We start from the raw sequence: 144,179 nt of genomic DNA, 5'->3' as shown, positions 1-144,179 counted from the left end.
CCTCCCGTTCTCCCTTCTCCACTATAGGAGGTGAAGCTGTACACTAGAAAAGTGGCCAGGCACCTTTGTATAGGCAAGGTGCATTCGAGGTTTTTGAACATGTATTTTCCATCTTATAGCTACCTTTTTCTTCATCAGCACTTAAATCTCCATAACCTTTGTCTTCAAAAGCCATAAGAAAAGATGTCAAGTCCCTCCCTCTCACGTATGGAGCTTGTAGCAAGTTCTCTTTTACAACAAAAATTTCTACCATAAATTGTCAACTTTGATCAAAGAGAGGTCCTGAAGTTCATGCATTTTCCCTCAGTTAAATGCTTGTCACCATCCTTCCTTCTCCACATTGTAAACATGTTCCAAGTATAGAGATCAACCATGTGATGTGAAGCACAACAAAATAATATTTGAAAATCGCCTTTCCAGTGTTACAAATTGTCTAACAAAGTTTTAAAAAAAACTTATTCGCTAAGTGAAGATGAAGCTAAACATCGCATATGACATCAAGACAAACAAGAGAAGATGAAGCTAAATGTTGCATATCACAACAAGACAAACAATTTCTACATATATTGATCCAAGATAGCTTGTATCACCATCATGCCACGACAATAAAAGCTCCTTAGTTCTTCAAGCGGAGGGGAAATGCCCAAATGTATTCATTGATGTACACACATGCACCATGCACATGTAACTAGTGAATAACACTTAGCAATCCTCACGTCATCTGACATACAAGTGCATATGGTTTTGGCCGTATTGCACTTTCAATTTGTAGTCACACTATTTTATGTATATTAATATATAGATTGATGGTGATGACCAGTGCCTCAAAAAAAATAAATTTCCTAAAATTTACAAAACCTTCACCTACAACTCTGAGAAATTATTAATTATGATTTTTAAAAAAAAATTTGAAGGTTTTTATTCTATAACCTCTCAAAATTTACAGATATTTATATCTTTAAATATAAATTTTGAAAGTGCAATTACACTGTACCTGGGTTTTTTCGCCACACTAGTGACGACCTATCGTGCACATCCACCAAGGCGCTTCAATACAACCAGTCATGCACTCGAAGTTTTTCACGTAGACTTGGCATCTCAGGTCGGTTCTTTTTAATGTATAAAATAACATGTACTGTAAGTCTATGAGCTGTCTCTGACCGATGCTACCATGATGGCTATCATCGCAGCCAATTAAATGCGCATGTTATCGCACCCACATGCATCATGCATACAAGAGATTTAAATGTGCATATTATCGCACCGATCAACCTATCTATCCACATATTTGTCCAATTTGTCTGTCTCTTTCTATCTAGAGACAGACAAATTTATTCGCACACACATATTTGTCCAATTTCTCTCTATCTAGAGACAGACAAATTTATTCACACACACATATTTGTCCAATTTTTCTCTCTCTATCTAGAGACAGACAAATTTATTCACACACATATTTGTCCAATTTGTCTCTCTCTAGATGGAGACAGACAAATTGGACAAATATTTATTCACACACACATATTTGTCCAATTTGTCTCTCTCTAGACAAATTTATTCACACACACATATTTGTCCAATTTGTCTCTCTCTCTATCTAGAGACAGACAAATTTATTCACACACACATATTTGCAGGCCTTAAATTTGAAGCCCAAGGTAAGGTTTCATAGAAAATTACGTGAAACCTTATCCCTTCATTTTGGGCTTCAAAAGCCAAAATTTTTAAATAATTCAGGTTGTATTGTTATGAAAAAACATCCCTCATATTTGAAGGCTACTCCTCCTTTTCTTTTGAAGGCTAATTAGACAAACCACCCTTCCAACTAGAAGGTTAAGATTGAAGGCCACCCTTCTTTTGCAAAGAAACTCCAATGATTTGGCCATAGGCCTCTTCCTCTACACCTTCGTCCTCCTATTATTTACGATCTCTCTACATTCTTTTTCAAACTAATTGTCATCTTCTGTTTTTCAATATCCTCATCTCCAACCAATCTCCATTGTCTTCATGTGCACCTCTTCCTAGTCACCTTCCTCTTATTATTCAAAATCTCCCTACTTTTTTTCAAACCAATTGTCATTGTTGTTTTGCAATGTTCTTATCTCCAATCCATCATCATCATTGTCTCTTTTTCCTTCCTATACACCTCTTCATCTGCACCTTCCTCCTCCTATTATTCATGATCTCTTTGCATTTTTTTCCAAACCAATCATCATCATTTTTTTTTCAATGTCCTCATCTCCAACCCATCTCCATCATCTCTTTTTCCTCTGTGTACACCTTCTTCCTTCTCTTATTTATATTCTCTCTACATTTTTTTGTCAAACCCATCTCCATTGTCTCTTTTTCCTTCATGTGCACCTTTTTCCTTCTATTATTTATGATCTCTCTACATTTTTTTCAAACAAGTCACCATCTTCTTTATTACATCTCTCCAACCCATCTTTGCTATTCATTATCGTCACTCATCAACAACCTACTTTTACGTGGTGATTCATGAAGACAAGAATGAGAAAGAAGATGGCAATTGTTTTGGTTGAAGATATTGGAAATAAGAACGGTTATGAAAAAACATCCCTCATATTTGAAGGTTGCTCCTCCTTTTCTTTTGAAGGCTAATTAGACAAACCACCCTTCCAACTAGAACATTAAGTTTGAAGGCCACCCTTCTTTTGCAAAGAAACTCCAATGATTTAGCCATAGGCCTCTTCCTCTACACCTTCTTTTGCAAAGAAACTCCAATGTTTTAGCCATAGGCCTCTTCCTCTACACCTTCGTCCTCCTATTATTTACGATCTCTCTACATTCTTTTTCAAACTAATTGTCATCTTCTGTTTTTCAATATCCTCATCTCCAACCAATCTCCATTGTCTTCATGTGCACCTCTTCCTAGTCACCTTCCTCTTATTATTCAAAATCTCCCTACTTTTTTTCAAACCAATTGTCATTGTTTTTTTGCAATGTTCTTATCTCTAATCCATCATCATCATTGTCTCTTTTTCCTTCCTATACACCTCTTCATCTGCACCTTCAATGGAGAAAATACCAAATTGGGCCAGAATGGCAAATTCTTCGAGAAGAGCACATGTCGATTGCAGGTGGGCCACCTAGATGTGAACGGGGTATTTGGCAAGAAGCGTGGGGTTTTTAGGCGACTGTAGAAGGAACCGCCTCGGGGAACCAAAAAAGGAGGGTCGTGAAGAGGACGGCCTGGGGGTGTGCGCAAGGGATGATAAAAGAGTGGTTTTGTGTTTTGCTGGAGCTGTCTGGAGGTGGTGACGACGCTTGGGGGACGTCGACAGTAGGCCGAGGATACAGAGGGACTTAAGAGGTACTCCCGCAATGGCTGAGTGCGTGGAGCATTAGGCAAGGACGTAAAGGTGTTGGCTGCGGCTGCTGAAGACAAGTGGAGGACGTCGATAGGCTGGAGAGACAGGTTTTTGGGTTGGTGGTAGCGCAAGCGAAGAGAGAGGGTGGGCCGCCTCTGGTTGTGGTAAGAGAGAAGAGCCACCTCTGATAGGCGAAAAAGGTGAGGAGGTGTTGCTGTGAAGCACCTCGGCTAGTAGCGAAGGAAGAGAGTAGCGAAGGAGTGAAGGAAGTGAACGTCCACTGCAGAGCAGTAGGGGGATTGAGAGCGTCGTGGTGGTTGGCGATGACAGAAACGTATGGCTTGGTTTTGCTTGTAGCCGAGAGAAGTTGGTAGCAAAGAGAGTGGAGGGCAAAGTGCCTTGGCGTCGGCGAAGGCAGCTGCTGGTGCGACAGAGAAAGAGAAAGTTAGAGGCTGCTGTGGTGACTGATGGTTCCGTCGACTGTGAAGGAGCCGCCTTAGTATTGTGGAGTGGGCTGGTGGCTGGAGCGACAAGTGCGCGGAGCATTAGGCAAGGACGTAAGAGCAGGTTGGTGGTGTTCGCGCAGCTGCTGATGCCGGAGAGAAAGTTAGTTTTTGTGTGAGAAGGTCTGCTGGCGAAGTGCTGGTGATGAACGTGTGGTACATGGGGGTGGTTGCCGCCTCTGGTCAATGAGGAGTTTTTTGGAAGAGGTGTTGATTTGGTTTTGCTTGGCTAGCAGCGAACAGTGATTGGGTCTAGGAATGTTTGAGAAAAGGGGAGAGAGAGTGGTCTCTCTGGTGAATTATCCTCTTCTGGAGACTCAGGCCAGAGTTGTAAATTCTCTTGATTAGCTGTGGTGGCTGGTGTCTGGTGATGCCAGAGAGTTTTTTTTTTGTTTCTTTGTTTGTTTGGGTATAACTTGTGATAGCCAGATCTGAAATATAAATCTTGTTCATGCTCTTGGGTCTGGTGTTCTGGTGTATTTGTATGCTTGTGTGGAAGTGTGGCACCCTATAAAGGCGTAAACAGCTTTATCGCTTCCGTGCCATCACCAGGCCTTGCTACCCATTGGTGGACATAGATAGAGAGACCATAGGCCCTCATGATGACACACATGATACACAGCAAACTGTCAGTACCTCATGACATTATCCGAGCAGAGTTTGCTGCGCCTCCTATGATGGTAGAGGCCATTTTTCAGACTATATGCCTGCTAGACAGATTCAGAGAGATGCCACAAGATAGATTGTCATACAGAGCTTTTGAAGCATCTAGACAGCTAGCTGAGGCAAGAGACGACAGAGGATCATGGTATGCACACGTCACACATTGGTTCTCACAACATGACCTAGACATGGATCATCTACCACCATTCCAGTATGACAAGGATGCACCACATATCTGTCTCTCTCATAGTGAGAGGAACAGAGTATTGAGATAGGACCTATGGCAGCTCTAAACACGAGAGACATGGATATCGCCTACACAGCCTCTTCCACCGAAGATGATATGATCACTTCATGAGTATCACTGATGATGGATTTATAGAGAGGCCTAGATACATGGAGGGATTTTTACCACACGGCTCCTGAGTAGCTATTGGTCAACTTAGAGTCTCATCACATCGATTGGAGATCGAGACTGGCAGAGCAGCACGGATCCCCCGAGAGGAGAGGGTATGCAGATTGTGCTGCAGAGAGGAGGTGGAGAGTGAGGAGCATTATGTATGCAGATACAAAGCATATGCAGCCATCAAAGAGAGATATCCCATTTTATTCAGAGAGCCACATTCCCTACGCGCGCCAGATCTTTGAGGCAACAGACCCGCGCATACTGGGGAGATTTATTCTAAACATACAACGTCACAGAGAGACATCATTACAGGCTCAGACAGCTCCACAGGGGGGACGACAGACACAGATTACTACATTTTTTCAGAGATCCACCCCACTCCCAGCCCCTACACAGCAGGGAATTACTCTCCAGAGAGCAGAGACACTCAAAGCCCGCAAGAGACAGAGGACGCCTGGCTTTCGGACACCACGCCTATACCAGAGAGAGATGACAAAGATCAGAGCTCAGTTTCACAGAGACGGTGCAGAGCGACTGGCTCGTCGCTTCAAAGCTGTAGACCCTGGCATGTTCTTCAGGGAGCTATGGAGACCCCCTTCATTGATGTATACAATTTTACACGCCCAGTATGGTACAGGATGGAGGTAGCTAGGTTGCATATCATGATTGTATACTCCATGCATATAGCTTTACATTCTCCTAGTAGTAGAGCTCCATCCCCTCCCCCACTCATTGTACTTACTGCACACCTAGATTCAGCTTTTTAGTTCAGTACTTTTTCATTTTGTTGGGATGACAGAGGATACCCCAACACAGGTACACTGATTTGTCTCATAGGCCGAGTTTAGTCGTTAGGAAGACGTTAATAAAATCTTTCTTTCTTTCTTTCTTTCTCTCTCTCTCTCTCTCTCACGCATGGCTAGTTGACTTGCACACATATGAGCACACAAATGTACATGCTTCCTATATTTCTTGCTCGGGTATGGCTAGCACACCTGAGAACACACATGCAACACACGATCTCTCATTTCATCCTTGAGAGAGTCATACATGGGTAGACAAGCCCTTTAAGGTGGTCGTAAAGAGCTACCCACATTGCCCCTAACCTCTCCCATCCGTGGGTGGAATACCATTGCCTTGAAGTAGTGCTTCTCCTAATCCACCACATCCCACACCATTTTTATGCACTTTGTAACAACCCCAACCTCTCTGGACATCTTTAAAAACTTTATTATCAATAGCTCACAAGCCAACTCTAACCTTAAACTTAACAAATTTGGATTGTAATCTACACAATTGATTAAGTGACACAAAACATCACCTTTTTCATAAATTTAACTTCATAGCTCCCCCAAGTCCCCCCTCCCGTTCTCCCTTCTCCACTATAGGAGGTGAAGCTGTACACTAGAAAAGTGGCCAGGCACCTTTGTATAGGCAAGGTGCATTCGAGGTTTTTGAACATGTATTTTCCATCTTATAGCTACCTTTTTCTTCATCAGCACTTAAATCTCCATAACCTTTGTCTTCAAAAGCCATAAGAAAAGATGTCAAGTCCCTCCCTCTCACGTATGGAGCTTGTAGCAAGTTCTCTTTTACAACAAAAATTTCTACCATAAATTGTCAACTTTGATCAAAGAGAGGTCCTGAAGTTCATGCATTTTCCCTCAGTTAAATGCTTGTCACCATCCTTCCTTCTCCACATTGTAAACATGTTCCAAGTAGAGAGATCAACCATGTGATGTGAAGCACAACAAAATAATATTTGAAAATCGCCTTTCCAGTGTTACAAATTGTCTAACAAAGTTTTAAAAAAAACTTATTCGCTAAGTGAAGATGAAGCTAAACATCGCATATGACATCAAGACAAACAAGAGAAGATGAAGCTAAATGTTGCATATCACAACAAGACAAACAATTTCTACATATATTGATCCAAGATAGCTTGTATCACCATCATGCCACGACAATAAAAGCTCCTTAGTTCTTCAAGCGGAGGGGAAATGCCCAAATGTATTCATTGATGTACACACATGCACCATGCACATGTAACTAGTGAATAACACTTAGCAATCCTCAGGTCATCTGACATACAAGTGCATATGGTTTTGGCCGTATTGCACTTTCAATTTGTAGTCACACTATTTTATGTATATTAATATATAGATTGATGGTGATGACCAGTGCCTCGAAAAAAATAAATTTCCTAAAATTTACAAAACCTTCACCTACAACTCTGAGAAATTATTAATAATGATTTTTAAAAAAAATTTTGAAGGTTTTTATTCTATAACCTCTCAAAATTTACAGATATTTATATCTTTAAATATAAATTTTGAAAGTGCAATTACACTGTACCTGGGTTTTTTCGCCACACTAGTGACGACCTATCGTGCACATCCACCAAGGCGCTTCAATACAACCAGTCATGCACTCGAAGTTTTTCACATAGACTTGGCATCTCAGGTCGGTTCTTTTTAATGTATAAAATAACATGTACTGTAAGTCTATGAGCTGTCTCTGACCGATGCTACCATGATGGCTATCATCGCAGCCAATTAAATGCGCATGTTATCGCACCCACATGCATCATGCATACAAGAGATTTAAATGTGCATATTATCGCACTGATCAACCTATCTATCCACATATTTGTCCAATTTGTCTGTCTCTCTCTATCTAGAGACAGACAAATTTATTCGCACACACATATTTGTCCAATTTCTCTCTATCTAGAGACAGACAAATTTATTCACACACACATATTTGTCCAATTTTTCTCTCTCTATCTAGAGACAGACAAATTTATTCACACACATATTTGTCCAATTTGTCTCTCTCTAGATGGAGACAGACAAATTGGACAAATATTTATTCACACACACATATTTGTCCAATTTGTCTCTCTCTAGACAAATTTATTCACACACACATATTTGTCCAATTTGTCTCTCTCTCTATCTAGAGACAGACAAATTTATTCACACACACATATTTGCAGGCCTTAAATTTGAAGCCCAAGGTAAGGTTTCATAGAAAATTACGTGAAACCTTATCCCTTCATCTTGGGCTTCAAAAGCCAAAATTTTTAAATAATTCAGGTTGTATTGTTATGAAAAAACATCCCTCATATTTGAAGGCTACTCCTCCTTTTCTTTTGAAGGCTAATTAGACAAACCACCCTTCCAACTAGAAGGTTAAGATTGAAGGCCACCCTTCTTTTGCAAAGAAACTCCAATGATTTGGCCATAGGCCTCTTCCTCTACACCTTCGTCCTCCTATTATTTACGATCTCTCTACATTCTTTTTCAAACTAATTGTCATCTTCTGTTTTTCAATATCCTCATCTCCAACCAATCTCCATTGTCTTCATGTGCACCTCTTCCTAGTCACCTTCCTCTTATTATTCAAAATCTCCCTACTTTTTTTCAAACCAATTGTCATTGTTGTTTTGCAATGTTCTTATCTCCAATCCATCATCATCATTGTCTCTTTTTCCTTCCTATACACCTCTTCATCTGCACCTTCCTCCTCCTATTATTCATGATCTCTTTGCAATTTTTCATCATCATTTTTTTTTCAATGTCCTCATCTCCAACCCATCTCCATCATCTCTTTTTCCTCTGTGTACACCTTCTTCCTTCTCTTATTTATATTCTCTCTACATTTTTTTGTCAAACCCATCTCCATTGTCTCTTTTTCCTTCATGTGCACCTTTTTCCTTCTATTATTTATGATCTCTCTACATTTTTTTCAAACAAGTCACCATCTTCTTTATTACATCTATCCAACCCATCTTTGCTATTCATTATCGTCACTCATCAACAACCTACTTTTACGTGGTGATTCATGAAGACAAGAATGAGAAAGAAGATGGCAATTGTTTTGGTTGAAGATATTGGAAATAAGAACGGTTATGAAAAAACATCCCTCATATTTGAAGGTTGCTCCTCCTTTTCTTTTGAAGGCTAATTAGACAAACCACCCTTCCAACTAGAACATTAAGTTTGAAGGCCACCCTTCTTTTGCAAAGAAACTCCAATGATTTAGCCATAGGCCTCTTCCTCTACACCTTCTTTTGCAAAGAAACTCCAATGTTTTAGCCATAGGCCTCTTCCTCTACACCTTCGTCCTCCTATTATTTACGATCTCTCTACATTCTTTTTCAAACTAATTGTCATCTTCTGTTTTTCAATATCCTCATCTCCAACCAATCTCCATTGTCTTCATGTGCACCTCTTCCTAGTCACCTTCCTCTTATTATTCAAAATCTCCCTACTTTTTTTCAAACCAATTGTCATTGTTTTTTTGCAATGTTCTTATCTCTAATCCATCATCACCATTGTCTCTTTTTCCTTCCTATACACCTCTTCATCTGCACCTTCAATGGAGAAAATACCAAATTGGGCCAGAATGGCAAATTCTTCGAGAAGAGCACATGTCGATTGCAGGTGGGCCACCTAGATGTGAACGGGGTATTTGGCAAGAAGCGTGGGGTTTTTAGGCGACTGTAGAAGGAACCGCCTCGGGGAACCAAAAAAGGAGGGTCGTGAAGAGGACGGCCTCGTGGGGGTGTGCGCAAGGGATGATAAAAGAGTGGTTTTTTGTTTTGCTGGAGCTGTCTGCAGGTGGTGACGACGCTTGGGGGACGTCGACAGTAGGCCGAGGATACAGAGGGACTTAAGAGGTACTGCCGCAATGGCTGAGTGCGTGGAGCATTAGGCAAGGACGTAAAGGTGTTGGCTGCGGCTGCTGAAGACAAGTGGAGGACGTCGATAGGCTGGAGAGACAGGTTTTTGGGTTGGTGGTAGCGCAAGCGAAGAGAGAGGGTGAGCCGCCTCTGGTTGTGGTAAGAGAGAAGAGCCGCCTCTGATAGGCGAAAAAGGTGAGGAGGTGTTGCTGTGAAGCACCTCGGCTAGTAGCGAAGGAAGAGAGTAGCGAAGGAGTGAAGGAAGTGAACGTCCACTGCAGAGGAGTAGGGGGATTGAGAGCGTCGTGGTGGTTGGCGATGACAGAAACGTATGGCTTGGTTTTGCTTGTAGCCGAGAGAAGTTGGTAGCAAAGAGAGTGGAGGGCAAAGTGCCTTGGCGTCGGCGAAGGCAGCTGCTGGTGCGACAGAGAAAGAGAAAGTTAGAGGCTGCTGTGGTGACTGATGGTTCCGTCGACTGTGAAGGAGCCGCCTTAGTACTGTGGAGTGGGCTGGTGGCTGGAGCGACAAGTGCGCAGAGCAATAGGCAAGGACGTAAGAGCAGGTTGGTGGTGTTCGCGCAGCTGCTGATGCCGGAGAGAAAGTTAGTTTTTGTGTGAGAAGGTCTGCTGGCGAAGTGCTGGTGATGAACGTGTGGTACATGGGGGTGGTTGCCGCCTCTGGTCAATGAGGAGTTTTTTGGAAGAGGTGTTGATTTGGTTTTGCTTGGCTAGCAGCGAACAGTGATTGGGTCTAGGAATGTTTGAGCAAAGGGGAGAGAGAGTGGTCTCTCTGGTGAATTATCCTCTTCTGGAGACTCAGGCCAGAGTTGTAAATTCTCTTGATTAGCTGTGGTGGCTGGTGTCTGGTGATGCCAGAGAGTTTTTTTTTTTGTTTCTTTGTTTGTTTGGGTATAACTTGTGATAGCCAGATCTGAAATATAAATCTTGTTCATGCTCTTGGGTCTGGTGTTCTGGCGTATTTGTATGCGTGTGTGGAAGTGTGGCACCCTATAAAGGCGTAAACAGCTTTATCGCTTCCGTGCCATCACCAGGCCTTGCTACCCATTGGTGGACACAGATAGAGAGACCATAGGCCCTCATGATGACACACATGATACGCAGCAAACTGTCAGTACCTCATGACATTATCCGAGCAGAGTTTGCTGCGCCTCCTATGATGGTAGAGGCCATTTTTCAGACTATATGCCTGCTAGACAGATTCAGAGAGATGCCACAAGATAGATTGTCATACAGAGCTTTTGAAGCATCTAGACAGCTAGCTGAGGCAAGAGACGACAGAGGATCATGGTATGCACACGTCACACATTGGTTCTCACAACATGGCCTAGACATGGATCATCTACCACCATTCCAGTATGACAAGGATGCACCACATATCCGTCTCTCTCATAGTGAGAGGAACAGAGTATTGAGATAGGACCTATGGCAGCTCTAAACACGAGAGACATGGATATCGCCTACACAGCCTCTTCCACCCGAAGATGATATGATCACTTCATGAGTATCACTGATGATGGATTTATAGAGAGGCCTATATACATGGAGGGATTTTTACCACACGGCTCCTGAGTAGCTATCGGTCAACTTAGAGTCTCATCACATCGATTGGAGATCGAGACTGGCAGAGCAGCACGGATCCCCCGAGAGGAGAGGGTATGCAGATTGTGCTGCAGAGAGGAGGTGGAGAGTGAGGAGCATTATGTATGCAGATACAAAGCATATGCAGCCATCAAAGAGAGATATCCCATTTTATTCAGAGAGACACATTCCCTACGCGCGCCAGATCTTTGAGGCAACAGACCAGCGCATACTGGGGAGATTTATTCTAAACATACAACGTCACAGAGAGACATCATTACAGGCTCAGACAGCTCCACAGGGGGGACGACAGACACAGATTACTACATTTTTTCAGAGATCCACCCCACTCCCAGCCCCTACACAGCAGGGAATTACTCTCCAGAGAGCAGAGACACTCAAAGCCCGCAAGAGACAGAGGACGCCTGGCTTTCGGACACCACGCCTATACCAGAGAGAGATGACAAAGATCAGAGCTCAGTTTCACAGAGAGGGTGCAGAGCGACTGGCTCGTCGCTTCAAAGCTGTAGACCCAGGCATGTTCTTCAGGGAGCTATGGAGACCCCCTTCATTGATGTATACAATTTTACACGCCCAGTATGGTACAGGATGGAGCTAGCTAGGTTGCATATCATGATTGTATACTCCATGCATATAGCTTTACATTCTCCTAGTAGTAGAGCTCCATCCCCTCCCCCACTCATTGTACTTACTGCACACCTAGATTCAGCTTTTTAGTTCAGTACTTTTTCATTTTGTTGGGATGACAGAGGATACCCCAACACAGGTACACTGATTTGTCTCATAGGCCGAGTTTAGTCTTTTGGAAGACGTTAATAAAATCTTTCTTTCTTTCTTTCTTTCTCTCTCTCTCTCTCTCTCACGCATGGCTAGTTGACTTGCACACATATGAGCACACAAGTGTACATGCTTCCTATATTTCTTGCTCAGGTATGGCTAGCACACCTGAGAACACACATGCAACACACGATCTCTCATTTCATCCTTGAGAGAGTCATACATGGGTAGACAAGCCCTTTAAGGTGGTCGTAAAGAGCTACCCACATTGCCCCTAACCTCTCCCATCCGGTGGGTGGAATACCATTGCCTTGAAGTAGTGCTTCTCCTAATCCACCACATCCCACACCATTTTTATGCACTTTGTAAAAACCCCAACCTCTCTGGACATCTTTAAAAACTTTATTATCAATAGCTCACAAGCCAACTCTAACCTTAAACTTAACAAATTTGGATTGTAATCTACACAATTGATTAAGTGACACAAAACATCACCTTTTTCATAAATTTAACTTCATAGCTCCCCCAAGCCCCCCCTCCCGTTCTCCCTTCTCCACTATAGGAGGTGAAGCTGTACACTAGAAAAGTGGCCAGGCACCTTTGTATAGGCAAGGTGCATTCGAGGTTTTTGAACATGTATTTTCCATCTTATAGCTACCTTTTTCTTCATCAGCACTTAAATCTCCATAACCTTTGTCTTCAAAAGCCATAAGAAAAGATGTCAAGTCCCTCCCTCTCACGTATGGAGCTTGTAGCAAGTTCTCTTTTACAACAAAAATTTCTACCATAAATTGTCAACTTTGATCAAAGAGAGGTCCTGAAGTTCATGCATTTTCCCTCAGTTAAATGCTTGTCACCATCCTTCCTTCTCCACATTGTAAACATGTTCCAAGTAGAGAGATCAACCATGTGATGTGAAGCACAACAAAATAATATTTGAAAATCGCCTTTCCAGTGTTACAAATTGTCTAACAAAGTTTTAAAAAAAACTTATTCGCTAAGTGAAGATGAAGCTAAACATCGCATATGACATCAAGACAAACAAGAGAAGATGAAGCTAAATGTTGCATATCACAACAAGACAAACAATTTCTACATATATTGATCCAAGATAGCTTGTATCACCATCATGCCACGACAATAAAAGCTCCTTAGTTCTTCAAGCGGAGGGGAAATGCCCAAATGTATTCATTGATGTACACACATGCACCATGCACATGTAACTAGTGAATAACACTTAGCAATCCTCAGGTCATCTGACATACAAGTGCATATGGTTTTGGCCGTATTGCACTTTCAATTTGTAGTCACACTATTTTATGTATATTAATATATAGATTGATGGTGATGACCAGTGCCTCGAAAAAAATAAATTTCCTAAAATTTACAAAACCTTCACCTACAACTCTGAGAAATTATTAATAATGATTTTTAAAAAAAAATTTGAAGGTTTTTATTCTATAACCTCTCAAAATTTACAGATATTTATATCTTTAAATATAAATTTTGAAAGTGCAATTACACTGTACCTGGGTTTTTTCGCCACACTAGTGACGACCTATCGTGCACATCCAAGGCGCTTCAATACAACCAGTCATGCACTCGAAGTTTTTCACGTAGACTTGGCATCTCAGGTCGGTTCTTTTTAATGTATAAAATAACATGTACTGTAAGTCTATGAGCTGTCTCTGGCCGATGCTACCATGATGGCTATCATCGCAGCCAATTAAATGCGCATGTTATCGCACCCACATGCATCATGCATACAAGAGATTTAAATGTGCATATTATCGCACCGATCAACCTATCTATCCACATATTTGTCCAATTTGTCTGTCTCTCTCTATCTAGAGACAGACAAATTTATTCGCACACACATATTTGTCCAATTTCTCTCTATCTAGAGACAGACAAATTTATTCACACACACATATTTGTCCAATTTTTCTCTCTCTATCTAGAGACAGACAAATTTATTCACACACATATTTGTCCAATTTGTCTCTCTCTAGATGGAGACAGACAAATTGGACAAATATTTATTCACACACATATTTGTCCAATTTGTCTCTCTCTAGACAAATTTATTCACACACACATATTTGTCCAATTTGTCTCTCTCTCTATCTAGAGACAGACAAATTTATTCACACACACATATTTGCAGGCCTTAAATTTGAAGCCCAAGGTAAGGTTTCATAGAAAATTACGTGAAACCTTATCCCTTCATCTTGGGCTTCAAAAGCCAAAATTTTTAAATAATTCAGGTTGTATTGTTATGAAAAAACATCCCTCATATTTGAAGGCTACTCCTCCTTTTCTTTTGAAGGCTAATTAGACAAACCACCCTTCCAACTAGAAGGTTAAGATTGAAGGCCACCCTTCTTTTGCAAAGAAACTCCAATGATTTGGCCATAGGCCTCTTCCTCTACACCTTCGTCCTCCTATTATTTACGATCTCTCTACATTCTTTTTCAAACTAATTGTCATCTTCTGTTTTTCAATATCCTCATCTCCAACCAATCTCCATTGTCTTCATGTGCACCTCTTCCTAGTCACCTTCCTCTTATTATTCAAAATCTCCCTACTTTTTTTCAAACCAATTGTCATTGTTGTTTTGCAATGTTCTTATCTCCAATCCATCATCATCATTGTCTCTTTTTCCTTCCTATACACCTCTTCATCTGCACCTTCCTCCTCCTATTATTCATGATCTCTTTGCATTTTTTCATCATCATTTTTTTTTCAATGTCCTCATCTCCAACCCATCTCCATCATCTCTTTTTCCTCTGTGTACACCTTCTTCCTTCTCTTATTTATATTCTCTCTACATTTTTTTGTCAAACCCATCTCCATTGTCTCTTTTTCCTTCATGTGCACCTTTTTCCTTCTATTATTTATGATCTCTCTACATTTTTTTCAAACAAGTCACCATCTTCTTTATTACATCTATCCAACCCATCTTTGCTATTCATTATCGTCACTCATCAACAACCTACTTTTACGTGGTGATTCATGAAGACAAGAATGAGAAAGAAGATGGCAATTGTTTTGGTTGAAGATATTGGAAATAAGAACGGTTATGAAAAAACATCCCTCATATTTGAAGGTTGCTCCTCCTTTTCTTTTGAAGGCTAATTAGACAAACCACCCTTCCAACTAGAACATTAAGTTTGAAGGCCACCCTTCTTTTGCAAAGAAACTCCAATGATTTAGCCATAGGCCTCTTCCTCTACACCTTCTTTTGCAAAGAAACTCCAATGTTTTAGCCATAGGCCTCTTCCTCTACACCTTCGTCCTCCTATTATTTACGATCTCTCTACATTCTTTTTCAAACTAATTGTCATCTTCTGTTTTTCAATATCCTCATCTCCAACCAATCTCCATTGTCTTCATGTGCACCTCTTCCTAGTCACCTTCCTCTTATTATTCAAAATCTCCCTACTTTTTTTCAAACCAATTGTCATTGTTTTTTTGCAATGTTCTTATCTCTAATCCATCATCACCATTGTCTCTTTTTCCTTCCTATACACCTCTTCATCTGCACCTTCAATGGAGAAAATACCAAATTGGGCCAGAATGGCAAATTCTTCGAGAAGAGCACATGTCGATTGCAGGTGGGCCACCTAGATGTGAACGGGGTATTTGGCAAGAAGCGTGGGGTTTTTAGGCGACTGTAGAAGGAACCGCCTCGGGGAACCAAAAAAGGAGGGTCGTGAAGAGGACGGCCTCGTGGGGGTGTGCGCAAGGGATGATAAAAGAGTGGTTTTTTGTTTTGCTGGAGCTGTCTGCAGGTGGTGACGACGCTTGGGGGACGTCGACAGTAGGCCGAGGATACAGAGGGACTTAAGAGGTACTGCCGCAATGGCTGAGTGCGTGGAGCATTAGGCAAGGACGTAAAGGTGTTGGCTGCGGCTGCTGAAGACAAGTGGAGGACGTCGATAGGCTGGAGAGACAGGTTTTTGGGTTGGTGGTAGCGCAAGCGAAGAGAGAGGGTGAGCCGCCTCTGGTTGTGGTAAGAGAGAAGAGCCGCCTCTGATAGGCGAAAAAGGTGAGGAGGTGTTGCTGTGAAGCACCTCGGCTAGTAGCGAAGGAAGAGAGTAGCGAAGGAGTGAAGGAAGTGAACGTCCACTGCAGAGGAGTAGGGGGATTGAGAGCGTCGTGGTGGTTGGCGATGACAGAAACGTATGGCTTGGTTTTGCTTGTAGCCGAGAGAAGTTGGTAGCAAAGAGAGTGGAGGGCAAAGTGCCTTGGCGTCGGCGAAGGCAGCTGCTGGTGCGACAGAGAAAGAGAAAGTTAGAGGCTGCTGTGGTGACTGATGGTTCCGTCGACTGTGAAGGAGCCGCCTTAGTACTGTGGAGTGGGCTGGTGGCTGGAGCGACAAGTGCGCAGAGCAATAGGCAAGGACGTAAGAGCAGGTTGGTGGTGTTCGCGCAGCTGCTGATGCCGGAGAGAAAGTTAGTTTTTGTGTGAGAAGGTCTGCTGGCGAAGTGCTGGTGATGAACGTGTGGTACATGGGGGTGGTTGCCGCCTCTGGTCAATGAGGAGTTTTTTGGAAGAGGTGTTGATTTGGTTTTGCTTGGCTAGCAGCGAACAATGATTGGGTCTAGGAATGTTTGAGCAAAGGGGAGAGAGAGTGGTCTCTCTGGTGAATTATCCTCTTCTGGAGACTCAGGCCAGAGTTGTAAATTCTCTTGATTAGCTGTGGTGGCTGGTGTCTGGTGATGCCAGAGAGTTTTTTTTTTTGTTTCTTTGTTTGTTTGGGTATAACTTGTGATAGCCAGATCTGAAATATAAATCTTGTTCATGCTCTTGGGTCTGGTGTTCTGGCGTATTTGTATGCGTGTGTGGAAGTGTGGCACCCTATAAAGGCGTAAACAGCTTTATCGCTTCCGTGCCATCACCAGGCCTTGCTACCCATTGGTGGACACAGATAGAGAGACCATAGGCCCTCATGATGACACACATGATACGCAGCAAACTGTCAGTACCTCATGACATTATCCGAGCAGAGTTTGCTGCGCCTCCTATGATGGTAGAGGCCATTTTTCAGACTATATGCCTGCTAGACAGATTCAGAGAGATGCCACAAGATAGATTGTCATACAGAGCTTTTGAAGCATCTAGACAGCTAGCTGAGGCAAGAGACGACAGAGGATCATGGTATGCACACGTCACACATTGGTTCTCACAACATGGCCTAGACATGGATCATCTACCACCATTCCAGTATGACAAGGATGCACCACATATCCGTCTCTCTCATAGTGAGAGGAACAGAGTATTGAGACAGGACCTATGGCAGCTCTAAACACGAGAGACATGGATATCGCCTACACAGCCTCTTCCACCCGAAGATGATATGATCACTTCATGAGTATCACTGATGATGGATTTATAGAGAGGCCTATATACATGGAGGGATTTTTACCACACGGCTCCTGAGTAGCTATTGGTCAACTTAGAGTCTCATCACATCGATTGGAGATCGAGACTGGCAGAGCAGCACGGATCCCCCGAGAGGAGAGGGTATGCAGATTGTGCTGCAGAGAGGAGGTGGAGAGTGAGGAGCATTATGTATGCAGATACAAAGCATATGCAGCCATCAAAGAGAGATATCCCATTTTATTCAGAGAGACACATTCCCTACGCGCGCCAGATCTTTGAGGCAACAGACCAGCGCATACTGGGGAGATTTATTCTAAACATACAACGTCACAGAGAGACATCATTACAGGCTCAGACAGCTCCACAGGGGGGACGACAGACACAGATTACTACATTTTTTCAGAGATCCACCCCACTCCCAGCCCCTACACAGCAGGGAATTACTCTCCAGAGAGCAGAGACACTCAAAGCCCGCAAGAGACAGAGGACGCCTGGCTTTCGGACACCACGCCTATACCAGAGAGAGATGACAAAGATCAGAGCTCAGTTTCACAGAGAGGGTGCAGAGCGACTGGCTCGTCGCTTCAAAGCTGTAGACCCAGGCATGTTCTTCAGGGAGCTATGGAGACCCCCTTCATTGATGTATACAATTTTACACGCCCAGTATGGTACAGGATGGAGCTAGCTAGGTTGCATATCATGATTGTATACTCCATGCATATAGCTTTACATTCTCCTAGTAGTAGAGCTCCATCCCCTCCCCCACTCATTGTACTTACTGCACACCTAGATTCAGCTTTTTAGTTCAGTACTTTTTCATTTTGTTGGGATGACAGAGGATACCCCAACACAGGTACACTGATTTGTCTCATAGGCCGAGTTTAGTCTTTTGGAAGACGTTAATAAAATCTTTCTTTCTTTCTCTCTCTCTCTCTCTCTCACGCATGGCTAGTTGACTTGCACACATATGAGCACACAAGTGTACATGCTTCCTATATTTCTTGCTCAGGTATGGCTAGCACACCTGAGAACACACATGCAACACACGATCTCTCATTTCATCCTTGAGAGAGTCATACATGGGTAGACAAGCCCTTTAAGGTGGTCGTAAAGAGCTACCCACATTGCCCCTAACCTCTCCCATCCGTGGGTGGAATACCATTGCCTTGAAGTAGTGCTTCTCCTAATCCACCACATCCCACACCATTTTTATGCACTTTGTAAAAACCCCAACCTCTCTGGACATCTTTAAAAACTTTATTATCAATAGCTCACAAGCCAACTCTAACCTTAAACTTAACAAATTTGGATTGTAATCTACACAATTGATTAAGTGACACAAAACATCACCTTTTTCATAAATTTAACTTCATAGCTCCCCCAAGCCCCCCCTCCCGTTCTCCCTTCTCCACTATAGGAGGTGAAGCTGTACACTAGAAAAGTGGCCAGGCACCGTTGTATAGGCAAGGTGCATTCGAGGTTTTTGAACATGTATTTTCCATCTTATAGCTACCTTTTTCTTCATCAGCACTTAAATCTCCATAACCTTTGTCTTCAAAAGCCATAAGAAAAGATGTCAAGTCCCTCCCTCTCACGTATGGAGCTTGTAGCAAGTTCTCTTTTACAACAAAAATTTCTACCATAAATTGTCAACTTTGATCAAAGAGAGGTCCTGAAGTTCATGCATTTTCCCTCAGTTAAATGCTTGTCACCATCCTTCCTTCTCCACATTGTAAACATGTTCCAAGTAGAGAGATCAACCATGTGATGTGAAGCACAACAAAATAATATTTGAAAATCGCCTTTCCAGTGTTACAAATTGTCTAACAAAGTTTTAAAAAAAACTTATTCGCTAAGTGAAGATGAAGCTAAACATCGCATATGACATCAAGACAAACAAGAGAAGATGAAGCTAAATGTTGCATATCACAACAAGACAAACAATTTCTACATATATTGATCCAAGATAGCTTGTATCACCATCATGCCACGACAATAAAAGCTCCTTAGTTCTTCAAGCGGAGGGGAAATGCCCAAATGTATTCATTGATGTACACACATGCACCATGCACATGTAACTAGTGAATAACACTTAGCAATCCTCAGGTCATCTGACATACAAGTGCATATGGTTTTGGCCGTATTGCACTTTCAATTTGTAGTCACACTATTTTATGTATATTAATATATAGATTGATGGTGATGACCAGTGCCTCGAAAAAAATAAATTTCCTAAAATTTACAAAACCTTCACCTACAACTCTGAGAAATTATTAATAATGATTTTTAAAAAAAAATTTGAAGGTTTTTATTCTATAACCTCTCAAAATTTACAGATATTTATATCTTTAAATATAAATTTTGAAAGTGCAATTACACTGTACCTGGGTTTTTTCGCCACACTAGTGACGACCTATCGTGCACATCCAAGGCGCTTCAATACAACCAGTCATGCACTCGAAGTTTTTCACGTAGACTTGGCATCTCAGGTCGGTTCTTTTTAATGTATAAAATAACATGTACTGTAAGTCTATGAGCTGTCTCTGGCCGATGCTACCATGATGGCTATCATCGCAGCCAATTAAATGCGCATGTTATCGCACCCACATGCATCATGCATACAAGAGATTTAAATGTGCATATTATCGCACCGATCAACCTATCTATCCACATATTTGTCCAATTTGTCTGTCTCTCTCTATCTAGAGACAGACAAATTTATTCGCACACACATATTTGTCCAATTTCTCTCTATCTAGAGACAGACAAATTTATTCACACACACATATTTGTCCAATTTTTCTCTCTCTATCTAGAGACAGACAAATTTATTCACACACATATTTGTCCAATTTGTCTCTCTCTAGATGGAGACAGACAAATTGGACAAATATTTATTCACACACATATTTGTCCAATTTGTCTCTCTCTAGACAAATTTATTCACACACACATATTTGTCCAATTTGTCTCTCTCTCTATCTAGAGACAGACAAATTTATTCACACACACATATTTGCAGGCCTTAAATTTGAAGCCCAAGGTAAGGTTTCATAGAAAATTACGTGAAACCTTATCCCTTCATCTTGGGCTTCAAAAGCCAAAATTTTTAAATAATTCAGGTTGTATTGTTATGAAAAAACATCCCTCATATTTGAAGGCTACTCCTCCTTTTCTTTTGAAGGCTAATTAGACAAACCACCCTTCCAACTAGAAGGTTAAGATTGAAGGCCACCCTTCTTTTGCAAAGAAACTCCAATGATTTGGCCATAGGCCTCTTCCTCTACACCTTCGTCCTCCTATTATTTACGATCTCTCTACATTCTTTTTCAAACTAATTGTCATCTTCTGTTTTTCAATATCCTCATCTCCAACCAATCTCCATTGTCTTCATGTGCACCTCTTCCTAGTCACCTTCCTCTTATTATTCAAAATCTCCCTACTTTTTTTCAAACCAATTGTCATTGTTGTTTTGCAATGTTCTTATCTCCAATCCATCATCATCATTGTCTCTTTTTCCTTCCTATACACCTCTTCATCTGCACCTTCCTCCTCCTATTATTCATGATCTCTTTGCATTTTTTCATCATCATTTTTTTTTCAATGTCCTCATCTCCAACCCATCTCCATCATCTCTTTTTCCTCTGTGTACACCTTCTTCCTTCTCTTATTTATATTCTCTCTACATTTTTTTGTCAAACCCATCTCCATTGTCTCTTTTTCCTTCATGTGCACCTTTTTCCTTCTATTATTTATGATCTCTCTACATTTTTTTCAAACAAGTCACCATCTTCTTTATTACATCTCTCCAACCCATCTTTGCTATTCATTATCGTCACTCATCAACAACCTACTTTTACGTGGTGATTCATGAAGACAAGAATGAGAAAGAAGATGGCAATTGTTTTGGTTGAAGATATTGGAAATAAGAACGGTTATGAAAAAACATCCCTCATATTTGAAGGTTGCTCCTCCTTTTCTTTTGAAGGCTAATTAGACAAACCACCCTTCCAACTAGAACATTAAGTTTGAAGGCCACCCTTCTTTTGCAAAGAAACTCCAATGATTTAGCCATAGGCCTCTTCCTCTACACCTTCTTTTGCAAAGAAACTCCAATGTTTTAGCCATAGGCCTCTTCCTCTACACCTTCGTCCTCCTATTATTTACGATCTCTCTACATTCTTTTTCAAACTAATTGTCATCTTCTGTTTTTCAATATCCTCATCTCCAACCAATCTCCATTGTCTTCATGTGCACCTCTTCCTAGTCACCTTCCTCTTATTATTCAAAATCTCCCTACTTTTTTTCAAACCAATTGTCATTGTTTTTTTGCAATGTTCTTATCTCTAATCCATCATCATCATTGTCTCTTTTTCCTTCCTATACACCTCTTCATCTGCACCTTCAATGGAGAAAATACCAAATTGGGCCAGAATGGCAAATTCTTCGAGAAGAGCACATGTCGATTGCAGGTGGGCCACCTAGATGTGAACGGGGTATTTGGCAAGAAGCATGGGGTTTTTAGGCGACTGTAGAAGGAACCGCCTCGGGGAACCAAAAAAGGAGGGTCGTGAAGAGGACGGCCTGGGGGTGTGCGCAAGGGATGATAAAAGAGTGGTTTTGTGTTTTGCTGGAGCTGTCTGCAGGTGGTGACGACGCTTGGGGGACGTCGACAGTAGGCCGAGGATACAGAGGGACTTAAGAGGTACTCCCGCAATGGCTGAGTGCGTGGAGCATTAGGCAAGGACGTAAAGGTGTTGGCTGCGGCTGCTGAAGACAAGTGGAGGACGTCGATAGGCTGGAGAGACAGGTTTTTGGGTTGGTGGTAGCGCAAGCGAAGAGAGAGGGTGGGCCGCCTCTGGTTGTGGTAAGAGAGAAGAGCCGCCTCTGATAGGCGAAAAAGGTGAGGAGGTGTTGCTGTGAAGCACCTCGGCTAGTAGCGAAGGAAGAGAGTAGCGAAGGAGTGAAGGAAGTGAACGTCCATTGCAGAGGAGTAGGGGGATTGAGAGCGTCGTGGTGGTTGGCGATGACAGAAACGTATGGCTTGGTTTTGCTTGTAGCCGAGAGAAGTTGGTAGCAAAGAGAGTGGAGGGCAAAGTGCCTTGGCGTCGGCGAAGGCAGCTGCTGGTGCGACAGAGAAAGAGAAAGTTAGAGGCTGATGTGGTGACTGATGGTTCCGTCGACTGTGAAGGAGCCGCCTTAGTACTGTGGAGTGGGTTGGTGGCTGGAGCGACAAGTGCGCGGAGCATTAGGCAAGGACGTAAGAGCAGGTTGGTGGTCTTCGCGCAGCTGCTGATGCCGGAGAGAAAGTTAGTTTTTGTGTGAGAAGGTCTGCTGGCGAAGTGCTGGTGATGAACGTGTGGTACATGGGGGTGGTTGCCGCCTCTGGTCAATGAGGAGTTTTTTGGAAGAGGTGTTGATTTGGTTTTGCTTGGCTAGCAGCGAACAGTGATTGGGTCTAGGAATGTTTGAGCAAAGGGGAGAGAGAGTGGTCTCTCTGGTGAATTATCCTCTTCTGGAGACTCAGGCCAGAGTTGTAAATTCTCTTGATTAGCTATGGTGGCTGGTGTCTGGTGATGCCAGAGAGTTTTTTTTTTTGTTTCTTTGTTTGTTTGGGTATAACTTGTGATAGCCAGATCTGAAATATAAATCTTGTTCATGCTCTTGGGTCTGGTGTTCTGGTGTATTTGTATGCGTGTGTGGAAGTGTGGCACCCTATAAAGGCGTAAACAGCTTTATCGCTTCCGTGCCATCACCAGGCCTTGCTACCCATTGGTGGACACAGATAGAGAGACCATAGGCCCTCATGATGACACACATGATACGCAGCAAACTGTTAGTACCTCATGACATTATCCGAGCAGAGTTTGCTGCGCCTCCTATGATGGTAGAGGCCATTTTTCAGACTATATGCCTGCTAGACAGATTCAGAGAGATGCCACAAGATAGATTGTCATACAGAGCTTTTGAAGCATCTAGACAGCTAGCTGAGGCAAGAGACGACAGAGGATCATGGTATGCACACGTCACACATTGGTTCTCACAACATGGCCTAGACATAGATCATCTACCACCATTCCAGTATGACAAGGATGCACCACATATCCGTCTCTCTCATAGTGAGAGGAACAGAGTATTGAGACAGGACCTATGGCAGCTCTAAACACGAGAGACATGGATATCGCCTACACAGCCTCTTCCACCGAAGATGATATGATCACTTCATGAGTATCACTGATGATGGATTTATAGAGAGGCCTAGATACATGGAGGGATTTTTACCACACGGCTCCTGAGTAGCTATTGGTCAACTTAGAGTCTCATCACATCGATTGGAGATCGAGACTGGCAGAGCAGCACGGATCCCCCGAGAGGAGAGGGTATGCAGATTGTGCTGCAGAGAGGAGGTGGAGAGTGAGGAGCATTATGTATGCCGATACAGAGCATATGCAGCCATCAAAGAGAGATATCCCATTTTATTCAGAGAGCCACATTCCCTACGTGCGCCAGATCTTTGAGGCAACAGACCCGCGCATACTGGGGAGATTTATTCTAAACATACAACGTCACAGAGAGACATCATTACAGGCTCAGACAGCTCCACAGGGGGGACGACAGACACAGATTACTACATTTTTTCAGAGATCCACCCCACTCCCAGCCCCTACACAGCAGGGAATTACTCTCCAGAGAGCAGAGACACTCAAAGCCCGCAAGAGATAGAGGACGCCTGGCTTTCGGACACCACGCCTATACCAGAGAGAGATGACAAAGATCAGAGCTCAGTTTCACAGAGAGGGTGCAAAGCGACTGGCTCGTCGCTTCAAAGCTGTAGACCCAGGCATGTTCTTCAGGGAGCTATGGAGACCCCCTTCATTGATGTATACAATTTTACACGCCCAGTATGGTACAGGATGGAGCTAGCTAGGTTGCATATCATGATTGTATACTCCATGCATATAGCTTTACATTCTCCTAGTAGTAGAGCTCCATCCCCTCCCCCACTCATTGTACTTACTGCACACCTAGATTCAGCTTTTTAGTTCAATACTTTTTCATTTTGTTGGGATGACAGAGGATACCCCAACACAAGTACACTGATTTGTCTCATAGGCCGACTTTAGTCGTTAGGAAGACGTTAATAAAATCTTTCTTTCTTTCTTTCTCTCTCTCTCTCTCTCTCTCTCTCTCTCTCTCTCTCTCTCTCACGCATGGCTAGTTGACTTGCACACATATGAGCACACAAATGTACATGCTTCCTATATTTCTTGCTCGGGTATGGCTAGCACACCTGAGAACACACATGCAACACACGATCTCTCATTTCATCCTTGAGAGAGTCATACATGGGTAGACAAGCCCTTTAAGGTGGTCGTAAAGAGCTACCCACATTGCCCCTAACCTCTCCCATCCGGTGGGTGGAATACCATTGCCTTGAAGTAGTGCTTCTCCTAATCCACCACATCCCACACCATTTTTATGCACTTTGTAAAAACCCCAACCTCTCTGGACATCTTTAAAAACTTTATTATCAATAGCTCACAAGCCAACTCTAACCTTAAACTTAACAAATTTGGATTGTAATCTACACAATTGATTAAGTGACACAAAACATCACCTTTTTCATAAATTTAACTTCATAGCTCCCCCAAGCCCCCCCTCCCGTTCTCCCTTCTCCACTATAGGAGGTGAAGCTGTACACTAGAAAAGTGGCCAGGCACCTTTGTATAGGCAAGGTGCATTCGAGGTTTTTGAACATGTATTTTCCATCTTATAGCTACCTTTTTCTTCATCAGCACTTAAATCTCCATAACCTTGGTCTTCAAAAGCCATAAGAAAAGATGTCAAGTCCCTCCCTCTCACGTATGGAGCTTGTAGCAAGTTCTCTTTTACAACAAAAATTTCTACCATAAATTGTCAACTTTGATCAAAGAGAGGTCCTGAAGTTCATGCATTTTCCCTCAGTTAAATGCTTGTCACCATCCTTCCTTCTCCACATTGTAAACATGTTCCAAGTAGAGAGATCAACCATGTGATGTGAAGCACAACAAAATAATATTTGAAAATCGCCTTTCCAGTGTTACAAATTGTCTAACAAAGTTTTAAAAAAAACTTATTCGCTAAGTGAAGATGAAGCTAAACATCGCATATGACATCAAGACAAACAAGAGAAGATGAAGCTAAATGTTGCATATCACAACAAGACAAACAATTTCTACATATATTGATCCAAGATAGCTTGTATCACCATCATGCCACGACAATAAAAGCTCCTTAGTTCTTCAAGCGGAGGGGAAATGCCCAAATGTATTCATTGATGTACACACATGCACCATGCACATGTAACTAGTGAATAACACTTAGCAATCCTCACGTCATCTGACATACAAGTGCATATGGTTTTGGCCGTATTGCACTTTCAATTTGTAGTCACACTATTTTATGTATATTAATATATAGATTGATGGTGATGACCAGTGCCTCGAAAAAAATAAATTTCCTAAAATTTACAAAACCTTCACCTACAACTCTGAGAAATTATTAATAATGATTTTTAAAAAAATTTTTGAAGGTTTTTGTTCTATAACCTCTCAAAATTTACAGATATTTATATCTTTAAATATAAATTTTGAAAGTGCAATTACACTGTACCTGGGTTTTTTCGCCACACTAGTGACGACCTATTGTGCACATCCAAGGCAAGTTTTTCACGTAGACTTGGCATCCTAGGTCGGTTCTTTTTAATGTATAAAATAACATGTACTGTACGTCTATGAGCTGTCTCTGACCGATGCTACCATGATGGCTATCATCGCAGCCAATTAAATGCGCATGTTATCGCACCCACATGCATCATGCATACAAGAGATTTAAATGTGCATATTATCGCACCGACCAACCTATCTATCCACATATTTGTCCAATTTGTCTGTCTCTCTCTATCTAGAGACAGACAAATTTATTCGCACACACATATTTGTCCAATTTATCTCTATCTAGAGACAGACAAATTTATTCACACACACATATTTGTCCAATTTTTCTCTCTCTATCTAGAGACAGACAATTTATTCACACACATATTTGTCCAATTTGTCTCTCTCTAGATGGAGACAGACAAATTGGACAAATATTTATTCACACACACATATTTGTCCAATTTGTCTCTCTCTAGACAAATTTATTCACACACACATATTTGTCCAATTTGTCTCTCTCTCTATCTAGAGACAGACAAATTTATTCACACACACATATTTGCAGGCCTTAAATTTGAAGCCCAAGGTAAGGTTTCATAGAAAATTACGTGAAACCTTATCCCTTCATCTTGGGCTTCAAAAGCCAAAATTTTTAAATAATTCAGGTTGTATTGTTATGAAAAAACATCCCTCATATTTGAAGGCTACTCCTCCTTTTCTTTTGAAGGCTAATTAGACAAACCACCCTTCCAACTAGAAGGTTAAGATTGAAGGCCACCCTTCTTTTGCAAAGAAACTCCAATGATTTGGCCATAGGCCTCTTCCTCTACACCTTCGTCCTCCTATTATTTACGATCTCTCTACATTCTTTTTCAAACTAATTGTCATCGTCTGTTTTTCAATATCCTCATCTCCAACCAATCTCCATTGTCTTCATGTGCACCTCTTCCTAGTCACCTTCCTCTTATTATTCAAAATCTCCCTACTTTTTTTCAAACCAATTGTCATTGTTGTTTTGCAATGTTCTTATCTCCAATCCATCATCATCATTGTCTCTTTTTCCTTCCTATACACCTCTTCATCTGCACCTTCCTCCTCCTATTATTCATGATCTCTTTGCATTTTTTTCCAAACCAATCATCATCATTTTTTTTTCAATGTCCTCATCTCCAACCCATCTCCATCATCTCTTTTTCCTCTGTGTACACCTTCTTCCTTCTCTTATTTATATTCTCTCTACATTTTTTTGTCAAACCCATCTCCATTGTCTCTTTTTCCTTCATGTGCACCTTTTTCCTTCTATTATTTATGATCTCTCTACATTTTTTTCAAACAAGTCACCATCTTCTTTATTACATCTCTCCAACCCATCTTTGCTATTCATTATCGTCACTCATCAACAACCTACTTTTACGTGGTGATTCATGAAGACAAGAATGAGAAAGAAGATGGCAATTGTTTTGGTTGAAGATATTGGAAATAAGAACGGTTATGAAAAAACATCCCTCATATTTGAAGGTTGCTCCTCCTTTTCTTTTGAAGGCTAATTAGACAAACCACCCTTCCAACTAGAACGTTAAGTTTGAAGGCCACCCTTCTTTTGCAAAGAAACTCCAATGATTTAGCCATAGGCCTCTTCCTCTACACCTTCTTTTGCAAAGAAACTCCAATGTTTTAGCCATAGGCCTCTTCCTCTACACCTTCGTCCTCCTATTATTTACGATCTCTCTACATTCTTTTTCAAACTAATTGTCATCTTCTGTTTTTCAATATCCTCATCTCCAACCAATCTCCATTGTCTTCATGTGCACCTCTTCCTAGTCACCTTCCTCTTATTATTCAAAATCTCTCTACTTTTTTTCAAACCAATTGTCATTGTTTTTTTGCAATGTTCTTATCTCTAATCCATCATCATCATTGTCTCTTTTTCCTTCCTATACACCTCTTCATCTGCACCTTGAATGGAGAAAATACCAAATTGGGCCAGAATGGCAAATTCTTCGAGAAGAGCACATGTCGATTACAGGTGGGCCACCTAGATGTGAACGGGGTATTTGGCAAGAAGCGTGGGGTTTTTAGGCGACTGTAGAAGGAACCGCCTCGGGAAACCAAAAAAGGAGGGTCGTGAAGAGGACGGCCTGGGGGTGTGCGCAAGGGATGATAAAAGAGTGGTTTTGTGTTTTGCTGGAGCTGTCTGCAGGTGGTGACGACGCTTGGGGGACGTCGACAGTAGGCCAAGGATACAGAGGGACTTAAGAGGTACTGCCGCAATGGCTGAGTGCGCGGAGCATTAGGCAAGGACGTAAAGGTGTTGGCTGCTGCTGAAGACAAGTGGAGGACGTCGATAGGCTGGAGAGACAGGTTTTTGGGTTGGTGGTAGCGCAAGAGAAGAGAGAGGGGGGCCGCCTCTGGTTGTGGTAAGAGAGAAGAGCCGCCTCTGATAGGCGAAAAAGGTGAGGAGCTGTTGCTGTGAAGCACCTCGGCTAGTAGCGAAGGAGTGAAGGAAGTGAACGTCCACTGCAGAGGAGTAGGGGGATTGAGAGCGTCGTGGTGGTTGGCGATGACAGAAACGTATGGCTTGGTTTTGCTTGTAGCCGATAGAAGTTGGTAGCAAAGAGAGTGGAGGGCAAAGTGCCTTGGCGTCGGTGAAGGCAGCTGTGCTGGTGCGACAGAGAAAGAGAAAGTTAGAGGCTGCTGTGGTGACTGATGGTTCCGTCGACTGTGAAGGAGCCGCCTTAGTACTGTGGAGTGGGCTGGTGGCTGGAGCGACAAGTGCGCGGAGCATTAGGCAAGGACGTAAGAGCAGGTTGGTGGTGTTCGCGCAGCTGCTGATGCCGGAGAGAAAGTTAGTTTTTGTGTGAGAAGGTCTGCTGGCGAGGTGCTGGTGATGAACGTGTGGTACATGGGGGTGGTTGCCGCCTCTGGTCAATGAGGAGTTTTTTGGAAGAGGTGTTGATTTGGTTTTGCTTGGCTAGCAGCGAACAGTGACTGGGTCTAGGAATGTTTGAGAAAAGGGGAGAGAGAGTGGTTTCTCTGGTGAATTATCCTCTTCTGGAGACTCAGGCCAGAGTTGTAAATTCTCTTGATTAGCTGTGGCTGGTGTGTGGTGATGCCAGAGAGTTTTTTTTTGTTTCTTTGTTTGTTTGGGTATAACTTGTGATAGCCAGATCTGAAATATAAATCTTGTTCATGCTCTTGGGTCTGGTGTTCTGGTGTATTTGTATGCGTGTGTGGAAGTGTGGCACCCTATAAAGGCGTAAACAGCTTTACCGCTTCCGTGCCATCACCAGGCCTTGCTACCCATTGGTGGACACAGATAGAGAGACCATAGGCCCTCATGATGACACACATGATACGCAACAAACCGTCAGTACCTCATGACATTATCCGAGCAGAGTTTGCTGTGCCTCCTATGATGGTAGAGGCCATTTTTTAGACTATATGCCTGCTAGACAGATTCAGAGAGATGCCACAAGATAGATTGTCATACAGAGCTTTTGAAGCATCTAGACAGCTAGCTGAGGCAGGAAACAGAGGATCATGGTATGCACACGTCACACATTGGTTCTCAAAACATGGCCTAGACATGGATCATCTACCACCATTCCAGTATGACAAGGATGCACCACATATCCGTCTCTCTCATAGTGAGAGGAACAGAGTATTGAGACAGGACCTATGGCAGCTCTAAACACGAGAGACATGGATATCGCCTACACAGCCTCTTCCACCGAAGATGATATGATCACTTCATGAGTATCACTGATGATGGATTTATAGAGAGGCCTACATACATGGAGGGATTTTTACCACACGGCTCCTGAGTAGCTATTGGTCAACTTAGAGTCTCATCACATCGATTGGAGATCGAGACTGGCAGAGCAGCACGGATCCCCCGAGAGGAGAGGGTATGCAGATTGTGCTGCAGAGAGGAGGTGGAGAGTGAGGAGCATTATGTATGCAGATACAGAGCATATGCAGCCATCAAAGAGAGATATCCCATTTTATTCAGAGAGCCACATTCCCTACGCGCGCCAGATCTTTGAGGCAACAGACCAGCGCATACTGGGGAGATTTATTCTAAACATACAACGTCACAGAGAGACATCATTACAGGCTCAGACAGCTCCACAGGGGGGACGACAGACACAGATTACTACATTTTTTCAGAGATCCACCCCACTCCCAGCCCCTACACAGCAGGGAATTACTCTCCAGAGAGCAGAGACACTCAAAGCCCGCAAGAGACAGAGGACGCCTGGCTTTCGGACACCATGCCTATACCAGAGAGAGATGACAAAGATCAGAGCTCAGTTTCACAGAGAGGGTGCAGAGCAACTGGCTCGTCGCTTCAAAGCTGTAGACCCAGGCATGTTCTTCAGGGAGCTATGGAGACCCCCTTCATTGATGTATACAATTTTACACGCCCAGTATGGTACAGGATGGAGCTGGCTAGGTTGCATATCATGATTGTATACTCCATGCATATAGCTTTACATTCTCCTAGTAGTAGAGCTCCATCCCCTCCCCCACTCATTGTACTTACTACACACCTAGATTCAGCTTTTTAGTTCAGTACTTTTTCATTTTGTTGGGATGACAGAGGATACCCCAACACAGGTACACTGATTTGTCTCATAGGCCGAGTTTAGTCTTTTGGAAGACGTTAATAAAATCTTTCTTTCTTTCTCTCTCTCTCTCTCTCTCTCTCTCTCTCTCTCTCTCTCTCTCTCTCTCTCTCTCTCACACATGGCTAGTTGACTTGCACACATATGAGCACACAAATGTACATGCTTCCTATATTTCTTGCTCGGGTATGGCTAGCACACCTGAGAACACACATGCAACACACGATCTCTCATTTCATCCTTGAGAGAGTCATACATGGGTAGACAAGCCCTTTAAGGCAGTCGTAAAGAGCTACCCACATTGCCCCTAACCTCTCCCATCCGTGGGTGGAATACCATTGCCTTGAAGTAGTGCTTCTCCTAATCCACCACATCCCACACCATTTTTATGCACTTTGTAAAAACCCCAACCTCTCTGGACATCTTTAAAAACTTTATTATCAATAGCTCACAAGCCAACTCTAACCTTAAACTTAACAAATTTGGATTGTAATCTACACAATTGATTAAGTGACACAAAACATCACCTTTTTCATAAATTTAACTTCATAGCTCCCCCAAGCCCCCCCTCCCGTTCTCCCTTCTCCACTATAGGAGGTGAAGCTGTACACTAGAAAAGTGGCCAGGCACCTTTGTATAGGCAAGGTGCATTCGAGGTTTTTGAACATGTATTTTCCATCTTATAGCTACCTTTTTCTTCATCAGCACTTAAATCTCCATAACCTTGGTCTTCAAAAGCCATAAGAAAAGATGTCAAGTCCCTCCCTCTCACGTATGGAGCTTGTAGCAAGTTCTCTTTTACAACAAAAATTTCTACCATAAATTGTCAACTTTGATCAAAGAGAGGTCCTGAAGTTCATGCATTTTCCCTCAGTTAAATGCTTGTCACCATCCTTCCTTCTCCACATTGTAAACATGTTCCAAGTAGAGAGATCAACCATGTGATGTGAAGCACAACAAAATAATATTTGAAAATCGCCTTTCCAGTGTTACAAATTGTCTAACAAAGTTTTAAAAAAAACTTATTCGCTAAGTGAAGATGAAGCTAAACATCGCATATGACATCAAGACAAACAAGAGAAGATGAAGCTAAATGTTGCATATCACAACAAGACAAACAATTTCTACATATATTGATCCAAGATAGCTTGTATCACCATCATGCCACGACAATAAAAGCTCCTTAGTTCTTCAAGCGGAGGGGAAATGCCCAAATGTATTCATTGATGTACACACATGCACCATGCACATGTAACTAGTGAATAACACTTAGCAATCCTCACGTCATCTGACATACAAGTGCATATGGTTTTGGCCGTATTGCACTTTCAATTTGTAGTCACACTATTTTATGTATATTAATATATAGATTGATGGTGATGACCAGTGCCTCGAAAAAAATAAATTTCCTAAAATTTACAAAACCTTCACCTACAACTCTGAGAAATTATTAATAATGATTTTTTTAAAAAAAATTGAAGGTTTTTATTCTATAACCTCTCAAAATTTACAGATATTTATATCTTTAAATATAAATTTTGAAAGTGCAATTACACTGTACCTGGGTTTTTTCGCCACACTAGTGACGACCTATCGTGCACATCCAAGGCGCTTCAATACAACCAGTCATGCACTCGAAGTTTTTCACGTAGACTTGGCATCTCAGGTCGGTTCTTTTGCAAAGAAACTCCAATGTTTTAGCCATAGGCCTCTTCCTCTACACCTTCGTCCTCCTATTATTTACGATCTCTCTACATTCTTTTTCAAACTAATTGTCATCTTCTGTTTTTCAATATCCTCATCTCCAACCAATCTCCATTGTCTTCATGTGCACCTCTTCCTAGTCACCTTCCTCTTATTATTCAAAATCTCTCTACTTTTTTTCAAACCAATTGTCATTGTTGTTTTGCAATGTTCTTATCTCCAATCCATCATCATCATTGTCTCTTTTTCCTTCCTATACACCTCTTCATCTGCACCTTCCTCCTCCTATTATTCATGATCTCTTTGCATTTTTTTCCAAACCAATCATCATCATTTTTTTTTCAATGTCCTCATCTCCAACCCATCTCCATCATCTCTTTTTCCTCTGTGTACACCTTCTTCCTTCTCTTATTTATATTCTCTCTACATTTTTTTGTCAAACCCATCTCCATTGTCTCTTTTTCCTTCATGTGCACCTTTTTCCTTCTATTATTTATGATCTCTCTACATTTTTTTCAAACAAGTCACCATCTTCTTTATTACATCTCTCCAACCCATCTTTGCTATTCATTATCGTCACTCATCAACAACCTACTTTTACGTGGTGATTCATGAAGACAAGAATGAGAAAGAAGATGGCAATTGTTTTGGTTGAAGATATTGGAAATAAGAACGATTATGAAAAAACATCCCTCATATTTGAAGGTTGCTCCTCCTTTTCTTTTGAAGGCTAATTAGACAAACCACCCTTCCAACTAGAACGTTAAGTTTGAAGGCCACCCTTATTTTGCAAAGAAACTCCAATGATTTAGCCATAGGCCTCTTCCTCTACACCATCTTTTGCAAAGAAACTCCAATGTTTTAGCCATAGGCCTCTTCCTCTACACCTTCGTCCTCCTATTATTTACGATCTCTCTACATTCTTTTTCAAACTAATTGTCATCTTCTGTTTTTCAATATCCTCATCTCCAACCAATCTCCATTGTCTTCATGTGCACCTCTTCCTAGTCACCTTCCTCTTATTATTCAAAATCTCCCTACTTTTTTTCAAACCAATTGTCATTGTTTTTTTGCAATGTTCTTATCTCTAATCCATCATCATCATTGTCTCTTTTTCCTTCCTATACACCTCTTCATCTGCACCTTCAATGGAGAAAATACCAAATTGGGCCAGAATGGCAAATTCTTCGAGAAGAGCACATGTCGATTGCAAGTGGGCCACCTAGATGTGAACGGGGTATTTGGCAAGAAGCGTGGGGTTTTTAGGCCACTGTAGAAGGAACCGCCTCGGGGAACCAAAAAAGGAGGGTCGTGAAGAGGACGGCCTGGGGGTGTGCGCAAGGCATGATAAAAGAGTGGTTTTGTGTTTTGCTGGAGCTGTCTGCAGGTGGTGACGACGCTTGGGGGACGTCGACAGTAGGCCGAGGATACAGAGGGACTTAAGAGGTACTGCCGCAATGGCTGAGTGCGCGGAGCATTAGGCAAGGACGTAAAGGTGTTGGCTGCGGCTGCTGAAGACAAGTGGAGGACGTCGATAGGCTGGAGAGACAGGTTTTTGGGTTGGTGGTAGCGCAAGCGAAGAGAGAGGGGGGGCCGCCTCTGGTTGTGGTAAGAGAGAAGAGCCGCCTCTGATAGGCGAAAAAGGTGAGGAGGTGTTGCTGTGAAGCACCTCGGCTAGTAGCGAAGGAGTGAAGGAAGTGAACGTCCACTGCAGAGGAGTAGGGGGATTGAGAGCGTCGTGGTGGTTGGCGATGACAGAAACGTATGGCTTGGTTTTGCTTGTAGCCGAGAGAAGTTGGTAGCAAAGAGAGTGGAGGGCAAAGTGCCTTGGCGTCGGCGAAGGCAGCTGCTGGTGCGACAGAGAAAGAGAAAGTTAGAGGCTGATGTGGTGACTGATGGTTCCGTCGACTGTGAAGGAGCCGCCTTAGTACTGTGGAGTGGGTTGGTGGCTGGAGCGACAAGTGCGCGGAGCATTAGGCAAGGACGTAAGAGCAGGTTGGTGGTGTTCGCGCAGCTGCTGATGCCGGAGAGAAAGTTAGTTTTTGTGTGAGAAGGTCTGCTGGCGAAGTGCTGGTGATGAACTTGTGGTACATGGGGGTGGTTGCCGCCTCTGGTCAATGAGGAGTTTTTTGGAAGAGGTGTTGATTTGGTTTTGCTTGGCTAGCAGCGAACAATGACTGGGTCTAGGAATGTTTGAGCAAAGGGGAGAGAGAGTGGTTTCTCTGGTGAATTGTCCTCTTCTGGAGACTCAGGCCAGAGTTGTAAATTCTCTTGATTAGCTGTGGCTGGTGTGTGGTGATGCCAGAGAGTTTTTTTTTGGTTTCTTTGTTTGTTTGGGTATAACTTGTGATAGCCAGATCTGAAATATAAATCTTGTTCATGCTCTTGGGTCTGGTGTTCTGGTGTATTTGTATGCGTGTGTGGAAGTGTGGCACCCTATAAAGGCGTAAACAGCTTTACCGCTTCCGTGCCATCACCAGGCCTTGCTACCCATTGGTGGACACAGATAGAGAGACCATAGGCCCTCATAATGACACACATGATACGCAGCAAACCGTCAGTACCTCATGACATTATCCGAGCAGAGTTTGCTGTGCCTCCTATGATGGTAGAGGCCATTTTTCAGACTATATGCCTGCTAGACAGATTCAAAGAGATGCCACAAGATAGATTGTCATACAGAGCTTTTGAAGCATCTAGACAGCTAGCTGAGGCAGGAGACAGAGGATCATGGTATGCACACGTCACACATTGGTTCTCACAACATGGCCTAGACATGGATCATCTACCACCATTCCAGTATGACAAGGATGCACCACATATCCGTCTCTCTCATAGTGAGAGGAACAGAGTATTGAGACAGGACCTATGGCAGCTCTAAACACGAGAGACATGGATATCGCCTACACAGCCTCTTCCACCGAAGATGATATGATCACTTCATGAGTATCACTGATGATGGATTTATAGAGAGGCCTACATACATGGAGGGATTTTTACCACACGGCTCCTGAGTAGCTATTGGTCAACTTAGAGTCTCATCACATAGATTGGAGATCGAGACTGGCAGAGCAGCACGGATCCCCCGAGAGGAGAGGGTATGCAGATTGTGCTGCAGAGAGGAGGTGGAGAGTGAGGAGCATTATGTATGCAGATACAGAGCATATGCAGCCATCAAAGAGAGATATCCCATTTTATTCAGAGAGCCACATTCCCTACGCCAGATCTTTGAGGCAACAGACCAGCGCATACTGGGGAGATTCATTCTAGACATACAACGTCACAGAGAGACATCATTACAGGCTCAGACAGCTCCACAGGGGGGACGACAGACACAGATTACTACATTTTTTCAGAGATCCACCCCACTCCCAGCCCCTACACAGCAGGGAATTACTCTCCAGAGAGCAGAGACACTCAAAGCCCGCAAGAGACAGAGGACGCCTGGCTTTCGGACACCACGCCTATACCAGAGAGAGATGACAAAGATCAGAGCTCAGTTTCACAGAGAGGGTGCAGAGCGACTCGCTCGTCGCTTCAAAGCTGTAGACCCAGGCATGTTCTTCAGGGAGCTATGGAGACCCCCTTCATTGATGTATACAATTTTACACGCCCAGTATGGTACAGGATGGAGCTAGCTAGGTTGCATATCATGATTGTATACTCCATGCATATAGCTTTACATTCTCCTAGTAGAAGAGCTCCATCCCCTCCCCCACTCATTGTACTTACTGCACACCTAGATTCAGCTTTTTAGTTCAGTACTTTTTCATTTTGTTGGGATGACAGAGGATACCCCAACACAGGTACACTGATTTGTCTCATAGGCCGAGTTTAGTCGTTAGGAAGACGTTAATAAAATCTTTCTTTCTTTCTTTCTCTCTCTCTCTCTCTCTCTCTCTCTCTCTCTCTCTCTCTCTCTCACGCATGGCTAGTTGACTTGCACACATATGAGCACACAAATGTACATGCTTCCTATATTTCTTGCTCGGGTATGGCTAGCACACCTGAGAACACACATGCAACACACGATCTCTCATTTCATCCTTGAGAGAGTCATACATGGGTAGACAAGCCCTTTAAGGCGGTCGTAAAGAGCTACCCACATTGCCCCTAACCTCTCCCATCCGTGGGTGGAATACCATTGCCTTGAAGTAGTGCTTCTCCTAATCCACCACATCCCACACCATTTTTATGCACTTTGTAAAAACCCCAACCTCTCTGGACATCTTTAAAAACTTTATTATCAATAGCTCACAAGCCAACTCTAACCTTAAACTTAACAAATTTGGATTGTAATCTACACAATTGATTAAGTGACACAAAACATCACCTTTTTCATAAATTTAACTTCATAGCTCCCCCAAGCCCCCCCTCCCGTTCTCCCTTCTCCACTATAGGAGGTGAAGCTGTACACTAGAAAAGTGGCCAGGCACCTTTGTATAGGCAAGGTGCATTCGAGGTTTTTGAACATGTATTTTCCATCTTATAGCTACCTTTTTCTTCATCAGCACTTAAATCTCCATAACCTTTGTCTTCAAAAGCCATAAGAAAAGATGTCAAGTCCCTCCCTCTCACGTATGGAGCTTGTAGCAAGTTCTCTTTTACAACAAAACTTTCTACCATAAATTGTCAACTTTGATCAAAGAGAGGTCCTGAAGTTCATGCATTTTCCCTCAGTTAAATGCTTGTCACCATCCTTCCTTCTCCACATTGTAAACATGTTCCAAGTAGAGAGATCAACCATGTGATGTGAAGCACAACAAAATAATATTTGAAAATCGCCTTTCCAGTGTTACAAATTGTCTAACAAAGTTTTAAAAAAAACTTATTCGCTAAGTGAAGATGAAGCTAAACATCGCATATGACATCAAGACAAACAAGAGAAGATGAAGCTAAATGTTGCATATCACAACAAGACAAACAATTTCTACATATATTGATCCAAGATAGCTTGTATCACCATCATGCCACGACAATAAAAGCTCCTTAGTTCTTCAAGCGGAGGGGAAATGCCCAAATGTATTCATTGATGTACACACATGCACCATGCACATGTAACTAGTGAATAACACTTAGCAATCCTCACGTCATCTGACATACAAGTGCATATGGTTTTGGCCGTATTGCACTTTCAATTTGTAGTCACACTATTTTATGTATATTAATATATAGATTGATGGTGATGACCAGTGCCTCGAAAAAAATAAATTTCCTAAAATTTACAAAACCTTCACCTACAACTCTGAGAAATTATTAATAATGATTTTTAAAAAAAATTTTGAAGGTTTTTGTTCTATAACCTCTCAAAATTTACAGATATTTATATCTTTAAATATAAATTTTGAAAGTGCAATTACACTGTACGTGGGTTTTTTCGCCACACTAGTGACGACCTATCGTGCACATCCAAGGCGCTTCAATACAACCAGTCATGCACTCGAAGTTTTTCACGTAGACTTGGCATCTCAGGTCGGTTCTTTTTAATGTATAAAATAACATGTACTGTAAGTCTATGAGCTGTCTCTGACCGATGCTACCATGATGGCTATCATCGCAGCCAATTAAATGCGCATGTTATCGCACCCACATGCATCATGCATACAAGAGATTTAAATGTGCATATTATCGCATCGACCAACCTATCTATCCACATATTTGTCCAATTTGTCTGTCTCTCTCTATCTAGAGACAGACAAATTTATTCGCACACACATATTTGTCCAATTTTTTTGTCAAACCCATCTCCTTCATGTGCACCTTTTTCCTTCTATTATTTATGATCTCTCTACATTTTTTTCAAACAAGTCACCATCTTCTTTATTACATCTCTCCAACCCATCTTTGCTATTCATTATCGTCACTCATCAACAACCTACTTTTACATGGTGATTCATGAAGACAAGAATGAGAAAGAAGATGGCAATTGTTTTGGTTGAAGATATTGGAAATAAGAACGGTTATGAAAAAACATCCCTCATATTTGAAGGTTGCTCCTCCTTTTCTTTTGAAGGCTAATTAGACAAACCACCCTTCCAACTAGAACATTAAGTTTGAAGGCCACCCTTCTTTTGCAAAGAAACTCCAATGATTTAGCCATAGGCCTCTTCCTCTACACCTTCTTTTGCAAAGAAACTCCAATGTTTTAGCCATAGGCCTCTTCCTCTACACCTTCGTCCTCCTATTATTTACGATCTCTCTACATTCTTTTTCAAACTAATTGTCATCTTCTGTTTTTCAATATCCTCATCTCCAACCAATCTCCATTGTCTTCATGTGCACCTCTTCCTAGTCACCTTCCTCTTATTATTCAAAATCTCTCTACTTTTTTTCAAACCAATTGTCATTGTTTTTTTGCAATGTTCTTATCTCCAATCCATCATCATCATTGTCTCTTTTTCCTTCCTATACACCTCTTCATCTGCACCTTCCTCCTCCTATTATTCATGATCTCTTTGCATTTTTTTTCAAACCAATCATCATCATTTTTTTTTCAATGTCCTCAACTCCAACCCATCTCCATCATCTCTTTTTCCTCCATGTACACCTTCTTCCTTCTATTATTTATCATCTCTCTACATTTTTTTTGTCAAACAAAAAAAATGTGGTGGTTCATAATTTCTAATACAAAGGCAGCATGAATGGTGCTGCCGTATTTGGGTTCATCTTAGGGCTGTACAATGTGGTGGATTATTTCTACACTGTTCCAGGTCCGTACAAGCTCGCCATTGCCAGCCTTGTAAGCTTGCTCACAATTGTTCCCGCAGCAGTATCGCTGGCGTGGGCAGTTCGCGACCTGTGGGTGCACCCTTTCTCCAAGCTCAAATACATCTCCTTCTGCCTCGCACAATACTTCCTAGCAGATGCATTCCAGGATGTTATTAGTCGCGCTGCCCTCGTCGAGAACAAAACCCAAATAACTCTGACAAAGACTGACCGATTATATGCCTTGTTTCAATTCATTTTGTATTCAGATCCTCTCACTCGATCGTACCAACACATCTACTATAGCTATGCTCATGTCATCAATTGCGAGGGTGCCAATATCCACGGTGGCGAGGGTGATAAGCAAGATAGAACACCCATGCGCATTGAAGGTGCTTACGACTCTGCCATCTCAGTGGGAGGCGACCGCTTGTGCATCGTTGACATGTCCAAAATCGACGACAAGGAATATTTTCATGAGAAGTGGGGGGTTGCAGCCAACTACTGCCTCCACCTCGATGTCCGTTACTATGAAAAGCACAAGGTTCTCAGTGACAAAGCGGCACGCGTGGTTGAGAACATCATAGCTTGGTGGTCGGCAAATCCTGGAAAACCAGTTCTTAAGTCATTTGATAAGGCTTCCAAGAAAGCCGAATGTCCGAGTCTGTATCTCTTGTACTGTATCATCGATGATAACATTGAGCAGAAACATGAAGTAGTGGATATTGGTGACTACGTGCACATTGGGTAACTCCATAGGCTACGCAATTATGCATGCCAGCCATGTCTATTTATTCCACTATATCTAAATTATTTATTTTCGCCTGAATTATGACCACAGCTTTGCAAGAACTCCACCTTCCCAGAAAAAGTTTTCATTGTACAGCTTAACTTGTGTTTATACAGGAAAGCTTTTCCATGCAGTGGTATTTCACACACAAGTTCAAGCCTTTTCTATGTATGTATAAAGGATTTTCTTACGCGAGAATATATATCACAACCTCAGGATGTGATCTCTCTGATGACTATCCATACACAAGAGTTGTAGGTGTGCTTCTTTGCATGCGGTCTCGAGAAGCGAAGATTTGACACCATATGTTACAAGTTTTACAGAAGAGTTATAGGTGTGTTTGTTTGCTTGGGGTCGACGAAAAGTGATGATTTTACATGTTTTGTTCCAAGTTATCATGTAATTGGGCAAGTTTTTAGACTTTTGTCAGAAGCATACCATATTGTTGGCATGGCATTAACACATTTTTTTTAACGGTAGAAGTTTTCAAACTTAAACTTCTATAAAATCCTCCCATGTCTAATTTTAAGGTTTTGAACTATTCATACGAAAGGAATGACAAATGATACCTCTTATGTGTAGCCCAACCTATGATTAAAGATAAATTTGTCTACTTCCCATGTGTTCACCAAGTGTTCTACATGTGTTTGTCTTGAGGCCCGTCCCATTGCCTCCAAAGGTTCATCCACGGCCTTAAACATGAAGATATATATAATGGTTTGGTCATTAGAGGTATCACTGTCACAGGACCATGGTACATGGAGATTAGATTATTCCACAAATTAAATAATAATAAAAATTAACCATAACATCATAGCATAAATCAAAAACATGAAAGATCAAAGAACATAAAAATCAAAGAACACAAGACTGGGTGCAATCTCCCCCCGACATGTGTGGCTCCACTCCCACAGACGATATTTAAATCATATTAATAAATTTAGCCCGTGGAGCCATAAATAGCATAGCTTTTCTAAAATTAGGCTTTTACAAAATTAAACCTTAGTCCAATGCTTTTAAAGCATCTCATCAAAAATAAACCTTGCCCAATATATGTACAATGGGCCAAACCATACAAAATTAAATATTTAGCACACATGTGCTTGGCTGGATAATCTCGTCCAATGTCCACCTTGGTTGTCTCGAACCCATGATCTATACTCAACATAATCCACAATGTTAGATCACAATTACTTTGGAATCACTCACAAAAATTATTATAACAAATGAAAATCATTCATAACCATGCTTCACACATGAATCATGTATCACACATATAATTAATTGGATTCATTCCCATGAAAAAATATTCTGAAAAATCTCACTCCCATGATGGTCCTCCCGTTTAATATAAGAACAACCGTCCTCGGTTGTAACTATCAGCACACATGAGTGATCAAACACATTAATTGTTCCCACATTATTAGATTCACTCACAATGTCATTATGTATCTAAGTGGATTCACTTCTACAAATCCTCACACGCATCACACGTGTCTTAAAGTTGATCGAACTCACTCACGATCAAATTCATAGAACCTTTACACGCGTCACACGTGTCTTAGAGTTGATCAGACTCACTCACAATCAAACTCATACATTGGATTCACTCACAATGTTTTCATCATACGCATCACATGTATTCAAAAGTATACCACACGTTGTCGTGCCATGGCACGTCTATGATATGAAACCGTGCATGTGAGGCCGTCAAATACACATCCAGATGCATGAGGTTATGTGCCATGACAAGTCATTATATGATGCCATGTACATATGTTCATATTGTATATAAGGTTCAATAAGACAAGCTGAGGCTGAGTCAGATCTAGGAGTTTTTGTATATGAGTGTGGAGGGTGATGGTTCTGCTAAATGGTATCGATTGGGTCAAATCAGTGAATCTTATGGAATGCAAACATGAGGGTATGCCAATGCACAAAGGAATGTATTTATGAAGATATGGGAAAATACTTGAATGAATAATTGGGGAGTCTATAAATCACATGGCCAATATGATGATTTATACACTATGGAGGCATCAAAAGTAATGGAGACTCAATGGACATTGCAGTGTCGAGAAACTTATTGAATGCGGGGAAATAAAAAAATAGATGAACTACCTTGCATTGAGCACCTTACCTTAATGCTAAGGTTAGGAGTATTACACTAAGGGGCACATTGTGTGGCATTAAAAAGGAAAACAATGGGAAGCATTGGAGTGTGGGTGGCAGCATACGTGGAAATGTTTTTCCTTTTATTAGAATTTACTAGATAATGGGAGAGAAGATTCGAGCGCAGCTTTTAATTGGGAATTTTCCGCATGGATAGCTGCAAAAGGTGAGCATCGCCGAGTTCTCCGCGGGGAAAGAGAGAAATATACCGGAGGCAGACGACGGCGAACCAGTGGGTGGGGAAAAATTCTGCAGAGAGGAGAACCAGCGTCCAATCGACCAGATTTTATTATTTCAAGAATACTTAATCTGTATGTGCCTTATAGGTGTTAGATTTGGAGGAAATCCTGAGTGCTATAGAAGGAGATACTTTTCGGTTTTTTTCATGTCCTTCACCGAACAGTCGGCGACGTGCAATTAGCGATTAATGAAATGATCAAAAGATTCGAAGCACGTTAACCTTCAGTTAAGTGATTTTTCTTTACTTCCTTTAAAATTACTCTCACTTAATACGATTTGAGAGAATCGTATATTCCATTCTACAAAAAGAATTTGGAAGTGAATAGAAAGACCTTGGAAGCCAAAGAATTTGGAGCTCGGAAATTTATGAAAAATACATTGAAGTTGAGGGTAATTGATCTTACTTTCTACTCAAATGGATTTTGGAAATTACGAGTATGTTAAAGCTATGCCAAATGCTATATTTTGCTTGTGAGATGTTAGAATATTAAGGCAGGTTTTCAGGTGATAAAGTGCATCTCGAAATAATGGTTTTGATGGCACTGGATGTTAAGGATGTAATTGGTCACATGTATATTGGAAAAATTGGAAGAACTTGTTATGCCCACATGTGAATGGTTCAAAGGATTTCATGCAATTCTGTGCAATCATCAGGATGAATTCAAGGATGTATTGAGACAAGTTGACACATGCAATTGTCATTGGAAGTAGTGATGTTCAATACTCCTTGGGAAATTTTGTGCGTGAGTTTCCTTGTTGGATTTGACATTCACTCTCACAGCTAGAAGTTTCGTACTTTCCTGGCTGTACCGCACACTTCACGACATCTTTGGTGAACCCGACGTGAAACTGCTGGGGTGAGAGTGTGGTGAAATATACAGGGAAGCTATGGCTGAGAATTCTGAGGGTCAGGGGATTCATTTTGACCCCGGAGTTATGCAGATGTTTCAAATGTTTACCATGTACATGCAACAGCAACAAGCTGCTGAGAGGGGACAAATTTCCACGACCAAGGCATTACAATCAATTGTGAAAAAGGTGGATCAATTTGATGGGAAGGACATTACAAAGTACCTGCGCAATTATATAAAGGAGATGGAGCTAAACAGGGTAACTGAGGAGGATATGGTTCGAAGTTTCGAGCTGGTATGCGTTCTTGAAATAAGAGAGCGCATAAAAGGATTGCAGACAGCACAGGGTGGCAGAAATTGGGAAGAGTTCAAGCTTGCTTTAAAGGATGAATATTTCATGGAGGATTCTGAACGAGTGACCAAACGAACTTTCTTGGAATGGGTCACAAAATCTAAAATGGGAATTTCTGCCACAGAATTGCTAAGAGAGTTTGAGAAGCGTTATGCCCAGTTGTCAAGGATAGAGCGTGCAACTTTGGATAGAGAAAAAACAGAGCTCTTCTTGCAAGCAGCTGGGAAAGATCTCCAGGAGAAATTGGAAATCCTCCTTGAGGATAAGAATACAGAGCAGGGATTAAAGAGTGATTGGAATGATGTTGAGGATGCAGTCACTATGTTAGCAAAGCGGCAGCGAAGGAGGGATAAAATGGTGATGGGCTCTGCACCCCCCATAGCTGCTGTTACCCCTGAGAATCTACCCAAACCAGCTGCTACAATTCCCAAGGTAGATGGGCCGATGGATGAGCTTATCAAGGGTATGCGTGACTTAAAATTGAAGATGTCCAGGATTGAAGAAAAAGGTCTACCATTGGGGCAGGCTTCTATGCAAAGGCCTCAAACCAAAGAAGGGTTTACATATAGATGCATATGGTGTGATGACCCAGAGCATGCAAAGAAGGATTGTGTTAGCTATAAAGAAGCTCTTAAAAATCAGCTCGTGTTTTTCAAAGATGGGAAAATCCATCTTACAGAGACTGGTCTTCCATTGAGTACAAACTTTGGGAAAGGAGGGATGAAAAAGTTGGTAGAGGATATGGCTGCTAGTCATGCCATTTCTATGGTTGAGGCAGCAACCTATGGATTAAAGGTTGGTCAATTAAAGCAGGGATTTGAGAATGATGAGGATTATGAGAATGAGGATTTTTGGCCATCAACAATGGAATTAATTGCGTCAAAGAAAGTGTCAAAGCAAGCTTTGCATGAGGCAGGTGATTGTATACGTCTTGAGACTGGCTGGGAGGAGCCTGTGGATTCTTTATCCATTCATGCCTATATTGCCAAATGCCAAAATAATGAGGCACAGGTAGAGGAGAAGCGAAAAAGGGAAAATGAGGAAGGAGGGCCATCAAAAAGAGTTACACGTGGAAGTGAAAAGAAGGATCCTGGGCCATCACATATGCCTCCACAGCATAGCAGACCTCCACATGATGTTTCAATGGAAGAAGTGCCAGCAAAAATGAAGGAGAAGGGTAAAGGGAAAAGTCCACTCTACAAGCTTCAATCTGATATTGAAGTTGCAACAGATCTCAAAAAGGTGCTTGAAGAGAGAATTCTAAACAGCAGGGTGGAATTCACACTAGGGGAAGTCTTGGGGATTGCAAAGAAAGAATTTCATGACGAGATAATTGATATTATACGAAGAAAAAGGCAGTCCATAATTGAATCTATTCCATCACAAGGGGAGGCAAGCACTTCCAAGACTCATGGAGTACAGGTACAGAAAAAGGAAGAGAGAGAAAATGTGGTGGAATGTAATCACTCTGCTGATGGGGCACGACAAGTGCGCTTTGTGGAAGAGGATGATGAAAAAGAAGTTCTTACAAAGAGTCATTACTCCAGGAGCCATTGGGCAAGAGCAACCACTGAAACCCTTGTCAAGATAGGTGATTTGGAAGAGCCATATGTCGCTCTAATTGATCATGGGTCTGAAATAAAGCTTATGGCTAAAAATCTCTACAACAAATGTAAGTGGCCAATGGATGTGGATCATGGATGGATGATTAAAGCAGCTAATAATTCATCTGGAGAGCTTTATGCAGCATGTCCAAATGTAAGGGTAACTATAGGGGATGTGAAGGATGATCAGAATTTCTTTGTTCAGGAGATGTCATCGTATCCCCTTATCCTTGGGCAACCCTACATTACAGCTGTAAGGATGGAAACAAAGGTTTTGGATGATGGTTCAGCATATGCAAGAATAAGGAGTAAAGATGGCAAAAAAGCTGTTCAGTTTTTGACAGTTTGCATTAATCATGAAAGGAATCGTGAGTCTCTTCGGGCACAGTCACTCCCAAAGATAAACAGAGAGTTTATGAATTACAGAGAGATGAGGGATTTTGGCCAGGTGCCATTGTAAAGCGGGATTCCAATGGTACAAGGGGAAATGAGTTCTCGCAGGACTCAATCAATGTAAATAGTTTTTCAGCAAATTTTCAGGGATTCTCCAGCTATGGATCACTGGTTTTTGTAAAAAGCAAGGATTTGAAGCGTGGCATGCAAAAACATATACAAAATGAACAAAAAGGTTTTGAGCAGTGTGGTCTTTTGGGAAAGAATGAGTTTATTTCAGGGGTGCTTGATGACGTGTCATTTATAGATACTATGGATGTGCTTTTTGATATGGGAAGAGCATGCTTACAGGGTGGAAATGAAATGATAAAGGTGTCATCTGTGGAGATGTATGATATAATCCAGGAATTTGAGGGGGTGGAATGTAAAAACATGAATTGTGAGATGGATGCTCATGTTGATACAAAGTACAAAACGGTTGCAAAGAAGGTGAAACCAGTTGCCTTGCCCTTGCCACCAGGAAGCAAGGAGAAGATAGATGAAGCTTCTATGCAGCCAAATCTTAGAGATCCAAAGAAAATTGGGCATAAATTTACTCAAGAAACTCTAAAAGAGCTGAAGATTGGTGAGAAGGATTTTCTGTTGCCAGTTGAAAGGGAATGCTTTGAGGAGATGCTTGTAAAACATGGGAAGCCTTTGCTTTTCAGCCGCATGAGATAGGCTGTGTTGATCCAAGTGTAACAGCACCAATGGTGATCTTTACTGTTCCACATGTGCCCTGGAACCTGCGGCCAATTCCAGTACCGAAGGCTCTCTTGCCAAAGTTGATGGAATTACTAAAGGAAAAGATCAGGATAGGAATCTTGGAGCCTTCATGTGCCCCATATTCCAACAGATGGTTTACTGTACCAAAGAAAAATGGGACATTGCGCTTTATTCAAGACATGCAACCTGTAAACAAAGTCACAATCAGGAATGTGGGAGCAGGTCCAATTGTGGATGAGTTTGCAGAAGCATTTGCAGGGAAAGCTATATACTCTATGGGTGATCTGTATTCGGGATATGATCAGTTCCAGCTGGATATGCAAAGCAGGGACTTGACCACAATGAGAACTCCTTTGGGATTAGTAAGGATGTGTACCTTACCACAGGGAGCCACTAACTCAGTGGCACATATGATGAATGGAATGAATAAAGTCTTACGGGACTTCATACCACAAAAAACTATGCCATTTTTGGATGATGTACCAATAAAGGGCTGTGATGAGAAAGACAAAGATGGGGATTTGGATTCAAAGGGGTGCCGCAAGTTTGTGGCAAATCATATAAAGGATTGTGACATGATTCTATCCAGGCTTGAAGAGGTGAATCTTACTTTATCTGGGCAGAAATCAGTGTTTGGAGTTGGTGAAGTGCTAATAGTGGGACATCTTTGTAGTACTAGTGGACGCCGACCTTGTCCAGCCAAAATAGATGCAATACAAAGAATGAAAGAGACATGCATTAATGTTACAGAGCTGAGGAGATTTCTTGGAGCATGTGTCTTTTATGTTATTTGGATCCCACATTATGCACATGTAGCAGATCCTCTTTATCAACTTTTGAGGAAAAATCAAAAATTTCTGTGGAGTGCAGTACATATTAAAGCTATGCGGAAGCTGAAATATTTGCTCCAATCATCACCCACATTGAGAAAGGCAGATTATGAGTGTGGCAGGCCTGTGATTGTTACAGTTGATACTAGTCCTACTGGGATAGGATGGGCAGTAGGGCAAGATGATGAGGATGATCAGAGGTATGTAATTAGATTTGGAGCAAAAGTATTAAGCTTTCGGCAACGAAAGTATCCACAGATCAAGAGAGAATTATGGGGGATAGTCACTGCTCTAAAATGTGAAAAAGAATGTCTTATTGGGGCATCTGTACTTGTGGAGACTGATTGCTTGCCACTTCTTGGGATGATAGCAAGTTGTACCACTCCAGATATTGCTATGCTTAGGTGGATTGCTTATATCAAGTCACTAAACCCTGAGTTTGAGCATATTGTGGGAAAAGATAATCCAGTTGCAGATATGCTATCAAGAGCTAGGTATGAAGATGAGAAAGAGATGATTAGTGACATTGATGATGTGGGTACAAAGTTCTATACTACAGCATATGCAAAAGGGGATCATATTTGCCTATCAAATGCACTTGAGTCTTTTATTGAGGAAATATATGAAGGAGACTGGTTGCTTATTGGTCAATATTTGAGTACTCTGACAAGGCAAGAAAATTGGTCTGACTCAGAATTTAAGAGGATCCGTAGAAAAGCATATGGTTACTTTCTAAAGGATGGGTATCTCTGGAAGCATCCTAAGCAGAGGAATGCTATGCCACAGAGAGTCATATGTGATAAAGAGACTCAAGAAAAGCTTGTGAAAGAATTCCATGAGAGTCTCTGGGCTGGACATAGAAGCGTATGGGCCACCTTTACCAAAATAAAGGAAAAATATTGGTGGAGAGGAATGTACAAGGATATTTCCCAATATGTGGAAACATGCATAGTATGCCAAATGTACTCAAATGTGCGGCATCGTGATGGCTTGCAACCAACCTACCCACCTGCCATGCACTACAAATGGGTAGTGGATCTAGTTACAATGCCTTTGGGAATTTGGCAGATGCGGTATATAGCACTTGCAAGAGAAGATTTGACAAATCAGGTAGAAGGGCGTGCTCTTAGAACAAAGAGTACGGAAACAGTATGCAAATTTCTCTTGGAAGATGTGATCTGCCGATATGGTTGTGTTGGGAAAATAACAGCTGATAGGGGTGAGCTAGATGTTGAAGAAGCAAGGGAATTCTTCTCTAGAATTGGTATCAAACTGTCCCTAACATGTGCTTACAATCCTGAGGGCAATGGGAAAAGTGAGCGAGGACATCCTCCAATCATTAAAGCTTTGGCTAAGGCATGCAGAGAAAGGATGAGAGAGTGGCCAAAGCTGCTACCATATGCCTTGTGGGCTGACCGTACAACTCATAGCTCAGTGACAGGATACATGCCTGCAGAATTAATGTATGGTCAGAAGCCAGTGATGCCACTTGAAGAAGTAATTCTAACTTGGAATGTATTGCCCTGGGTGGAAGGATTGAGCAGAGATGACCTCCTTGCATTGCGAATAAGACAGTTGGAGAGGAGGCCTGAAGATGTAGAGCTTGCTAAAGCTCGCTTAAAAGATGCAAGGCTGAAAAATAAAGAAAGATTTGATAGTAGACACAGACTCCGGCCAAAACCTATTGAAGAAGGTGATTGGGTTCTAATGTATGATAGTAGCCTTGACAACCAATTCACTGTTCAAAGAAAATTTGCAAAAAGATGGTTTGGCCCTTACATTGTCAAGTATGTGCATGGAAATGCCACGTATACTCTGTGTGAGCTTGATGGAACAGAAGTAAAGAATCTTGTGGCTGGCAAAAGAATCAAGATATTTAAAAGAAGGCATGATGGTGATCCTTTTGATTCACAAGAGATTCAGGATGAGAAGCTTGACAGTGGAAGTATGGATATGGTTGAGAGGAAGAGGATGATCTTCCTGGAACTGCAGAAGATGAAGACGACATCCAGTTATATGTGGACCTTGATGATGATTTGGCACATACCAGAGGATGTGCAGGTTTAGAGGGGGTGGATGTCGTGCCATGGCACGTCTATGATATGAAACCGTGCATGTGAGGCCGTCAAATACACATCCAGATGCATGAGGTTATGTGCCATGACAAGTCATTATATGATGCCATGTACATATGTTCATATTGTATATAAGGTTCAATAAGACAAGCTGAGGCTGAGTCAGATCTAGGAGTTTTTGTATATGAGTGTGGAGGGTGATGGTTCTGCTAAATGGTATCGATTGGGTCAAATCAGTGAATCTTATGGAATGCAAACATGAGGGTATGCCAATGCACAAAGGAATGTATTTATGAAGATATGGGAAAATACTTGAATGAATAATTGGGGAGTCTATAAATCACATGGCCAATATGATGATTTATACACTATGGAGGCATCAAAAGTAATGGAGACTCAATGGACATTGCAGTGTCGAGAAACTTATTGAATGCGGGGAAATAAAAAAATAGATGAACTACCTTGCATTGAGCACCTTACCTTAATGCTAAGGTTAGGAGTATTACACTAAGGGGCACATTGTGTGGCATTAAAAAGGAAAACAATGGGAAGCATTGGAGTGTGGGTGGCAGCATATGTGGAAATGTTTTTCCTTTTATTAGAATTTACTAGATAATGGGAGAGAAGATTCGAGCGCAGCTTTTAATTGGGAATTTTCCGCATGGATAGCTGCAAAAGGTGAGCATCGCCGAGTTCTCCGCGGGGAAAGAGAGAAATATACCGGAGGCAGACGACGGCGAACCAGTGGGTGGGGAAAAATTCTGCAGAGAGGAGAACCAGCGTCCAATCGACCAGATTTTATTATTTCAAGAATACTTAATCTGTATGTGCCTAATAGGTGTTAGATTTGGAGGAAATCCTGAGTGCTATAGAAGGAGATACTTTTCGGTTTTTTTCATGTCCTTCACCGAACAGTCGGCGACGTGCAATTAGCGATTAATGAAATGATCAAAAGATTCGAAGCACGTTAACCTTCAGTTAAGTGATTTTTCTTTACTTCCTTTAAAATTACTCTCACTTAATACGATTTGAGAGAATCGTATATTCCATTCTACAAAAAGAATTTGGAAGTGAATAGAAAGACCTTGGAAGCCAAAGAATTTGGAGCTCGGAAATTTATGAAAAATACATTGAAGTTGAGGGTAATTGATCTTACTTTCTACTCAAATGGATTTTGGAAATTACGAGTATGTTAAAGCTATGCCAAATGCTATATTTTGCTTGTGAGATGTTAGAATATTAAGGCAGGTTTTCAGGTGATAAAGTGCATCTCGAAATAATGGTTTTGATGGCACTGGATGTTAAGGATGTAATTGGTCACATGTATATTGGAAAAATTGGAAGAACTTGTTATGCCCACATGTGAATGGTTCAAAGGATTTCATGCAATTCTGTGCAATCATCAGGATGAATTCAAGGATGTATTGAGACAAGTTGACACATGCAATTGTCATTGGAAGTAGTGATGTTCAATACTCCTTGGGAAATTTTGTGCGTGAGTTTCCTTGTTGGATTTGACATTCACTCTCACAGCTAGAAGTTTCGTACTTTCCTGGCTGTACCGCACACTTCACGACAACGTCTCACATGTGCCACAACTTGCTGGACTCACTCACAAATCAACTAGGGTCACCCTCATTAATTCAAAAGGGTTGATCGGACTCACTCACAATCAAATTCACATAACCTTTACATGCATCACACGTGTCTTCGAGTTGATTAGACTCACTCACAATCAAACTCACACACATTGGATTCATTCACAATGTTTTCACATGCATCACACGTATTCAAAAAGTATACCACACGTCTCTCACGTGTCACAGTTGGTTGGACTCACTCACAACCAACTTAATCACAATACATGCATCACACATGTCACACTTGGTTGGATTCACTCACAACCAGATTAATCACACTTGGGTCTCCCAAGATATTATTTTTACTTATTGGATCACCCAAAAATAAATTAATTACCGTAACATTCCCTCTTGTTCGGGTTTCAACTGACCTCAGTTGCGCATTTATTCACAAACACCAACACAAGTATCTTTCATAGATACCAACACAAGTATCTCTCATAGATACCAACACAAGTATCTCTCATAGATATCAACACAAGTATCTCTCATAGACACCTGGTTAATCTTGTTTGAAAATAGAAAGAGAATAATTTGAAGAAAGTGTTTTAAATGAGGTGTTAGATTTTTAAAGTATGAATGTGAAATAATAATAAGTTACATACATTCTTCGCTGATCAGTCGAAAAACATATGTGCATCATTGTTAGTTCACTCAAGTCTTAATAGTGAATGATGTGATATGTATTTTCTTCCGCGTATAGAAAGTACATATCAATCATTAAACTATCTTGACCTATATATTAGAATTTAGGTATAACATTAAACAATGCATAAGTATGAGTTTTAGGCTTACCTCTCTAATGGTAGAAATCATGGTTGGAAGTACCGTCTTGCTTTGGTTGGTCGCCTTTGTCTTTGTCTTGAACCACATTTACGGCCGCAACTCGATTCTTTTTCTTTTCGACACTCATATGCATAATGTCCTTTGTGGCATCTATAGCATGTAATCACACGTGACTTTTGATCTCCATTATTGGTCGTCTTTGCAGCTTTAGTATTCTTTCCATTCACTAGTGGATCATCGTGCTTCTTTGCTTTATCTTTGTGTTAAAACTTCTTATAATGTGTGTAGATTGAGAAGATGGAAGAATATGAGAATCTGTCACTGTAGTATCCCTCGAAAATCCATTTTTCTTCTCGCAGTATGTTGCTAGATAGATAGCATTGCTGAGAGAACGAGGATGAAACATGTTCACTTCTGCTCTAATGAACTGGTTTGAGACCTGCTATGAATTTTCTCCTTTGCTCTTTCTCACGTACTTTCTCTATAGCTTGAAGCTGCAATAAAGTTTGCTAAAATCTGTCAATATAGGCTGATATGTTCTCCTTTTTAAGCTATCTAAAAATATCCTATCGCTGTCTGGTTTTACTCTTATATGATGGAGGTAAGAAATCCTTTTTTATCAGCTTCTAAAATTCTTTCCATGACTTGGGTTTGGATTTGCCCTGTCTAATAACATCCCACCAAAGAGCTGCACTATCTATCAAATGATTAGTAGCACATTTAACCTTATCTTTCTTCTGAGAAAAATTTTCACCAAAAAAATAATCATCAAGTTTGCTTAACCATGCGAGTATGATGTGTGCATCCTTTTTGCCATCATAATCCTGAAAAGTGAAAGCTTTTACTGATCTTGTGTCCTTTTTGAGACTCTTGAGCTTTGAGAGTAGCTCACACAGTTCTTTGAATAGGGTCGTCGTCAGAATCCAAAGAATCAGATTCAGAATACGCACGCCTTTGCTTTTTGCGAGTAAATTTTCGCTCGAAATATTCTCTTTGTCTCTTCTCACTCAACAACTGAGCTTAAAGTGCATTTACTTGATCTTGGATGGTGGGTGGTTGTGGATAAATTGCCATTGTAAAAGAATAAGTAAAATATTATGAAATTATAAAAAAAATAATTAAAAAGGTGGAAAACTTATTTGACTCGACATGTACTTCGAAAGAAGGGTTGTCGAAGAGCTCGAAGTTGATGGCATCCCACGAAGAATAAGTATAATGATCCGGTATACTTTAATGTTGAAAAGTTTGGGAAAAGAGCTCGTTCGAAATCTTCTCTTCTTAACCTCTTGGATTTTTGGATGAATTTGTGTCCTTCTTCAAAGCCTTGTACCTTTGCTGGAGATTCTACTCTTCTCATGCAAGTAATTTTGAATTTGTTGAAAAGCCTTCAAATTTCTCCAAGCCAATAACCTTTGAGTAAAAATCAATTTCTTGATTTTTCTTCAACTCTCCATGACCCAAATTCAAATCTTGAATTTGCTGTGCTCTGATACCACTATTTTACAGGACATGGTACATGGAGATTAGATTATTCCACAAATTAAATAATAAAAGAAATTGGAGGAGTAAGGGAGGAGATGGTGAGTGGAGGATTAAGGGACGGTATGGAGGAGTAAGGGTTTAGGGTTTGAGTGAATAAGAAACTAGGAGAGAGAGTAAGGGGAGGGAGTAGAAAAGACTAACTAACCTACTAACTTAGACTACTAATCTATGTAGAAGACTAACTAAACTAAAGACTAACTCATGATTAAAGACTAACTAAACTAGAACTAAAACTAAAATACTAACTGAGACTACTAATCTAGATTGAAGACTAACTAAACTAAAGACTAACTCAAGATTAAAGACTAACTAAACTAGAACTAAAACTAAACTACTAATCGAGACTATTAATCTAACTAAAGACTACTACTAAACTAGAACTACTAACTACTAATCTAGACTAAAGACTACTACTAAACTAAATTGAATACTAACTACTAACTACTAACCTAGACTACTACTAACGACTAACTTACGAGTGTTAACTAGAATCGGCTAGAATGTAACAAGTAGTAAACATTATTCACAAAGATCCGATGTGATCTATATTGGGTTAGTGGCAATTAACGGGCCATAAATGGCAATTAACGGTGGTCCATAGTAATCCATGTAGTATAGCTGCCATAAATGGCAAAGCCATTCTATCCCTTGTTGAGGGGTTGAGAAAACCCTTTCTCGTCCACTTAAATATTCCATGACTTGTAGAATCAAAAAATGTTATGGAGCACAATCTCCTCACAACCCTCATTGCATTAGATGGCGTATACTAAAACATAATTGTTTATGCCTGTAAATTATATGTGAACCAAATAGCTGCCACTTCTTGATTGAGCATTCAATTCAGAATATGGCATTTGTTGGACCATTATTTGGCCACCATATCCCTTTGTGACGTTCAAGTTGGACTATGTCATATCAGCACTTCTCGACACCATCTCTCTTTCTTGGTTGCTCTTCATTGTTTTTCTTTCTCCTAGCCATCCTCGCCTTAGCATTGCTCTTCTCTGTCTCCCTGCCATTCCTCATCTTTTTGGATTTCTCATTGCTCAGCTCACAATATCGTCCTTCCTTGTTATCAACCATGGCACTCAGACTTTGGAAATCAGATACGATATTGCTGTTTGTGAGGTTTCACTGATTTCTTTGGTTTGCAAAGTATTGTCCTCCAAGAGGAGACATGACTTCAATATGTAGGGATCATTCATCAACCACTTGAGCTGGAAGCCGGAGAATTCAGGTTCAAGGTGGAGCCAAAGTATGGTGGTGTGTTTCTATGGCATCTATAGTCAGGTTAGAGTCAGTTGAGTCTCCACAGAGTAGGATTCTTGTTTGGTTTGAGTTTCTGGAGGGTATAGAAGTGCTAGCTGACATAGAGGGGAGGATGCCTACATCAGATGTATCAGTTTAGTTGGTTGGTTAAGGACAGTTAATTCAAAGGCAGCTGGGTGCCAACTGTAGTCAGCAAAAAGCTAATTGCATGATATCCCTTCAAATTTAGAGGTATCTGAGGGCCTATGTGTGTTAGAGGACACTTGAGGAAAGTTTCTGTCTCAATTGAGGGTTCTCAGTCAGCGGATTTTGTGTCACATTTCTGGTGGGCTGATATTGGAGGATTGTAGAGGAGCCTGGAGGATAGGTTTCTGACTAGGAACAAAGGGGAGGATTTCGGAGGTAGAATCAGATAGTTCTGTGTCAGTAGAGCTAGTGAATGTTTTGGTCAACTAGGTAAGGTCAGGAGAGGCTTTTAGGTGTATGATCAGAGGTGCTAGAAGTCAGTGCTTACTTGAGAGGACAATTGAAGGTGTATGATCAGAGGTGCTGGAAGTCAGTGTGCTTACTTACTTGAGAGGCTTTTAGGTGTATGATCAGAGGTGCTGGAAGTTAGTGCTTACTTGAGAGGACAATTGGAGGTGGCAATTGGATCTGATAGGGAGGTTGGGAGGGTGTTAAGGTGTCCCATTGAATCAGCTAGAGATCAGTGGTGATCAGCTGAGTGAAATGGTGCCTTGATTTGGTGTTTCTACTGGGTTGTGGTGTTGGTGGTATTTTCCTCCTCAAGGTGGTGTGCTTTGGACGAGGATATAGAGGCAGGTTCTCCCAGCACAGCAGGTACATCATCGTATGAGAGCACTGGATGCTCACATCATACAACTAATATACCATAGTAAGCTCAAACACTACGAGGTCAAGGTGTGTCACTCACCTTGTTGTTGCCTTCGTTCGTGGTCTTCTAGTGGGTAGCATTGTCGATGGGGCACTTGAAAACTCATGCCATCATCGCCCACACACTCCTCGTAGCTTAATCGCCTCACGGCTCAATCTCCTCGCACACACACTCACTCAAGAACACATAGGCAAGAAAAATAAAGCTCAAATCATGCACACAAGCAAGCACTAGTAAGAGGGAGAGAGTAAAGATCAAGAGAATTGCTTAGATTATGCATAAGAGAATGATATAAGTTTAGGGTTATATTAGCTTAGCCATTATGTTCACGCTTTAGGGTTATATTAGCTTTTATACTTAGCCATTATGTTCATGCTTTTGGGTGGCCAAACTTAAAAAGAGGTTCTACAAGCTCTCTATCCCACCTAAGCTAGTGTAAACACTTGTCTAGAGATAGTAACCTAAGCGAGGCTAGCACACATAGACAAGCAAGGCTAGCACACATGCAAAATATACAACACATGGCTTTTTAAATGAATCTCAACCATTACGGCGCTTGTGGCCAAAGAGGATGAAAATGGTGCGATAGTAGCAGACATTGACGCCATAGAGGTCTCTGGTGATGGTTAACATGTTTGTTCCTTTTCCATCTCTTTCCAACATGCATGTATTTGTGTGCAACTTTTTTAGGTCATTGTACGGGCCTATCCACCCATGGATTAATGTTTTTGAGTTATGATGCCTTTTGTGTGGATAATACAACATTGTGTATGAATTCTACCCTCATCATAACTGTTGTTTTACCTTGTTTGTGCCTTTTGCATATTTGTGATAATTGTCTGCCTCATCATGGGTATTATGTATCTCACTAGAAATTTTTACTCCCTTTTGTTGATCACAAGTTCTAATTTACAAATCCAAATGACGACCCTATGCATGGAATGTTGACACGGTCCATGTGATTGGACCACTAGGGCCTGCTTCAGGTTTTTGGCCGATTACAGTAGCAAGTACGTAGTTGAGTGAGGATGAGATTACAGAGATGATTCAGAAGGGTTTTGTTTTGATGAGGTCATAAGTTGGGAATTTGGTTGGTGCATCACATGGCCACACACCATACTCGTCAATGCCTTACTGTTGTATGTGCAAGATATAGGAATGGCAAAGTTGTTCGTTGGAGGAGGAAGCTTACAAAAGATTTTCAAGATAAGTTAGAGAAGTGACAGAAATAGGAACCAATCGGGCGCATTTGCATGTTTAGGAGAAATATTTATTATTGAAAAATCAGATGGGAATTTTGGTTCTCTGCCATATAATGCTACTCACCTTAGTGGATGCTTGAACATAGCATCTATATGTATGGATTACATATGGCAATGACTTGTCCCAATCCTATCTTAAGGGATCCACATACATGCTCAGCATCTGTTTTATTGTCTTGTTCAATCTTTCTATTAGCCCATTTGTTTGTGGGTGATAAGGTGAACCAAAGTTTTGTTGCACTCCTAAACACTCTGTTAACACTTTCATTATCTCTGATTTGAAGTTTTGTGCTTGGTCGGAAAGAATGGATTTAGAGCAACCATATGACTTCCTCAAGCAAAAATTTTGCTATTGTTGATGTAACATTCTTGCCTCACACCATCGTGTGAGGTATTTTGTTAAAAAATTTACTTGATTTGGATTCTGGTAGAGGACCCATCATGTCCCATGCCATCATTTCAAAAGGTGCTGACACTTGAATTGGTTCTAAGAGAACAATAGGCATGCCTTGCACATTGTTTCAAAATAATCCTCTAATTGAATGGCCAAGAGGCCTTGGAGGACCAAACCCACGTATGTGGCAAAATATGAGGATGACTTGTGGCTAGGGGCGAATCTCGACACAAAAAACTGAGGCATTTAGGGAACCCTAAATGGCTAAACTGTCAATGTGTGTGAAAATACTCTATGTGGGACTCCAATTGTTTGTGTAGATATGCAACACGTGCTTCATTGTGCACCTGGTATAATGCAACAAGTGCATCCCATGCCTATTTTGAAGTCCTACATGACCAAATATGAGGAATAATGCTTCGCTTCACAGAAAGTGCAAGCAATGCATGTGCTTGTGCATCTCTTCCATCCCATCTCGTTTGAGCAGCAGTGGGAGGTAATGGTGGTGCATGTGGAGGACCCACATCTATATGATATTCTACTTCAGTTGTACACCTGCAGCACCTAGTTGCACTTGTAGTTGTGAAAGAGGACGAATTTCACTACCACTGACCACATTCCAAAGGCCTTTAGCAATCAGTACATGCCTCATCATATAGAACCACAATGGGTAGTTAGTCCCATCAAGTTTGTCCTCAGCAGACAACATGTTGAATACATCACTACTGCCAGCCATGACTGTATACCAAATGCAAAATCTTTCAACACACTGCAAGTACTCAGTATTCATTGAATGCAACCCCTGATGGCTGCCAACTGCTGACTGAATCACCTGCAAAATGTACGAAAAATAACACAAAGTGGAGAATAGAGTGTGTGGCAAAAGTATGATGGTCGATGTTGTTGAAGACATTGTAGATGTTGCTGCACACCAAATCTTTGCCCGCTGCACAGTCCAAATACCCAAAATCGAGTAGAACCAATCCAAAATGACGCCTCTCTCGAATGTCTGCAGAAACCTTGTAGTGCCCAAAATGTGCCCGAAGCACGTCGCAGAACCTGAAAATTTTTTGTATACTTTGTATATATAACACACTGCAGTATATTCCTTCTTCTCCTAAGAAGGTATCTCAATTGAAGACAGAAAAACAGGGTCGTGATTGAGGAGGGAGGCAGACTACTAGATCAAGTGTCAAGGAAGACTACTAGATCAAGGGTCGTGATTGAGGAGGGAGGCAGACTACTAGATCAAGTGTCAAGGAAGCTAGCTTTAATACCAATTGTTAGAATTAGGGTTAGGGTTGCAACAATGCACACACACAAGATAGAGAAGCTTGAGAGCACACAAACTCACTAGATTAGAATAAACAAATGTGTGCTAGATACAAAAGATAAGTACACACCCCAAAATGAGTAGATAAGAGGGTGTACATACGCACGGGGGAAAAAACCTCCTAGTGAGGGAAAAAGTGTCCCGACAGTCCTAAGTGTGTTCACACACATTACTACCATATAATGCTACATCTAGGATCTGAGCCCCAATCTCCCATCTCCCACCCATCTGTTAAGCCCGTTCTCCCTCTCAAACCCTCCCACTTCATCTTCTATTGTCCCATCAAAATAGTACTCCCCCCACACCTATCCCTCTGTTTCTCAACCATGTTAAAGTCCCCCATAAAGATGCACTGACCCTGAATATTTAGGTTGACTATCCATTCCCACATCCCACTTCTCACTTTATGATTATGAGCCCCATAGGCTCATAAAGATGCACTGACCCTGAATATTTAGGTTGACTATCCATTCCCACATCCCACTTCTCACTTTATGATTATGAGCCCCATAGGCATTGATTACCCAAATCCTCTCCCCTTCTAGTAATATTTCCAAAACCAAAATTCTACCAGTAGGATGATTAGCTATGATGTTAGGTTTTAAGCAACTTTTAACAAGTCATAACTCCACTATACCCTCCATTCACACCCCCATACATCACTACCCAATCCTTAAATCTATCCTTCTTGAAAATTTTAGGCCCGCATAAATTATGCATTTGAATAGCCATAATGAACAGACTCCACTCCTTGACTAAACCCCCAAAAGTAGCATTCTTCTTTTTATCTTTAATTCCCTTGACATTCCACATGCACCCATTGATTTTTAATGCCTTACTCATGTTAAAGCATTTTTTAGGAACCATTTATACCTCCTCCCCACTCCCCCCATTATCCCCCTTTTGCATTTCTTTCCAATCCCTCATCCACTTGCCAATTAAATTTCTAAACAAAAGAGTTCGCACTATCCTCCTCTCCTAACGAGTTAAAAGGATTCAAATACAATAGAGGACTTAGGTTGTCTAATGATTTACTTCCTTGTTTAGCCCACGTCCCAACTTTATTAACAGCCTATCTAGCCTCCTCCTTAGAATGTCTTAAGCTAGTTTTACCTTTCTCCACCCTCCATCTCCCGAAAAATCCCCTTCATTAACCAGAACCCCCTTTTCCTTTATTTTCTTCCACACTATTCTTGCATGCCTCCTTTTCATTAGTTGTGCTGCCCTAGTTTCTTCCTTATCCTTGACTTCACCTTCTGAATTAGCCTGTATCCCCTTTACACAATTCCTTGCTATATGCCCAAACCCACCACATCTAAAGCATGCCCCAAGAAAAGGCCCAAATTTCAAATTCAACTCCAATTTACCTAGCTCTCCTAGATCCACCTCAACATTTTTAGGAGTCTGTAGTATTGAGATGTTCTAGGAGATGCACACATTATTAGCCTGGTAATTTCCCACATCTACTTTTGGTAAATATAGAACTGGGCCAATAGGGTTGGCTATTTCACTCAACGCTGGTTGAAGCCAGGGGGTAACCCTACCACCTCTACCCAGATAGGACAGGCCTCATAAAAACTCTGATTTACAAATGGATCAAATGGATCAAATGGTATTGCATGCATCAAATGTCTTCAACATAACAACCATCAGGGTTAGACCAAACTTACAAACCCTGCTCAATCATCTGGCCAACTGAAACCAGATTCTTTGTTATGTTTGAAACATGAAGTATATCTGAAAGGTACTTCACTTTGCCATCCTGCATAGACAATGGCACATCTCCAACATGGGCAATTGGATGAGCAGTGTCATCCCCTGTTTTCACAAAACCTGGTCTTCTCCTTGAACCACTCCCCATGACTTGTCATATGGTTCGAAGCACCTGAATCAACGTACCATACATCATCTTTATGTGCTGCTTCAACATTATCAGACATGGCATTAACAACATGCTGCATAACAAACAACCTTTCATTATCCTCATTGTTTCTGCTTAACACTAGTTTGGTACCAAAAAAGGACACTTAAGTGTCCTTTTTCGGACGATGCAAATAAAATGCTACTTGTGCTAGGAAAGACATATTCAAAATCCCTCTTGAGGAGTTTGAATATGTGACCTAGTGTGTCTTTAAAAAATGTAACCCTGCAATTTGGATGCTGGCACGATAAGGAATTACACCCATAAATAGGACTTGCATGAGAATGCAACTCAGGTTTGAGAAAACCGCCTTATAAGCTTAGAGAAAAAAATCACTAAGCCCCGTGAAAAATTCCAAGTAATTATTTCATATTTGTGTCAAAGATTTTGCCAAGTTTCACATGAAATAAAATTCAATTGAGAGTGTCTAAAATAGTAGGAAGTTGTGTGTGTTTGATACACCACTTTTTAGCATCCATTTGTATCCAAACCAATACATGGTGTTAATGTGTTTGCAAGTTTTTTAAGGTGATACAATGCTTACTCTATCCATTGAGATCTTAAAGTTATATGTAAAAGCCCCTTAGTAAGCTACAAATATTAATTGTTTCAAAATGTCAAAACTGCACACAACAAAAATTTTGGATTTAGATTCTTGAGTCATGCGCATTACATTCCTTAGTAAACTTGCAACATTTTGTCTGTATAGAATAATTCCGCTAAGGTACATTGTACAAACATAATTTGGGCACCTAAAACCTTTGTTTCATGGTTGTTGAGCGAGAATTAAATTTTGAAAAATGTAGCATGATTGAAAAACTAAGATAGCGCTCAAGTAGCAAGATTTACTTGAGCTTGGGACCCCAAAAAATATGTATTAACTTGGTTTTGAACTATATAATCATTTCTGATTGCCAATTTGCACTAACATAACCCTAGTTTTATGGAAGTACCTTTGGAAGGCCAAAATTTTCCTCTTTTTCAGCATCTTGGTAATTATGAGATTTTTGTTATAGTTCACAAGTAGCTTAGGAACTAGGACCTAAAGGATATTGTGTTGTTTTGAAACCCCAAGTTCTACCAATTGACTTTTACAAACATGAAAAACATGATTTATTCAAGAAGTTATAGGCATTTTATGGGATTTTTGACAAAACAGCTTCAAATTTCAATGAAAATTTCAAGTTAGAGTTTTTTGTCAAATTTCTAATATAGCTTGTGTTTTGACATCATGAAAAATCCCCTTTATTTTTTGACTTTTAACCGACCTATGGTTGAAACAAGGTGTAGAAATGTTGTTTCTAGGTTCCCCAAAAAATTCCAAAGTTTTGGTGAGAAACAGGACACTAAAGTGTCCTCAGGACACTTTAGTGTCCAATTACAGAACTAGTGTTAAGGATGCACAGTTGTTTTGCTGCAATTTCCCATTTTGTATGTCAGCCTGCTTCTTATAACAATCTGCCTGCACATGTCCAGGCTTACCACAATAAAAGCATCCACATGTATCATTATACTGCCTTTGCTAATTTCCACGACCTCTTTGACTCCCCCTGCCTCTGAATTGGCCTCTTCAACCTGCGTGTTGTTGTTGTTGTGAATTCTGGGACTGTTGTTGTTGTTGCTGCTGCTGGCCATAATTCTGATTACCACTTTGGCCACCTCCTTGGCCGTGTCCACGGCCTCCTCTACCTCGTCCTCTTCTTGAACTTGTGTAGAAGGCCTGTTGCTCTCTGAACTATTTTTGTTTTGTGAAGACTGTTGATCTTCACCCAAGCTCTTCTCTTCTATAATCAACATAGACACCAAATCTGTGAAATTGGGAATGTTTTCCCGAGTCTGAATAGACGTCTTGAATGCCTTGTATTGTGGTCCGAGACCATGTAGACAGACTTCCACCTTATCATCATCATCTACTGAAACACCAATAGATGCAAGGGATTCCACAATACCCTTGATCTTCAATGCATAGTCATTCACAGACATACTCTTTTTCTCTACAGTATGAATTTCATTCTTCAACTGTATCTTTCATGCCTCGGTATTCGTTTCATAGAGTTTTACCAAGGTGTCCCGTGCCTCCTTGGGGGACTTGGCATCCTGTATGTGCCCAATTATGGTGTCTTGTATACTGATAGAGAGCCAATACATAACTTTTCTGGCTCCTTGGTTCCAATCCTTGAACTCTTTCACATCTGCAGAGCAGCAGCAGTCGGATTGATCTCCGGTATCTCGGGTGCCTCTTCATGCTCACCTTCTATATAGTCCCAGTAACCCTTTCCCATCAGGAAATTTGTCAACCTGAACCTCCAAGCATGGAAGTTGTTCTTATCAAGCTTCTCAGTGACAATCTGGTTTATGCCATCATTTGACATCTTGCCAGACACACAAATTTACCAGAAACAGCACTCTGGTTTGTCCTGCACAAACTGTTGTATTTTCTGCAATGGTACTGTACTACACTCAAATGTCACAACCAGTGACCTTAATGTGCATACATACACCCAATGGCAACTCTTGACTTTCTTGCAGCACACACAATGTCTGCACAACCAATCTCTCTTCCTGCAGTTCTTAAAACAGAGTTCTGCAGAGAATCGATGACTTACCCGCAGTGCTCGAAATCGCCTGCTTTCTGAAAAACGGAGGTCGTAATGCGCCCGAAACGTGTTTTTGGCCCGATAATTTTAGTCTGATAGGACAGTACAGTTGCCCTATAGCTTTACTCCCGCGAAGAAATCTCCTCAATCAGAGATCGTTAGCCGCCGGTGCCTCCCATAGAGCTCCTGACAAGGGTGTAGTCGCCAACACAAATAGGGAAGAGAGATGAAGCTCTTACCCTTGTACCGCTTCTTGTGCTTCTCTTGCTTGCAGCTCAGCCCTTAGCGCATGAACCAGGCTCTGATACCATGAAAAGATGCAGGGGAGAAGAGAGCTTGAGCTCTTGCAAGCACACACACTCATAAAACCCTAAAAGAGAACACACAAGGTGAGAGGCTGAAAATCTTCTTCTTCTTCACACAACACTCAACACACCATATACAAAGATAAGAGTACTCATATATGAAAAGGTACTCAACCAAATACACACTAGGGTTCTCTATAGTGTGAACCCAACTAAATGAGCTGACACTATAACTATGCCAGTCTCTAGAATGGCTGTCACACAGCCTGTCATCCCACTGGCCGCATATCACCCATGATCTCACCAACCATGCCAGTGGTGTAAGTGTGGGGCCTATCCCAAGCGGGTCATCAGTGTCCACCGCATCACTAGATGAGCTCGATATCTCAACATTGAGTAGGGGATGGTATGGCTGTAGGTGTGACCATGGTTGTGGTTGATGATGGGCCTGTACCCGGCTCGCCATGGGTAAAATAAGCTCTAGCCATGGCTGCTTGCTCAAGGGTGGCTTGTGCAATGAAAGTGAAAAATTGGTCAGGGCTCATGACACGTTGAGTAGGTGGGACAATTGGTTGAGGGTAATGCTGGGGGTGATTTTCAGGCTATATGTATGGTCCTCCATTTGCATATGTGCATGGATATGGTTATGCAGGTGGATATGCAAGTTATGATTAGGACTAATTAGCACACTAATCAACTACATTTTAATGGAACAAAGTCAAAATAATATGGAGAGCTTAAAGAGAGAAAAAATGGGGCTTACCTCTGAGAGATTAGGGGGATAGATAGTAGAGAATACAACCTGTAAAAAAAACCCCAAAAAAAAATTTTAGAAAACTATGCAGCTGTAAGAAAACATGAAATCAAGAAAGATGAAAACATAGGAGAGTGCAGAGATGCAGTAGAGAGAGAGAGAGAGAGAGAGAGGACAAAAGCTCACCAAGGAGAAGGGGGTTGAAGATATGCAACCTGTAAAAAAAAACCCAAAAAAAAAAGAGATTAGAACATTGAATCTGTAAAAAAAAATAAGAAGGAAGCAAGATGCTAGAGTAGGAGAGTGTAGGGATGTAGGAGAGAGAGAAAGAGAGAGAGAGGACATGAAAATAGGGGGGATGGGAGATTAACTCACCGCATATAAAAGAAGAGAACCAAAAAATGAGAAAAAATAGAGTCCGCGTTTTGGCTCTGTAAATTTTTCTAATGTCGGAATATGCATCAGAAATATCGTCGGAAATAGCGTCAGTATAAACATTTTTAAAAATCGTTGGTATATTGGTTGGAATACATGTCTAAATTATTACCAACATTATTTTTGACGACTTTCATGACATATTTTTTTACAATGAAAGATATTATATTGTGAAAATGTATACAAGATTTGAAATTTCCCGCCTCGACACATTTCCCATTAGAATTTAAACTTTCACCGACTAGACTATGGCCTAATATATAAAGGGCCATTCCTCCCCTCCCAAAAAACACAAATTTATAGTCATGGATGGTGTGAACACTACAAACATGGAGGGACACCTGAACGTAGAGGAGAAATGCTTGTGCCCTTGCAATCGGTGCAAGTACCAAATCTCTCAACGACGAAGAATTTGCAACGACCATGTAAAGAAAAATGGTATATGTCCAGTTGAGCATCTAAATGCATTACTTGGTGTTGCGAATGTGTGTCCTCAAAATGAGCAACAGATCGATTACTTGGACCTTCAACCCGAGCGGAGTACTAGATGGATAACGACACAAGCGTGAGCAATTAAGAAGGGACATCTTTTTCTCTCATTTAATAGTCCCTACTAGGAAGTACAAGGTAGCCAACATGGATGTGTACTTAGCCCCCATTAATAGAGGAGCTACAAAGTTTGTGGGAAGGAATTGATGTTCATGACATGTCAAAGAGGTTTTGACAAAGGGAGTTCTCATTACAAGGAATACTAATGTGGACTATACATGATTGGCCAGGGTACGGAGAATGCAGCTATTTTGTTATTATGTAATAGCTCTTGGTATATATGTGGATGGTTGTGTAATATTATTTGTTTTAATACAGGACTATCAATCTCTGGATATAATGCATGCCCTTGGTGTGGACCTAGACTAGATTCTCATCATTCAAGAGGCTTGAGAAAGATGGTGTATGAGGGTCACAAGAAGTATCTACCAGAGGACCATGAGCTATGTGAGGGCTATTTGGGTCGACCTCCTCCTACACTAAATGCAAGCAATTAGAAGAGAGCATGGGACAATAACAAAGGGTCTCCACCCCCTGGAATGAAGCGATTGTCCATATTTTACCGACTACTATATTGGGAAGGTCTTCTAATTAACCATTTTGTTGACCCTATGCATATTTTTAAAAATATAATCGTAGTGCTTTGGAAGACTATTAATGGGGTCACTGAGAACAAGGGCCAAAGGGAGGATTTACAAATAAGTGATCGTATGCAACACTCATGGCCACGAACCAGAGGTGATGGTAAGTTGCTATTACCTAAAGCTCCTTGGGTATTGACAAAATAAGATAAAACTCAAGTAAAGAAGTGCATTTTTGAGTTTCATACTCCGACTGGATGTATGCACTACCTAAAGGGGGCATTTACAAAGGATAACGAGCTCTCCAACTTAAATTCGCATGATTGGCACAAGTTCTTGCAATTTGTCTTGCTTGTGGCCATAAAAGGTTGCATCACCGACAACATAAGGGATACAATATGCAAGATTGACACTGTGGTCCATTGGATTTCATTGAAGGGGTAAGAAAAGACACTTTGGAAGTAGCCCGCTTAAATGCCATAGAAGCAATTACATTGGTGGAGAAGTTTCTCCCAAACAGCCAACATCTTAACCATACAAATGCATCTCCTAGTTTGTGTTGTGGATGAGATGGTTGTGGTAGGGGTCATCCATTCACGTTGGATGTTCTTTTTGAAGAGGTTCATGAAGATGCTAAAAGGGTTTGTTCGTCAAAGAGCTCGCGTAGAGGGAAGTATGGCAATGGGATGGCTTGTGCAAGAATCCCTTGTGTACATCATAGAGTTTCTTAGTACTGTATACCCTAAAATGCCTAAACTGTGGTCAACGGAAGAGGATGATAGGGAAGTTGGAGAATAGCCCCCACAAGGACAAGGGATTGAGAGAAGTATGGATGTGGCCTTACGAGATAATATCAATAAATTTTGCATCTTAAACTCAAAGAGTATGCAAAAGTGGATCAAGCAGTATGGAGAGACCAAGAACAAAAGGAATCGAGCTCGTCAAGCTTTTCCAAGCAATTAGACTACAGGCTCACCAAACATACCCTTCATCGCTTGCTATACTTCCAAACTTTCCATCAAGTAGATGGCTCCAACTAACCCTACAAGAAGCAAAACTTCGTGGATGAAGTTATTACAAATGAGGAAGAGTGTTATAATTTTGTGGTGCTCATGCTAGATCATTATGTGGAGGAGAGAGACTCACAAAATACAAGAAAATATCTTGCTTATTAAGTTGCTCAAAATACAACTAGGCTTCTTGCTCCATACAAAAATGCCTTCTAGCTCCACCTTTAAATAGGTGAGATAGTGGACCATAAGTCCATTCACACACACACCCTTCTCCTCCCCTTTTACAAAACCTTAGTCTCTTAGTATCCCCCTCAATACCAACTATGAAAGAAAAATTGGAATAGGTGGTATTGGACATAAGTTGCCTTTATAACATTAGGCGTACACAAGGTTAGGACTACAGGTGTGGTTACATTGAGATTTAAAACAATTTCTCAGTGGAGGTAGAGGCTGATACAAAGTTAGCCTCTAACTCTTTGTTAAGACATTTAGAAGTGATATGTCCCGTTTGTTTACACTTGTTACATTTCATTTTGTTGGGATATTTGATCCAACAATTATTTGCCAAATGACCCACCTTTTTTTGTAATGGACACATCTTACTTTGATCACTTGATGTGACAAAGCTTGTTCGATATTCGATGAAGTTGTTGCATTTGAAGATTTAGCTCCTCCCTTTGGCCTCTTTTCTTCATCAAGACAAGATTGAATGACTCCTTCAAGGGTGGGATTAGGTATGTTCTTCAGGGTGGTGACTAAGGTGGGGTACACCTTCTTGACTGCTTTTAGCAAAACAGCCACTGCATCATCTTCATCCATTCTCGCATTCACAGATGCAAGTTGAGCCATAAGGCCTTTCAAGTGAGAGATGAAGGCTCAATGTCATCTCCCTCTTTGAGTTCCAAGCTAAAAAATTTAATTTTAAGTGAGATCTTGGAATTCTTACCACGAGCTCCATAGAGCTTATCAAGCTCATCCCATTTCTCCTTTGCAGTCGGAAGCTGGTCCACATGGTGAATGAGAGCCTCATCAAGATGAAGCATGATGATGGCTTGTGCCCTCTCATCATCTTCAATATCTTCAGCCTTAGTTCGATCAATAACCTTAGTGTCGGAGATGAATGGCCAAAAACCTTTAGACAAGTGTGGAAGCCCTCTCCTGAGAACTTCTTAATTTGGGTGTTGTCCTTTGACATTGGGTATTGAAGGGAATTACTAGAGAGTAATGGGCTGATTTATGAAGAAGAAAAAACCAGAAATTTTTTATGTTTTGGCTTAAGTAGAAAGAGAAAGGCTTATGAGAGTGCAACAACCCTTAATCAAGCCAAGGATGTTGTATAAAAAGGAGATTAAGATGGTTAATTTTATGGTTTAGCACTTAGGGTTTGTGCATAACCACTAATTCTGATGGGGAGAGCTTCATTAGTGTCAAAGAACACTTTGTTTGGTGATTAAGATCACCATTAGTGTTTAGAAACATGATTAGTGCTTAAGAGCACATTTCTAACGTCTAATGACACTTGCATTGGTGATTAGATTCACCATTAGTGTTTAAAAACACTCTTAGTGTTTAAAAACACTTTGGAATGACTCCCCTTGTTGGATTAGAAGCCTCATTAGTGTTAATCAACACTATTAGTACTTAAAAGCACACTTTGAAAAGCTTTGTGCACTTTGAAGATGTTGTTTGAGAACACCATTAGTGTTTAAAAACACTTTGGAATGACTCCCCTTGCTGGATTAGAAGTCTCATTAGTGTTAATCAACACTATTAGTGCTTAAAAGCACACTTTGAAAAGCTTTGTGCACTTGAAGATGTTGTTGATGGAGCACACACCATGAATACCTCATGGTGTGTGCCCACCACTTCAAACTCAAATTAGGATTAGCAACAAACCCTCACAAGAGCACTTAAGTGATTAGAGCTAAGAGGAGAGGATTAGAGCAAAAAGAAGCTTGATTTTGAAGCTTCAATGTCTTTCAAGGGGAGCAGCCTGGTTTTTCCACTGTAGCGAACGATTGGAGCAGCCATTAGGGCTAAAATTCAAGCTGTAGGATCTTGGGACCTTGGGCTTCAAAAGCCCTAAGCTCTCTAGGGCTTCCAACGCCTACACACAGCGAATTTGTGTATGGCATCAGCTGCGCAGGAAAACATGCGCCGGTTTGCTCAACGCGACAGCGAAGGGAGAAAACGTCTGATGAGCTGTACAAAACTGAGCGCCCGGAGGTCCTCTACACTTTCCCAGTTGAAAGCTCCATGAGTTGTTGCCTCCACGAGTTGCTAGAGCTTCTCTACTTGCAGGAGGTTCAGCTCCACAAAAGAAAAAGGGATAAAATTGACCTATTCTACACCAGAAAAGTGACCTAATCTTGCCAAGCTCTAGATACCATGTTAGAAATTCGTGGTGCTCATGCTAGATCATTATGTGGAGGAGAGAGACTCACAAAATACAAGAAAATATCTTGCTTATTAAGTTGCTCAAAATACAACTAGGCTTCTTGCTCCATACAAAAATGCCTTCTAGCTCCACCTTTAAATAGGTGAGCTAGTGGACCATAAGTCCATTCACACACACACCCTTCTCCTCCCCTTTTACAAAACCTTAATCTCTTAATAAAGAGGAGCTTGCATATGGTTGTGACTACCATGTAGGTGATTTCATTCATTCTAAGCCTTGATATGCTCACATGTTTTCCAAATATTGTTTACAACTTCTCCAAAATCTAACGGTGTGTTATTTTCTTTTAGTATCAAAAATTTGTAGCACTGTAGTCACATGGATGCCATTTTCGAGTGGATCAGATCAATAAGAAGAGAACAACATTCGATTATGGTATTAAATCAAATTTCATGCAGGAAAGCAGAACTAGTGCAAGTGATTCAAATATGGATGTGAACATGATCGATTACTTTGGGATGATCCAAGATATCATCAAGGTTGACTTTAGAAAGTTTCATATGTTTATCTTTGGTGTTAAGTGGTTCAAGGTAGTCACAATAGGAGCACATGCAACCATACGACAAAGAGATAAATCCGGATTAGTTCAAGTGGACTCCACAAAGATATGGACAGACCAAAAAGACACATTTGTACTACCAAAGCATTGTGAGCAAATAATCTTTAGGGAGGACCCAAGAGATCTAAGATGGTACAGTTTTGTAATCCAAGTGGCACCACGTAGTAAACAAATATATGAAGACATGGAAATAGACAAAGATGAAGCAGAGATTGGTGTGGGCCAACAAGATCAAGCTCCACTACATGTCGAAGTACAGCAAGAGTAATGAGGAACCAGAGCCAGAGCTAGAAGATTTAGAGGCCGACATAGATGCACCGTCTATTCCCACACGATTTGAAGATGGAGGGATTTTCCTTGAAATAGATATTTTTGGGGCTAATGATCTTTTTGAAGATGATAGAGTTGATAATGATCAACTTTGATTTTGTAAACACGCAAATATTCTCACATTTTATGATTTGATGGTAATGTATTTATTGGTTTCATTTACTTTTACAAGTATGTTAATATACTAAAAGTGAAAAAGAAACATATATATTGGTAATGATATAAACAAGGTAAAAAATAAAAAAATAAATTTATGACTTTCATTGCAATGTTTTTAGCGATGGTAATTTTGATGACTATATGGATGTTTTTACCGATGCTAATACAGACAGGATTATAAGCACTTATTCCGACACCATGACAGCCACATCAAAAACTGTCGTCGGAACATAGGCATTATGTAGAAGTGTACTTTGGCTATGAATTTCATCTTGAGTGCATCATATGGCCTCAGAGGCTAACTACATAACACTTTTTATAGAGTCAAGAGGGGTGAAAAATATAATGGTTCTTTCTCTAGAAGAGTGCATCTTCTAGTGGATCATCTCTAACCTTGATGTAGTTTTCCTGCTTGTTTTTGTGATAGAAATCTTCTTCTAGGTTACCAATTTTTCCATAAAAGTCACAAATAAGATTTGGCTTCTGACATTCATTCTTTGTGTGACCAAGTTTTCCACAATGATAGCATCTTGGAAGCTGAGGGGTTGATTGATTTTTCCTTTGATATCTCCCACCCTTTACATAGAGTGCTTTCTCTCTTGAATGTGATTTGAATGGTTAATTATCATTGTATTTTGATTTTTCCTTTGATATCTCCCACCCTTTACATAGAGTGCTTGCTCTCTTTAATGTGATTTAAATGTTTATTTATCGTTGTATTTTGATTCATGTTCAAGAAAAGATGATAGGCTATGTCTTGAACTTTAGTATTGGGCACATTTTTAAGTGTACAAGTGATTCATATGGTTCTTTGCCAACACTCTTTAACAACACATCAATAGATTCATCTTCTTCAAATAAACTTCTTGAAAGGATTAAGTTCTTGCTTGATACCTTTGAACTTACTGTTGTGTTGTGCCATGGTCTCAGTTCCTTCTTGTCAAGATTATAAAACTACATGGGAAGGTTGGTTTTAAACCAATAGGAAACAAGGAAAATGCACTCAAAATAAAGAGAAATTGAGCAATAAGGACATCAAGTACTTTGGTAAGTGCTTCAAGTACTTGCACTAGACTATTGTAAGGTTTATGTAGGATTGCACAACCCTTTAGAACTCTTTTTGAGGCTGCCAAACTCCCAATTTGGCTATACTAGGTACAAATGAGAACTAGATAATGATTGGATGATGTACCTAAGATTCAAGTGCGGGGTACTGTGCATGTGTAATAAAGAGATCAAAACCTTGATATAAGAATTCATGTATTTTTAGCTTGTCAGGGAGGTTTTTATAGCCTTTTAAGCCTATACACGCACCCTAGATTCTCTATTAGTCAAAGGTGAGGCTTAGGAGCCTCATGTTGGATTTCATGGTGGATCGAAGCACACATCAGTCTTCATGGTGAGAACATCATTGGACTAAGCAAGAAAATATTAATTTGATCACTAATTAAAAGAGCATAATAACTAGAAAATGAGCAAAGCGTCATTAGATCTTGCCTCTTATATAGGCATAAATACCATGTTGATTACATCATTATGAGGTCAAGAATCCTCCTCCAAAAGCATCTCCACCTTTCCTTAATTCTCTCCTTGATTCTTTCACTAAATTCTAGCCTAAATAATCTCATCCTACGCCCACTTGAGGAGCTCATGTCTTCCTAGAGAATTTTACTAGTTGAACATCCATAAAACCATACTATTCTAATGCCAGATCTATCAAATATCTCAAATACAATAAATGTCCAAGGAACTCTGAGGTGAGTCTCTAGAGATAGTGTTGGATTCATTGGCTTTGTCTTGATGAAGCATCTATCTTCCAAGTACAGCTTCGGCTTATTTTTGTACATGCAATATTTTATTACATGACCAATTTTACCATAGTGAGTGTAGCTAGATTTGTTTTCGCCATTATTGTTTCTTGATGAAGAAATCTCCATCTTCAAAACCATGGTTCTCTTTATTTTTCTTGAATTATTTGAATAAGGAAGCTTCAATGGGCTTCCAAGGTAGGTTCTGGAAGATTTTGCAAGGTTGAAACTAGGTGACCATATTCCTCACTGGGCATGCTCTTACGAAGCACTGCAATAGCATCTTCTTCTTGCACAAGAGCTTCATTTGCTGTTAATTGTGTCATCAGACTTTTCATATAGTTGAGGTGTGTGGGAAAAGTAAATGCATGCTTCATTTTTAACTCAAAAAAATTTAACCCAATTCTAGAGTGCTTACCCTTGTCCCCAAATATTTTATCTAGTGTGTTTCGTGCATCAACATCATCCTAAGCATCAGCAATATCATGTATATAGCTATCACTAAGTCCTAAAGCTATAATAGCCATAGCTTTTTCATCCTATAGCAACCATGATCTCTCTCCTTCTCTAGTTGAAGGTTTCTTTTTTTTACCATTTACAATTGACAATAAGCCCTTTTTCATTAAGGTTAATTTTATCTTGACCTGCCATGTGTGAAATACCGTGCCATTGAATTTATCTGCTTGAAGTGTGGCCATGGGGGGGTGGTTTTACCACTTGACTTTGAAGCACAAGGGCAGTGTCTAGTGGTGTTTTTTGAAAACTTGATTAGTTTACTACTCTTTTGGAGAGCTCTTTGTGCTTTTAACACTTGCATCCATGCTACTCACATGGGCTTCACCTTGTCCAATGTATAGCATAAATATCTGCTATTTGATTTTTAAACCTTAAATAGGGGGTACTTGAATGCTTAGAAAGGGGTAAAGTTTATTTTTTTAGAGAAACTTAAATAGGGGGTTTTTATGAGTTTCATGCATGTAGGTGATGTCCCCTTTCTATGGAAAGTGAATTCCTTGGGGTCAAGGCATATAGGAAATAGGCAGTGAAGATGACTATTAAAAGAGTATTGGGCCTATTAAATCCTTAACTTGCTGATGGAGGTCACTCTAGCAAAAATAAGTGTGGAGAAGTTGATTACTCTTAGTGGAAGCCCAAGTCACCAAAAGTTGTGGCACAACTGATGAGATGACAGGCGAAAGCACCTTATAGGAGGCAACAACGCTAAGAAGTGCCTGGAGGGGCTATGTGTTATGGAGAAGACTGCACAAGGTACAATAGCAACCGGTGTATGTAAGCAGCAGTAGATAAAGGAAGTGGCACCAATGATTCTTCTAGCAACAAGCACCAGCAAAACAGCTGTTGAAGTTGGCATACACTGCTCTGATACCATGCTTAGATTTCAAGGTGGATTGAAGCACACATCAGCCTAATCAAATGAGCATAATAACTAGAAAATGAGCAAAATATCAAATGTTTAGATCTTTCCTCTTATATAGGCGCAAATATAAGGTCGATTACATCATTGATGAGGTCGAGAATCCTCCTCCAAAAACATCTTCACCTTTCCATCATTATCTCCTTGATTCTTTCACTAAATTCTAGCCTAGACAATCTCCTCCTATGCCCACTTGAGGAGCTTGTGTCTTCCTAGAGAATCTTGCTCGTTGAACATCCATAAAACCATACTATTCTAATGCCACATATCTCAAATACAATAAATGTCCAAAATATCATTCCATGTCTAAGATCAAGCCATCAAATGCACCATATATATGTTCTTTGAATGAGTGTTGAGTATGCCATGGATGAACCATCTTCCAACACCTCATGGGCATGTGTACCATGCACACCATCTATTTTTGTGGCTAAAGTCACAAATATATTCTCAAATCACCATGCAATCACAAATCACCATGCTATAATTACATATTCTCTGAACGAAAAAAGGATACATGATTTTTTCATATTAATAAAGTGCAAGAGGGGCCTTACATCGAGTCTCTACCCCGTATAATGGTTTGTGCAAGAGGGATCTTACATCGAGTCTCTACCCCCTATAATGGCTTGTGAATGGTGCCGCATGGTATTTTTGGGTATCAACGCATAAAAATTTTGCAGTAACACTACTTTTTGTATAGTATGTAGATCAATGGTGAGGATCTAACATAGACCTCATTTTTTGTAAGAGGCACACCAACAAATTAGCAGTAAACAATTATCTTCTAATTATTAGTTTTATTTAGCTAGATAGCTCCATGGTTTCTAGCTTTACGTGTGTTGTTGTAGGCATCCAAGATTTTGGAGAAGTTGCCAAGCTCATCCTTGAGGATTCCATGAAAGTCATGCTCTCCAATTTCCTTGTACTTGATTTTCCATGAAATAAATTAGTCTTGCATGGGTAGACAAGCCCTTTAAATGGGTTACATAGAGCTTCTCTCCCCACACCCCTCAACCCCTCCCATCCCTAGGTCCAATACCACTGCCTTGAAGTATCCTTGAAGTAGTATTTCTCCTAAAATCTAATGCATCCCACATAACGTTTACACATTTGTAAGGATCCCAACCTTTCCATATGCCTTTAAAAACTAGCATCATTAATCTTAACCCTAACAAATTTCAATTAAGGTATATGATCAATTAGGTCACGTAAAACATTACCTTTTTTTGTAATTCAACATCATAGCCCTCCCCCCTCTCCACCATAGAAGGTGACGTTTTACAATAGGAAAGTTTCCAAGAACCTCTATAGGCAAGGTGCATTAGAGGTTTTTCAACATGGATTTCCACCTTAGGGTTATCTTTTTCATCACCCGCACTTCTAACCTTTGTCTTCAAAGCCATAAGAAAAGATGCCGAGACCATAAATTAGTCTTGCATGGGTAGACAAGCCCTTTAAATGGGTTACATAGAGCTTCTCTCCCCACACCCCTCAACCCCTCCCATCCCTAGGTCCAATACCACTGCCTTGAAGTATCCTTGAAGTAGTATTTCTCCTAAAATCTAATGCATCCCACACAACGTTTACACATTTGTAAGGATCCCAACCTCTCCATATGCCTTTAAAAACTAGCATCATTAATCTTAACCCTAACAAATTTCAATTAAGGTATATGATCAATTAGGTCACGTAAAACATTACCTTTTTTTGTAATTCAACATCATAGCCCTCCCCCCTCTCTACCATAGGAGGTGACGTTTTACAATAGGAAAGTTTCCAAGAACCTCTATAGGCAAGGTGCATTAGAGGTTTTTCAACATGGATTTCCACCTTAGGGTTATCTTTTTCATCACCCGCACTTCTAACCTTTGTCTTCAAAGCCATAAGAAAAGATGCCGAGACCATTTCTCTCACATAATGGAGCTCACAGAGGTTCTTTTTGAAATAAAAAAATGTTAGCATAAATTTTCAACTTTTACCAAAGCATGGTCCTTGAGTTAATGTATTTTTCCTCAGTACTCTCCCTCTGTTAAATGCTTTATCCACATTGTAAATTCCAAGTAGAGAGATCAACCATGTTATGCTATAAGAATGTTCGAAAAAAATAAAATAATAATTTATTTTCAATAGTTTCTCAAGTGAAGATGAAGCTAAATATCACATATGACATCATTAAGACAAACAACCATGTTATGCTATAAGAATGTTCGAAAAAAATAAAATAATAATTTATTTTCAATAGTTTCTCAAGTGAAGATGAAGCTAAATATCACATATGACATCATTAAGACAAACAAGCGAAGATGAAGCTAAACGTCATATACGACATCAAGGCAAATAATTTCTACACTCTCAATTGATCCAAGAAAGTTTATAAACTTTGATATAGGCTAGATGCAGTTATAAATGCATCAATAGATCACCACCATGCCATGATTAAAAAAAAAACTACAAACTTCTTTAAGAAAGCAGAGGGAAAATGCTCAAATGTATTCATTGATGTAGACATATGCACATGTTAAATACATGCAAATGTTACACACGTGTCCTACTACATGCACCATGCACAAGTACCCACTAAACAACACTTGGCAATGTGCACATGTCATGTGACACTATACAAGTACTAGTTTATATGGTACTACACTATAAGTTTGTAGTCACACTATTTTTTGTATATTAATATATACTAGATTGGTTGTGACAACCTATCCTAGAACTGAGGCACTTAAATACAACTAACAAATTATTATTGTAGTAATTGTTGTCTTATTGTTTGTTTTATTTTTGTGGATAGCCTTGTGATTAGTATTTAACAAATTATTATTGTAGAAATTGTCATCTTATTGTTTGTTTTATTGTTGTGGATAGCCTCGTGATTAACTTCTAAGGTTTGAGGGTGCTGATGTAAGCCTCATGTTAGTATCTAAGGTTGAGGTAAAAGTAGAAGAGGTCGCTCACGATCTGCACACAAGGCTGAGTGACTAGATGAAGGGCAAGAGATTAGCTCAGGAAAGAGAGGATGAGAATCTAAGGAGACAGTGGTAAGCAGAGGCAGAGGCAACAAAGGAGGAATGGCAAAACAAGAGCTAACGATGAAGGGCAAGAGATTAGCTCAGGAAAGAGAGGATGAGGATCTAAGGAGATAGCAGCAAGCAAAGGTAGAGGCAGCAAAGGAGGCATGGAAAAATGAGAGCTGACGATGGAGGCCTATAGAGACATAATGCGAGAAAGCAAGATTATCTAGGGCCCAGCTTCATGGTCAGGTTCATGATAAGAGGAAATAGGGCTTAGTTCCCATTTCACACACGGACGAAATAAATATTCTCAAGAATAACCTCAGGAAGGTCAATGACATTATCATTTTATCTTTTTTGAAGTAAGTATTATATTATGTTTACACAATTTACCAATTTGATGCTAGTTAGCCCATGTTTCTTGGCCTAATGTTATACATCTATTTGCGCTTCCAGTTTTGATCCAAGAGCACATGTGGGTGCTAGACCCTCTAATTTCAGGCCACCTTCAATCCGAGAACTCATTGTATCTGGACATACTAATATGGTTCTGGTATCTATATTTTGAGCACATGCAAGCTGTTGTTTTCGGATCCCATGAAGAGTAAGTGCTAAATTTCGTACTTATTTTCACCATTTCATCACAAATTCAATGACTACCTAACCTATCATCACTTCTTGCAGTTCCCATTGGAGCCTGGTTCTTCAATGACTACCTAACCTATCATCACTTCTTGCAGTTCCCATTGGAGCCTGGTTCTTCTTTATCTTCAGGATAGAAAATGCTACTTGGAAAATTCAACTATGGGTATCCATGGTTGTGTCACATACTAAGTGATTTTATTGCAAGCTTAATATTCTCATCTATTTGGCTATCCATTAGGTATTCTAAAGGACCTCTATTCTTGTAGGAGTGTACTTAAAATTACAAGTGCTTGGGAAGTGATTACCCAAGATGATTTTTGCAACATTAGATGTATTTAGACTAAATTCGTGCTGCAACTTGATGGCCACACTTGTGGATGGAGGGTTTCCCTAAATGCCAAGATCATACTAAATACGATTTTCAACCTTCCAAATGATGCAATGTGTAGAAATAAACACACAATTGTGACTAAATTTGTATTCAATTTTTTCTTATCTAGATAAATAGCTTACATAGATACTGCTTGTTGAGCACTAAGAAAATGTTCTTCATGGTTGGCACATGTAATTTTAAATTTTTTTGCAGTTCCCATTACTGACAACATACACTAAGTTGGATGTTTCTATCTTTGGAGGTGAGAGTATTGTGAAATTAATAGAGAACATCACAAGACCTCCACCTCTACCTCCAGCAAGCAACAACAAGAAAATCACTCAACCACTCTCGTGAATTCAGCATCAACACAAGAGCTTATCTGTTCAAGCAAACAAAACAGTAATCTTTCCTACTACCTCGACATCATTTCAGTAACAAATTCAAGATCAAATGAGACTTAAGAGCACATTAAGAACAAAATAACAATGCTCTTGTCACCCCTCTGGAAGCAAGAAATGAGCGCATAAGAAGCTGTTGTTTGCTAGCAAATCATGACCTAGATGACCCATTAAAAAAAAGGGGGTAAAAATTTATAAATTCACGAAATTCCATCTCACGGAATTACAATTCAAGGAGTTCCATCTCACGGCTTAAGAACCTGCACCTTCACGATTTAAGCCTCATCATGGATTAAGCCATATCACACAATAGCCACTATATATTTGTAAGCTTATTGCTTACTATTCTTTTGGCTAAATTAATGTAGCAGCTACTCTATGAGTACATATCCATACTCATGCACTGGAGAACATTTGCACCAAAGCCTCACCATCAACAACTTCCAGATACATCTCTGGATGGGGGGGCCATGGTGGGCGAAAGCCTGGTCAATGGTACAACCCATCGCCTGGAATTTTTCTTCAAATTACAAACCTCTCCAAACGACACCACCATCTACACAAATCAATAATCTTCAATCCTTAGTGAAGATATCTATATAAGTCTCATAAGTCAACATAATTCTTTCAATCCTCACCACCAACAAGTGGTTACTTCAACACAGAGCAACTCAATAAGAGTCTATATGACTCAATTCTTGTACTTCATGTAAATCTGCTTCATAAGAGCACTTAAATATGCATAAAAACATAAAAAGCACATGGACAGAAGAAGACAGGATCAGATCCTACTCAACAACATTTGATAAGAATCTTGCCACACAAAGGGACATCATCACAAGCCAATTACTTCAAATGATGAATGTCGCTTCAATGAATCAAATGAACTGAGAATCACCATCTCGTTCTGATGATTAAGTCTACGTTCCTCTGGATCCTTCTCTGTTCTCTCCCATTATTAACATCTCTTAGTGTCCCCACTAACAAAAATCAAATGTAACCTTGCCGATGATTGCCAAAAACAAAGTGAGCCAAAAAAAAGGGCTCACACAAATATAAAAATGCAATCATTCGCAACAACCCCCCATCCCATTAGGAATTCCCAATACACCACTAACCTCTTCATTCATTAACTAGCTTTTCTTATTCCTTTCGAAGGAACAAAGACCATTGAACGTCATTTAGCATCAAAGCATCGACAAAAGCTTGTTCATTCTCCCCACACAAAGGTCTTCACGCGATCACGCGGACATGATCGTCATTTTAAGAAGGGGGAATGTTAATCCAATTCTAGGATTAATAAGAGCTACTGCCATTATCTTACATCAAGGAGTCACGATAGATACACCAAAGGGTCATACATTCAAGATATGAAGCAATAGTGTCCAAAGCTACAACTTGGATGGGCGCCCGTAATGGTGTGATGGAGTATTTATGGCGATTCCCGCTTCAAGAGCGTGTGGTAGCAAGATAGGATGAAGTCCTAAGTGATGTACTTCATGTATATATTATGAGAGTAGTCATTGTAATAGCATTAGGCCTCTTATGAGCCTAAAGTGTCCCCGTCCGGCCATAGTTTAAGTGAGTGTGAACACTTGGCCATGTATATAAGTGAATTTCTCTCATAATACAACATACTCTACCATTGTGCAATTGAGTCTTGCTCTTACTAATCCTCTTGCTAGTCTCTCTCCCTACTGCATGCTAGTGAGTGTGTGTGAGTGCAGTGAGGTGAGAGGAGGGACGAGGACCCGTAGTGCAACGCGGGTGTGTGACAACGCTTGCGGGAGATGTGGTGGAATTGCTTCTCAAGGAGTTGTAGAGCTTGGAGACCTCAAGGGTTACGAGGTATTCTCATGATACATTGGAAAGATTCTCATGATAGTTGCGGTTCACCAGGTAATCTCTTTTTGGATGTGTTTCAAGGAGGGTTAGGGTGAGTCATAACACACCCATTTTGCAATACAGCTTTATTGAAGGTAGACAAATTAATCATCCTATTTTGAATGTAATGTTTGCCATTGAACGGGGAGCCCAACAACAAGATGATTATGCTCTAGTGCTCCTGGACGTGGAAAAAGCCTTTGACAAGATAGCTTGGGATTTCATTCAGATGACTCTCGCCAGACTTGGTTTTCCTCCTAAATGGTGCAGCATTACGTCCTTTCTCTATGAAGGTAAGAGTTTGAAGATTGATTTGGTGGAGGGACTGACAAAAGAGATTCCTTTGTTTAGAGGTGTGAGACAGGGTTGCCCTCTCAATCCCTTATTGTTTACTCTAGCTACTCAGGCTAAAACTAACTATCTTGAATGTGGTAAAGCGCTCCTTGAAGCCTTCTCACTACCTGCTGGTGTCACTTACAACTGGTCCAAGACGAAGTTGGTGTCCCTTTTCAAGGGAACTCAATTCCGAACCCTTTTGAGAATGCTGAAATTATCAATCTGGTCAGCTAATTAGGTACTTGGGGTACCCTATTGGGGTGGGAATCTCTCCCCATCAACAATGTGCCTCGATTCTCGAAAGAACTAGGGAAAAAATCATGGCTTGGCGCTTCTTTAAATGGCCTATGCACGTACGTCTCAAGGTGGTGCAGGCATTTCTTCAATCTCTCTACATTTACTTTTTGCCTTGGGTTAGATGGAAAAAAACAAATCTGAGGACTTTGGAGCAATGGTTGAAGAGGTTCTTTTGGTCTAGGGATGTTATGCAGCATGCTATGGCCTTAATCAGTTGGGCCATTATCTCTCTCTCTAAAAATCATGGGGGTCTGGGCATTCTCAACATCTTCAGACATCTATCCTCAAGAAGGGCGGTTATGCTTAATCATTTCTGGCTACAGAATGAGCCTTGGTCCCACATATTGCATGACATTATCAAGCTAAAGATCAACATGCACGCCATGCTTAGGGACATGTCAGTCGACCAAGTTCTCCTTTCCAAGGCCATATCAGTGTTAAAGTTTGATGGTCTGACTGATGTTTTCTTAAAGTCTTGGGTTTTCATCTTATCCCAAATTTAGTGGCACGGGAGGAAATGTATTATGGGAAATTCCTTAGGAGATGAGCACCTTATTTAGACAAGATGCATAAAGCAGGATATGAGGTTATTATGGGGCAGGAGATGGACCGCTCTGAGGGAAGCTAGACTTCTCACTTTGGAATCCTAGAAACATTTGACTGGTTTATCCTATAGACGTAGAAGACTCATCACCGGTATGCCTCTTGGCCTCAAGAGTCGGTGGGATGCCACACATCAAGCTTTAGCCAATATTGATTGGCACTTCAATACCTATTCTTTAGATAGGTTTAGAGATTGGAGGGTATTTGGTGGTTGCCTGCATAAATTGAGTAACAAGAAAGTCTATCGTAAACTAGCAGGCCGGTACTCCCTTCGCATCAAAGTCAAGAAAACATGGGGCTGTTCCTTGAGTCCCAGGAAGTTTGGTGTTATTCTAAATTCTCTATGGGCTTTGCCAGTTCCTTTAGAGGACAATTTATTTCTTTGGAAAGTCCTGGCTGATTGCTTAATGATAGGTGAAAAAGCTAGGAAGAGGTCTATCTCAGATGGTCTGTGTTGTAGATGTCATACATGGACCGAGTCGATAAAACATTGTTTTTGGATGTGCCATCATAGTGCTTGCATATGGAGGGATATCAGGAATAAAATCAATAGGGCGCTAGGCTATTCTGCATCACTCAAAGATTGGATTTTGGGTGATTTTCATGTTCTTGCTGAACCTGTGCAAAGATCTTTTTTGGTTCTAAGGCTTGTGGTCCTCCGTGAAGTCTGGGACTTGCGTAATTGCATTTTGTTCAAAGGGGTCAATGGGAATTTCTGTTGGTCTGTTGTTAAAGCAAGATTGTCAGTCAAGGTGGAAAGGATGGGTTCTTCTTCATAATTGGGCAGTCATTTGGTTAACCTCCTCAAACATATGTAATTGGTGGGGTTTTGTTGCTTTGTAATTGTTTGGTATCTCTTTTTTGGGTTTACCTCTGGGCTTTGATTTTGGGTTTATACTTTTGTAGAGTTTCCTATTTTTTCGTAATATATAGATTTAGTTTCAAAAACTTTAAAGTTAGAAGAGCATTAATGAAAGCCTATTTATTTCAAGTGGATAAGGGATCTATAAGCCCCTTTACACCAATCAAGTAGACTCGCGAATCGCGATACATCAAAGTCATTGCCATAGCCGAATTTCTTCGATCATCAGCGCTATTGCCATAGCCACCACAGCCGAGCTCTCTACTGCACAAAATTTGCAAGAAATCGATCGGCCGTGCCGGATCTTGGCCAGAAAGCGTTGATCCTCTCTGCAGAGGTTTCCATCTCTCCGCAGTTGTTTCCGTCTATCTGCTACAGGTAAGTCCGTTCTCCCCCTTTTCTGTGCTCAGAAAGCCGCTAAGATAACATAAATTTCTGATTGAATTTGGACGCTGGAAGCAGGCCGTGGCACAGAGACTCGCTTGCTTCTCGGCTTTCCTGTACGGATGAAGTGCTTTCTTAGGGCTGACGTCGTGAACGCCCTATGCAGATGGATAAATTTTGGCCTGTATTCAAGTTCTAGGGTTCTTTTGCAGTAGTATATCCAATGGAAGAACCGGCTCCGGCACAGCAACGCTTCACTAATAAGATGGAGCCTGATTATCTCGGATTAGGGTTTTCAATCCCTCCAGCCCCATGGCTAGACGTGCGAGTTTTCTATGTTAGGGTCAGTTGTTGCTCACTGGAAGATGCGCCGGAAACTCTCACCATCAGATATGGTCCCAGGCCTGTTGCCTCGACTTTCGAAGTGAATGGAAGCCGAGTCCCTGCTGCTGATGAGGCTGTTTTGATCCTTCGTCGGGACAGAGTGGATACGGAGTCATCGGAGGCAACTTACGTTAGTACAGACAGACTTAGAACAACCGGATCCTTGCCCTTCGAGGTCTGTCACAAGGAAGAAACCCTTATCTGTGGAGCACTGGAGAAATCAGATGTGTGGCTGGATGGCCAGGGGCTTGATAGAATAGGTGCTGTGGGGACTCTAACCAAAAGCTACAAGGCAGGATGGGTCATGGAGTGCAGGTGTGCCATTTCTTCACCAGGATGTACTTTTCTGAAAAGGAGAGGGGACTTGATTAATGCAAGCTTCCTGTCACCCTTGATGGAGGTCTATGTTGCTGGGCGGTACTCTGGAGCGCCGGTTATATTGACTCAGACAGTGGAGCTCTTGGTGAGGAGGAAACTAGGTCGTCGAAACACCTTGGATGCCATACCTGAAGCTGATGAATCTGAAAGGTCAAGCAGTTATTCAACCTTGGCTGATCTAGCAAGCCAGGTAAATTTGGAAGCTTTCATTTTTTTCAAAATTTCTTACTTTGTTTCCCTTTGTTGTATTTTAGAAACAGAAAACCAAATATTTTTCTTTACTTTTGCATCCATGCTGAAAAATGCTCCAAATCCATGATCTTTCCACCAAACTTTCTTAGCTTCTGCACATACACATGAAAAGTTTTTCATTCATGGGAAAATCATTGGTCTTCTTAGAGGACTCATGCCCATACATTGGCTGGAAGGTTCTGCCAAACTTTGCCTTGAAGTCATGTAATTGAAGTTGTGGCCTTATACTTTGTCTTTGAACCATGAATACACCTCTTCTTTTATTTACATCTCAAGAGCGATTTGAAGCATGTTTTCTACTTGTTAATCTAGGCGCGCAGAATTCTAACATTTTGTTTCTACTTCTTCCTTTAAAATACTTGCTCTTGGAAAGGTGGATGAGCCATGAAGAACTTTTCTGTCATACACATCATCCTTAGACGAGGACGCATGTTTCATGACCAATGAGGAACATCGGAGTTTTTTTAAAAAGGAACATTGGAGTCATTGGAGAGTTTTGCGGAGATTTGTGGCCATTATGAGTCCTATTTTTAAAAGGAGAGAGGTCTTGAGTGAAGATAAATGAGGGATGCACATATGGTAGCGTGGAGTGTGAAGGGCGTTATTAAGATTATAACTCCATTAAAGAGAGGCCTGTGTAAGGTACCAACATAGGTTTGAATAGTCTACGTGTGAATGCCATCACTAGATGCTTTACACTAGGACAGGCATCCGGTTTTTTAGATGGTGTTCAATTTAACACGGAAGAGAAGAGAGATCACATTGGGTCCTAAGAACTGACGTAAGAGCCCCTACCTTGCGGTGCATTTGATTTATTGCTTGATTTGAAATAAGTACAAAGCTTAGGTCTTGAACATGCCTTCTGCGGAACTTAGTGCGGGCTGAATTACGGGGCTGGGCAAGAGGAAAAATTTGCTCACGTTGCTGGTTAAGTGCACTGGTAGGCTGCCTGCCGTGTGGGCTTATTTTGATTTGGGTGAAATTTATAAAGTTTGGCCATAAAAAGGATCAGCTTGAGGTTTGTTGCTACAATGATATCCAAATATTGTCCTCAACATGTTACTTGGTCACCTAGGGTCACTCCATATGGTAATTTTGACCATACAGGGCTGCCAAACCCTAAATTTTTTGGGCAATTAAAAATATCCACCTTTTAGAATTGTAGGATGTGATACACCTACGAGTATGCAAGGCATGACCAGACAAAAGATAGCAGCCGACATGCACAATTGGACAGTGCAGGTGACATGTGACTGCCAAGTGGTAGTGATGACGTGGCAGCAATGATGTGGCATTAATGCAATTATGCGTGTTATTCGGATACAGGTAGCTGACAACAATACTACACCCTGACTACAAGCATTGGTGCATATATATATGTGAGTAGCCAAATTGTCATATTCATTTGCTTTCCTCAGTGTTGGACTTCACAGAGTGTTTCTTTGTAGTAGGCGAAGTGCTAGCCAAGAGATATTGTAGGTCACAGGGCTGTGATTTGACGTCTTCATTCTCAGCCACATCCTGTACTTGAATTTCAGTTGAATTACTTCTTTCTTGTACGTAATAGAGAGAGAGAGTTTAGAACTCGTGTGTGCTGAATGTGTGATTCCGTCGTACTCTTCTTTCTATCTTTGAAAAACCATAGCACGTAGGCGTAAGTGTTCTACAATTGGTATCAAAGCCTAGGGAATGTGCAAATTTTGTTCACTCGTGTGCGTTGACTGTTTGGATAGGGTACATCACTTAGATTCCGAGAGTGCACAGGTTCGGGTTTGGGGAAAGTGAATATTTGGGTTCTATTCATTGCACTTGGGTTAATTGGAGTATATTGTGCTTCGTTGCCCCACTTACCTTATTGTGCAGGGCTGAAATCCCTCACTTGGTTCTTGATCACTTGATATTTGTACAACTCAGTATTTGCTTCTCAGCATGAAGGCATCCATGGAACATAGGCAGCTAAAATGAAGGCTATATTTCCCCCTTCCGACGAGATGGAGTCGGCACCTCAAGCATCTAGTATTCCGGATCTGAAATCTACAAGGATCCATGCTTTAGAACAAGTGTTGGAAGATTCCGCGAGGGCGAAGTGGCAAAACTTTTTGTAGGAGGAATTTTCACTCCTTTGGGTGCAGGCAAGGATGTATTGGATGAGCTTCATTCCCAGTCCGGTAAATCATAATTCTACACTTGCGTATAGTCGGTAGGAGACACACTGTTCGCGTCACGGATGGTCTCCTTCTTGTAGTTCGACGGAGGGGACGGAGGGCCGAGACGCGGAAACGCTGTCCCGAATCGGCGATTCGTTTCGGCATGGGCTGGGGATGGTGAAACCGATCCCGTCAAGTGGGAAAGATTCCGTTGGACACCCACACGCTTAATAGCACAACTTTAAAACCACAAATTTGAAATGGACACCTTAATACAACTTGAAATTTAAATGAAATGAAATGGAAAGATGGACACCAGCACTGGGGCCGGAACGGGCCGACCCCCCCCTCAATATATGATATATTTATTGGGAGTATTTAATGAATACAATGCTCCATGGGTTCCAAGAACCAGATAATGTCCATGTACATATGAAAACAGTACCAAACAAATAGGCTCGAATTTCGGTGTAGAAGCTCGAAGCAGAACGACCACTAGTGTGGTCCAATCTCTACGGTCCTGTGCTTTCACTGGACTCCGCGGAGAGCGCCTCACTGGTGTTCCGAGACCACGCACAAACAGGCGCTCTCGTACTAACGCCTGGCTCTCCCGATCTCAGCACCTTTGGACCGAGGTTCTCCAATAGAGCTTGGACAACCCAGCATCGAACGGGTGTTGGCCGAGCGGGATGAATCCCTTATCAGATTTAAACATAAAATACTTTATTGAAATCTGAAATTCACTTACTTGTAGATGGTTGATAGAAAAATCCAATGCCCATGTGTGCAGTTACTTGAGAGAGACTCAGAGGCACATCATGTAGAGAGAGGTAGATGCTGTATGGAGATGAAACACAGCCTGTATGGTTGCCAGGCTACAGTGGAGAAGAGATGGCAGCTTGCAGCACCGGCCTTTAGCACACTGTTGGAGAGGATTCACAGCACACAGCCTGTATTGGTGAGATGGAGAGGCAGCTATCAGTTTGTAGAGTATAGCCACCAGCCGCCTAGGTGTAGGAACACAACAGTTGGAGAGTGAACACTCAGATGCCTTCTGTGGGTGGCCGTATAGTTTGTAAGGCTGCCTGACTGGAGGTGCATACACAACCCATGTGGTCGCCTGGTTGTATGCAGCAGCCTGCAGGAAAGGCAGTCTGCGCAGCACACAGTTGCTGCCTGTAGTACAGATACGCAGCCACCTAGGAGGGAACAGAGATGGGACTCTAGAGATGCACAGGCCATGTCATTGATAGCCCTTTCAGTGAAAAGGACTATTATTCCGCACATTCGTTCATGCAAGACATCGAAGCTTGCATGGGACACATTGGAAGCAATGTATCAGGTACGCAATGAGGCAAGAGTTGCCTACTTGAAGAGGCAATTGGATCTTCTTTCTATGGATAAGGGTGACTCCATGGCAGATCATCTCACCAAAGTGAAAGATTTGCAGGAACAATTGCTCAACATTGATGAGGTTATCCCAGACAGACAGATGGTCACCAACACTCTTCATTCTTTACCGCCTTCCTACTTGGGCTTTCACACCTCTCTTAACCTCTCGATGAGAGGAGGTGGTGATCCCGTCACTTTTGAAGAGCTCGTGGGTTTACTCTTGCAGGAAGAGCAAACAAGAGCAAACATATCGAGCAACCGTGGTGGAGAAGGCATTTACAGCCAAGGATAAGGGTAAAGCAAAGAGCTTTAAGCATGGGGGACAACAGTCTAGCAAGGCTGGTCATGGACAGCCCTCTTCTAGTGGTGAAAAGTCTGACAAAGGGGATGCAAACAAGCCCAAAAAGAAGGGCAAATGTCACTATGTAGGAAAAGGATTGCAAAAGAGAAAAAGAAAGAAGCAGGCAATGCAGTAGCAGACTCTTCGGATGACAAAGCACAGCAATCAGCTAATGTAATCTAGGAAGAGTACACTTTTTTGGTCACATGCACTAGTGACACACCAAGTGCTTCAGACACTGATATGTCTTGCATTGCATCTGACAGACAGAATGCATCATGGTATTTTGATAGTGGTGCTTCGAGCCACATCACTTCATGCAAAGATGTATTTCAGCACTTGGTTTATGCTTCAAATGGCCGCACTGTATCATGTGCAGATCATACCACATATCCAGTAAAGGGAATTGGTAATGTCATACTTATTGCAGCCAATGGTGCCAATATATGTATGAAAAATGTATTGTATGTTCCAGGAATAAAGAAAAACTGAATTTGCTCTTGTTTTGACCTGCAAATGGCTTATTTGTGGGTGCTTTTATGTGCAAGTTCTCCGCAATCATGGCTGAGTGTATAAGCTCTTGTATGGTCTTATTTGGGTACACTCCCAAGCTTTGTTGAATGATGTAATGGAGCCCCGATTCAAACTTTCTCTTCTTCTCGTCCTCTCCAATCTTCATGAAGGGAGTAACCTTGAGAAGGACTTTCCAAAACTTTGCTATGTATGAAGCAACGGACTCTGCCTCATCTTGGGACAGCCAATCCCACTCCTTGCGTACATCCTTTGTAAAGTTTGGTGGTAAGAATTGATCATAAAACTGAATTTTGAAAGAAGACCAAGTTGGGGCAGCACTTCCATCAAGTATTTTTGCAAGCCACCAATCACTTGCCGTATCCTTGAGATGCATTCCCACATGCCTGAGCATAGACTTTTCCGAAAAGTCTTCATTGCAAAAAGCTATCTCAAACTGTCTAATGAAAGCAAGTGCTTTGGTAGAGTCCATCCGTCCCTGAAAGTTTTCAAACTTTACATCCTTGTCACCGGACTTGAACTCTCGAGGCTTCTTCCTTCTATAAGCATCCCTATGTACGTCCTGTTCATCTGCATGATGATGATGCCGTGATGAAGATTCACGATCCCTCTTCGTTCTCTCTTGAGCCACACTCTCCAAATGAGTTGAAAGCTCAACACGAGAACGGATATGTCTACTTGGAGCAAAGCGGGAATGAGTAGAGGATCCCTCATCCTTACTCTTCTCTTGACCTGCATCAAGCCTAGCACCAGGGACTCTTGTCCTTTCAGCATTTGGCACTTGCTGTGCTCTTTCTGCTTGTTGTGCATCATGTGCATCACCATGGGTAGCCATGAGGGGTGGCTTCTTGAAAGCCAAACTACCATCCGCTTCAGTGTATACATCACCCTTGACCATTAGGTATGCAAGTGCAAGCTCTCGGGGTTTCTCAACATCCATTTCCTTTGCAATTGCTTCAAAAGTGACTTCATGGACCGAAGCCTTTGCCTTCGCAGCCAACACCCTTTGTACATCCGGGTCATTTTTCAATGACCTAAGCTCTTCGGTTTCAGCCCTATAGCGTCGCACTTGACGCCTCAAAGATTCCAAATCAGAATGCATAGTGTCATGAGTACCTGCATCTCCATAGACATCATTGCCTGCAGCATCTCTTGCATCCCTTGTACCATGAAATTCACGGTCCTGTGTGTTCTCCACACTGTCAGAAATGTGGCTGTCCATGACACTCAAATCAGGTCACCACTTATGATTCCAAGCCTCAAACCGTTTTCCAATGAGGGGAAAAAACTGAGCTCTGATACCAATGTAACGGGAGGCGGACGCGTGTATTGGAATCGTATAAATGTGAACAAAATTTTGAGCACTCAACTCTTGAGCATTACAACCACAAAGCTGAAAATGACAGTACACCACATAAAGGGGCCGATGATAGGCTGACCCCCCCCCTTTAGGTTATATTACCAAAAGAGTCTGCAAAGTACAAGATTACGGGTGCCTGGGGATTCACCACCAGCCTGCACCTGATTCTTCCAAATATATCATGAATGAATACATTTCAAACAAGAGAATCTGTAGGTACATCCGCCCTACACACAGGTACATCCGCCCTGCACAAGCCTCTTCACAGGTACATCCGCCCTGCACAAGAGTATCACAATCCTCACAGGTACTCCGCCCTGCACAAGATGTAAATGGATCTTTAGGCCCTGTTTCCACGCGAGAAACTGATCTAGAAACTTGTGTTCTCCGCAAGCAAGCGTCCCCAATGCTTGCCCTAAGCACCTGTTATACCAGGAATCCTTGAGACACATCTATGCTCACATATTCCATTGCTGTCCGGCCTGTTTTGTGCAATAACCAGTCCAAAATAGCAGCTTTCTATCGCGAGAAATCCATCTGTAAGGGGTCCTACAGCCGTGTGGAGGTCCCTAGAGCTGTCCTGTACTGTCCAAGTTGACTTTGGACACCTGAAACCAGCCAATAACCAGAAATTACAGGTCTGAAATTTACCAACCAGCCCTTTAGAAGAGTGTGGGGATCATTATCCAAGCTTGTGTGAGTCCAGGAAGCAAGCAACCAGCCCTGTAGCAACTCCCAAAGCTTCAACCAGCTCTCCAATGTGTTGAGTTATCAATAAAACAGCCCAAAAGGCCTCTTGAAGGAGGCGCCTTTCTCCAGTGCCACCTAAGGGGCTTGGTGGGTACACATACAGGCTGACAAGTGTCCCCATAAGGTGTCCAGGTAGGTGTCCAGCCCATAGTGCTCCATTTGTCCTGTTTGTATAAGTTTAGGTCCAACCAAATGGGAAATGGCCATAAGCTGTCCGGACTTCATTAATTTTGGTCCAACCAAATGCGAACGCATTATAAGTTGTCCGGCCACTTATTAATGAGTGTGGACCTGCAAACCAATAAACTTTAGTAGTAAATGAAATAAGCTGTAAATTGAGTGTGGACGCACTTACCACCTGCAAAACCCATAAGCCCACAGTTTTAGGCCCAAACAGGAGTGCACACACGTGTCCACAAGGTGCCCGGGCGTCCCCGGTCCCTCGGGCTTCACAAGCCAAAATAACAAGCATTGTCCAGGCAACAAGACAATGTCACACAAAGTAAAATAAAGTTATGGCATGCATCATTTATGCATTGTGCACATGTAAACTTGGAGAACCACCTATCATCATTCTTGTACTTGAAAATATTCCGCTTGCCATCGTAACACACCATGTGTGCATGGCCGGAATCCACACGGGCACCGCCCGAAAGTCCACAAATGTCCTGCCATGTCCTTGGACTCATATGCATCCACTCATATGATCCATACACATGCCCAGGTATAATACATACATGCATCTGCATGTTTCTAGGCCTGACACGCATCCGCATGTCCCTAGAATATAGGGGTTTGTGACACATACCCTTCTTCATGCTTATGCTGATGCTGATTATGATGTTGATGTTGATGTTGATGCTAATGATGCTATTGATGATGATGATGCTGTCCTACATGTTGTCTTAACTGTTGTTCTAATCAGGGATTATGATGTTCATGTTGAAGATTAGCTAGGCACGGGTGTGCACGCGACACATAGGTACAAGTGTTGTACAATTGGTATTCGAGCCTAGGAACGTGCAATTTTTTTCTTTTTTGACATCCATGTGCGTTGACTGCTTGGATAGGGTGGAGCACCTAGATTCCAAGAGTGCATAAGTTCGGGTTTGGGAAAGGTGAATATTTGGGTTTTTCTAATTGGGGTATATTGTGCTCTTGTGCCCCACCAAATCCTTACCTCATCACGCAGGGCTGAAATCCCTTTCCCGGTCCTTGATCACTTGATATTTGTCATGGATTCACAACTCACTAATTTGCTTCTCAGTAGTAAGGCATCCATGGATGCCATGACGGTTAAGATGGAGGCTATACTTGCCCACGAGGGAGTCAGCATCTCGAGCACCTAGTATTTTGGATTTGGAATCTACAAGGGCCCATGTTTCAAAACAAGTGTTGGATGATTCCGAGGACGAAGTGGCAAAGACTACCTTTCTCAATAAGGACTTGGAGGAAGAAGTTTATGCGAGTCAACCCATTGGTTTTGTGGTGCTTGGCCAAGAAGGCAAAGTATGTAAGCTATAGAAGGCTCTTTATGGTCTTCAACAAGCTGCCATAGCTTGGAATGAGAAGATACACTCTATTTGGCTAGCCAGGGTTTCCGATTGAGAGCACCCTCTATGTTAAAGCGGATCATGGGGTTTTACTTGTGCTCATACTTTGTGGATGACATGCTACTGAATGGAAATAGTGAGCTTTTAAAGCTGAATTAAATACCTCATTTGAGATGTTAGATGTGGGTCTCCTGCACTACTATTTGGGGGCATATAGTTTGTGCAGACAGATGACGGCATTATGATGCTTGAATCCAAGTACATACAAAAGCTCATGCTTAAGTTTGTCTTTCGGGATTATAAGCGTATTTCTACCCTAGTAGAACCATGGCTTAAATTGAGCATGCATGATGTAGGAGAGCCTTATGACATGAGTATGTATAGCCAAGCAATTGGCTGTCTCATATATTTGTGCAACATGAGACTAGATATTTTATGCCGAATCCAGGTACTAAGCATTGGCAAGCAATTAAGCATATCTTTCGCTATCTTTAGGGCATCCTAGATCTTGGCTTGTTTTATCCCGGGGGGCGGCTTGCAGTAGTATGCTTATAGTGATTTAGACTGGGCTGGAGACTATGACACCCGGCAATCAACCAGTGGAAACTGTTTTTTTCTTGGCAACTCTTGCATATCTTGGCTGAGCAGGAAACAACCCATTGTTGCTACATCTACTTGTGAGGCTAAGTATAAGGCAACTGTCACCATTTGGTCCCTTCATCAGTCTTGACCAATGTTTCACACACTGAGCGGAACCAACGTGTGAACGGGGATTTTCCACAGAAGAAAGCTGGAGCATTTGTTGGCAAAGTTTGGCCTGAAAGATGGCTACACAACACGGCACCATGGGATTTTTATCAATAAAGTGACTAAGTTGGTGTGTTCACACCATTAATGACAGGCAGGACTGATTATTATTTTGGGCATGGATAGGTGGACGACAGGATGCGCCTACATGAAACTTGGGAAGCAAGCTTGGGAAAAGCATAAAGTTGATATTTTTGGGCAAGTTCACCTATTTTGGGCAAAAAGGGAAAAGTACTTCAAATATAGCTGGTCGACTTCATTAAAAATGGGTGGGGCTTCTCCTTTTATGGCATGCGCATCCATTCTCAGCGATTTGGAGCTCTCTCTCTCTCTCTCTCTCTCTCTCTCTCTCTCTCTCTCCCTTTTGTGCAGGCCGTACGACAGGGGTACTCTCTCTCTTTTCTGCTGGTCGACGGCAGCTTGCTGTCTCTCTTTGCGCTGGCCGTACAGCTGGCTGGTGGTGGTATGTTCCCTTGCGTTGGTCGTACAGTAGTTGACTGCTGGTTGTACAGTGCTGGCTGTACTCAGCAGCCACACGTATGGTTATCTTCCGGTGCTGGGCAGATTTGGGGCTGTTTCTTGGGTTGTTTTGGAGGAAGTCTGGGACAGTTTTGAGAGCTCTTCTGGGCTCTGGCTTGGGAATGTTTTGGTGCGGAGTTCGAGGCTCTTTTTGGCTCCGTACCGGGCTGTTTTATAGACTGCTTATGAGCTGATTCATGGGACTGTTTTGAGACAGTTTTCGGATTGCTTTTTGTGCTGTGTTTTTACCTTGGCACTGGATGGATATTTGGGCAAGAGATTTGATGATGCTTTGTGGAAAATCCGGTGCTGGCAGCTGTATGCACCCTCACCTTTGTTTATTGTAAAAGCTTCTCTCTCAATAAAGAAGTTCCTACAGGGGCCGGCCGTTCCGGCTCAGTGTGGTGTTTATATATTGTATATGGTTCTTCCGCTGTGTTTTCATGCTCTCTGTCTGGTATTTGAAATGTTAGTCTATTGTTCCGGGTCCCCCCTTGGTGACATCAACCTTCAGTGCTACGGTAGATTGTGTATGGCTGCGGTGATTACTTGCTGATCTTTGTGAGCGTCAACAGACACCCACTACCATACTCGTTGACAGCCAGAGTGCTATGGCCATGGCATGGAATCTAGTTTTCCATGAACGTACAAAGCACATAGAGATACATTATCACTATGTCAGGGGGAGGCTTTATGCAAGAGAGATCACTTTAACCTACTGCTCTAATAGGATAACATTGCAGATATGTTTACCAAGGCATTGCCTCAAAAGAAGATTGAAGCTTTCCCGCAAAGCTTTAGGCTTACTTTCCTATAGAGAGTGATCTGCATCCTTGTACATGTTCACATTACCACTACGGGGGGCATATACTTATATGCAGTGTTGCATGTGAAAATGCACTAACCCTAGGGCCACTTTTGTCCTATGGGTTTTTCCTCTTGGACATTTGGTGTGAAAGGACGCCTAAATTAGGTTTATTATCAATGCTATTGGGGTTACAGGTTTGCAGCTATGGAGGACGAAAGATTTCCATGGTGTGCATGTGCACACACACAGAGAGAGAGAGAGAGAGAGAGAGAGAGAGAGAGAGAGAGAGAGAGCATTGCACGACTTCATGATGATTGATAGATTAAAGTTCACCAAGTACAAAGCTTTTTGTAGGCTTGGGAGTATCCTTATCTTTTACACATACATAGGGGACATGTCAACACACACACACACACACACTAATGACATGTGGCACACTTATCCTATCCACATATAAGGGGGTTCTCACACCTATGTAGGTGTTCACACACATACATATGAATAAGGTTACACACACAAGATGTGCACAGACGGGAAGTGAGACCTAACAATTCTCATCACTTGGACTAGTCACTTATCATATTATTGTGTGAATATACGTGCAGGTATATGTGCAAGTCTCCCTCTCTCTCTCTCTCTCTCAATTGATTTGCTTCCGGTGTGCGTGTGTGAGTGAAGGTAAGGTTGGATACATTTTACTCGTGAAAGGACTTGAGAGCCTTGTGGTACATGTCATATGATAGCGGCAGGCTGGGAGCAGAGATGGAGCAAAAGTACAGCATGGACTGCACATGAAAGGCAGAGAGGACCAGTTGGCCACTTTAGGCAGCCCAAAACAGCTGCAACCATGCGATGAAGGTCTGTTCCCTTCCCAATGTATCAAATCCGAGTAGGGATGATGATAAGCAGGAGGGGATGTCTCATGCATCATCATTCATGTGATATGGCTACTCAGCAGCGTTGAAGGCTAGAGTTCTGGCCATTGTGAGCCCTATGTATAAATAGACTGAGGCCCTTAGTGAAGGTGAGGTTAGGGGTAGTGTGGGTGCATTGCTTGTGGAGGGATTTGAGCCCTATGTATAAATAGATTGAGGCCCTTAGTGAAGGTGAGGTTAGGGGTAGTGTGTTACTGTGTGGGTGCATTGCTTGTGGAGGGATTTGAGCCTGGAGGCACATGCCGATGAGAACAGACAAAGCAAAATCAGCATGGAAAGCATGAAGGCAGCATTTGGCTCATAGTAGCAAGGAAACACATTTCCTACCTTCAGTAGGAAATGAAAAGTTTCCTAAATGTGTCCTACATTTAAAACCTTTTTTAAATCAGTTTTTTTAAAAACATTGATTTTTGGACAGGAATGGGCCAGCAGCTGTAGCAATAATTTTTAATTCAATGTTTTTGGTCTTGAAGTTGATTGTTTCATAGTTTCCATGCTTTGTACAGCTTTCTGGCATAGAATAGGCAGCATACATATGCTTTTTTTGACTTGGCACGTCCCTCTCTAGGAAACGTTCAGGAAACTTCTGGCATTTGTAGGAAACTTTTCAATGTTGATTGTTTCATAGCTTCCATGCTTTGTATAGCTTTCTGGCATAAAATAAGCTGCATACATACTTTTAGATCTCGTACCCCCCCTCCCTTGTAGGAAACGTTTAGGAAACTTCTGGCATTTGTAGGAAACTATTCAATGTTTTTTTGTCTTGAAGTTGATTGTTTCATAGCTTCCATGCTTTGTACAGCTTTCTGGCATAAAATAGAAAGCATACATAATACATATGATGTTTTTGACCTGGTAGGGGACGAGGAACAGTTGACGTAACCTTCTGTATAAGGCTAAATTATGCTTAAAATACTCTTCCCTTTTAGTAGTAGGCTTTTTGTTTTCTTGTATGTTTTAAACAAAGGATTAAAAAGCCTGATTTTGAAAAATTGGCAATTTTTTTAAAATTGATTGAAGAATCACGTTTTTCTTTTCAATTGAAAATATTTATTACCTGTCTAAACCTGCTTGTGGATTGTAAGCAGGTGGAGGATCATACTTTCTATCAAGAGGTAGATAACAAGCCAACAGGACTGCTAGGAGCATATGGGCAGGATAGCTATTTGGAAGGTGATGAGGGTGAAATTACTTGGTTCAATGCAGGTGTACGGGTTGGTGTAGGCATAGGCTTGGGAATGTGTGTGGGTATTGGAATTGGTGTTGGATTGATGATGAGGGCTTATCAATCTACAACAAGAACTCTCAGACGGCGGTTCTTGTAGCTCAAGATGGATCTTGTGTTGCTTTGGAATGTTTATTTATCTGTTGTGAAGCTCGATGACTTGTGTAATGTAAATTTTTTAAGCGGCTTCATAAATATAGGGGCTATAGTCGGGATATTTTGTTGAGGAATATATACTCTTTTTACACGCGAATATATATATTTTGTCGAGGAATATACATATCTAAAAGTCATCTGGCCTTGCTACCTTCCAAGTGTCTTTTGAGATCTCTATTACTGGTAGAAAAGAGAGTGATGTGTAGTGTCTACTTTGTTGGCTTTATCAAAGAAATCAACATCAATACTTTTAAGAAAATGATGGTTCGATCACATTTCTCTTCCAACACACGTCTTGAACATGAATAAATAGTCTGTGAAGTCTATCTTTATGATTAGTTATCAGTGACTAGTAAATCTCTGAAGGTAAAAAAGGTGCTCAAAACAACTGTTTTGGTGGTGGTAGTTTGCTGTCGTCATATCCCTGGGAAGGGAATCAAAGAGGAAGTGGTAATCCCTGAAGACATGTATCTTGTACAAGATTTTTCATGGGAACAAGAGAAGGTAAATGCTGGTGGGCATAAGAAAGGGACGGAGTGGAAGATGGATGGACCCCCTTGTGTAAGCACCATGCTGTGTTAGTAAGTAGAGCAAGCCCATCCTCAGTATGGTGCTGCCCAATGCAATCTGTCATGCTGCTCTGCCGTGTGTTGTAAAATGAAGCAGAGAAGCCCATCCTAAAGCAGATTCTCGAGAAAGGACTCTTTTCATACTTCTCGGAAAGGGAACGGCAAGTTCCTGGCCTTTGCCATGGTGAAGATGTTTTCCTAGACGTGGCTAAGTGCAGTGGATGAGGAAGAAGGGTCAAGAGGGGAAGGGAAGTTGATTTTGCCAAGATTTGGTATGCAATACCTCAACATAGTGATGTCTAGTAATATCTTCGATGCTGGATGTCAGAGCCAGTACCTCAACAGAATGATAGGTCTCCAATGCTGGATGTCTCACAAAGGCTCTTGTTTGCCTGCTTCTTCTTATTGAGGGTTGTTCGTCTGCATGATCTTATTGAAGCGTGTTTGGAAATCAGCCACACGGAATATATTGTCCTTGCCAGAGACTGCCACAAGCTCTCTCTACAGTGAAAGGCTACCTAAGCAAACCTAAGTACTCTCTCTCTCTCTCTCTCTCTCTCTGTCTGTCTGTCTCTCGTGTTGGAAGGTGCCATAAGAGACTCCTGCAAAGTTCTATCTGTTTCCTGGGTTGGCTAGAAGACAACCATTTGAGTTTGATTCTTATTTTGATTCTTATGGATGTAACTGAATGTGATTGGCAAAGAATCCAAAAAGCAGTCCAAAAGCAAGAGTGGAAAAATCAGAAAAAGGAGAGTATCTCCAATCTTGAATGGTGCAACTGATGAGAATCCATTAGCAGGTGACAAGTGATCACAATCAGTTTGAAGAGTTTTTATACATGATCATTTTTGTGTCGACTCTTACTAACAATGAATGTATCTCAGTGTGCATGGCCAAAGGGATTGTAAAACATGGTGCACAGGATTTCATTCTTTTGACCAGTTTTTGACCAGAGGTGATCAATAAGCTCATGGTTGACCAGCTATGGAGAGGGTTCTGCCAATGTTAGTCCACAAAGTAAATATGTCCGAATATCTACATGTATGCTACCTCAGGTTATTTCATGAATAGAAGAGCTTTCAAGGACTTGAAATTGTGACTAGAGTAACCTTCAGGCAGCTAATGTACAAAAGTATGATCAGGCGTCACTTTAATGAGATATTTTGTGCTTCAAATAAATCGTTTACCTTTGCAAATCATGAAGATAGTATTTAAAAGGACACATGAAACATGTCTTTTGGAGTTGTTTGAGAAGGCTTTGAATAAAAAGAAAACAAAAACTATTTTTATTTGTTTCACTGTCAGAAGATTTTTTTCATGAGCTTCTAGGAACAGATTGGAATACAAAGACAATTTCAATTGTCATACCCTCAAGTGTTCAATTCAGGTACATTTTAAACACTTGAGTTTATGTTTCTTTTGGGTTTTACATATTAAAAAGGAATAGTAGAGAATGGAGACCCGATGAACTCACTAGAGATGCAGTAACAAAGTCCTGATGGTGAGCCCACCACCGGAGTTGATGATGACCTTTCAAATTTAAAATTGACATGGTGCCCAATTGGAGTGATGAAATATCACAATACCTTGCTTATGGTCTTCCAAAAGATCATCCACTGAACAAAGATAAGATGCGACCGTTGATTAAGTTGGCTATGCCTTATCAATTGATTACGCAACGATTATATAAGCTTAGAAAAGATGATTTTCTATGGAGATGTGTGCGTGAAAATACATGTTTTGGAGGACGCACGTTGCTGAGGACATTTTTACAGAGAGGTTACAACAGCACACAAGCAACAAGTTTATGGTGGCCAACCTTGGGTGATGCCATAGAGTTTATCAAAGTTCATCGATGAATGTCAAAGATTTGTTGTTCCATAGCAAAAAGACAAAGAATGCCACTTGTCCCTGTTTCGAGGTTCCAACTGCTATGGATAGAGGGATTTGAATCCCCACGAATGAGTAAGGTCACCAGAACCTAAACTTGGCATGTCTACCAATTCCATCATATCCTCATCATAGTGCAATAACCTTTTGAGAAATGGGAAATTGACTTTGTAGGACTTATAAGTCCTACCACCCATCAGACCCAAGCAAGATATATCTTAGTGGCTACAGATTACTTTACAAAGTGGGCAAATGTGATTAGAGAAACAACGATGCTAACATCAAAAGAAAAATGATTGGTTCCTCTAAGTTATGCAAGTATTCTCGACTCAATCGACACCACTAAAAACAGAACATTTATCACATTTTTCTTTTCACAACAGAAATCTTATCCACTCTTTTCTTCTCACAAACTTCACCAAAAACAAGAAACAATGAATGTAAACATGTAAGGAACACGTAAGGAAGGAGATGAGTGCTTAAGAAAAGGGAAGAAGCAAGATTGCTTCCACGACAACAGTGTCAAAAAATATTATGTCCCATTTTTGCCCCCTAAAGAACTCTCGACCGTTCACTTGCGGAAGGAAATAGGCTACAATCGTCATGGGGATACTTACATTGCTTCCGAGCTCTGGATATCCATAACCTCCAAGCTACACTAGTGGTTGCTAGCTCCACTCTCCCAAGCCTCACCTCTTGAAGCGCTATTAAAGAACTTGAAAAAGAACAATAAAAGATCTTTAAGGGAGTTGTTCAACTTTCACAAAAAACAAGCCATAAAAAGAATGAATTTCGTGGGTTTCTTCATCTATAAAGTTAAGTAACATTCATGGTTTGAGTGTGAAGATGAAGAGACTCCTCCAAATAAAATATAAGAAAAAATGCAAAAAGAACAAGGTAAGTTAGGCAAGAATGAATCCTAAAAGTCTTCTGAAGAGGAACACAAAATGCACGAAATAAATGAACATACAATGATATTATAAAGTCTTCACATTAATCTTTTATAAATTTCATATCATGTCTATATATTTAGACTTTACCTTCAAGTCCAATGTTTGGTTCCATGACCTATGCTTTGTACTTTAGTAGTGGCTTCATGTCTATTTCTTATTGTCCTCCCATATATAACCCAAAAAATCCATATGGGTAATTTTTAAATGATGCCTTGTGCCGAAGAAAGGCCATGATCCCTCTGATGCTATATACTCCATCCAGTCTAATGATTAGAGATGTCATGTGAATGATGGCCCACAAAGAACACAAACTTATTGTCTATACTTTTATGTCTATACGTTTTCACATCATAAACCATGGCCAACCTTTCTCTTTCAGTTGTTGTATAGTTCATCTTTGTGCTAGTAAAACAAAGAGTGTTATCCAACTTATATTCCCCTAGTTGTGCCAATATATGTCCAATGGAAAAGTTTGGAGCATCAATGTGCACATGAAATATTAGGTCCTAGTTGTGAGGTCTCAAGATGGGCACTTTCCAAGGCACTCTTCAGTTCATCATCATGTAAGACCTTTGGCACTCTTCAATCCATTTAAAGACTGACAATAGTGTTATAAAAGGGATCATTTTGCAAGCAATCAAATTAAGCAAGCTCTCAAGTCTTTCTATGAGTACAAGTCTCAATCTTGTAACCTAACTAAACTTGAGTCTAAAGCTTAATTAGTTCATTTTCTTATCATTATGAGTGCACTTAAGTATCATCCATCTTCGCTTAGGGTTTTGCATCAATTCTTTTGGTCATGGCTTCCAACTTGAGTTTTTCAACATTCCTTGCTTGAGGTGAGGGAGTTGAAAACACATAAAGAGAAGAGAGCACGAGTTTCTTGCTTGAGGTAGGGGAGATGGAAGGAGGAGAAATATGCTTTTTTGGTGCAAGTTTTGGGAAGGGAGGAGAGGCACTAAGGTTGGTAAGACAAAAGCTAGTCCACGCATGACATGAGAGAATCCAAGGATTTTTAATCTCAGAACACGGCTACGCATGCGACTATGCGCATGGCTATTAGTGCATAGCCATGTACTGATTAAAGGTAAAAATAATATGAAAGTTATTTTAGTCTTAGTATTTATGAATTCTCCTAAAGGGTTTATGTGGCTTACTTTACGGGTACGATGGTGATTCCATACATGCGTGAGCGTGTAGATTGCATCATCTTGATGTTATGAGTTTCGTATGGTTATTTATATTTTTAATCAGTTAATGTATTAATTGGTTGGCATAGTTGATGTAAGCACAGATTCTTGGGTTGGATAATGGAGACGAGTTGGTGGTGGTCAAGAAGATTTTGAGACACTCGATTTTGAGTGTCGGTGGAATACTATTCGATTTTGTGACAACACATATCATTATTCCATTTTGTGTGGTGTCCATATTTATTGTTAATGTATGTATTTATTGAGATATGTGAAAGCTCCCTTGTGCATATTTTATTTTACAAGAGATGTACACATTTACACCTATTTTGAGTAGTTTGGCTTGCACATCCAATAAAGGAAAGCTATTTTAGTTGAAGTCTACATATTTGTGAAAGTGGACACTATTTTGATCCCCACAAGTTATTTCAAGCAATATGATTAAAAATACACCAAGAGGAAGTGTGGACTCACTCTTGCGTGGGGGTAAATTGGACCCAATCTTGCGTTATGTGTAAATTTTATTCTATGCTTGGTTGATTATCGCTTTGTAATTACTTAATCGGGTCATTTTTCTCCACCAACAATCGTATCAGAGCCAAGTTTAATTGCAAATCTTGAAGCCAATGAATAACCAAAAGTGAAGAACCAGGAGACAAAGTGAAAGGTGGGAGAAAGGAGAGACTCGTTTACGTGGAGTCTACGTTTACATGGAAGCCCAGACGTCACCATGAAATCTTGCATAAGAAAGGCTTGTTTGACAACTTGGGCTTCTAGTTGTCTTATATACAATTGTCTCCTTTTCACACTTATTAATGTCTTGGCCTCCACATTGGGCCATACCCAAGGCCCATAGTCCTTTAGTACTCATTTACAAACCATCCCCAGTGATAGGTTTCGTCCTCAAAATATTATAACATTTAGGCTTCCATATGGGTTGGTGTAGCTATCATTTATAATGACCCTAGACCTAGTGTGGCTGTGATACATACCTAGTTGAAAATGCATTGCTAGGGTTCACAAATAACTACACCATGGCTAATAATTAACACTTAGTTAAGAATGCTAATCAACATACTAGACTCAAAGTAAACCCATAATCTTTCATTAATCACACTCTAAAATGCGCATAGGGATATATCAATTTATAGCTCACCAAAGGAGCATCTAAATCCACAATAATCTCCTTAAATATTCAAATCAAATCAGCACAAATCACTCCACCTCTTCATGAATCTCTCAACCTCCTAAATTCCCACAATCACGCCTCTCTATTCACCTTTTATAATCTTACCAACTCTTCTCTCAATCTTATATGGACCATATTACCTATGTGCCAATTTAGTGTTTGTATTACCCTTAAAGAAGAAAAACCCTAATGTAGCTATCATTTGTAATGACCCTAGACCTAGTGTGATACATTCCCAGTTAAAAATGCATCACTAGGGTAGATCGTAGCAAATAATTATCACCATGGCTTGGTAATCTCTATCTTTTAGTGATGCCATGTGAACCTAAGCATCTAGGAATGACTACATTTTGCCAACAAACTCATTCAATAATAAATTTGTAAAGGGAAAAGGAAACAGATATGAGATTATTATAACATTTAGTTTTCTATAATCTACACAAACTTTGATCTTCAAACTTTTCTTTGGCACAATCACTTGGGGTGATATCCATGTGGCCTTTTCTATTGCATATACGAATCCGACTTTGAGTATCTTGTTGATTTCCTCCTTGATTTGCTTGGTATATTTGGGGTTCATCTTGTACTGTCAGCATTGCATCTTCTTGTTAACCCGATTTTTGGCCTTATAGGTGCTCCCTACTACACAGGGATCAAAAAGTTGTACATATTATGAGAAAAGTTGGCAAGTGACCAATTTTAGTAGATTAGGGTTAAGTTTGGGCATCGAAGTGTGAATAAGGGCTAGTTATATATAAGTGAATTTCTCATAATGAAAAGACAATCCCCCTTTGTGCCAATTAAGTTGTGCATGTCTACTTGCTCTATCTTGGAGAGAGAGAGAGAGAGAGAGAGAGAGAGAGAGAGAGAGAGAGAGTTAAGTATAGAGCATGCCTCTCTTGCTCATTGTGTGAGAGTGAGAGAGAATAAGAGAGGTGAGTCCTTTGTTGCATATGGAAGTGGAGTATCTCTTTGGTGGTGACAACAAGGATGGCATTGGAGCTTAGACCTAGCAATCACTAGTGGAGCTTGGAGGAGGCTATGAATCCTGAGCGGAAGCAAGGTAAGTCCCCTATGACGGTTGTTGTTTAATCCACTTTGTTAGAATGGTAGAGTTCTAGAGAGGCTGTGAATAAACCATAACACTTCCTTGAGATTGATCTGATGGGGTAAAAACTGGGGTCAATACCTTCCATGCCGCTATATAACTCCTTGCAAAGACGTCCGTATATTCATTTAGTAGTGAGAGGAGGTCTTCTTGGAATTTTTTCTCTAGTTATGCAATGACCCTGACATTCCGTGGATCATCTTGCAAACCCAGATTCACCTCTACTAGCTGATCTTCTTGCACTTTGACATGCCAACTAATTTTAGCTTCTCATTTTCCAACCACTTTTTTAGCTCGACTGATGGTTCTGATAGTTCAGCCATGTGATAAATGAGAAGCTATCTAATTTTAGCTTCTCGTTTTCTAACCACTTTTTTAGCTCGGCTGATGCTCTTGATAGTTCATCTAGCCTTCTCTTGTCGACTTTGTCCACCTTTCTAGTTGTCCTGAGAGGACTAATATTGTTTTATTTTGCCATGTTGCAACCATAGTATGCCCAAAGGCATCAAATAGGAGCATTTTTTTTGACTCCATCTTTAGCACCACAAATGAGACAATGAATTGCATCCTACCACCAATATCTCCTCATTTTTTGTTATGCCCAAGGGATTCAATGTTCTCTCATCTCCCATTTTTATGTTGAATGGTGCTGTGCTTGCTAATTCATTAGACCTAACTCCTAGCAGTCTATTTTGAGATGATATTTACTCATGATCCTCCATCCACCAATAAGAATCTAGGTATATCCTATCCTTGGAGCGTGACTATCACCTCTGGGACCATGTTATCTACCCTCGAAACTGATCTAGTTTTTTCTTTCTCACACTTAATTTTCAGCTTATATGCTACACATTCCCCTTCTTCAGACTGATATATCAACCTAGGCACCAATAACTTCTTGTGGTAATTGGGGACTAGGTTTAGCATGATAGGTAGCTGGCTTAGTGTCATGTTCAGTTTCGTGTTTTTCAATTCAATCCAGAGGTTGTACTCTGCTTTAGCCTTTTGCAAGTGTCTTCACTGTCCTTAGTGGAATTATGTTGTAATGATTCTTTTGCACCCTAGTTGTGTCTTCGAATAGTAGCTTCCAAACTCTCCAGGGTGTCCTCTTCCTTTCCTTCATTTCTCATCGTTGGGAATTCTAAGCTGTCGTTTACATCTTTCATGTTCATCGAATCGTCAGCATATCGCCTGCAGCTGTGCTGCTAACTGATGACTTGGTTTGTTATCCTTGGGTACCTTGGCCTTCCCTTTATTTTTGTTAGTAGTAGCCTCACTCTAGGACCTGCTCAATATACCTATTTATGAGAATGCATATTAAGCCTTCTTAAAAATATACCTATTTAAGCCTTCTTAAAAATATACCTGCTCAATATACCTATTTATAAGAATGTATATTAAGCCTTCTTAAAAATATTATTCTATCCTCTTAGATAATTCGGGGATGCCTATATTATCTTTGCATCATGCCCCTGTGTTAATATCATGTATGATGCCATTACAAATATTAATATGTTTGGTACACATTATATTTGGGGACTCCACTATTTGGTACAGTTAGTTTGTATGGTAGGGTGATTCCTTGAGTACTTACATATGATGAACATGTGTGTGGTGATGGTTTGTCTGCCTAGAATATGTGTTAGACTTGCCAAATTATTTGTTGGATATTTTATAGGTGAGGAGGATTGTGGAAGATTGAGGTGGATACGTATATATTTTTATTTTAGACTTGCCAAATTATTTGTGGATATTTTATAGGGGAGGAGGACTTGAAAGTTTTGAGGTGGAAACGTATATATTATTATTTTGGGCATTCATAATTTTTGAGCAAGCTTTGTAAATATGTGCAAGATTGTGAACACTTCTTTGTTTATATTTACAAAGAAGTCTATGCTTGTAAATACAAACAAAGAAGTGTTCACAAACTCTAGAAAAATCCCAAAAAAATCCAAAAAATCTTTAAAAGTCTTCTTCAAATTTTGGGTGAAAATTTTCAGTTTTCAAGTAGTGGGAAAAGTGAAGTAATAAATTTTGACCATATTTTGACCTACGCTCAAGACTTGTATGTGCATGGGGGGGGGGGGGGGGGGGGGGGCGGTGGGGATTATGTGAAGCAAGACTCTAGTTCAACCTTCATACAAAGTGTTTGCTCAACTTCAACACAAATTTGAGCTGTTTCAAAAGCATTGAGATAAGCCAAATTTATGTTCTTTATTTATTTATTTATAAATGGTTTATTGCACTTTACTTATTTATTTATTTGCTTGTATAAAATGGTTGATTTACTTACACTATCCACAATGCAAGAACAAATTATTATACTTCTAAGGCAAATAGCAACTGAGCTTGAGCATAGGCACAAGCAAGAATGCCGTGCGATAATTTTATGCGCTATTGTCAAGAGTTAATAACTTATTGATGTGTTTGTAATTATATTAGTGAAATCCTTAATGAAGGCACGCGATAGTCTCAAATGCTCAAAAATTAGTAACAAGGTAGTGTCATTTTAAAAAATAAAAATAGTTGGAATGACTTCTGAGGCAGTGAGAGATGTATGGGGGAGCGCGTGTCTTCATCCATTTCTCAATCATTTTGAAGATAGAAAGAAGAGACCATAAGTGTGGGTTGACGAAGCAATTGTCTCTAAGTTTGAAATACCCTAGCTATGGTGAAACAACCTAGATCAAATGAAGAGCTATTTCTTAAAAGGAGCAACTTGATGGCCCTAATGAATTCTACTAGGGTTTGTGAGGAAGGAGTCAACATCAATGTTTGCGTTGTCTAAAGAACATTGAACATTCATCGAAGGAACTTGTATGTTTTCTCTAGACTTCTCCTTTTGGAAGATGGATATTTGCCCCTGAAAACATGCCAAAAACAGCAAGAACGCATCAGCTGTGTCACAGAAGAGGTGAAGGATTTGGTATTTAAGTTATGCTCATCCCATACCAGAGCCTCACTAAACAAGGACATTTCTCCTAAACTATTGGGAAGAAAATTGGACAAAAAACATCCGACACATCTTCTCGAGATGTCATAGATAATATCCTATGTCTGGATTGCCTATTGCGCAACATGAAATACTATGAGTGTAGTAAGTGGGTGAGATGCATCTTTGCTAATGCATGAAGAATAGCTCTGATTTAGGTTATACATAAATAGAAGCTTGTATTACCCAATAGGAACTATCTTTTGAACCGGTTGTAAAGTAGTAGCCCATAGTAGCTATTAAAAGGACTAGGTTAGAACAGGGAATATCAAAATTTGAGCTAGTAGCTATATGTGGAAATAGTTGTGAACTAGTATTTATATGTTTGAACTAGTATCGATTTCTTGAAATAGTGTGAGCTAGTACTTTATGGTAGCTACTTGATGAACTGAGCTGTCTCCTGAAATAGTGTGAGCTAATACTTTATAGCAGCTACCTCATGAACTGAGCTAGCGCTTTATAGCACCTATCTCATGGACTAGTACCTATCTCCTAAAGTAGTTGGGAGCTAGTACTTCATAGTACCTATCTCTTGGACTAGTTGTGAACTAGTATCTATCTCCCAATGTAGTTGTGAGCTAGTACATTATAGTAGCTATCTCATGAACTAGTACCTAAAGAACTAGTACCTATCTCCCAAAATATTTGTGAGCTAGCACCTAATAGTAGCTATCTCAAGAACTAGCTATGAACTAGTAGAGCTATCTCCCAAAATAGTTGTGAGCCAATACCTAATAGTAGCTATCTCAGGAACTAGCTGTGAATTAGTACCTATCTCCTGAAATAGTTGTGAGCTGGTACCTCATAGTGGCTAGTTCATGAACTAGCTCTGTGAACTAGTACCTTTCTCCTATAATAGTTTTGAGCCAGTAGCTAATACATTTGAGCTTATTGTGAACTAGAAGCTAGTCCGCTGAACTAGTTATGAACTATCTATTAAAGTAGTGTTGAAGCAGTAGGTAATAGTAGAGCTAGTAGGCTACAATAGCTATTTTTTGAAAGTAGTAGATAATAGTAGAGCCAGTAGGCTATAGTAGCTATCTTTTGAACTAGATGTGAGATAGTAGCTATGTATGTTTAATGAACTACTCATGTGATACATGTTGCAAAATGTAGGCTAAGCTCTTCCTCACGTTTCAGTTAGAGCACCTGGATGTCAAGATACAACAACACTCCTTTGAGCACTTGAAACTTCTTTTTTTATGAAACCTCAAAGACTACCAGGTATACATGAGTGTGTTTTTTTTGGGAGATTTTAATTTAGGTCTTTTTGCAAGAAATTTAGAGCTTCTGTAGTTCAGAGCTCTTAGATCAATTTCTTCTAGGGAGTATGTGTTTCTCTACATATATACATACATACATATACATATACATATACATATACATACACATATACATACATATATAGACACATACATACATACATACGTACATCTATCTACATGTACATACATATACAGTACGCAAGCGCTCAAGTCTCTCTCTCTCTCTCTCTCTCTCTCTCTCTCTCTCTCTCTCTCTCTCCGCTTTCATTGGTTGTGGTCAAAATCTTATAAAAATTCAACCAATTGTTCATAAGTCATTCTTAACTTGACATTATATATATACTGCAACACAGAAAAAAGTGCATGTATCAAAAATTCTACCTAATCACAAATAAATATGCACTTAAGTTTTGTAGTTATAAACACATAAATGAAGTCAAAATAAACACTATCACATAACATTGTGCATCGGGGATAATTTTGTAGTGAATGCAAAAGAAGATAATGATGAGGGGGTGGAATTCTTTGTTGTGCAATGTACTCAAGAAAAGTAGCATGTTAAAAAATTCATGAAGACAGGTGGGGTGATGTGATCTCTGTGAATTCATTTGTAGTGAGGGGATTGTTCTTTGCCTATATCACCCTCTAGAGAATAATCCAAAGGTTTTGTTATATTCGCATCTAGTTTGGTCTATCAAGTTCAAAATGGATCTTGTGGACTCAAGGAAGAAGCTGTATTCTATGTCAGATGACATGTATGAGACATGTATGAGGCAGTATACAATAGCATGCCTTTGGAAATTTGATGCTTGTACATGTAATAAATGAGATGTGGTGTTGAGGGTAGCTATGATATGTGCCATTTTTAGAAGCTTTTGATTTCATGATGCTGAATAGGGTTATTGGGGTATGGTGTCAATCTTGCAGCCTACCATACCCCAATACCCACTGCAAGATTGACACCATACCCCAAAAATCCCGTTCAACTGCCATGAAATGAGAAGCTTCTACAAATGCAAGAAGCCTAAAATAAAATGGCACATGCCCAACTAGATTGTTGGGATATGCTACCAATCTTATGTGTTACAAGCTTTACGGTATTCATGGTATTCTAAGCCCTTGGAATAATGTGCAACTTAGTAATGAACACCTTGACTTGAAGCTCAAAAACAACACAAGATTGGTAGCATACCGCAAAAATCTAGTTGGGCATGTGCCATTTCAGCTTGGGCTTGGACCCACTCTAAAAATGGCCCATGCCCAACTGGCCTTTGGGGGCATTGGCCATTTTCAACATTGGTTGCTTGGTAACCAAAATCTTTGTTTAGATGACACATATTGTAGCTCCCCTCTTAACACCTCATCTCATTAACCATGAGAACCTCGTGCACCTTAGTGCTGAACAACTTGATATCTAGCTCACATTGTACAACTTCATGCCATTCATTATTTTGCAAAACATGTGTTTCACCAATTGTATTGAGTGCTTAATTCACTTGTACATAGTGTTATTAGATTAATATAAAATTAGCACTTTTCTCTTTAAAAAAGCATATTGTACTTTATGTGTAGAAAAACAAGTGCACTTCAAGACTGCTTTAAAAGATTCACAAAATCATTCTCCTATATTCTAGTAATATATAGTATACAATTGAGCGGGCCCAAAACTAGCCATACAAATATGTTGACCAGTAGAGAATACAAGAGAGCATATGACATCGACTTTAATGAGAAGCCTCAAGAGGTGCAGGTGGAGCAGTTGGAGGTGGAACAAGTGGAATTGGAGGTAGAGGTGGAGGTCTTGTGATGTTGTCTATTAATTTCACAATACTCTCACCTCCAAAGATAGAAACATCCAACTTAGTGTATGTTGTCAGTAATGGGAACTGCAAAAAAATTTAAAATTACATGTGCCAACCATGAAGAACATTTTCTTAGCAAGCAGTATCTATGTAAGCTATTTATCTAGATAAGAAAAAATTGAATACAAATTCAGTCACAATTGTGTGTTTATTTCTACACATTGCATCATTTGGAAGGTTGAAAATCGTATTTAGTATGATCTTGGCATTTAGGGAAACCCTCCATCCACAAGTGTGGCCATCAAGTTGCAGCACGAATTTGGTCTAAATACATCTAATGTTGCAAAAATTGTCTTGGGTAATCACTTCCCAAGCACTTGTAATTTTAAGTACACTCCTACAAGAATAGAGGTCCTTTAGAATACCTAATGGATAGCCAAATAGATGAGAATATTAACCTTGCAATAAAATCACTTAGTATGTGACACAACCATGGATACCCATAGTTGAATTTTCCAAGTAGCATTTTCTATCCTGAAGATAAAGAAGAACCAGGCTCCAATGGGAACTGCAAGAAGTGATGATAGGTTAGGTAGTCATTGAAGAACCAGGTCCAATGGGAACTGCAAGAAGTGATGATAGGTTAGGTAGTCATTGAATTTGTGATGAAATGGTGAAAACAAGTACGAAATTTAGCACTTACTCTTCATGGGATCCGAAAACAACAACTTGCATGTGCTCAAAATATAGATACCAGGACCATATTGGTAATGAGTTCTCGGATTGAAGGTGGCCTGAAATTAGAGGGTCTAGCACCCACATGTGCTCTTGGATCAAAACTGGAAGCGCAAATAGATGTATAACATTAGGCCAAGAAACAAGGGCTAACTAGCATCAAATTGGTAAATTGTGTAAACATAATATAATACTTACTTCAAAAAAGATAAAATGATAATGTCATTGACCTTCCTGAGGTTATTCTTGAGAATATTTATTTCGTCCGTGTGTGAAATGGGAACTAAGCCCTATTTCCTCTTATCATCAACCTGACCATGAAGCTGGGCCCTAGATAAAATCTTGCATTATGTCTCTATAGGCCTCCATCGTCAGCTCTCATTTTTCCATGCCTCCTCTGCTGCCTCTACCTTTGCTTGCTGCTATCTCCTTAGATCTTCATCCTCTCTTTCCTGAGCTAATCTCTTGCCCTTCATCGTTAGCTCTTGTTTTGCCATTCCTCCTTTGTTGCCTCTGCCTCTGCTTACCACTGTCTCCTTAGATCCTCATCCTCTCTTTCCTGAGCTAATCTCTTGCCCTTCATCTAGTCACTCAGCCTTGTGTGCAGATCGTGAGCGACCTCTTCTACTTTTACCTCAACCTTAGATACTAACATGAGGCTTACATCAGCACCCTCAAACCTTAGAAGTTAATCACGAGGCTATCCACAACAATAAAACAAACAATAAGATGACAATTTCTACAATAATAATTTGTTAAATACTAATCACAAGGCTATCCACAAAAATAAAACAAACAATAAGACAACAATTACTACAATAATAATTTGTTAGTTGTATTTAAGTGCCTCAGTTCTAGGATAGTTTGTCACAACCAATCTAGTATATATTAATATACAAAAAATAGTGTGACTACAAACTTATAGTGTAGTACCATATAAACTAGTACTTGTATAGTGTCACATGACATGTGCACATTGCCAAGTGTTGTTTAGTGGGTACTTGTGCATGGTGCATGTAGTAGGACACGTGTGTGCATGTAGTAGGACACGTGTGTAACATTTGCATGTATTTAACATGTGCATATGTCTACATCAATGAATACATTTGAGCATTTCCCCTCTGCTTTCTTAAAGAAGTTTGTAGTTTTTTTTTATCATGGCATGGTGGTGATCTATTGATGCATTTATAACTGCATCTAGCCTATATCAAAGTTAATAAACTTTCTTGGATCAATTGAGAGTGTAGAAATTATTTGCCTTGATGTCGTATATGACGTTTAGCTTCATCTTCGCTTGTTTGTCTTAATGATGTCATATGTGATATTTAGCTTCATCTTCACTTGAGAAACTATTGAAAATAAATTATTATTTTATTTTTTTCGAACATTCTTATAGCATAACATGGTTGTTTGTCTTAATGATGTCATATGTGATATTTAGCTTCATCTTCACTTGAGAAACTATTGAAAATAAATTATTATTTTATTTTTTTCGAACATTCTTATAGCATAACATGGTTGATCTCTCTACTTGGAATTTACAATGTGGATAAAGCATTTAACAGAGGGAGAGTACTGAGGAAAAATACATTAACTCAAGGACCATGCTTTGGTAAAAGTTGAAAATTTATGCTAACATTTTTTTATTTCAAAAAGAACCTCTGTGAGCTCCATTATGTGAGAGAAATGGTCTCGGCATCTTTTCTTATGGCTTTGAAGACAAAGGTTAGAAGTGCGGGTGATGAAAAAGATAACCCTAAGGTGGAAATCCATGTTGAAAAACCTCTAATGCACCTTGCCTATAGAGGTTCTTGGAAACTTTCCTATTGTAAAACGTCACCTCCTATGGTGGAGAGGGGGAAGGGCTATGATGTTGAATTACAAAAAAAGGTAATGTTTTACGTGACCTAATTGATCATATACCTTAATTGAAATTTGTTAGGGTTAAGATTAATGATGCTAGTTTTTAAAGGCATATGGAGAGGTTGGGATCCTTACAAATGTGTAAACGTTGTGTGGGATGCATTAGATTTTAGGAGAAATACTACTTCAAGGATACTTCAAGGCAGTGGTATTGGACCTAGGGATGGGAGGGGTTGAGGGGTGTGGGGAGAGAAGCTCTATGTAACCCATTTAAAGGGCTTGTCTACCCATGCAAGACTAATTTATTTCATGGAAAATCAAGTACAAGGACATTGGAGAGCATGACTTTCATGGAATCCTCAAGGATGAGCTTGGCAACTTCTCCAAAATCTTGGATGCCTACAACAACACACGTAAAGCTAGAAACCATGGAGCTATCTAGCTAAATAAAACTAATAATTAGAAGATAATTGTTTACTGCTAATTTGTTGGTGTGCCTCTTACAAAAAATGAGGTCTATGTTAGATCCTCACCATTGATCTACATACTATACAAAAAGTAGTGTTACTACAAAATTTTTATGCGTTGATACACCCAAAAATACCATGCGGCACCATTCACAAGCCATTATAGGGGGTAGAGACTCGATGTAAGATCCCTCTTGCACAAACCATTATACGGGGTAGAGACTCGATGTAAGGCCCCTCTTGCACTTTATTAATATGAAAAAATCATGTATCCTTTTTTCGTTCAGAGAATATGTAATTATAGCATGGTGATTTGTGATTGCATGGTGATTTGAGAATATATTTGTGACTTTAGCCACAAAAATAGATGGTGTGCATGGTACACATGCCCATGAGGTGTTGGAAGATGGTTCATCCATGGCATACTCAACACTCATTCAAAGAACATATATATGGTGCATTTGATGGCTTGATCTTAGACATGGAATGATATTTTGGACATTTATTGTATTTGAGATATGTGGCATTAGAATAGTATGGTTTTATGGATGTTCAACGAGCAAGATTCTCTAGGAAGACACAAGCTCCTCAAGTGGGCATAGGAGGAGATTGTCTAGGCTAGAATTTAGTGAAAGAATCAAGGAGATAATGATGGAAAGGTGAAGATGTTTTTGGAGGAGGATTCTCGACCTCATCAATGATGTAATCGACCTTATATTTGCGCCTATATAAGAGGAAAGATCTAAACATTTGACATTTTGCTCATTTTCTAGTTATTATGCTCATTTGATTAGGCTGATGTGTGCTTCAATCCACCTTGAAATCTAAGCATGGTATCAGAGCAGTGTATGCCAACTTCAACAACTGTTTTGCTGGTGCTTGTTGCTAGAAGAATCATTGGTAAGTAAGCACACTGACTTCCAGCACCTCTGATCATACACCTTCAATTGTCCTCTCAAGTAAGCACTGACTTCTAGCACCTCTGATCATACACCTAAAAGCCTCTCCTGACCTTACCTAACATCCAGTTGACCAAAACATTCACCAGCTCTACTGACACAGAACTATCTGATTCTACCTCCGAAATCCTCCCCTTTGTTCCTAGTCAGAAACCTATCCTCCAGGCTCCTCTACAATCCTCCAATATCAGCCCACCAGAAATGTGACACAAAATCCGCTGACTGAGAACCCTCAATTGAGACAGAAACTTTCCTCAAGTGTCCTCTAACACACATAGGCCCTCAGATACCTCTAAATTTGAAGGGATATCATGCAATTAGCTTTTTGCTGACTACAGTTGGCACCCAGCTACCTTTGAATTAACTGTCCTCAACCAACCAACTAAATTGATACATCTGATGTAGGCATCCTCCCCTCTATGTCAGCTAGCACTTCTATACCCTCCAGAAACTCAAACCAAACGAGAATCCTACTCTGTGGAGACTCAACTGACTCTAACCTGACTATAGATGCCATAGAAACACACCACCATACTTTGGCTCCACCTTGAACCTGAATTCTCCGGCTTCCAGCTCAAGTGGTTGATGAATGATCCCTACATATTGAAGTCATGTCTCCTCTTGGAGGACAATACTTTGCAAACCAAAGAAATCAGTGAAACCTCACAAACAGCAATATCGTATCTGATTTCCAAAGTCTGAGTGCCATGGTTGATAACAAGGAAGGACGATATTGTGAGCTGAGCAATGAGAAATCCAAAAAGATGAGGAATGGCAGGGAGACAGAGAAGAGCAATGCTAAGGCGAGGATGGCTAGGAGAAAGAAAAACAATGAAGAGCAACCAAGAAAGAGAGATGATGTCGAGAAGTGCTGATATGGCATAGTCCAACTTGAACGTCACAAAGGGATATGGTGGCCAATAATGGTCCAACAAATGCCATATTCTGAATTGAATGCTCAATCAAGAAGTGGCAGCTATTTGGTTCACATATAATTTGCAGGCATAAACAATTGTGTTTTAGTATACGCCATCTAATGCAATGAGGAGATTGTGCTCCATAACATTTTTTGATTCTACAAGTCATGGAATATTTAAGTGGACGAGAAAGGGTTTTCTCAACCCCTCAACAAGGGATAGAATGGCTTTGCAATTATGGCAGCTATACTAAATGGATTACTATGGACCACCGTTAATTGCCATTTATGGCCCGTTAATTGCCACTAACCCAACATAGATCACATCGGATCTTTGTGAATAATGTTTACTACTTGTTACATTCTAGCCGATTCTAGTTAACACTCGTAAGTTAGTCGTTAGTAGTAGTCTAGGTTAGTAGTTAGTAGTTAGTATTCAATTTGGTTTAGTAGTAGTCTTTAGTCTAGATTAGTAGTTAGTAGTTCTAGTTTAGTAGTTAGTCTTCAGTTTAGTTTAGTAGTAGTCTTTAGTTAGATTAATAGACTCGATTAGTAGTTTAGTTTTAGTTCTAGTTTAGTTAGTCTTTAATCTTGAGTTAGTCTTTAGTTTAGTTAGTCTTCAATCTAGATTAGTAGTCTCAATTAGTATTTTAGTTTTAGTTCTAGTTTAGTTAGTCTTTAATCATGAGTTAGTCTTTAGTTTAGTTAGTCTTCTACATAGATTAGTAGTCTAAGTTAGTAGGTTAGTTAGTCTTTTCTACTCCCTCCCCTTACTCTCTCTCCCAGTTTCTTATTCACTCAAACCCTAAACCCTTACTCCTCCATACCGTCCCTTAATCCTCCACTCACCATCTCCTCCCTTACTCCTCCAATTTCTTTTATTATTTAATTTGTGGAATAATCTAATCTCCATGTACCATGGTCCTGTAAAACAGTGGTATCAGAGCACGGCAAATTCAAGATTTGAATTTGGGTCATGGAGAGTTGAAGAAAAATCAAGAAATTGATTTTTACTCAAAGGTTATTGGCTTGGAGAAATCTGAAGGCTTTTCAACAAATTCAAAATTACTTGCATGAGAAGAGTAGAATCTCCAGCAAAGGTACAAGGCTTTGAAGAAGGACACAAATTCATCCAAAAATCCAAGAGGTTAAGAAGAGAAGATTTCGAACGAGCTCTTTTCCCAAACTTTTCAACATTAAAGTATACCGGATCAATATACTTATTCTTCGTGGGATGCCATCAACTTCGAGCTCTTCGACAACCCTTCTTTCGAAGTACATTCGAGTCAAATAAGTTTTCCACCTTTTTAAATTTTTTTAATAATTTCATAATATTTTACTTGTTCTTTTACAATGGCAATTTATCCACAACCACCCACCATCCAAGATCAAGTAAATGCACTTTAAGCTCAGTTGTTGAGTGAGAAGAGACAAAGAGAATATTTCGAGCGAAAATTTACTCGCAAAAAGCAAAGGAGTGCGTATTCTGAATCTGATTCTTTGGATTCTGACGACGACCCTATTCAAAGAACTGTGTGAGCTACTCTCAAAGCTCAAGAGTCTCAAAAAGGACACAAGATCAGCAAAAGCTTTCACTTTTCAGGATTATGATGGCAAAAAGGATGCACACATCATACTCGCATGGTTAAGCAAACTTGATGATTATTTTTTTGGTGAAAATTTTTCTCAGAAGAAAGATAAGGTTAAATGTGCTACTAATCATTTGATAGATAGTGCAGCTCTTTGGTGGGATGTTATTAGACAGGGCAAATCCAAACCCAAGTCATGGAAAGAATTTTAGAAGCTGATAAAAAAGGATTTCTTACCTCCATCATATAAGAGTAAAACCAGACAGCGATAGGATATTTTTAGATAGCTTAAAAAGGAGAACATATCAGCCTATATTGACAGATTTTAGCAAACTTTATTGCAGCTTCAAGCTATAGAGAAAGTACGTGAGAAAGAGCAAAGGAGAAAATTACCAGTTCATTAGAGCAGAAGTGAACATGTTTCATCCTCGTTCTCTCAGCAATGCTATCTATCTAGCAACATACTGCAAGAAGAAAAATGGATTTTCGAGGGATACTACAGTGACAGATTCTCATATTCTTCCATCTTCTCAATCTACACACATTATAAGAAGTTTTAACACAAAGATAAAGCAAAGAAGCACGATGATCCACTAGTGAATGGAAAGAATACTAAAGCTGCAAAGACGACCAATAATGGAGATCAAAAATCACATGTGATTACATGCTATAGATGCCACAAAGGACATTATGCATATCAGTGTCGAAAAGAAAAAGAATCGAGTTGCGGTCATAAATGTGGTTCAAGACAAAGACAAAGGCGACCAACCAAAGCAAGACGGTACTTCCAACCATGATTTCTACCATTAGAGAGGTAAGCCTAAAACTCATACTTATGCATTGTTTAATGTTATACCTAAATTCTAATATATAGGTCAAGATAGTCTAATGATTGATATGTACTTTCTATACGCGGAAGAAAATACATATCACATCATTCACTATTAAGACTTGAGTGAACTAACAATGATGCACATATGTTTTTCGACTGATCAGCGAAGAATGTATGTAACTTATTATTATTTCACATTCATACTTTAAAAATCTAACACCTCATTTAAAACACTTTCTTTAAATTATTCTCTTTCTATTTTCAAACAAGATTAACTAGGTGTCTATGAGAGATACTTGTGTTGATATCTATGAGAGATACTTGTGTTGGTATCTATGAGAGATACTTGTGTTGGTATCTATGAAAGATACTTGTGTTGGTGTTTGTGAATAAATGCGCAACTGAGGTCAGTTGAAACCCGAACAAGAGGGAATGTTACGGTAATTAATTTATTTTTGGGTGATCCAATAAGTAAAAATAATATCTTGGGAGACCCAAGTGTGATTAATTGTTGTGAGTGAATCCAACCAAGTGTGACATGTGTGATGCATGTATTGTGATTAAGTTGGTTGTGAGTGAGTCCAACCAACTGTGACACGTGAGAGACGTGTGGTATACTTTTTGAATACGTGTGATGCATATGAAAACATTGTGAATGAATCCAATGTGTGTGAGTTTGATTGTGAGTGAGTCTAATCAACTCGAAGACACGTGTGATCCATGTAAAGGTTATGTGAATTTGATTGTGAGTGAGTCCGATCAACCCTTTTGAATTAATGAGGGTGACCCTAGTTGATTTGTGAGTGAGTCCAGCAAGCTGTGGCACATGTGAGACGTGTGGTATACTTTTGAATACATGTGATGCGTATGATGAAAACATTGTGAGTGAATCCAATGTATGAGTTTGATTGTGAGTGAGTCTGATCAACTCTAAGACACGTGTGACGCGTGTAAAGGTTCTATGAATTTGATCGTGAGTGAGTTCGATCAACTTTAAGACACGTGTGATGCGTGTGAGGATTTGTAGAAGTGAATCCACTTAAATACATAATGAGATTGTGAGTGAATCCAATAATGTGGGAACAATTAATGTGTTTGATCACTCATGTGTGCTGATAGTTACAACCGAGGACGGTTGTTCTTATATTAAACGGGAGGACTATCACGGGAGTGAGATTTTTCAGAATATTTTTTCATGGGAATGAATCAAATTAATTATATGTGTGATACATGATTCATGTGTGAAGCATGGTTATGAATGATTTCCATTTGTTATAATAATTTTTGTGAGTGATTCCAAAGTAATTGTGATCTAACATTGTGGATTATGTTGAGTATAGATCATGGGTTCGAGACAACCAAGGTGGACATTGGACGAGATTATCCAGCCAAGCACATGTGTGCTAAATATTTAATTTTGTATGGTTTGGCCCATTGTACATATATTGGGCAAGGTTTATTTTTGATGAGATGCTTTAAAAGCATTGGACTAAGGTTTAATTTTGTAAAAGCCTAATTTTGGAAAAGCTATGCTATTTATGGCTCCACGGGCTAAATTTATTAATATGGTTTAAATATCGCGTGTGGGAGTGGAGCCACACACGTCGGGGGGAGATTGCACCCAGTCTTGTGTTCTTTGATTTTTATGTTCTTTGATCTTTCATGTTTTTGATTTATGCTATGATGTTATGGTTAATTTCTTTTATTATTTAATTTGTGGAATAATCTAATCTCCACGTACCATGGTCCTGTGACAGTGATACCTCTAATGACCAAACCATTATATATATCTTCATGTTTAAGGCCGTGGGATGAACCTTTGGAGGCCATGGACGGGCCTCAAGACAAACACATGTAGAACACTTGGTGAACACATGGGAAGTAGACAAATTTATCTTTAATCATAGGTTGGGCTACACATAGGAGGTATCATTTGTCATTCCTTTTGTATGAATAGTTCAAAACCTTAAAATTAGACATGGGAGGATTTTATAGAAGTTTAAGTTTGAAATCTTCCACCTTAAAGAAAATGTGTTAATGCCATGCCAACAATATGGTATGCTTCTCACAAAAGTCTAAAAACTTGCCCAATTACATGATAACTTGGAAGAAAACATGTAAAATCATCACTTTTCGACCCCAAGCAAACAAACACACCTATAACTCTTCTGTAAAACTTGTAACATATGGTGTCAAATCTTCGCTTCTCGAGATCGCATGCAAAGAAGCACACCTACAACTCTTGTGTATGGATAGTCGTCAGAGAGATCACATCCTGAGGTTGTGATATATATTCTCGCGTAAGAAAATCCTTTATACATACATAGAAAAAGCTTGATATAAACACAAGTTGTTATACAATGAAAACTTTTGGGAAGGTGGAGTTCTTGCAAAGCTGTGGTCATAATTCAGGCGAAAATAAATAATTTAGATATAGTGGAATAAATAGACATGGCTGGCATGCATAATTGCGTAGCCTATGGAGTTATAGACTTATGTATGGATTTACCCAATGTGCACGTAGTCACCAATTTGCACTACTTCATGTTTCTGCTCATTGACAATGCTATCATCGATGGCACAGTACAAGAGATACAGACTCGGACATTCGGCTTTCTTGGAAGGCCTATCAAATGACTTAAGAACTGGTTTTCCAGGAATTGCCGACCACCAAGTTATGATGTTCTCAACCACGCGTGCCGCTTCGTCACTGAGAACCTTGTGCTTTTCAAATCGACCGACATCGAGGTGGAGGCAGTAGTTGGCTGCAACCCCCCAGTTCTCATGAAAAGATTCCTTGTCGTCGATTTTGGACATGTGAACGATGCACAAGCGGTGGTCTCCCACAGAGATAGCATAGTCGTAAGCACCTTCAATGCGCATGGTTCTTCCATCTCGCTTATCACCCTCGGCACCATCGCAATGGATGACATGAGCATAGCTATAGTAGATGTGTTGGTACGATCGAGTGAGAGGATCTGAATACAAAATGAATCGAAACAAGGCATATAATCGGTCAGTCTTTTTCGGATAAATTTGGGTGCTGACCTCGACGAGGCCAGCTTGATAAATAACATCCTGGAATGCATCTGCTAGGAAGTATTGTACGAGGCAGAAGGAGATGTATTTGAGCTTGGAGAAGGGGTGCACCCACAGGTCGCGAACTGCCCACGCCAGCGATACTGCTGCGGGAACAATTGTGAGCAAGCTTACAAGGCTGGCAATGGCGAGCTTGTACGGACCTGGAAGAGTGTACAGCCCTAAGATGAACCCAAATACCGCAACACCATTCATGCTGCCTTTGTATTAGAAATTATGAACCACCACAATTTTTTTGTTTGACAAAAAAAATGTAGAGAGATGATAAATAATAGAAGGAAGAAGGTGTACATGGAGGAAAAAGAGATGATGGAGATGGGTTGGAGTTGAGGACATTGAAAAAAAAATGATGATGATTGGTTTGAAAAAAAATGCAAAGAGATCATGAATAATAGGAGGAGGAAGGTGCAGATGAAGAGGTGTATAGGAAGGAAAAAGAGACTGATGATGATGATGGATTAGAGATAAGAACATTGCAAAAAAAACAATGACAATTGGTTTGAAAAAAAGTAGAGAGATTTTGAATAATAAGAGGAAGGTGACTAGGAAGAGGTGCACATGAAGACAATGGAGATTGGTTGGAGATGAGGATATTGAAAAACAGAAGATGACAATTAGTTTGAAAAAGAATGTAGAGAGATCGTAAATAATAGGAGGACGAAGGTGTAGAGGAAGAGGCCTACATGGCTAAAACATTGGAGTTTCTTTGCAAAAGAAGGTGTAGAGGAAGAGGCCTATGGCTAAATCATTGGAGTTTCTTTGCAAAAGAAGGGTGGCCTTCAAACTTAACGTTCTAGTTGGAAGGGTGGTTTGTCTAATTAGCCTTCAGAAGAAAAGGAGGAGCAACCTTCAAATATGAGGGATGTTTTTTCATAACCGTTCTTATTTCCAATATCTTCAACCAAAACAATTGCCATCTTCTTTCTCATTCTTGTCTTCATGAATCACCACGTAAAAGTAGGTTGTTGATGAGTGACGATAATGAATAGCAAAGATGGGTTGGAGAGATGTAATAAAGAAGATGGTGACTTGTTTGAAAAAAATGTAGAGAGATCATAAATAATAGAAGGAAAAAGGTGCACGTGAAGGAAAAAGAGACAATGGAGATGGGTTTGACAAAAAAATGTAGAGAGAATATAAATAAGAGAAGGAAGAAGGTGTACACAGAGGAAAAAGAGATGATGGAGATGGGTTGGAGATGAGGACATTGAAAAAAAAATGATGATGATTGGTTTGGAAAAAAATGCAAAGAGATCATGAATAATAGGAGGAGGAAGGTGCAGATGAAGAGGTGTATAGGAAGGAAAAAGAGACAATGATGATGATGGATTGGAGATAAGAACATTGCAAAACAACAATGACAATTGGTTTGAAAAAAAGTAGGGAGATTTTGAATAATAAGAGGAAGGTGACTAGGAAGAGGTGCACATGAAGACAATGGAGATTGGTTGGAGATGAGGATATTGAAAAACAGAAGATGACAATTAGTTTGAAAAAGAATGTAGAGAGATCGTAAATAATAGGAGGACGAAGGTGTAGAGGAAGAGGCCTACATGGCTAAAACATTGGAGTTTCTTTGCAAAAGAAGGTGTAGAGGAAGAGGCCTATGGCTAAATCATTGGAGTTTCTTTGCAAAAGAAGGGTGGCCTTCAAACTTAACGTTCTAGTTGGAAGGGTGGTTTGTCTAATTAGCCTTCAGAAGAAAAGGAGGAGCAACCTTCAAATATGAGGGATGTTTTTTGATAACCGTTCTTATTTCCAATATCTTCAACCAAAACAATTGCCATCTTCTTTCTCATTCTTGTCTTCATGAATCACCACGTAAAAGTAGGTTGTTGATGAGTGACGATAATGAATAGCAAAGATGGGTTGGAGAGATGTAATAAAGAAGATGGTGACTTGTTTGAAAAAAATGTAGAGAGATCATAAATAATAGAAGGAAAAAGGTGCACGTGAAGGAAAAAGAGACAATGGAGATGGGTTTGACAAAAAAATGTAGAGAGAATATAAATAAGAGAAGGAAGAAGGTGTACACAAAGGAAAAAGAGATGATGGAGATGGGTTGGAGATGAGGACATTGAAAAAAAAATGATGATGATTGGTTTGGAAAAAAATGCAAAGAGATCATGAATAATAGGAGGAGGAAGGTGCAGATGAAGAGGTGTATAGGAAGGAAAAAGAGACAATGATGATGATGGATTGGAGATAAGAACACTGCAAAACAACAATGACAATTGGTTTGAAAAAAAGTAGGGAGATTTTGAATAATAAGAGGAAGGTGACTAGGAAGAGGTGCACATGAAGACAATGGAGATTGGTTGGAGATGAGGATATTGAAAAACAGAAGATGACAATTAGTTTGAAAAAGAATGTAGAGAGATCGTAAATAATAGGAGGACGAAGGTGTAGAGGAAGAGGCCTATGGCCAAATCATTGGAGTTTCTTTGCAAAAGAAGGGTGGCCTTCAATCTTAACCTTCTAGTTGGAAGGGTGGTTTGTCTAATTAGCCTTCAAAAGAAAAGGAGGAGTAGCCTTCAAATATGAGGGATGTTTTTTCATAACAATACAACCTGAATTATTTAAAAATTTTGGCTTTTGAAGCCCAAGATGAAGGGATAAGGTTTCACGTAATTTTCTATGAAACCTTACCTTGGGCTTCAAATTTAAGGCCTGCAAATATGTGTGTGTGAATAAATTTGTCTGTCTCTAGATAGAGAGAGACAAATTGGACAAATATGTGTGTGAATAAATTTGTCTAGAGAGAGACAAATTGGACAAATATGTGTGTGAATAAATATTTGTCCAATTTGTCTGTCTCCATCTAGAGAGAGACAAATTGGACAAATATGTGTGTGAATAAATTTGTCTGTCTCTAGATAGAGAGAGAAAAATTGGACAAATATGTGTGTGTGAATAAATTTGTCTGTCTCTAGATAGGGAGAAATTGGACAAATATGTGTGTGCGAATAAATTTGTCTGTCTCTAGATAGAGAGAGATAGAGAAATTGGACAAATATGTGTATAGATAGGTTGGTCGGTGCGATAATATGCACATTTAAATCTCTTGTATCAGGGTTCGGGAAATTTTTTTTAATGAACCGGCCATGAATCCTCCTCGCTACAAGTTGAACAGGTATTTTAAAATTTTAGGCGGCATGATCCTCTTCATACAAGAATGAAGAATCTCAGTCCCTCTTGCTACTTGAAGAAGGCGGACCATATCCTTCTACGACTTTTCTAAACCATCATAACATGCATTTCATAATGTACATGTGCTATAAAATTTAAACTTAAATATGCTATCCTTCTATGACTTTTCTAAACCATCATAATATGCATTTCATAGTGTATATGTGCTATAACATTTAAACCTTAAGATGCTGCATTTTACCATTGATACAACTTCACATAGTTGAAATAAAGAGACTAGAAATCATACTTGAAAGAAGCAAGCGAGCATGTTTCCAATCCTGGTATGACATCTCCGTAAACGTTTAGTGGTTGTTGCTAAGCACCATTGCTCTTTGAAGAGAAAAAGGTTCCTGTACATGCATTTGAAAAAGTTTATCTATTCACAATGAAGCATGCACATTCTATAAAACTATGTTACTAATACTTCTAAGATAATTGACATCCTTAAGAACTACATACAGATGCCAAGCCTATCAAGTTAGAGGATGAAGATTGAGGTATAGAGGAGCCCTTACCAAGACTTGAAGCACTAAAAGTACTTTCAATACTATACAAACCTGCAAGGCAACTCATTTGATAGGTTTACTTCCGGGGTTTTCTTTCCTAAACTCAACATAAGCAATCACGATGATAATAAAGTAGTATCATTATGCATTCTTACTTGAAAGTTGAAACACCCTAAAACAACTAGCATATCCATTCACTCCATATGTATAAGCATTTATATCAACATCTGGGGCATCCACATAATATTGTTTGATGCAAGCAATCTCATTGTGTACAAGACTTTCAACAGTAGTGACATCAACAAATTTCTTTTGGAACATTTGACTCAAAGTAGCTAATCCTCTTAAAATGTCAGCCATAAAATGCAAGCAATAAAGACACTCAAAATCTGATAAATCATGGTAAATATGAGGGGCCTCAGTCTTTGTAATGGTAAGAATAGAATCCAAAGATTTCACAACTATACTTACCGCTCGATACCTGCTTAGCCATCTAATATCAAATGTGTGTTCCAATCGAAGAATAGGGCATGCAAGATCAGCTTGCATGATTTCAAGGCCCTCTAATCTCTTGGAACTTTCATTGAAGTAGCTTGCAATAGCATTGACTAGTTTGTCAAGCTTTTTGCAATACTCCATCTCTTTGGCCACATTTGATACTGCTAAAGCGGCACGATGCGCTACACAATGTATCGAAGTCAAGAAAGGATTCACATGTTTTTTAAGCAATGCTTGAACTCCATTATCTTTTCCTACCATTGTAGCACATCTATCAGACCCAAAAGCAACAAATTTAGAAAAATCAAGGTTCATTTTCTTGAGCTCTTCAAGAATCGCCTCATAAATAGATTTAGCAGTACCATCATGAATACGCACAATTCCATAGAAGCTCATTTTGGGAATACAAGCACTCTCAAGATAAGAAAGATAAATGACCATATGATCATGTCGAGAGATATCATTAGACTCATCAATTAAAACTCCAAACCATGGACTAGCTGCAACCTTCTTTATGATAAAATCCATAAGACACTTTGCCATACAAAATATCATCTCAGCACATGCTTTATCATCATTATATAGAGTAGTAGTATATGGAGCATGACAATCTTGCACATATTTTATGATATGAGGAAAATCTGCAAATGCCATGTTTCTCTTTGCAATGAGATATGCACCTCTAAACAAACATAATAACGCTTGATCTTTTATCTCTACTACTTTTTGCATACTATTTTGAATGCAATCTTTATTCTCAATAAGCACGGCATTCATAGCTGCCTTATGACAATCAGTATGTGCATGAGACTTAAAATTACTTACCTTGAAGTTTATCGATCCACCTTTGGAATACGCAGAATGTGGATGAGGATACTTTAAGCAAAATTTGCAAAATAATTTCACCTCCTTATCATCATACTCGAGCCACTTATAATCATCTAGCCATTCTTTTTGAAAGAGTGCACGCCTTTCATTTTTTCGATCATACTCGGCCCTCTCTTCAAGAGACATACACTTCAAGGCTTCATCAGTAACATTAGCAACACTCTCACAAGCTGATGATGGACCAGATTCATTCTCAACAATCTTTTTAGTCTTTTTAGAAATGTTAGTTACATCAATGCTAGCCCAAGTAAGAAGTGTACCTTGTCTTTTATCTTTTGATTTAGGTGCCATGATGAAGCATAAACCTTACCTCAAAATAGACACCTTTTCTACAATTTCATAATACAAAGAATAAGAACCTCGCATGCGCACGGGCACACACACACACACACACAAGCCTTTAGGTATGCCTAGATAGATAAACAAGCATAGTACATACATCAATCGAAAAACACACCCATGCACATGTATTATACATAAGGAATAAGAACTTCTAATATCTATGACACACACACACACACACACACACACACATATACACATACACACACAAGCATGCATTACTATAAAAGGTTTGGGTCTCTCTCTCTATCTCTCTCTCTTTTAGTTATAGAAATGGATATTATGTATTTTTTCTATTCAAAATTGAAAAACCGATTAGGGTGAATTGTTATCCTTATTTTTGTTGGATGGGAAAAAGTTTTTTTTGACACTAGTTGGTGCCTAGCGATGGTAGCCTAGTAGTAGTTAGGATCTTTATTTGATGCTTCTTTCATTTGATTTTGATTCTACCATTTTTATATGTGCAATAAGCATAAACGCAGACTTGGCCATGAACTTTTGGGTGCCCGCGAGCGTAAACTCTAGCTGTATATCATCTGGGCAACTCTACTAACCTATTTCTCGTGACTATTGAGATATATCATATGCCACTAGTGGTGGTTGGTTAGAGTGGGATTTCTAACCCATGAGCTCATCGGTGGTCCGAAATACCATCGGATCTGGGACGTTTATGCATTGCAATGTGGTATGTGGCAGTTTTAATTTTTTTTGGGTGGTTAAAATTCATTAGGAAGGCTGAGGCCTACGTAGAACATGGCAGGCCAAAATTCAAATAATCCTTGTGAGAATTTGTGTAGGTGGGGGGTGGTTCTGCTATTGGTGGTTAGGTGGCATATATGTACGAGGATATTCGGTCATGGGGAGCGGCGCTTCACTCGGAGCCCTAACCTGCCACGTCTCCCTTCGGCCCTCACGTCTGTTTTGTGGTTCAAAATTGGCCAAGAAGAGAGAGAGAGAGAGAGAGAGAGGGCGGCCGCCGGCGTCCTTTTGGTTCTGTGAGATACTCGCGTCGCATGCGTAATAAGTCTTCTAAATTTGCAGAATTGTGCCCTGCCACCCTGGTCCAGCAGTGCTTTTTCACTCTGTGAACGGAGACAAAGGCCCAGGTTGCATCGCACCGTGCACGCAGAGCAAGGCCTTAGGCAAGCAAGCCTAAGTTACCACTGCACTAAGGCGAGGCAAAATCACCTCTCTCTCTCGCTGTGTGCGCGTGGTACGTGCTCGTTTTGAGCCAGGGAGAGGAAACATGGTCGGGCGAGGACTAAGCCATAGGAGGGACGAGGGCGACGACTGGAGGAAGGGGGGAGACGACAGGGGAAGGAGGCGCCGGCTCCTGGCTGGTGACGGCGGCTAAGGAGGGAGATTACCTGAGCCTTGAGGTACCTTACTCCATAGCAGCCTCTAACTCTACCATACATACGTAGGGCCTCGGTGCTTCAATGGCCGACTTCCGTTTCAGAGGCAAGCTGCTACAGCTCCTTTCCAACCCCCACCACCTCCGTGCCCGTAGCCACCGTATCCCTTGCCGCCGCCACTCAGGGTTCGAAAAGCTTTAATTTCAAGCAAATATACATATTACAAAAGTGAGCGCTAGCACTAACCCGATTGCTGGAGGCTTGTGCGTTGAATAGTTGAGGGCGCAGCAGCAGCAGCACGTTGACGGACCACGGTGGTGCGTTGAATGGTTGAGGGCGCGGGCGCAGCAGTAGCAGGTTGCAGTGTTGTTCAATGCAAGGCTCAAGCTTGAACGGTGAAGTTTGAACCGTAAAGGATAGCCTTGTGGCCGCTGGTGTGTGGACTTCATTGAAGATAAGCCTAGTCTAAAAAAAGCAACTTGCAACGTTTTCGGTTTGCAGAATAAAATTTAAATTCTATATAGTATATAGTATTACTATAGTCTATAAAGCTATAAATTATATACTAATATTAATATAGTATAATATATATTATATACTATATTGTATAATTTATATATTATATATTATATACTTTATAAATTAATCCTCCTAGTGCTAGTGTGAACCGGCCGGAATCTTTTTCGAAAAAGCTCCACGAGGTTTCAATCCTTTTCATGGAATTTTTGAACAAATTACCACTTCCTCCCCGACTCTAGATGAACAGGTATTTGCACAATCTGAACCGGCCCAAGGTTGAAGTTCCTCCCCGACTCTAGATGAACAGGTATTTGCACAATCTGAACCGGCCCAAGGTTGAAGCGAACCCGACTTTTCCCGAACCCTGTCTTGTATGCATGATGCATGTGGGTGCGATAACATGCGCATTTAATTGGCTGCGATGATAGCCATCATGGTAGCATCGGTCAGAGACAGCTCATAGACTTACAGTACATGTTATTTTATACATTAAAAAGAACCGACCTGAGATGCCAAGTCTACGTGAAAAACTTCGAGTGCATGACTGGTTGTATTGAAGCGCCTTGGATGTGCACGATAGGTCGTCACTAGTGTGGCGAAAAAACCCAGGTACAGTGTAATTGCACTTTCAAAATTTATATTTAAAGATATAAATATCTGTAAATATAAATTTTTTGAGAGGTTATAGAATAAAAACCTTCAAATTTTTTTTAAAAATCATTATTAATAATTTCTCAGAGTTGTAGGTGAAGGTTTTGTAAATTTTAGGAAAATTTTTTTTTTCGAGGCACTGGTCATCACCATCAATCTATATATGAATATACATAAAATAGTGTGACTACAAATTGAAAGTGCAGTACGGCCAAAACCATATGCACTTGTATGTCAGATGACCTGAGGATTGCTAAGTGTTATTCACTAGTTACATGTGTATGGTGCATGTGTGTACATCAATGAATACATTTGGGCATTTCCCCTTTGCTTGAAGAACTAAGGAGCTTTTATTGTCGTGGCATGATGGTGATACAAGCTATCTTGGATCAATATATGTAGAAATTGTTTGTCTTGTTGTGATATGCAACATTTAGCTTCATCTTCTCTTGTTTGTCTTGATGTCATATGCGATGTTTAGCTTCATCTTCACTTAGCAAATAAGTTTTTTTTAAAACTTTGTTAGACAATTTGTAACACTGGAAAGGCGATTTTCAAATATTATTTTGTTGTGCTTCACATCACATGGTTGATCTCTCTACTTGGAACATGTTTACAATGTGGAGAAGGAAGGATGGTGACAAGCATTTAACTGAGGGAAAATGCATGAACTTCAGGACCTCTCTTTGATCAAAGTTGACAATTTATGGTAGAAATTTTTGTTGTAAAAGAGAACTTGCTACAAGCTCCATACGTGAGAGGGAGGGACTTGACATCTTTTCTTATGGCTTTTGAAGACAAAGGTTATGGAGATTTAAGTGCTGATGAAGAAAAAGGTAGCTATAAGATGGAAAATACATGTTCAAAAACCTCGAATGCACCTTGACTATACAAAGGTGCCTGGCCACTTTTCTAGTGTACAGCTTCACCTCCTATAGTGGAGAAGGGAGAACGGGAGGGGGGGCTTGGGGGAGCTATGAAGTTAAATTTATGAAAAAGGTGATGTTTTGTGTCACTTAATCAATTGTGTAGATTACAATCCAAATTTGTTAAGTTTAAGGTTAGAGTTGGCTTGGGAGCTATTGATAATAAAGTTTTTAAAGATGTCCAGAGAGGTTGGGGTTTTTACAAAGTGCATAAAAATGGTGTGGGATGTGGTGGATTAGGAGAAGCACTACTTCAAGGCAATGGTATTCCACCCACGGATGGGAGAGGTTAGGGGCAATGTGGGTAGCTCTTTAGGACCACCTTAAAGGGCTTGTCTACCCATGTATGACTCTCTCAAGGATGAAATGAGAGATCGTGTGTTGCATGTGTGTTCTCAGGTGTGCTAGCCATACCCGAGCAAGAAATATAGGAAGCATGTACATTTGTGTGCTCATATGTGTGCAAGTCAACTAGCCATGCGTGAGAGAGAGAGAGAGAGAGAAAGAAAGAAAGAAAGAAAGATTTTATTAACGTCTTCCTAACGTCTTCCAAAAGACTAAACTCGACCTATGAGACAAATCAGTGTACCTGTGTTGGGGTATCCTCTGTCATCCCAACAAAATGAAAAAGTACTGAACTAAAAAGCTGAATCTAGGTGTGCAGTAAGTACAATGAGTGGGGGAGGGGATGGAGCTCTACTACTAGGAGAATGTAAAGCAAGAGAATTTACAACTCTGGCCTGAGTCTCCAGAAGAGGATAATTCACCAGAGAAACCACACTCTCTCCCCTTTGCTCAAACATTCCTAGACCCAATCACTGTTCGCTGCTAGCCAAGCAAAACCAAATCAACACCTCTTCCAAAAAACTCCTCATTGACCAGAGGCGGCAACCACCCCCATGTACCACACGTTCATCAGACCTTCTCACACAAAAACTAACTTTCTCTCCGGCATCAGCAGCTGCGCGAACACCACCAACCTGCTCTTACGTCCTTGCCTAATGCTCCGCGCACTTGTCGCTCCAGCCACCAGCCCACTCGACAGTACTAAGGCGGCTCCTTCACAGTCGACGGAACCATCAGTCACCACAGCAGCCTCTAACTTTCTCTTTCTCTGTCGCACCAGCAGCTGCCTTCGCCGACGCCAAGGCACTTTGCCCTCCACTCTCTTTGCTACCAACTTCTCTCGGCTACAAGCAAAACCAAGCCATACGTTTCTATCATCGCCAACCACCACGACGCTCTCAATCCCCCTACTCCTCTGCAGTGGACGTTCACTTCCTTCACTCCTTCGCTACTCTCTTCCTTCGCTACTAGCCGAGGTGCTTCACAGCAACACCTTCTCACCTTTTTCGCCTATCAGAGGCGGCTCTTCTCTCTTACCACAACCAGAGGCGGCCCCCCCTCTCTCTTCGCTTGCGCTACCACCAACCCAAAAACCTGTCTCTCCAGCCTATCGATGTCCTCCACTTGTCTTCAGCAGCCGCAGCCAACACCTTTACGTCCTTGCCCTAATGCTCCGCGCACTCGCAGTACCTCTTAAGTCCCTCTGTATCCTCGGCCTACTGTCGACGTCCCCCAAGCGTCGTCCACCACCTGCAGACAGCTCCAGCAAAACACAAAACCACTCTTTTATCATCCCTTGCGCACACCCCCAGGCCGTCCTCTTCACGACCCTCCTTTTTTGGTTCCCCGAGGCGGTTCCTTCTACAGTCGCCTAAAAACCCCACGCTTCTTGCCAAATACCCCGTTCACATCTAGGTGGCCCACCTGCAACAATCGACATGTGCTCTTCTCGAAGAATTTGCCATTCTGGCCCAATTTGGTATTTTCTCCATTGAATGCTCTTGTGCCACCTTTTTCTGCCATGCACACGTCCCTCATCACCTTCCATTTATGCTCCTTTTAGATCTGGCTCATGCACACATGTAATGGGCATCCCAACAATTAATCTCCTCCATGCTTCCATACCTTCAAATACAATCTGGTGTCGGACACATACAAAGCAATCGAATGGCTGACACCATCTCCAGCATAACACGCGCCGGACAAGTTTGTGCTTTCCACTTCCCTTACCCAACAAATTTTATCTCAAATAAAACTCAAAGCTGACCCAGACTAATTATATACTTCGTGATACTCTCAGTACTCTGCACAGTATGTACATATTACCAACTCCTATTTTGTCCACACATATTTAGCAACCCCCTACTTCTGCTGAGACATTCATGTCCAGCAGCTGTACAAACAGGGATGAAATATTCAGATTTTCCTCTGTATCTTCCACAACCTCCTGACATGCATGACAAGCTTCCCGATCTTCTTCTTTCACGGCTAACATCAATCGAGCAAAATATTTCTTCAGTCGTAAACCATTCACTCTCCTTTTATGCTTCTTTCCATTCAAATCAGCAAGCTGATAACTCCCATTATCAAATTTTCTCTCAACTTTATACGGACCTTCCCACTTTGTCTGGAATGCAGTATGAAAAGTACTATCCAGCTTGCTATTATATCTGAGAACCAGATCACCCTCTTGAATTTCTTTCTGCTTCACCTTCTCATTCTCTCTCTCTTGTCTTTTTAATTGCATAGCTGCATAATGATCAAATGCTAGTTCTCTGTCCAACTGGACTGTTTGCAAGGCCAGTAATCTTTCCTTGTAACAGTTAATAGGTTCATGCCCTTCTTCAACCAGAAGTTTCAAAGCTGAAATTTCCACATTAATAGGCATGAGTGCTTCTTTTCCATAAACTAAATGAAAGGGTGAGAATTGTGTACCAGATTTTACTGCAACAGGAAATCAAGGGTTATGCAGATTCACTATCATCAATTCATGCCCCAATGGATGATGATGATTTGGTTGCTCTCACATTGCGTGGTTTAGGCTGGGAGTAAAAATCTTTTGATACTTCCATCTTAGTAAGGTTGGGAGGAATGCCAGACTTTAATGAGCTTGTGTCATTGCTCATTGTGGAAGAATTAAAGCTTGGACTTGGTGGTATGAATATTACAGGTGGTGCATCCTCATCCAGTAATGATGAGCATGCAAGGAATCATGCTTTTTACTCATCTAGAGGCTCTCGAGGCAGGGGGAGATTTTCCCCTCGAGGCCGTGGAGGACGTGGTTGGAATGACAGGTTTACTCAACCACAATCAAATCAGAATTTTCAAAATTCACAGTCATCATTTGGACCACGTGGAGGTCGTGGATTTCAATCCCATAGGGGGAGAGTTGGAACAGGTGCTCGTGGTAGAGTGTTACAAAAAGCAGAATGATGTCAGGAATGGAAGACCACATGGAAATTATGCATCTACTAGTAACAATGATGGGAGTTCAAATCATCTTTTTGCAATGAAGCACATTATGGGGACAATGGATTCTCAGAATGCTAGAGATGAGTCATGGTATATGGATTCGGGTGCCTCAAACCACATGACATGTCATGGTGAGTGGTTTGAGAAGATGCAACCATTGGGTACAAATGGTTATGTGGTCACAGGAGATGATACTCAGCATCTTATAACACATGTTGGCAGTGTGCCTTTGAGGATGCATGATGGAAATGTGAAGAATATGTCAGAAGTGCTATATGTACCATCCATTACAAAGAATTTGGCATCAGTAGGCCAAATGGTTGAGCAGGGACTACAAGTAAGATTCAATGAGAATGGCTATTTTGTGGAAGACTTTAAGCATGGCTGCAGATTGATTGCCAAAGGTAAAAAGGAAGGAAGGTTATTCAAACTAGATGCAGGCATACCAGAATTGAGCTCAGCCATGTTTTCAAAGAGCAATGGGATTGTGCAGGACATTGATATGTGGCACAAGAGGATTGGACATGTCAATATACAGAGATTAAAGAACATGCAAACAAGAGGCATTGTCAGTGGATTGCCTAGATTCAAATATGATGGACATATGCATGTTTGTGAAGCCTGTCAGTTTGGAAAGCAGGCAAGGTTGAGGTTTCCTAGAGAAGGAAATATGAGTTGCAGGCCACTTGAGATCATACATAGTGATGTATGGGGTCCTGCACAAAACCCATCTATCAAAGGCAGTTTATACTATGTGACATTCATAGATGATTTCAGCAGGATGACATGGATATACTTTCTGAGAGAGAAGAGTGAAGTGTTGGAAAAGTTCATGGATTTCAAAGCTCTTGCAGAAAAGCAATATGACTGTTGGATTAAATGTTTGCGAACAGATGGAGGTGGTGAATACACCTCAAAAGCTTTTGAGCATTTCTTGAGGAAGCATGGAATAAGAAGACAGTTGACTTGCAGGTATACACCTCAGCAGAATTGTGTGGCTGAGAGAAAGAATAGAGTCATATGTGAAGTGGCAAGGGCAATGCTCAATGAAAAGAGCATGCCAGATTACTATTGGGTAGAAGCATGTGCTACTGCAGTGTATATACTGAACAAAACACCTATAGCAGCCATTCATGGAAGCACGCCAGAGATGCGGCTTACAGGTTACAGGCCAGACATTGGACATCTCAAAGTTTTTGGATGCATAGCTTATGTACATGTGCCTGACGAAAGAAGAAGGAAGTTGGATCCTAAAGCAGAGAAATGTGTATTTGTTGGATATGCACACGATCGAAAGGCATACAAATGTTATAACCCTCAAACTAGACAAGTGGTCATCTCACGAGATGTGGTGTTTGATGAGCTTGCTAGTTGGTACAAAGCAAAAGATGAGGGAGTCATTGAGTCACTTGAGGCAGATGTGCCTGTGAACTTGCCACAAGCAAGTTCTAGTTCTACTACTATGTCTGGGCCAGCAGCAGCAGAAGCTGAGAGTAGCAGTGTACGTCCATGGTCAGGACGTTTGAGGCATGGGAGTGTGAGCACTGGGAGTAGTGCTATGGATAAAGGAAAAAAGAAGGTCGAAGGAATTGGAATCACAGGTTATGAGTCATCTAGTTCAGAGAGTTTGGATGAGGAGCTTGGCATACCTATTTTACGTACACCTGGTGCTAGGCAGGACAGATTGTGCCACCACATGCTAGAGTTACAGGTGTACAGAGTGACCCGCATGCATTGCGGAGATCCCAGAGAGTCAGATATCCAGTTGAAAGATTGACATATCGAGATTTTGCTATACACTATGCATACATGATATCTATGGTGAAGCATGTGGAACCTACATGCTATACAGAGGCTATTGGAGAGCATGTATGGGAGAAAGCCATGGATGAAGAGATGGATGCTTTGGACAAAAATGATACATGGGAATTGGTTGAGTTACCGCAAGGAAAGAATGCAATTGGTTGCAAATGGGTGTATAAGGTAAAGTGCAAGTCAGATGGCAGCCTAGAGAGACATAAAGCAAGGCTGGTCGCTAAAGGATATGCACAAACTTATGGTCTTGATTATGATGAAACTTTCAGCCCAGTGGCTAAGATGGCTACTGTGAGGTCTATCATTGCACTAGCAGCACAAAAAGGTTGGGCTTTACATCAAATGGATGTAAAAAATGCTTTCTTGAATGGTGAACTACAAGAAGAGGTGTACATGGAACAGCCAGAAGGATATGTACATCGAGAATATCCTACTTTTGTTTGCAGGTTAAAGAAAGCAATATATGGTTTGAAGCATGAACCTCGTGCTTGGAGTGACAAGATCAGCAGATATCTGGTCAGTATTGGATTTGTGGTTGGAAATGCAGACTCTTCACTTTATGTGAAGAAGACACATGATGGTATCGTGATGATAGTCATTTATGTTGATGATTTGATTATCACAGGTGATTGTGGGAAAGGCATTGATGAGGTTAAGGCCTCTTTATGCAAAGAGTTTGATATGAAAGACCTTGGTGATTTAAGGTTCCTTCTTGGCATTGAGGTGATAAGAACAAGCAAGGGTATATGGCTGGTGCAAAGGCAATATGCACTTGACATGCTGGCAAAGTATGGTATGACAGCATGCAAACCAATGTTGACACCATTAGAGCAAAACATGAAGCTTAGGGCTGATTTGGGTGATGAGCTTGATGATATCACCATGTACAGAAAAATGGTTGGTAGCCTTATCTACATGACCATTACGAGGCCAGATCTCAGCTATGCAATTGGTTTGGTAAGTCAGTTTATGCAGAGTCCTCGTAAACCTCACTTGGATGCTGAGACGTATTCTGAGATACGTCAAAACTACCGTGCATTATGGTCTTTTCTATGAGGCAGGAAAAGACATGCATGTCTATGGATATACAGATGCAGATTGGGCCGGTAGTGCATATGATAGGAGGTCTACCAGTGGCTATGTTTTCAGCCTTGGTAGTGGAGCTGTGAGTTGGAGCAGTAAAAAGCAACCTACAGTTGCTTTATCTACCATAGAGGCCGAGTATCGTGGAGCAGCCATAGCTGCATGTGAGGCTATGTGGTTGAAGAAGTTGCTAGACGATGTCAGGTTACAGAGTGATATGAGAGTTGCCATTCATTGTGACAACATGAGTAGTATTCAGCTTGCTAGCAACCCAGTTTATCATGCCAGGACCAAACATATTGAGGTCCACTATCATTTCATCAGAGAGAAAGTGCTAGATGGGCATGTTGATTTGACATATGTACAGACAGATGAGCAGGTTGCAGATATCTTTACCAAAGCACTTGGTAAGGATAAGTTCGAGTATTCCCGTACTAGATTGGGAGTCCTAGAGATGGACATGTCGAGCTTGAGGGGGAGTGTTGAAATGTCAAGCTCGTGACCGCATCCAGCTGGTCATGTGTGGTGTGGACATTACATTAGGTTTACTTTGTAGTGTGGACATAACACTATGTTGTGTTCTCTTTTGTGTGTGTGAGAGAGATGATGACTATGGCTTCTCTCCTTCTTTATGATTGATGAATATGGATTAGGTTTTGCTTCTCTTGTGTGTGCTCCCTCCTTCTTCTGTTTTTTATCAATATGATTGTCCTCCCGCCGCACATGGTTAATACTCCATGCTCTAAATTGATGTAGCAGCCTTCTAACATCAGCCAGACATTCTTTTAATCTCAAATTCTTTGCTCGCCAGCTACCCAAAACCTGCTTTACTACTAATAGAGAATCTCCCTTTATGATTAGCTTTTGAATTTTCTGTTTTAAAGCAGCGTGTAGCCCTTGAAACAATGCTGTGTATTCAGCCTCATTGTTACTTCCAGCTTCCAGAAGTATCCCATCCTTTAGAATCAGCCTGCCTTCTGAATCCTGGATTATATACCCCCCGGTGGCTTGATGTATACTCCTCTTATATGAACCGTCAAAGAATAAAACATGAGCTCCGGGAATGATAATTTGTTCCTTTTTTTCTATCTTTGAATCCACTTCCTTCACCAGTATCAGACCGTCCTTGTATGTTAGAAGATCTGCCAGAGTTGCCTTGCAAGTATCTTCAATCAAAAATGAGAAATCATACTCTTGAAGCTCCACTAACCATCGCATCATACCTTTTGAGAGTGAAGTACCATTCACCAGTTGAGGGAGTAGAGTATAGTTTGTCAGAACCACAAATGGTTTCATCAGAAGATATGACCTGAACTTTTTGCATGCATACACCAGACTTGACAAAACCAGTTCAGCTTCAGTATATTTCCTCTCTGCTTCCGTCTTTACTCTACTTGCATAACACACAGGCTTCATATATCTGGATTCATCTCCTCTCTGCATTAAGATTGCTCCAACTATATCCGGACCAAAAGATGGTTTCACATAAAAGACCCGAGAGAAATCCGGAGCTTTTACAATGGAAATACTTCCCAATACTTCTTTCACTTTCTCAAACACTTCCTCGCATTCTTCATTCCATTGCAATGGTTCCTTCTTCATAGCCTGCTGAAGAGGGTAAAGCAGTTGAGACATTAAAGGAACAAATCTTGCCATATATTTTACCTTCTGGATAAAAGTCTGTATAGCTGCCTGGATGTTGATGGTGCAGATAATAAGACAAGAGCTTTTATCTTCTCTGGATCAGGTTCAATTCCATTCTGAGATATCATATGCCCCAACAGCTTCACCTTTGAACATCCTAAATGACACTTCTTTGGATTCAGCTGTCCACCTGCATTATCCATTTTAGAAAATACTTGCTCCAATTTATTACCATGATCCTTTTGAGAACTATATACACATATATCATCCAAAAAAGCTCTCACAAAATGATCTATAAGAGGTGCAAGTACTCTATCAGTGTTCCTCTAATACCACGAGGGTGCATTTTTCAAACCAAATGGTACTACTCGGTAACAGAAGCAACCCCACGGTGTAATGATAGTGGTTTTAGCGTGGTCTTCCTCAGCAATTGAGATCTAAAAATACCCAGAGAAGCCATCACATACACTATACCTCTCATATCCAGCTACCCTGTCTAAAATATCATCAATGAACGGCAGAGGATAGTGATTGCTTTTTGTTGCAGCATTCAGAGGCTTGTAATCAATACAGACTCTCCACCCACCTGTATGCTTTGGAGTAAAGACCACTGGATTTGCCCAATCTGAGTGATCTATTGGATAAATTAACCCTGCTTTTAACAACTTACTCAACTCCTCTCTTAATATAGGCAATAGCTCTCTATTTATCCTTCTCAATTTCTGAAACACTGGCTTCACACCCTCTTTCAATACTATAGGCATTGGTTCACATTTGAATCCTCGGATCTCTTCATATGAAGTAGAACAAATAAGGAAATTTATGTATTACCTTCATATACTCTTCTTTCTCCACTGGCTGCAATTTAGGATTCAGCATGCCCTGTAAAACAGCTCCTCTTTCTCTGTACTAGGTGATGGAGGTTGCATCACCTCCATTCTTGTCGAACTTTAGGTGAAGTTGTTGGGGTTGAAGTCGGTGGTGAGGTTTTCTTCACATTGTTCGATTTTGGCAACCATATGATGGAATTACCATCATAGTATCCTTGTTGTTAAAGTATATGCATAGGCACCCATCTTTGACGAACACTATAATTTGGTGGCCGATGTCCTTGGTGTTGAGGCTTTCTTCTTTGTGCAAGCTTAGGGGACTTTGTGATGCGCTTGGGGACCCAAGATTTGGTATTTCTTTGGTAGTACCCTTGTGCTTGTAGCAATGTTTTTGGTACCCACACTTGTTGCATTGGTGGAGTTCTTTGAGGAACTTGCATAGGCTTTTGTGAACGGTGTTGTGGAGTACTTTTCTTTTTCCTTGGCTTTCAAGTGCTGCATTGAGGAAGAGGTTTTGACTATTGAGGCATCCAAATTTGATTGGCACCTTCATAGTAGCCTTGAGCTACAAGTAGCTGCTTCTCCACCCACATTTTGATACTATTAAGAGATCGTGATTATGGGAGTCTTGGTTGAGTTTTCTTTAGGGTTGATGTGGAAGGTTTGGGGCCCTCCTTGACTTTGGTTGGTGCTGAGGCTGTGGGTTTGAGACTCATCGGCATTGTTGATGATGATGAGGTTAAAGTTTCTAGTGGAGTGGCTGTCGATGACAAGGCCTTTGAGCATGTGGTTGTCTCCTTTGTTGAGGTTTATCGATGAAAATGCATAGGAAGCTCACCATTTTAACTAGACCAAGGCTGGTCAAGACCTCGGCCGACCTTGCCACGCGAGACATCCTTCTTTAACTCTCCGCCTGGCTTTTGCAACATTCCTTTGAGTTTCCTGTTAGAGATAGATGGTCTGGCTCTAGGAACTTCTTCAGGAATAGTTGTTGATTGGGAGGTTTTGGTATCAAACTTCGTAGGTGAGGATGGGGTTGAAGGAGTTGATGCTTTATCGGAGTCGGTCGTTGACCCAGATGGTAGGTCCTTGTGTAGAGGGGCTTTTGTGGAAGAGGCTTGTATCTATTTGCGTTCAGCATCATAGAAATCCATTAAAGTTGGATCCTCTTCCTCGCAGTATGGTATTGTCAACTTTTTGTCGTTGACGGTCATCATGATGACTCTATCGCTAGCAAAGCACAGTGGTGCTTGGGCAACAACAGTCCATTTATGCCCCAAGATTAAATCTGCTTCCAACACATACTCAACCACAAAAAACTTGCAAGTGAGGGGGTTAGTTTCAATATATATTGTATGTTCAAAGTACCCCCCAGACATGGCATGTTCAAGTCTTGTGTAAAGGTAATCCTTTCAGGATGTGTTGTGAGTGTTGGTTGACCTAACAAATCCCATAGCTCGAGGGTCATGAGATTGTGTTCTCGTGTTGGATAAAGTTGTGCTTGAGCTGTGGTGATTTTATTTGCAATTTCCAATCCAACCAAAATCCTGGGGATCTTTTCACTAAGATATGTTGGAAGTTCCAACTCCTGCAAGGTTTCTTCCTCTCATAATAGTAATTGTACATTGCCTGCAAGAGTGTTCAAGGTGATGTTTGCATGGATTCATCTAGTGAATACAACGATTCACTTATCCAAGGTCCACCAAAGATGACATCATACTCAAGGGATTCTAGGGTAACATTAATTTAAATTCCATATCGTCATCGATTGTTTGAGTAATGTATCTAAAGAAACCTGGAACTTCAATGTTTTGTCCATTGGCTCCTCTTGCAAGATATTACTTGTAGGGATGAGTTTAGGTTGTTCCAATGACACCCAAGTGTGTATTGTCACGATGTGATAATAACTAGCTCGAGGGCTAATCAATGCGCGTTTGCACTGAACATCATTGCCCTGTGAGAAAATCTAACCATACCATGATAGAATCTTCCAAAGGAACCATGGGTGTTTCAGTTATTGTTTCAGCTTCAGATCCTATGTCTGTTTCATATTCCCATTCACTTTCATCCTTTGTTTGGGTCTCAGCTTTTTCAAGAGTACCCAATGCATACACTGGCACACTTGGCCCTCTGACAATTCTTAATGAGGGCTATTTGGAAACTTGTGAATCCTCACAGTCCTATTTTATAGAGTTCGTTATGTCCTTGTATAACTTAGGATGTGCCATTAAAGGTGCTGATGTGATGCTGGCTTTATCATAAGAGGAGCATTCCTCCGAATGAGGTTTTGAGAGATTGTTTAATCTTGTAATGGAATTATTAAATTCCTCACATGCTTTCTCAATCCTATAGTTTGTACAATCTGTCTCAAATGACTCTTCTATAGAGAGTATGTCTTCCTCTTGAGTGCTTCCTCTTGAGTGATGTAAGGGAAAGCAGTACTCTTCTAGGCTTTGAATCTTGGTTGCTCTTTTAGGATTGGCATTATGAGGCTCAATCACAACCGGTGACCCTGTAAGACATTCAACCAAGCTAAGCATGCTCTCCTGAGCTTGCTTTTTACGTTTCGCATACGTCATGTGATCATTATTATCCATTTGGGGTGGTTGGGTGGGCTCTAGTTCCTTGATTGGTCTATGTGGTGCACTGAGCGAAGAGTAAGAACTTGTTTCATCCTCACTTAGTGATGTACTAGAACTTGTTTCATTTTCTGACTTTCTTTGGTTTGTCAGTTTTTCATTATGTTTACCCATGCGACGAGATCGAATTTTCTTTTGAGTTTTTGTATCATGTGTCGTACATATGGGTGTTGAGGTTTGTGTGGTGGTCTTTGATGTGGATGCTTCTGCATCCTGTATTGCTTTTGGCTCTTTGGTGTTTATGTCCCCTTTTGGGTTTATGTTGACTACGGGCTCCTTTTCCCTATCTTTTAATTCGACCTTGGTTTCGATAGTTTGTTGTCCTTTGTTTTTCTTGGGTTTAGAAGGTTTTGTTTTCTCTTTTGGGTTCTGTTTTAAAGCATGTTATTCTACCCATGTTGAGGTATTGTCTTTTGCGTTCCTTTTGACTATTTCTCATGCCTTGGCTTGTAAGCGGGCAAGCACATTCAATGGCACTGTGGACTATTGCCCATCTTGTACACTTAAGATGTTAAGAGTTGTATTTTGTGAGACAAGTTGTATTGAAGCAACTTGTTAGATACTCGTAACGCCGCTACGGGCGTTACCACAAGAGGGGACGGCCTCTGGCTCACCACCCATCCATAGAGGAAGAATGAGGATTGCCCCTCATCCCCCAAGCTATATAGTGTGTGGCCTGTCGTCCACACTAGCCTGGCCGCCCATGACTCCGCATGGGCGTCCTCTCCCACTGAACCCTGGACATGGCCATCCAGTCTGCCTCGGTCTCACAGGCGTTATAGCCTATGTGACATTACCCCCCCTTAAGAAGAGTTTTCGTCCTCGAAAACAAACTGGGGAAACCTTTTGGAAATTGCACTACGGCGTTCCCAGGTAGCTACCTCCTCATCCCTATCTGTCCATTTAACAAGTACCTCCTGGTACACTTTATGTCGGGTTTGTCTGTCATACGATACTGTAGAATCTTTTTAGGTTCATGTGGTATCTTTGGTGTCTCTATCAAGTCCACCAAAATCTCTGGAGAAACTGCGTTCTCTAACCCGTGAACTGATTTCTTCAGTTTACTGACATGGAAGACAGGATGGACTTGAGAACTCTCCGGTAGCTCAAGTTTATATGCTACGTCCCCAATCTTCTTAAGGATTTTAAAAGGACCACAATATCTCGGAGAAATTTTATCACACTTTCCCGTTTTCATGGTTTCTGACTGCGCAGGAACCTTGAGGAATACAAAGTCACCTTCTGCAAAGGTCACCTTTCTACGTCCTTTATCCGCATAAGTTTTAGCGCGATCCTGAGCGCTACGAATGCTCTCACGTGCGGCTCTGAGCATATCATTCATATCCTCAAGGAAATCCTTGACAGATTGAATCTTCTCCTTTTCTAGGCCTACAGCCATCAGAGATCTCGGCTGGAATCCATACATTAACATGAATGGTGTAAATCCAGTCGCTGAGTGTTTGGAGCTGTTATAGGCAAACTCCAATAAGGGCAAGTACTCTTCCCAATTAGATTGCTTCTTACTAACATAAGAACGCAACATATCCTCTAGAATTTGGTTAACTCTTTCGGTTTGACCATCAGACTCCGGATGATCTGCCGTACTCATACTCAGAGTAGTATCCAACTTTTTGAAGACTTCCCTCCAAAAATGACTGTTGAACTTTCTATCTCTATCCGACACTATATCTGCGGGCAGGCCATATAGCTTGTAGATATGTTCAATAAAGAGTTGAGTAATTAGCATATTTCTCTCCCCGACGAAGTTTATCACTCCCCTTTGAAGCCGTGGCAGTCAAAGGTGATCAAGGGCCTACGTCAGAGCTCTCCGACTCCAAACTATACCCAGAAGACACGGCTAGTCTCTCCGGACTAACTCTCGCTTCCCTTCTCGTTGCACATTCGGCCAGTCTCTCCGGACTAGCAATACGTGCCAACGAGGGAGGTGGTCGCGTCTGTGAAGAAGTGCGTACGCGTACAGCGCTCCAGACCTCTGTAAAAGATGGATCATGCTCACATAAACCACGTAGTGACTCCAAGAAATCATTCTTGAAGACTGTGAAACTAGGTTCATTAATCTGTGGCATGCGACTAAGTGCATCTGCCACCACGTTATACTTACCTTTCTGGTAACGTATCTGAAGGTCAAACTCCTATAGAATCTCCGCCCACCGAGCTTTTCTACCCTTCAGTTCATTTTGACTTGAAAGCCATTTCAGACTTTCATGGTCCGTCCGGACCTCAAAAGTAGCACCATATAAATAGTGTCTCCACTTTTTCAGTGCATGAACTATCGCTAGTAACTCTCGCTCGCGTAAGTCAAGTAGTTACGCTGCGCACGATCTAACTTTTTACTCTCAAATGCAATTGGGCATCCCCTTTGCATAAGTACAGCCCCAATGGCCTCATTACTAGCGTCTATTTCCAAAACAAACGGCTCATTTGGATCGACAATGGTCAAAACAGGTGCAGCTGCTACAGTCACCTTGAGCTTATCAAAGCTTCTCTGTTGGGCGTCCCCCCAACTAATGTTTTTAGTTTTTGATCGTAACTGGTCTGTCAACGGGACTGCGATCTTCGCGTAGTCCTTTACATACTGTCGGTAGAACCCCGACATACCAAGAAAAATCTGCAGTTCCTCGAGATTCTTCGGCGCTGGCCATTTAAGAATAGCCTCTACTTTTTCTGGCTCCATCCGTGTACCATCAACGGATATAATATGGCCAAGGTAGTGAATTTCTGTTTCAAAAAATTCACGTTTGCTCTTCTTTGCAAATAGTTTGTGCTCTCGCAACAACTCGAACACTAGACGCAAACGCTCTATGTGTTCTTTCTGTGTCTTACTGTACACAAGAATATCATCTAGGAAAACTACTACGAATTTTCCCAGATATGGACGTAAAATGCTGTCCATCAGTATCATAAACGTCGCTGGAGCATTGGTTAGCCCAAATGGCATAACCAAAAACTCAAAATGCCCGAAACGGGTCCTAAATGCTGTCTTCGCAACATCTTCTTGTTTAATTCTAACCTGATGATATCCTGATCTCAGGTCTATTTTTGTAAAGTATCTCGATCCATAGAGTTGATCAAACAACTCATCCATGCGTGGCATTGGATACTTGTTCTTAATCGTTATCTGATTAAGAGCCCTATAGTCTATGCACATCCGCATAGATCCGTCTTTCTTCTTTACCAGAAGAATGAAAAGATGCAGGGGGGAAGAGAGCTTGAGCTCTTGCAAGAACACACACACTCACAAAGCCCTAATCGAGAACACACAAGGTGAGAGGCTGAAATCTTCTTCTTCTTCTTCACTCAACACAACACACCATATACAAGATAAGAGTAAACACAATATGAAAGGTACTCAACCAATACATACACGGGTTCTCTATAGTGTGAACCCGAATAAATGAGCTGGCGCTATAACTATGCCAGTCTCTAGAATGGCTGTCATACAGCCTGTCATACAGCCAGTCTCTAGAATGGCTGTCATACAGCCTGTCATCCCACTGGCCGCATATCACCCAAGATCTCACAAACCATGCCAGTGGTGTAAGTATGGGGCTTATCCCCCAGGCGGGTCATCAGTGTCCACTACTGCCTCACTAGACGAGCTCGATATCTCAACACTCCCCCTCGAGCTTAACTCCATCTCATGTACACCAAGCGAAGCCCTAAATCTGCGGAGCTTCTCTGTACCCAATGCTTTGGTGAAGATGTTAGCTACCTGATCCTCTGTGCTGACATAAACAAGGTCAAGGTCTCCTGCCAAGACCTTCTCTCTGACGAAGTGGTAGTGGACCTCTATATGCTTCGTGCGAGCATGAAAGACTGGGTTCCTGGCCAACTGTATACTGCTAATGTTGTCACAGAAAATGACAACTTGTCTATCCACTGATAGACCCAAATCTGCAAGTAGCTTCCTCAACCAAGCTACCTCACATAATGCCATAGCAGCTCCTCTGTACTCGGCCTCTGTACTCGATAGAGCAACCGTAGGCTGCTTCTTACTGCTCCAAGTCACAGCAGCACTTCCCAAAGAAAACATCAAGCTTCCTACTATGCGCCTATACATAGTAGGATCCTCTAAGATCTCTCCTGAATCTGTACTCAACTTGCCATTCTGATCCAATGGCACTGAGATAGGCTTACAGCCTGTCATACCATACTTGGACAACATGCCCAAGCCATACTGTCTCTGCAGTAATCTAATACCATGTGGTGACCTAATCACCTCAATGCCCAAGAAATATCTGAGCTCCCCCAGATCCTTCATCTCAAACTTCTGTCTAAGTAAGATCTTTACATCAAAGATCTCTGCATCATGGTCCCGAGTAATGATCAAGTCATCTACATAGATGACAACTAGCACAACCCCTCTATCACCATGTCTCACATACAGCGAGAAATCTGCATTGGCTACATGAAAGCCAATAGTGACAAGATATTCAAAAATCTTGTCAGACCATGCTCTTGGTGCTTGTTTTAAGCCATACAAGGCTTTCTTCAACCTGCAAACATGCTCGGGGTGACTCATATCCTCATAACCAGGTGGCTGCAACATATACACCTCTTCTTGCAAATCCCCATGCAAGAATGCATTCTTTACATCTATCTGATGTAAAGACCATTGCTTTGACGCAGCCACTGCTATCACAACCCTCACTGTTGCCATCTTGGCAACTGGGCTGAAAGTTTCCTCATAATCAATGCCATATGTCTGCGCATACCCTTTGGCTACCAATCTAGCCTTGTACCTGTTTATGCTTCCATCACTGTTATGTTTAACTTTGTACACCCACTTGCATCCAATGGCTTTCTTGCCTTCAGGCAATTGCACTAAATCCCAAGTCGCATTTCCATATAGTGCATCCATCTCCTCATCCATAGCTTTCTCCCAACATACATTTCCAACAGCCTCATTAATGCATCCATCTCCTCATCCATAGCTTTCTCCCAACATACATTTCCAACAGCCTCATCAATGCATGTGGGCTCTACA

At 40.7% G+C, this 144,179-nt stretch overlaps 4 protein-coding genes across 6 annotated transcripts; 2 read left to right on the top strand and 2 right to left on the bottom strand.

The window, feature by feature from the left end:
* Positions 1-38,963: 38,963 nt before the first annotated feature.
* On the top strand, positions 38,964-40,304 carry LOC147606571 (uncharacterized). The gene has a single exon (XM_086792112.1). The coding sequence runs from the start codon at positions 39,041-39,043 to the stop codon at positions 39,857-39,859; it is 819 nt and encodes a 272-aa protein (XP_086648238.1). The 5' UTR covers positions 38,964-39,040; the 3' UTR covers positions 39,860-40,304.
* A 41,487-nt stretch (positions 40,305-81,791) lies between these two features.
* LOC147606570 (uncharacterized protein At1g01500-like) lies at positions 81,792-95,666 on the top strand. Its single transcript, XM_086791881.1, has 3 exons — positions 81,792-82,004; positions 82,089-82,962; positions 95,255-95,666. The coding sequence occupies exons 2-3, from the start codon at positions 82,234-82,236 to the stop codon at positions 95,489-95,491; spliced, it is 966 nt and encodes a 321-aa protein (XP_086648007.1). The 5' UTR covers positions 81,792-82,004; positions 82,089-82,233; the 3' UTR covers positions 95,492-95,666.
* A 22,291-nt stretch (positions 95,667-117,957) lies between these two features.
* Positions 117,958-119,160, bottom strand: LOC147606569 (uncharacterized). The gene has a single exon (XM_086792230.1). It carries the CDS (start codon positions 119,158-119,160, stop codon positions 118,372-118,374), a length of 789 nt encoding a protein of 262 aa, XP_086648356.1. The 3' UTR covers positions 117,958-118,371.
* Positions 119,161-122,043: 2,883 nt separating this feature from the next.
* Positions 122,044-126,194, bottom strand: LOC147606568 (uncharacterized). 3 transcript variants are annotated; one of them, XM_086791810.1, is made up of 3 exons: positions 125,993-126,194; positions 123,987-124,378; positions 122,044-122,507 (listed from the first exon to the last, which is right to left on the bottom strand). In XM_086791810.1, the coding sequence occupies exons 2-3, from the start codon at positions 124,338-124,340 to the stop codon at positions 122,460-122,462; spliced, it is 402 nt and encodes a 133-aa protein (XP_086647936.1). In that variant the 5' UTR covers positions 124,341-124,378; positions 125,993-126,194; the 3' UTR covers positions 122,044-122,459. The 3 variants fall into 3 exon arrangements, with proteins under 3 accessions (XP_086647936.1, XP_086647935.1, XP_086647934.1); XM_086791809.1 differs by lacking the exon at positions 122,044-122,507 and having other exon boundaries at positions 122,536-124,162; positions 124,310-124,378; XM_086791808.1 differs by lacking the exon at positions 122,044-122,507 and having other exon boundaries at positions 122,538-124,378.
* Positions 126,195-144,179: the final 17,985 nt, after the last annotated feature.

The sequence above is a fragment of the Cibotium barometz genome, chromosome 57 (assembly GCF_041138505.1).
Source record: "Cibotium barometz isolate CiBa-2024 chromosome 57, ASM4113850v1, whole genome shotgun sequence".
NCBI lineage: Eukaryota > Viridiplantae > Streptophyta > Polypodiopsida > Cyatheales > Cibotiaceae > Cibotium > Cibotium barometz.
This window is presented reverse-complemented; position numbering and strand designations above follow the sequence as displayed.

Coding starts and splice junctions, on each gene's coding strand:
- LOC147606571 (XM_086792112.1), top strand. CDS start 39,041: ATGAATGGTGCTGCCGTATTTGGGTTCATCTTAGGGCTGTACAATGTG.
- LOC147606570 (XM_086791881.1), top strand. CDS start 82,234: ATGGAAGAACCGGCTCCGGCACAGCAACGCTTCACTAATAAGATGGAG. Junction 82,963..95,254: donor TGGCTGATCTAGCAAGCCAG/GTAAATTTGGAA, acceptor GATTGTAAGCAG/GTGGAGGATCATACTTTCTA.
- LOC147606569 (XM_086792230.1), bottom strand. CDS start 119,160: ATGAATGGTGTTGCGGTATTTGGGTTCATCTTAGGGCTGTACACTCTT.
- LOC147606568 (XM_086791808.1), bottom strand. CDS start 124,340: ATGGCACCTAAATCAAAAGATAAAAGACAAGGTACACTTCTTACTTGG.